The following is a 121,896-nucleotide window of genomic DNA, read 5'->3' on the forward strand; positions in this document are numbered from 1 at the left end:
GCTGGGCTCACTCTGCTGGTTTGTACCCTTCAGTCTGACCACAGAATCTGCCCAACGGTTTAAAAAAAAAAAACACACACACAAAAATCCACAAAACTATGCAAACCCTACCCACTCTCTGGCATCCTTGGTAGGCAGGGGCTCTCCTGGGGGTCAGGGTGGAGAAGGGAGGCCTCTGAACCGTGAGTTCCCAGGGCCGGCTGTGCCCTGACCCCCGGCCTAAAGAAGCCGGATGCTCTCCTCCCTGCTTGCAGCTGCAGGCGTTGTGGACGCTGGGGCCGGAGAGCAGTCACCTCTCTCATCAGCATGACTTTAGAGCAAAGAAATAAGTGGATAAGACAGCTGGGTGCGGTTACAGCACAGACCTTTCACACCTGACAAAACCCTCTTTTCTTCTCCGCTTCAAGCAGGCACTGGGCTCCTCTGAGACTCAGCCTCCCCATCTGTAAAAAGGGGCCACAACATGCTGCCTTGTGTGAGTGTCTGTCGGCCTTGGCCGCTGCCGGCCTGAGCAGTTGATTACCTTTGCCGGGGTCCCAGTTCTAAAAGGAGAAGGCAATGGCAACCCACTCCAGTCCTCTTGCCTGGAAAATCCCATGGACGGAGGAGCCTGGTAGGCTGCAGTCCATGGGGTTGCCAAGAGTCGGGCTCGACTGAGTGACTTCACTTTCACTTTTCACTTTCATGCATTGGAGAAGGAAATGGCAACCCACTCCAGTGTTCTTGCCTGGAGAATCCCAGGCGGAGCCTGATGGGCTGCTGTTTATGGGGTCGCACAGAGTCGGACATAACTGAAGCGACTTAGCAGCAGCAGCAGCAGTTCTAAAAATCCGACTCTAATGGTTGGCAGGTGAGTGGACCGTCCTCCTCTGGAGATCCCTGCCCTGCTCCCGCTGATAGGTGTGGACCACGTGTCCCCTGGCCACCCCCATGCTCGTAGCTCAATTCATGACCCTCCATCTGTCCCTGGGCAGCTGGAAGCCTGTGGACAGGGCCCACCTGGGCGGCCCTGGCTCTGCAAGAGGTAATGGTGGCATCCGAGGCACGTTCTGGGGTTGGAGCAATGGCCGTGAGTGTCCACCCCGTGAGTTATCTGATGTTCCGTAGGAAGAATGTCAAGTTCACAGGTGGGACGTGTGGTTACTAGTGTTCAGTTCATTATGCTGTGGACATGTTGTCCGTACAAGTTTTTCCATCTTAGGAAGCCAGGCCTCGCTGGTCCTCGCTGGGTCCTAGACACTGGCCCGAAGTGGGGCGAAGAGGCAGGGAGGGCCGGGTGCACAGTCCACTCACTGACAATGGAGCAGGACTCTCCCTGGGAGAACCCAGATCACTGACCTGGCCAATCTGCTCCTGCAAAGTTCCCACCTGTGAACAAGGAGGCCCCCTGCTCTCTGCTCCATGAAAGGACCTGGTGGGCGTGGGGTTCATCCCTGAGGGCTGCCCGCCCAGGCTCTGGATGTGGGGGACACACTGGACACAAGGCCCTCAGCCCTTGTCCACCCTGACCTTGATGCCTCGGGATGCCATGTCCATGGGCTGTGCCAGACCCCAAACATCAATTCCGAAGGACATCTTGGGAGCAGGGTGGGCTCCGCACGTGTGGCACTGGGGCACTGGGGCCAGGATGGCAGGTGACGTGACCCCCCCCACCCGCACCCCCAGCCTGCTGTCCGCTGAGGGTCTGGGGCACCAATTTTGGTGGCCTGAGGCCGGGGCAGAGGCACTGCTTCTTCGAGGACAAACTTGAGGCAAAGAAGGGATGTCAAGGTCCCCACGAAGGCATATCGGGGTCTGTGGGTGGGACAGGCAGGTGAGTCTGGAGCTGGGAGCACTGGGTCCTGTCTGAACACAGCTTCTGGGGGGGGCCTCAGGTCTGAGTCTGGCCAGGGGTCTGCAGGCCTCACTGGCCCCCAGTGGCTGGCTTGGGGCCACCATTTACATGCGCAGCTCTGTGAGATGTGTCCGGCGGCCGCGTGCGTGTGTCCATAAGCATGTCCCCGTCCTCCTGGGCCCAGGGTCCTGGGGGCTAGCCTCCGACCCCCACACCTGGCTGCTCCGAGCCAGCCACCCCGTCACCCACTCCCTTAGTGGTGAACTGAGGCCTGGGGAAGTTGCCCAAGGTCACAGCTAATTAGCGCTGAGCGCGCCTGCCGGGTTCCATTACGACACCTGCCTCCCACACGGACAGTAATTGGACAGCTCGCCGGAGGCCCCGCCAGCACCGCTCAGATGTGCCTCCCACCTCCCTTGTTCACCGCCAGGTGCGGGCTCCCCGGCATTTCTGGGCCCTGGTTACACGTCTGAGGGCTGTGTCCCGTCCCGGGCTGGTTACCACCCGCCCACCCTGGTCTCGAGGGGCCCCAGCCCCTCAGTGCTCCCTTTCAGAGGCGACAGGGTGGGGGCTCCTCACTTCTCCTGGCAAAGGTACCTGAGGGGGTGTGAATGCAGGCAAGCATGCAGGGTCTCATGCTCCGGGGGTGGCCAGGCCCGCCAGCACCACCGACTCGAGGGAAGCCACCCAGCAGGGCCCTGCAGAGGTGCGGGGCAGGCAGGGCCTTCAAGGCGAGGCAGGCCCCACCCAGGCCCGCTCCGCCCCAGCCCTCTCAGAGGGCGTCTGCGGGGCAGGGGGCAGCCTCCTGGAGCCCAGCTGCCAGGCTGACCCCCCATGCCAACGAGGCCCACAGAGCTGCCTTTGTGTGGCCGCGGGGCTCGGGGGCTGCTGCTGGCTAGCCTGGAGCTGACCTCGTGCCCGCCCAGGGGGCACAGGGATGAGGGAGGGCCCTGGGGGGTGGGGTGGTCAGCCGCCCCGGCTTCTCTTGCCGTACGTCCTCCCCGACCCAGGCCGGTTTCTCTCAAAATGGTCTGAGGTGAGAACCCGGGTCGCTCAACAGATGCCCAGCTCTGTCGTGGGGCCTGAGCCCTTAGTTCGGCCAAGGATGAGGACAGGCAGGTGGGGCCCTGTGGACGTGGGGCACGGGGACCCGCCACGGGAGGTGTCGTAGGGCTCCCACCCTCGGGCCCAGGAAGATGGTGGCTGAAAGAGGACCTGCCTCGGAGCCTGGCCGCCCGGAGTGGCCCTTGGACCTGTCAGCACGGGTCTGCTCAGGACAGCACCCCAACTGCCTTGGGCAGCAAGCCTGCCCCCAGGATGTGACCCACCCCCACCCCCAACCCCGGGCTGTGGAGTCATAAAATCGGACCGTCTCCCTCCGACCTGACCTTCAGCAAGCAAATTTCAGAGCTGCTTTAGTCCAGGGCCTTCAACGAGTGAGTGTGGAGACAGGCTTTAGTCTCGGATTCACCAGGATGGGACGGACACGGGCATCACAGGGGAGGCGGGCGCTGTGAAGCTGGTTCCGGGGGTGCTTGTCCCTCAAAGGCAGGAGGATGCCAGAGTCCCATGGGGTCCTGGCTGTGCCCTCCTAAAGAGGGGGTCCAGTCGGGTTCAGTGGGAGTACAGTGGGGGACAGGGTGCTGTGGGGTGCAGTGGGTATAGTTGGGTCCAGTGAGGTGCATCGGAGTGCAGGGTGTAGTGGGTACTGGGGCACAGTGGGGGTCAGTGAGGTATCTGGGGCGTCCCCACGGAGCTTCTCTGTCCCTCCGTGGCTGGTTCGCAGGTGCTCTGCCTCACTGCAAACACGGTTGGAAGTGGGTCTCATTTCCACCCTGAGCAGGTGGCTGAGCCCCCTTCCAGCTCCTTCCTGAGCCAGGCCACAAACCCGGGAGGCAGCCAGAGGAGCCCTTGGTGGGGGGTCGGGGTCATGGGCGCCTCAGAGAGACTGGGCATCACAGGCAAGACAGGTTCTGTTCACTGTTCTGTCGGGTTTGTCTTCTATTCTCATATTTTCTCTCTGATCTTTTCATCTCCTCTTTTCGTGGCGGGTTTGTTTCGCTGGCTTTTCCATGTTTTCATCAGCCTAGTTTCCTATTTTCAGCTTCTCTGGGTTCTAACCCTGTGACAGGTTCATTTTCCTTTTGCGTGTCTTCCCTAAATTCTGCTGCTTAATTTTTCCTCTCCTTCAGCGTCTCAGCAGTTCTCCACGAGCTCTTGTGTCTCTGCTTGAGCTCTTGCTTAAAGTTGAGTGTAGCCCTCCTTTCTTTGCATTTATGTCACTAAGTCAACATGATTTCACCCACCCTGGGCATTCTTTGATGGTATGTGTTCCTTGCCTTTTTTTTTTTTTTATCCCTTTTCCCTTGCTTTCTGCAGTATCTTTGAATGGATCCATTTGGATCCTTAGTCCTCACTGAGCATGGTGAGTTCTCTGCAGACTGTCAATTTGCAAGAGGTCGAGGCGGGAGGTGGTCAAAGCAGTGTCCTAGGCCTGATGGGCATGGCCTGATTCTCAGCAGAGCCTCATGTCTGTGCACCTGGCAGGACCGCTCGCCTGGCTTTACCTGGACTTCTGCCCACCGGCAGCAGAGCTTAGTCCTGCAAGGGAATCAGTGTGCGAGCTCTTCCCTGCTCACCTCACCGACAGGCCCCTGCACGGGTTTCCTTGTCAGCCCCACATCCCTGTCCCCTGGCATTAAATACGGTCTGGGATGGTCCCTTAGCCAGCCCATGGCCCTGGTTCCATTTTCCATCCCAGGATCATGAGCTTTGGTGTCAGGGTATCTGCCTACGTGCGGAATTCCGTGTCCTGCATTCTCTGCCTGAGCAACCCAGGTCTCTTCTGAGCCTGTTTGCAGTCCTGGTACAGTCTCTATGGTGGTGCCTCCCCATGCGAAAGGTTTACGATTCCCAGTGCCTGCAGTTTGGTCAAACACAGCGTTTGTATTTTGTCCTTGTTTTCCTTGTTTCCAAGTAATTTCAGTGAGGACAAACAACTGAGACCTTCTACTCTCTGTTTTAAGCTGAAAGTCAGTATCTAACGTTTTTTCAGCAGTTACCAATTTATGTCTAATTCAGTCTATGACATGAAATCCATGGTTGTCAACAGAATCTGCATGGTCTGTACAAAATGCCCAAATGAGAGAAGCCTGTTTGGGCAGAAGAGTGGACACTGGGGGACTCTGATGTGCCCAGTGTGCGGGGCAGTGCGCACACCCCAGCGCCTCCGTCAGGGACTCTGAGTTTGTGGTATTTCTGCATCGTCTCCCTGAGCTGCCGTTTGGGTCAAGTTCCGCTTCCCGTGGTGGTGGCTGACTCAACAAACGTGCACTCTCTGCTCAGTTCCTCACCCTTCCCATGCTCTGCGGGGTGGTCTCCCAAATCCACGTCGGTTCGAACTTGGTCTCACGGTCCAGTCTGCGGGGTCCAGATCACAGGCCTTTTGTGGGTTTGTTCCTTCTGAGGTGGACAGATCCCTGCCAGGTACAGGGGATGAGCTCGGTGTTGACCTGTTTGGCGGCCTCAAGTGATATGAGAAGTTGTTCAGAACCCGAATTCCAGGCCCCGTAGCCCCGTGATGTCGGACCCACAGGCGGTGAGAAGGAGGACATGGTGGCCTTGAGAGTCAGCGGCCAGGTGGACTGGGGCCCTGCTCTGAAGTCTCCAAAGTAAGAAGGATGCGTGCAGCCCCACCTGGAGATGTCTGGGGAGCTGTCTGGAAGAAAGAGTGCGGCCCGGCCACTTGGGGAACCTCCAGAGAGCAGCCTGGTCCATGCAGTCAGAAAGCCGGACTCTGAAGAGCGAAAGCAACTGGCTTGTACCAGCCCCGCGGGGCCCGCGGGAGGAGCCTGGAGAGGAAGCCCAGGGAGGCGTGGGGCACAGGCGCTGGCGCCCGGCTTGCTCGCGCCTTGACCACAGTCCAGTGCCCGCCAGCCTGCCCTCAGCTGTCAGCGGGTGGGTGTGGCCGTGCCAGGCCTCCTTGCTGCCCTGAGGAAGGCTTCCAGGGGCAGAGGAGAGACAGGAACGAGGCGGCGACAGCGGCAGCCTGCAGGACGGTTCTCTCTCATCACCTGGCCTGACGCTCCAGAGCAGCGCCTCTGACCCCCGCTCCACAGCCCTCGGGCTGATGACTCTGCAGTGTGCATCCGTGCCCTCGAGCGTGCTGGCCGGCACCCTCTAGACACTGGCCTGCAGAGGTGCTGGGTCCGAGGGGTTGAGGGCCATGGGGCAGGGTGTGGTCAGGCCTCCCAGAGTGTGGGCTGGGGGCGGGGCGGGCAGTGCAGCCCATGCCTGCCCATTTTCCTGGACTCCTCTTCCTTCTCCCACTGTCCTCAGCTCAGGACGGGGCTCGGGCAGTTAGAGGCCGGGCCCCATGTGAGGTTTCTTGTCCTCAGCTCTCAGAAGTTCAGCTCCGAATCTGAGAGATGACTAAGGAGGGGCCAGAAACAGCCTTCCCATTAGGCCTGGAGGGAGAACAGCCGCTCCTGCTTCTTGGCGTGTTTGCCTCGGAGCCTTGGACGCGCTTCTGGAGGGCCTGGCCTCCTCCCAAGTGGTGCGTCCTTTCCGGGCGGGAGCCGGGCGGGAGCGGGGCCTCCCAAGGGTCTCCCTCCAGCTTCTAAACTGAAGCCCAGGCAGCCTGCGGTCGAGCGCGGGGCGGGCAGGTTGGCGCACAGACAGAGGGGCCCTGTCGCAGGAGAACAATGCGTTCAAGATGTCGCTGAAAGACGGTGTTTGCAGAGGTTGCTACAGGACACACGGCGTGGAGAATCCAAAATAGAGCGTCTAGACAAACTCCTACTGTCTGACCTTTCCCGTGTTTCCTCATCTGCCCGTCTTGCCAAGCGAATGGGTGACTAAGCAGCGGTTCCGCGGACGCCCTGTCACCGGCCTGACGAGGCCCAGGTCACTGTCGTAAATTTCAGTCTGGCTGCCTGGCGACGGGGCTCCCCCACCGGCGGGGCTGCTGTGCGGTTTCCGAGCTGCCATGTGTGTCTGGATCGTCATGAACTAATGTCAAGCCCGCTGCATCCAAAAGCCACAGGGCGGCCGAAAGCCAGAGCTCGCCTCCCGCCAGCAGGACCCCTGAGTGTACCTGAGACGGGAAGAGGGAGGCAGGCAGGCCAGGGAGATGGAGAGAAGGTCGGGTGGCCGCCAGGCCTGTCCTGGGTTGGGGAGGGGCTGCTGGGGCGCAGGATCCGGGCCTCTGCACACCAGCCTGGAATGCTCTTTCCCTCCCAGGCCTTCGAGAGCAGCCGCTTCCGGAGCTCCGAGGCCAGAGGAGAATCAGCTCCACAGGCAAACACTCGCCTTGGCGGAACTGGAGCCTGACTGATGCTTCCTGAACCTGAGGCTCAAGGGTCAGGGCTTTTCGGACCGGGGCTGGTGGACATTCACCCCAGGATTCCCTGGGGCTGGCAACGTGGACGGCAGAGGACGAAGCTCCAGGAAGACAGCCGCAAGCCTCCCATGGACACGTAGTCTGGCCACCCCTCGGACCATCTGGCCATTCAGGTGGACGCACGTGCCCTGCAGACACTCCGGTGTTTCCACTGGGACGGGCCTCTGCCTTTAAAAGTGGAAACTGAAGAAAGACTGGCCTTGTTTTGCTGGAAAAGGTGCCGCTTCACTAGAACCAAGCTAGTGCGTGAGGCGTGCGTGGGGTGGCCTCATCCTGGAAGTGGCACTGACCGGCCAGACTCTGTGGACCGTCCGGAAGGGAAGAGACACTGGCATAGACGGCGGCATGCGTGCAGAGGGCAGAGGCAGTCCTCCCAGGCCTTCCTGCCCTACGCTTCAGCTCCGGGGCGGTGCGATCTCAGCTGCGGGTGTTTTGTGGCCAAAGCGTGTCCTGAACACATGTGATCTTTACATTGATTTTCTACAGATGCAGGAAAGGGAAATTTCATGGCATCTCGGAGCAAAGTAAGCTTCATGAGCGCCGTGGTGGGAGCCCGTTAAGACGTCTGACCCTGACAACAGAGGAGTGGGAACCACCCTGACCTTCTCACAGGCTGCTGGGGTGAGGCCCGGAGGCCCTGCGGGAGGGGGAAGGGAGCCTGGTGATGGGTCACCCGTAGGGGTGGTCAAAGACCTTGGCAGGGGCCCACCTGCCTGCCTACTCTCCCACGGCTCAGGAAAATCAGAGCCGCAGGGGCAGTGCTGGTCCCTGGAGCCTGGCTGAGGGGCTCTGCTCAGAGCTGCTGGGGGGCTCCTGTCACCAGCAGAGCAGACGCCCAGCGACCCCTGCAGCCCCGTCACCACACTGCCCTCGAGTCAGCTTCTCCACGTGCCTTTCCCAGCCTACCCGGAGGACTGCCCAACCCTGGACACTGCGCTCAATATGCTCCCCAGCTCTGTGCCCTCAGGAGATGGACTTAACCGGCACGCCAAGGTCACATCTCAGTTTCTGAGACAATAGTCCCACCGTGGCTTTACAAATGACTATGTACCTTCCTGTTTCCCAAATGCATCCTGAAGCTACAGTCGTCAAAACAGAGTGGTCCTGGCACAAAGCCAGCCATGACGACCTGAGGACAGAACTGAGAGCCCAGAAATAAACCCTCATGTGTGAGGTCATATGATTCTCAACAAGGAAGCTGAGGCCATTCCATGGGGAGGACAGTCTTTGCAACAAATGATGCTGGGAAAATGACGTCCATATGGAAAAGAACAAAGTTGAACCCCTACCTCACACCATATGCAGAAATTAACACAAAACGATCAGACCTAAAATCACAAAAAACTTGGAAGAAAATAATACAAAAACTTCATGACACTGGGTTTGGCTGTAATTCTTGGATATGACACCAAAGGCATAGGCAACGAAGAAAATGGATAAATTGAGCAAGAAAATTTTTTAAAAAGTGCATCAAAAGAATATTAATAGAATAAAAAGACAATCCACTGAATGGGAGAAAACATTTGAATATCATACATCTGAAAAAGAATTAGTATCCAGGACATAGAGACAACTCCTAAAACTCACCACCAAAAACAAGCAACTGGATTCAAAAGGGGAAAAGGACCTGAATAGATTCTTCTCCAAAGAAGTCATACAGCTGGCAATAAGCACATGAAAAGATGCTCAGCATCTCTCATCAGGATGAGACACTACTTCACACCAGTTAAAATGGCTATTATCCTAGAGCCAGAAACCAGTGCTGGCCCGGGTGTGGAGAGATGGAACCTGTGTGCTGTTGGTGAAGTGTAAAATGGTGTGGCTGCTGTGCAGACAGACGGCAGTTCCTCAAAAAATTAAACGTAGAATTTCCATATGACCCGGAAATCCCACTTCTGGGTTATGCTCAGAAGAGTTGAAAGCAGGGTCTTGCGCACATATTGTATACCTGTGTTCAGAACAGCATCACTCACAACAGCATCACTCACTTGTGGAAGCAAACCAAGTGTCCATCAACAGGTGAACGGATAAACAAGATATGGTAACAGACACAGTGGAATATTATTCAGCCTAAAAGGAGGAGGAAAGGGACTTTCTTGGTGGACCAGGTGCTGAGACTCCATGTTCCCAATGCAGAGCCGGGGTTCAATCCCTGGTCAGGAAACTAGATGCCAGGTGCTGCAACTAGAGTCGCCCAGTCTGTAGACGGAAAGTAGACACAGGGCTGGGGTGGGAGCGAGTGCGTGGCGGGTGCAGAGTTTCAGGTTTATGAGATGAGAAGAGTCGTGGGGACAAAAGGCAGTGCTGGCTGTACAGAGCGTGAAAGTACTTAATCCCACTGAATGTGCTCCAAAAATGGAGGTGGTGGTGGATTTTATGTGTCTTTTAAAACAAATTTTTAGATGAGGGGAAATAACCTGTGTGAAAAAAGCAGTTGCTCTTGACTTTGTTGTTCTTGTTGACATATTTATAGTCTTGAGAAGACATAAGTGTTTTGCAAGTTTTCACACGTGTTGAAATTTCATAGTTCTGCTTGCCTTTTCCAGCAATATCATTGTGTGTATTATGAGTTATTTGAGAGAAACTGACATTGTCCGCTACAGTCCACGGGGTCGCAAAGAATCGGACACGACTGAGCGACTTCACTTTCACTTTTTTGGAAACTTTGAGGCAGGACTTGGACTGCAAAGGGATCATCTTTTTTGCGCTGGTCCTTGCTCTGACCAGGAGGGCTGGGCTAGTAGGGGGCTGGAGCTGGGGCCAGGGGAGCCCCCAGAGCTGGGACTCCTAGGCTTTCGACTCCATCCGTCTGATTTGCGTACAAAGCTGTTTCTGCGGAGGAGCTAGGACTGTGGCCGGGGAATGCTTTGTAAAAGTGGACAGGAAGTTCTCCAACTAAAGCTTCTTGGTTCCAAACTTGCCTTGTTGCCCCTTCTCGGGCTGCACCCACAGCCACTTGGGTGCCCCCCTGAAGCAGGAGGCAGGGGGTGGGAGGGGGTCCAGCTCTCAACCCCATGCCTGACCTCTTCAGCAGAGCCCACTGCAAGAGCTCAGACCAGCATTGTAACTCCCTGGCCTTACTCACACTAATGTGTGAATGACTGATGGCTTTTTAATAGTCTGCACAATTTGCATTTTTAGAATAGAATAGTATTTACCCAAATAGGTCTCTAATTGGCTGCATTCCTGGGGCCTTACATGGAAACTTGAGGGGGCAGGCCCTGGAAGAGGGATGGAGTCAGCCTCCATCCGCCCTTGCGGTAGCCTAGCTCTGACCCTCACCTGCCCCCTGCACACCCGAGAGAAGGTGGCAGGAACTGCAGAGGGCTCTTGAGGGCTGTTGGAGCAGGGAGTTTAGCACTGAGCAGCTCAGGGAGCAGCCATCTGGGGAGCCGGGGCCTTGGAGCCAGGGCCTCGCTCATCCTGACGCGCCCCCACCTCCAGGCCTCCCTCCCAGGAACCCCCACCTGAAAGCGTGTCCCCCGGGTGCGGGGTCTGTCCTGTGCCCTCTGCTGCAGACGTGTACTGCCCTACCTCCACACGCCGACCCCTCTCGTGTCCCAGCCCACCAGTCAGCACACGTCCATCCCAAGCTAGCGGGGCCCTCCGCCCCGCTCTGCTGGGTCCTCAGTTTTCTCCCTGGTCCTCCCGTCCCTGGCCCTCAGCCCCAGTCCTCCCCCAGCTGTGGCCACGTGCGCGCGTCCGTCTTCCCCTTTCGGCCAGCGTGCCTTGAGCTCCTGCTGTGCCGGCAGCGTCCTCAGTCCACGTCCGCGAGCGGAGTGACTGCAGCCCCTGAGCCCATCCTGCTCCCCGCCCCCTCCGGCGAGCTCCTCCCCAGCGGCCCATGGCTAAGGCTTGGAAGCTAAATCACTTTAACAGTTTTCAGCAGGAAGAGATTAAAGACAGTCACCAGACGGTCTCGAGGGCGACTCTATGCCAAGTTCCAGGGCTGCCCCCCAGGCACTGAGCAGCCAGGACCCTCACCCAGAGCTGTAAACCCCGAGACCCTATGAGCAGATGTCGGCAGCCTTGCCAGACCCAGGAAGTGCCCCACACTCCTGCCCTCAGACTGCTCTCCCAGCCTCCAGAGACCGACTGCAACGTGGCCCAGGTGTGCACCGGCCGGGCAAGAGGCTGGACCCAGGCTGCGTTCCCACCCCACTCTTGCCTGTCTTCACACACCTGCTCTTCAGCAATGGAGAGTCTCGTGATTTTTAGAAGTCAGATGCTTGACCTAGTGCTCACGTCATGTTGGGGAATGCTTCTCCCATGGAAAACCCCTCAACATCCTTCAAAGCCCTGTCCTGCAAGAGTGGGCCTCGCTACCCCCGGAGTGAGCACTCTGGCCAGTAGGAGATCATGTGGCCAGATGTGTAGACCAGTGCCCTCAGCCCTGGGCCTTCTGGCGGTCCTGCAGATGCTGGAGTTGGCCAGACTTGGGATGTGGATGGGGTGGGCAGGAGGGGTTCCACCCAGGCTGGGTGCAGCGGTGCCAACCCCTTTGCCACAGGCTGGCCTGAGAGCCCTTGGCGGTCACTTTCTCTGGACGTTCTGGGCCCCGCCTGCCCCCGCTCTCTGTTGGCCGCCTGGCAGTCCTGGGAGGACCTTCCCTGGGCAATCACGTGGGCAGGCAGGGTGCCCGGTAGTCCATGTGGGGATTCCCATCCTGCTGGCCTTGGGGGCTGGGCCCCTCGGTGACCCAACCCCCTCCCTGGCGTCCAGGCCTGACAACGCACCAGGATGTGCTCGCGGGGACATGGCTGCCAAGAGCGGCCGCCAGCTGGAGGTGTCGCTGGCGCCCACGTCCCCCAGGCCGGCTCCGGCTCACCAAATACCTGGGCTTAGAGCGATCGCCTTTCTTCCCTCCCGGCAGCGGCCGGCCCCTGGAGCAGTTCTGTTTGGGCGGCTGTCTCCCTGAGTCGTTGAGCACAGATGGGGGAGAAGGCAGAATTGCAAGTTTGGGTTTTTCACCCTCTTCTCATTTCAGTTTATGTGAGCGAATGACTTTCAGCTGCTTCAAAGGGATTCCACCCCCCCATCACTTTATTCACCGTCCGTGCTGGTGCGGGAGCTGGCCGGCCAGCACAGCTGGAGCCAATTAAAACCCACCTATTCAGGCTTGGCATCCATGAGCCACGCACACCCACCATACACACAGACTCACACAGCACAGCCAAAAGAGTCTTTTCATGGCAAACCACAGCCGCATGTGAAAGGCCTCCCAGTCCAGGCCCGATCCTCAGATCAGCCCCGAACAAGGAGCTCTGTGTTCCTGGGACCTCCCTCCCTCCCTGCTCCCCCCACCTGCCGGGGCCAGCCCCAGTCTGCTGTAGGCATGTGCTGTTTCACTCCCGCTCATTTGAAACCTTTCCCCTGAATTGTTCCACGTAGAGGAAGCTCCCCACTGGAGCCTCAGCCAAGAGCTCCCCACTGGGGACCCGCCCCGGACACGCTGGGGAGACCAGAAGCGCAGGGCGGCTTCCCTTGGCGGGTCTTAGCCGCCGAAGAGGAGCAGGATGAGACAGCGGAGACGCTCAAGTAAACCTTTCAATGTCAATGTGACGAAGTGCCCAAGGCAAGTTGACTGGGATTTGTTCTCCAGGATCTGAGCAGGACTTTCCTTTTTTAAAAGCTTTTTGCATTTATCATCATCTCTCAGCCAGCACTGAGGTGCCTGGAATGTGTAAGAGAGTATTTTTCCAAACTGAAAATCTGAAGTAGAAGCACCAATAAAAACAATAAAACCAGATCCCAGATTTATGAACATGTTTTTTCACCTTCTCCCCCGGCCTCCCTCTCTGTCTGTCTCTCGGTTTTCTTTCTTCCAGTTGACTTGGGATGACTGAAAATGAGCGGCTTCCGCCTGGCGGGCCGGGTACCTGCGTGGTGCCCCTTTGTCCAGCCCCCGCCCCCTCTAGGCAGCCCCGGGAGACCCTCGGCCTTGCTGTGGGAGGCAGGCAGGGCTGGGCGGGGGTCCGCCCTCTCCCTGTGAACAGCTGTCTCTGCAGCGCTGAGGGAGGTCACTTTGGGAGTGAGCTCAGACACTGCAGACTGCGGGGGAAGGCGCTTGAGAACCGGCCTCCTCACTGTTTTTGCACCTTTGCACACAGCTCCTTCCAAAGCCTGCTTGGCCGTGGCAACTGCTCTGTGGCCCTTTGGATTCTTCCAGAAGGCGTCCCTGTCTCAGCCTCTGAGCCCCATGCCCAGAGGGAGGCTCTGGCCTTCACGGTCAGCACGGTGCCCGTGGCCCCTGCGGCCCACCTCGGCCCCCACGGGCCTGTGCCCCTGGACGGGGGCCCGGGAGCCGGAGGCCTTGAGTCATGTTTCCTGCCCTCACACCCAGGTTTCTGGGCCCCGCGGCAGCAGCAGGCTGGGCATGCTTTGGGGCCCACATGACATTTGCGCCCCCCAACCCTGAGGCTCTTCTCTCACTGGCAGGGTTGGTTTGTTTGGGGGTGAAGAATTCCCCACAGTGGCCGTTTTCTTCATTTAAAAGTGCTTCTTTAGCCTGACAGACATCGAGAGCTCCATCTCACGTATTTTGCACAAGCAGTCTGTAGGGCAGACCCACCTCCTCCCGCCGTGAGAAGCCAGAGCTGAACTATGCTGCCGGAGGTGCTGAGCCTCCAAGGTAAACAGCATCGCGTTTGCTTTAATATTATTTTAAGTGAAGGCAATTAGGCCTGCAATTTAGTTTAATCTTTCACCAGATCCTATTTTTCAGATCCTAACCATTTAGGGGTTAAAACATTCATCCTTCTTTTTCCTTCCACGTGGTGGGGACTGCTCAGTACGGGTGGCTGGAGATTGCCCAGCAGGCGGGTCTGTATGGAGAAGCAGGCACAGGCCCCTCCTGAGGCAGGGATGCTGGGCAGGTGTTAAAGGGCAGGCCCGGAAGTCCGGGACGCTGCCCGAGGGCACCCTGCTCCCCTGGCCTCAAGGTCAGCGAGGGCTCCGGGAGAGTGGGTCACTCTGGGGAGCCTGAGCCGGGGGGGAAGGACTGGGTGCTGGTGTTGGGGTGTTTATGTGCCCCCCTGTGTTTCTTCATTTCTCTTCCTCATGCACACAGTAAGGTCCCCTTGCTTTAGACTAGTCTTTAAAAATCGGTGCGTTGTTTTCTTTGCTTTTTAATTAAAGTGACCCATTCTTTTACATTTGGAGGCATTTTATACTTAGAGCGACGATAGCCCCAGCAAAGCACTACAACGGCCATTCCCCTCACTCTTGCTCACTAAAAACCCCTGTTTCATTTCTGCAACTTCCTTTTCATTTTACCTGCAGTTTAAAAAAAGACATAATCAATTTTTTGTCAATTCACTGTCAATTTAAGATTTTAAGATTTAATTTTTAATATTTTTAGCAATCTGCTGACGTCCTGCTATCGAAGGTGAAGGCTCAGGGTTTTGAACCCTCAGTTCCCCACGTTGCGAGTAGTGACTCATCATGGGTGTAGCCGTGTTACGTCCACGCGGATGCCACCGGGGACACCTGGCTGGGGAACCCTGGCTGGGCAGCACGGTTGTCACCCCCTGGCATTGCCATCCTCTTCTAGACAAGAGACATTCTTGGACTTTTTAAGACTTACTTTTAAACTGAACAAGCTTACATAATACAAATAAACACACTTGGAGTCTGAAACAAATCTCAGTCATCGTGTTGTGCCATCCATCAGTACTTGAGTTCCTGCCTCTTAGAGACGTGGGCTTTCTCACAACATCACCCAACATCTCTTTCATACCCGCCTGAGATAACCGTCACCCTCAACAGCCCACTTCCTCCATTTTTCTCAAGACACTCTTTGCAGCAGTCACTGGGCATGTGGGTAAATCTCCAGGGTCCCCTGGCACCGAGTGTACTGCTGAGTGGGTGGGGAGGGCAGTGGGCTTGGCAGCAGGGGCTGAAGCAACCATTTCAGACCACAAAGGAGGCCCAAGTGCTTAGGACAGTGAAACCACAGGGGATGGGCCTGGGTCCCCAGACAGCGAGACACACCACACTCTTTGCTGGTTCCAGGTTTTCCTGGGGGATGTCCAGCTGAGCACTCTGCTCTCACACATGAACATGGCCACTGGAAATCCATTACCCAGGACACCCTCTCCCATGGACCACGGAGCCCTCGGCCTCCTGTGCTGGGTGCCCGGTTCCTGGCCCCAGGCTTCCTCTTCCATGGTTCATGCTTCCACACACATCTGAAAGTAGCTTGTCCTTTGTGCTCGGTTGATAAAGCAGTTCCTAAAAAGGTAGGAGATGATTTTCCTAGAGAAACAGTCAAGCATTGCTCACCATCTCCTGGGTTCCGTGTTGCTATTTAGGGCTGCAGTGTCATTCTGCGACAACTCTGACTGCTCCCCTCCATAATCTGCACAGAGCGTGTGATGTTCACACGAGCTGTGGCTTCCAGAAGCTGTTGTAAAGACTGGTGGATGGCAGGTGCTCTTTCTAACCTCCAGCATCTGGTGTGAAGATCTTGCCTGGCGCTCGCCACCCTAACCCTAACCCTCCTCCGGGGTCCCTGCCGAGGGCTGGGGCTGCTGTGAGTCTGTTTGTGGTCTGGTCGAGCCCAGTCCCCTTGTCTCAGTGGCCTGGCCCAGAGCCCTCCCAGGTGTCCCACTAAGAGAGTCGGCAGTGGTTCCTGGACAGCCACCCAGGAGCCACGAGATGAAAAGCTGGAAGTCACATCATCAAGATGCCGAATGGGGCTCAAAGATGCCCACTGCTTGTTCACATCTGTTTACCCCTGGCCTCTAACACAAGGACATTGTAGATGCTCCCCTACAACATGTGTGCGCCTACACAGAAGACACAAATATTGTTTGCCTCAGCAGACTCAGAGTAATTACCTCCTTCCCCAAGGAATTCAGAGTTGCAGGGATTCCTGGGGCAGAAATACGGTGAGCTTCTTATCCAGCCTATTGGTGCCATTTGGTCAAAACACACCTGAAGATACATCACAAGGTTCTCAGCAGATTCCACAAACACCATGCGGGGATGGTGTGGCCCCGTGAGCTGGATGCACCCCCATGCAAGCATGGGGCAGAGTCAGGGGATGTGAGGAAACCCAGTTAGGAGCCTCGACTCTGCAGGGCTTCTAGGTCCCTAATCACGTGGTTTCTGTCATTCTGTTTGGCTTGATTAACTTTGGAGTTGGATTGAACCTTGGAGATGTGTTGGCTTGAATCTTGGTTTGTTAATTACTGAGGAAGTATTCATTTGGGGTTATTTGGAGAAGGGCACAATTTGATTTTGCAGATTTAGAACACTTCTCAGGGTTGTGCTGAAGAAAGTTATTAGCATAACAATAAACTGGAAATTAAAATCTCATCCTTTAACTCGGCTGTGTGTACACTTTCTAATATTTGCTGGGACCCTTTGATCAACTTGATCTGTTAGCCTGTGGAAGCACAGCTGTATCTGGTACTAGGTTTTGAGCAACGTTTATGCTCCATACATGGCAGCCACTGGAGTCTGCACAGAAAAGAAAGCTCTCAGATGGGTTATTTCTTAAGACCTGGTTTTGGGCATGTGAGTGAAACAGGAGGTCATGAGGCCATATGACAGGGAAGAACGTGAAATGCCAACCCGTGGCAACAAGTCTGACACCCTGCAGAGAATGAAAAATTGAGCAGTTGAAGCAGCAGTGCTTCCTGAGCTCCCGGGGCCCCCAGGCCTCCAAGTTTGGCCTGTGTTATCCTCGCAACAGCATCAGGGCTGGACGCTGCTGCCGCCCCACTGCCCAGGTGATACGAAGACTCTACAAACATGGGCGCCCGCGTCCCTGTGCACCTGTGCCCGTCCCGTGGGGTGTGCGTCGGGGGCCCAGTTCAAGGGCGCAGAGCTCTGCGTGCTCAGCTGATGTGGGTGGGCTCCACAGTGGCCCCACTTTATTCTGCTTTCACCCTAACCTTCATTTTCTCTCTGGTTTTAAATGGAACATGATCTGTTGGAGACAACTTGGAAAATGTAGTTTAAGAAAAAATTCTCAGAGTTGTCCATAACAGCCGGCAGAGGCTCTGCTGTGCTTTCTCTGTGCGGTCAGCCCCGAAACTGCCCTCTTGCTTTGGATCTGGGTGAAGCTGGGGGTGCCCCAGTGGGCAGAGCCTGGTCATCTGTCTGCTGCTCTCGAGGGGCTGTCACCTCCCGGCAGGCTCCTGGCAGGCCTGGCTCCACCCCAGAGCAGCATGGCCCGCAGGGGTTCCCGGCCCATCCAGGACTCACGAGAGAACCCTCGGGGCTTCCCCGGGGGCTCGGGGAGGCTGTGGTCTGCAGTGGGGGATTCTTTGAGGAGGTTCATGGTGGCCGCTTCGTTCCCCACGTCTTGTCCTCATGGTCATCGTCCTGTCCATGCAGCCCAGTGCGCATCCCCTTCTCCTTGGTGCCAACCTGTGGGGTCCAGTGGGGACCACACGTGCTGCGTCCTCACCGCCCCCCACCCCCACCAGAGCAGCGTGCCCTCCAAGGAACATCACCGGACCGTTTGAGGCTGAGTGGCCACCGCCCACATGGAAGTCAGAGGCTGGAACCTGAGGACCGGGAGCAGGATCTGACCACCGGGGGCCGCGTGCTCAGCCCCTGGGAGGGAGAGGAGGGCGGCAGTGCCTCTGCTTCACTTTTCTGTGAAGCCAAGTTTGCCTCCCGAGCAGCTGTATGATGTGCCTTGTTCTGTGCTGCCCCCTCCTCGCTCTCAGCCCCGGGAGGTCCCCCACCCAGGGGCCTGTGTGCTGACACCAACCCAAGGCCCCTGGCTGGCGCAGGAGAAGGTGCAGGCCACCGTGGAGAACAGCCGATGCTGGGGCCTTGGGGCCGGGCTGGACCCAGGCGCGGCCAGACCCCCTCCTGTGGAGGAGCCTCCGGTCTGGGCGCGGCTCTTCCCGAGGCCTGGCTCCCCTCCCCGCACTCTGCTGTGTTGGCCTTAGCGGGCGGGAGGGTGCCCCGGCTGGGGCAGGGGTCGGTATGAGCAGCCCCGCCCCGCCCGAGGACGGAGGAGCAGAGGCCCCTTCAGCTCCTGGAGGAATCACTTCTTGAAGTCGTATCTGAAAATAGATCCTCAATTTCACAGACAATTAGGAATGTCCTGTTGAGGCCATTAAGCCTTTTGGGGCCTCGCCCCTGAGCTGCAGGCTGCTCTTCTGTCCTCTCCTGGCCTCATCTCAAATGGCAGGTGCCTGGTCCCTGGTGGGGTACACTGGGCTGCCCTCTGGGCCCCGGGGACAGCGGCCCAACAGAGCCCGTGTTGTGCTGGCAGGAACCGAACCCACCTCTCTAGGCCCCTGCCCCACTCTTCTCAAGCCGGGTCTCATTTCCCAGCAGCGTCAGCCAGCATGGGCCGACCCCACCTTCTGAGTGTTAGCCGGGTGTGGGATCTGCCCCGTGCCCAGGGAACAGTGGTGGTTCCTGGAGTCAGTGGCCTGCGCCCAGCGGTCTCACCTGTCTCTGGAGGCCATGCTCAGCTCCCCTGCAGATGCAGCTCAGGGCTGTCCTTCTAGGGCTGCGTGACACCCTTATCATGGTCAGCTGCTAGCTGTCACTATTGCGGGACCCCAGACCCCCAAGAAGGATCCTCCTGGCCCCCTCTTTCCAGGCCCTGCAGGGAGTGGCCAGTCTCCCCACGTCCTGGTCACAGAACATCTCCCAGAGATGCGCTGTCAGAGAAGAAAGGTAGGAGGGAGGGGGAGGGAGGAAGAGGAAGGAGGAGGGGAAGAAGTCACCCTCTCACAGAGCAGGCTCCCAGTGGAAGCCCTCGTGACCCCACCTCATGGAAGCTTCAAACAGCTGTTGACTCAAGAGCTGGGAATAAATCAAGAAACGTCTCGTCTCAATGTTTGCAGGACTCCCAGTGTCCTGAGATGTGCTTTCCATCTGCCGCTAGCATTTAGGGAGATAAGCAGGGTGTAGTTTAAACATCAGTTCCTACTCGGGACGTTGTACAGGGTGTCACCAAGGGCTGGGGTCAGGCCGCTGGGCAGGGACGTTCAGGGGTGGGTCTTAGCCCTGGGACCGCTGGCCAGCCTTCTGAGGTTAGCACCATCCACTGAAGGGCCATGAAAGTGAGCATCTTCCTGGCCAGCCTGGGATCTGCAGTTAGACGTGGCCGTGGCCGCACTGGACTGGGGCTCGTTCCTCACTTGGTTTCTCGAGCGGAGAGAAGCTTCTGCACGAGCACACGAAACTGATGAGGGACCCTGGGGCAGGAGCGGCCTCTGCCGACGGTGGGCGGCTGCCGCACGCACAGGGCCACCTTCCTTGGAAGCCAGGGGCAGCTGTCGAACAAGATTGATTGTCACCAGGAGAGTCCTCTGTGAGAATCGGCACATTAGACGATGCTGGAATTTCTAAGTTTCCTCAGAGGCGAAGCCAGCTCTTGGATGGCATGGTTTCAAGGAGGCTGGCATGGACAATCCTCCAGCAAGGCTCGAAATCCCACCAGCACCTTCCAGCCATTAGCTCCAGTTGGGAAGACAGAGGCCCCATCTCAGCGTGCGAATGCGGTGGGTGGGCAGTGGTTCCTGGGGCACGGCGCTCAGTGGAGAAGGCCACCGGGATCAGGCAGTGGTGTCCCCCATGGAGGGAGGAGGAGGTGGGAGCACACAGGCCCTGGAGACCCAGCTGTGGAGTCGTCAGCTGCTGGGAGGGTTGACAGGTGGGACGGGGACAGTGCCCGAGGCTGGGGCACCGAGGGGCAGAAGGGACCCAAGGTGGCTTGGGGAGTGAGCCGGACTCACGTACTGGTGCAGGGCCTCGATCTGCCACCGTCCAGGGCCTCACCTCACAGTGGGGAGTTACAGGAGCGAGCCTTCCCCGCAGTTAGCGCGGAGGATGCGGCCCTGCAGAGCGGGAGGGGCGGGAGCGGGGCCTCCTGACGCGCCTCGTCTTGGGCCGCTCCTGACACGGCTCCTCGTGCTTGTTCACGCCCCTGTGGGTTTACTCATCCACACATTCGCTCAGAGGTCAGCAACGTGGGATCGGCTGTTTAAGCAGACGTCAAGCCCTTACCTGGTTCGGCCAGGGCGGTGCAGGCAGCGGCCGTGGCGTCTGTGTCCATGGGGAGGCGGGCCGGGCCAGTCCACCTGGGAGAAGCTGGTTCCCACGGCCCGGCCGGTGCGGGGCTCAGACATGGTGACTCAGTGGGTGGCTCCCGGTCACATGAGTCACAGAGCCGCCGCCCAGCCGGGCGCTGCAGGTGTCCGCCTGGGTGTGACCGTTGAAACCGGCCCCACCAAACACTGCAGGTTCATCTAGCACTTCGTTTGCCCAACTTTGAAGTCACCAGACAAAAGCCTGGACGGCCTTTGGCAAAGTCGACGTGAGTTTCTCTGCTCACTCCACTTCGCAGGTGTCGCTGTTAATCCTATAAAAGCGGCTCCTCCGGCCCTGGAGGACCGTCCCGGCCAGGCCCACCTGGGCCCCCACGGCGCCCGAGGCCCCCGCCCCACCCCCAGGAGGTGGCAGAGCAGAGCCGCCCGGTCGGGACTCACACGTGTGCAGAGGCGATGCCAGCGCCGGCTCCTCGGGGCCAGTGCCAAAGAATACATTCCTGCTGGGCTGAGTCACGGCTGGTCGAGCCCCACGCGCGGCAGCAGGGGCTCAGCGAGCTCTGGGGCAGCGGCCCCACAGCGGGCGTGACGGGGAGAGGCAGGGGCCCTCGGGGCAGCCGTGGCCCAGCATTCCCCCGGATGCTGGTGTGCGGTCCCTGGGGTCTCAGACGCGGGCACTCGAGCTTCTCTACGTGCTCAGTGAGCCATGCGGGCCGGCTCCCCTCCCCTGGGACTTGTGGGCCCCCTGGAGCTGCCCGTCTCTGGGCGAGGGCAGGCAGACCTGCTCGGGACCTGGTGGACACGCAGCCTGCATCTTCCAGGGAACGACACGCGAGAGGGATTTAGCACAAGAGCAACAGGGCAGGGTCCGGCCTCAGGTGACTGGGGACGACTGGCTGCCAGCTGTGGAGCCAGAGCGCAGCGCTGGGCGATGAGAACGTCGGAGAAAGTCCCTGTTCCTCCCGGCGCGCCGTCATTCTGCACGGCTCCGTCCGCGAGGGGTGCAGGAGGCTGGGGCCCAGGCCCAGCGCGGGGACGTGCCTGAGCCCGTCAGCGAGGCTGGCCTTCATTTCTGTAATTTCCTAGAGAGGTCCTGCCTGGCCGTTCACTTTCTCGGGAGGTTAAATGAAGGCTTGAAAGAAAGATGGCAGAGCACACACATGCTCCGTTCTCCTCTGTAACAGGAGCGGTTCCAGCGGTGGTGACCTGTCCTGTTACCAAGAAAGGCGCAAATATATTCAGTTTCAGAGGAGGGGTAGAGGCCTGGCCCAGGTGGAGGGGTGTGGTGGGGGCAGGGGGCAGCATGGAGGCCCGTGGGCAGGAGGAGTGGAGGCCTGGCCCAGGTGGAGGGGTGGGGTGGGGTGGGGTAGGGGCAAGGAGCAGCATGGAGGCCCGTGGCCAGGCTGGCTGACTGGGCAGCACGTGGACAGGCCCAGCAGCGGCGTTAGGCACCCCCAGGGGTGAGGGTGTCTCCCAGACACACACTCAAGTCCAGCCCTGGGGTCCCCAAACGGGCCCTTCTGCACACGTGACTGAGATGAGCTCGTGCTGGAGCAGGGTGGCCTGCGCCCAGCATGAGGGCTGCCCTTGAGGAAAGGGCACATTTGGACATGGACACACCCAGGAAGAGGCCGTATGACCACGGAGACAGAGAGCAGGGATGCCCTGGGTTTCAGGTGGCCATCAGGAGCTGGGGGAGAGGCCAGGATGAGATGCCCCCTCCCAGCTCGGCGGGGCCCAGGCCACCCGGCGCCGACCCGTGAGGCGGGGTCTGCGCGGCCAAAGCTGCCCGGCGCAGGAATGGGCGAGGGCAGCCCAGGGAGCCAACAGCCTGTGCCAGCGCTCCGAGCCGCGCTCCTGCTTCCCCTCCCCCAGCCCGGCACCTGGGCTGGGGCCTGGTGCCCACGGGTTTACAATCGTACTAATTGGGACCAATTTGCCAGAGTTACTGGGCAGGTCCCAACAGGAGATACTGAAAGGGTTGGCAGGATATTCGGGTGACAAGGAACAGGCAAAGCAGAACCAAAAGTAGATAAAATAAACAAGGCCTCTCGAGGGAAAAAACACCCAGGTGGGTGGGTGGCTGGCTCCGGGACTCCGGTCAGCAGCTGGAAGGACAGGCCGGGCCGAGGCTGGCGGAGGACTCAGGTGGAGACAGGTGCCTGCCCATGAGGGGCCCGCGGGCGGTTTCGAGGCCGAGGCTGGAGGAACAGGAGGCCGGAGCTGCTCCATTAGGGCCGAGGGGCCCTGGGAACTCAGCCCTGGTGGATGTGCTGGGGTCCTGGGGCTGAGCTTGTGTAGGGACCCCGGTTTCTCCTTCGTTTCCTTCCAACCCCGGCACCCGTGGCTCCTCACCCGACTCAGCCTCCAGAACGATCCCTGCTGGTGGCCTCTGTCCTGTCTCACTCCCCCTGGTGCCTGACCTCCCCTTTCCCCTGGTCATCAGTAACACCCCTTTCTTACCCCCGGGGCCTCTAGGCAGCAGCCTCAGCAGGGTGTGAGGCCCTATGGCAGTGCTGGGGCTGCAGAGCGGGCCCTGCTGACTGAGGACAGGCAGCTGACCGCCTCGGGGGGCGCAGGGTGTGAGCGCAGCCCCAGGACCGCAGCTTCTTCTCCAGAAGAGGAAGACAGGACACGGTGGCCTTGGACACTTCCTGGCCCAGGGCCACCTGCCTGCGGGGCTGCCCTTTCCATGCAGAGGACAGAGCCCAGAGAGCATGGCATCAGCTCTGCCCTTAGCCGTGTGAGAGGGGGCCCCGAGTGGCAGGCCAGACCCCGGCACTCCAGGTCCCTGTAAGCCAGAGCATGGTCTGCATGACCTTGAGGCTTGCGCCTGTCTTCTCAAGTACAGAGGAGAAGGTGTAGATGCCTAGGTGGGTCAGCACAGACGTATGTTTCATCAGCCTCAAGAGCGTGGGGTCAAGCTGGCTGCCTTGGGGGCCATTGTCCTCCACCTCCAGCTGCCTTGACTGATGGTATGTGGAGCTTGAGGCTCCTGACACCTCATTCCAGGGCAGTGAACTCAGTCAGGCCACGTGCCCCCATCTTCCATATCATAGTTGCATGCATGGTGGGGACTGGGGCCTTGGCACAGAAGCTTCCAGAGCAGAGCGGGAGCCCCGTTGTGGAGACACCCGCATCGCCCAGTGGGTGATGGCCAGTCACTGAGCCTTGGGGGGTGAGGCTGGTGATCCCACCCTCCCACCCCCTCAGCCGTCAGGTTGTGCCAGGAGCGAGGGTCCCCTGTTCCCTTGGGCGCCCCGCTCGCCTCCCCTGCTCAGTGAGCCGGGTGCATTTTCTTCTGTGATAGCGCCTCCCCACCCCGGCCCCCGTCGGCCACTCAGATCTGCTGTCTGTGCGGCAACGACACGTAGGATGACTGTCCACTGAGCCTAGGCCCCTGAGACCCCTCCCAGCCCCGCGTGCAGTGGCCAAGGGCCGGCCAGGGGACCCTTCACCTGCCGGGAGGGGGGGGTCCCACAGGCTGAACAAGACCAGATTCTTCCTTGGAGCCCAGAGGGGCCTGGGCACAAACGTGAATGCGTCTCACGATGCAGCCGGGATGAGATGCCCTTGGACCCAAGAGACACCAGACCTGTGCCGACGCCGGCTGGGCTACCTCCCACCCACCCTGGAGCCGAGCGGCCTCCCGGCTCAGCACGCCCACCGCTGCTCACACTCTGAGGCCAAACTCCCTCCGGGGCCTAGTTGGCTCTGTGTTCACCATCCGGCTTCACCCCCACCACCCTGGTGGGGGCCTCCCTGACCCTCCCAGTCCAGTCCCGAGGCAGGTGGCTCCCCCATTCTCCAGGGAGAGAGCCCCCCCTCATTAAAGAAACACCGCCTGGGATTTCATCACAGCCCATCAAAACATAATCCAGAAATTTTTGCTTAATGGAATAATCAGGAAATAAATGATCTGGTTAATGGGTTTCCCGGTTAATGGGGTTTAAAACTCTTCTGTTGGAGGTTTTCCTCAGATGTCTCTGTAGACACCACCCCCAGTGCCTGCCACCGCAGGATTTTCTTCAGCCCCCGGCTCCTATCAGACCCGTGGACAAAGGCCTGACTCTCACGGCTCTGCCACCAGACGTGGTGTTTTCATTTTCTGGAGCAGCCTGCTGCTTGCAGCCTCGCTCCCACCCTGTGGGCTGGGGGTGGTGGCTCCGCTTGGCTGCTGGGGGTGTTCTGTGGGTGGAAGCGGTGCCCCCGGGTGCCCACCCAGGGTCCACACAGCCAGCACTCACCGGAAGCTGGGCTGCATCGGCCGATGCTGCGGGACGAGGCTCGGGTTGGATCTGCTCGACTCAGAACCCGTGTGGGTGCCGCAGCTACTGGACACTACCTTCTGCGGGCCTGGCTAGCAGGGCAAGGAGAAGCTGGATCTGCCCTCCTGCCCTGACTCCCGTCCTGGGGATGGGGGCCCCGGAGCAGATGGGAAGCCTGCAGGCAGGGCTCGGGCCTGAGAAGTGACCAGAACACGACAGAGGCCGGCAGAACGGCTAGCACACGTGGACTTGTCCCTGGACCCACGCAGGACCCACACGGGCCTCTCCAGAGCCAGCTCTGGACACGCCTCCCCTTCGCAGGGCAGGCTTCGGAAGCCTGCAAACAGCTTCCGGGTCACTGTGACTGTCCAGTGCTACAACACAGAAACCTAGAAGGCAGTTAAAGTACCATCGCTGCTGTGTGCGTGTGTTCAGTCGCTCAGCTGGGCAACTCAAAGCCCTGGGGCTACAAATACTGGGCTCTGACTCGGTCCCTCCCTTCTCAAGCCCCAGCAACATGGTCCCCTCAGCCTGGCACCTGCGTCCCCATCACAACCGCACACGTGTTCTATGCGCACGCATCCTGCGTGTGCGCATCCTGCGTGTGCAGTTGATGGAGTCACTGGATACCAGCACACCCCTCCCCCGGGGCCTCTCCCCACAGGGTTGCACCATCCAGAAGGTCCAGGCAGGGGCAGAGAGGTCAGCGGGACCCACAGGCCTGGCCTGCACCTCCTGCTTTGCTCTGACTCCAAGAATAACCAGGAAGCCCACGTGAGGGGAATACCAGGCCATCTGTCAGCGGCATCCAGGGTGGGGGGAGCAGGGGGCTGGCGACAGGAGCATGGCTGGAGGAAGCGGACTGCTGGGCCACCGTCCCAGGCGGCGCAGGTCTGCTGGGAGACTGCAGTCAGCAGATGCAAAGGAACCCGAATCCAGGCACAGCGAGGGGGCAGCAGGCATGGTTCCTGACCCCAGCAGAGGAGGGTCACCAAACACGGGGTGGGTGGCGAACAGGGCGTTGCTCAGTGGATGGGTGGATGGATGGATGCTCGTGTGAGTGGATCCGTGGGTCTGTGGATAGATGGATGGGTGGGTGGATGGGTCAGTGGGGTGGGTGGATGGGTGGGTGTGTGGATAGATGGGTGGGAGGGTGGGTGGGAGGGTGGATGGGTCAGTGGGTGGGTGGATGGGTGGGTGTGTGGATAGATGGATGGGAGGGTGGGTGGGAGGGTGGATGGGTCAGTGGGTGGGTGGATGGGTGGGTGTGTGGATAGATGGATGGGAGGGTGGGTGGGAGGGTGGATGGGTCAGTGGGTGGGTGGATGGGTGGGTGTGTGGATAGATGGATGGGAGGGTGGGTGGGAGGGTGGATGGGTCAGTGGGTGGGTGGATGGGTGGGTGTGTGGATAGATGGGTGGGCAGATGGGTCAGTGGTTGGGTGGGTGGGTGGGTGTGTGGATAGATGGGTGGGCAGATGGGTCAGTGGTTGGGTGGTGGTGGGTGGGTGTGTGGATAGATGGGTGGGCAGATGGGTCAGTGGGTGGGTGGGTGGGTGGTGGGTGTGTGGATAGATGGGTGGGTCAGTGGGTAGATGGGTGGGTCAGTGGGTAGATGGATGGGTGGATGGGTCAGTGGACAGATGGACCGGTAGATGGGTCAGTGGGTGGATGGGTGGGTGCATGGATAGATGGGTGGGTAGATGGGTCAGTGAGTGGGTAGGTGGGTGGGTGGATGGGTCAGTGGGTGGGTGGGTGGGTGGGTGGGTGTGTGGATAGATGGGTGGGTCAGTGGATAGATGGATGGGTGGATTGGTCAGTGGGTGGGTGGGTGGGTGGGTGGATGGGTCAGTGATTGTGTGGGTGGGTGGATGGGTCAGTAATTGGGTGAGTGGATGGATGGGTCAGTGGACAGTTGGATGGGTAGATAGGTCAGTGGGTAGATGGGTGGGTGTATGGATAGATGGGTGGGTCAGTGGATAGATGGATGGGTAGATGGGTCAGTGGGTAGATGGGTGGGTGCATGGATCGATGGGTGGGTCAGTGGATAGCTGGGTGGGTAGATGGGTCAGTGGTTGGGTGGGTGGGTGGTTGGGTGTGTGGATAGATGGGTGGGTCAGCAGATAGGTGGATGGGTAGATGGGTCAGTGGGTAGATGGGTGGGTGCATGGATCGATGGGTGGGTCAGCGGATAGCTGGGTGGGTAGATGGGTCAGTGGTTGGGTGGGTGGGTGGGTGTGTGGATAGATGGGTGGGCAGATGGGTCAGTGGGTGGGTGGGTGGGTGTGTGGATAGATGGGTGGGCAGATGGGTCAGTGGTTGGGTGGGTGGGTGGGTGTGTGGATAGATGGGTGGGCAGATGGGTCAGTGGGGTGGGTGGGTGGGTGGGTGGGTGTGTGGATAGATGGGTGGGCAGATGGGTCAGTGGGTGGGTGGGTGGGTGGGTGGGTGTGTGGATAGATGGATGGGTAGATGGGTCAGTGGCTGGATGGGTGGGTGCATGGATCGATGGGTGGGCCAGCGGATAGCTGGGTGGGTAGATGGGTCAGTGGCTGGATGGGTGGGTGCATGGATCGATGGGTGGGTCAGCGGATAGCTGGGTGGGTAGATGGGTCAGTGGTTGGGTGGGTGGGTGGGTGTGTGGATAGATGGGTGGGCAGATGGGTCAGTGGGTGGGTGGGTGGGTGGGTGGGTGTGTGGATAGATGGATGGGTAGATGGGTCAGTGGCTGGATGGGTGGGTGCATGGATCAATGGGTGGGCCAGCGGATAGCTGGGTGGGTAGATGGGTCAGTGGCTGGATGGGTGGCAGGGTGGGTCAGCGGATAGGCTGGTGGGTGGATGGCAGTAGATGAATGGGCGGGTGGGGTGGTGGATGGGTGCCAGGTTCTTTACCCCTGAAGCAGGAGCACAGGGAGAAAGCCCTGTTGCCCCACAGTAGCAGAAGCACTTTCCCCTGGGGCCTCGGGAACTTTACTTGTTGACTGGGGGTTTGATTTGTCTTGCCCCCTCCCTCACAGGATGGCTTTGAGGAACAAATGACAGAGTACATTTAAAAACCACTTGGGAAAGTGTCTGAATTGCATACAGAGTCCATGCACTATTTCTTTTTATTGTTTTTTCCTTTATCTTGGCCACACTGTGAGGCTTGTGGGGCCCTAGTTCCCTGATCAGGGATTGAACCCACGCCCCCTGAGGTGGAATTGCAGGGCCTTAGCCATTGGACAGCCAGGGAATTTCCATGCACGCTTATTACCAAGATTAAATAGAGTGCATAGAAGTTAGTGAGAAATTTGGATTAGAGGGTATACTTCAAAATTTTTTTACCTTATTCAAGTATATGTGGTTACAGGGCTGATTGCTAATAGTATATTTTCAAGTCTAAGTCCTACTGGGCCTACTACAATGAACAGGGAAAAAATCTCATAATTAGCAGCCTTATTTGCATGCAAACAACAAATGTTCCCAAAGACCTTAACATTGCTTGCATTCTTTCTTATTTTCAGAGATTAAATTGCTCACAAACCCCTTTCCCACTAGAAAGTCTAGAAGTGAACTTGAACCACTCAAATATCATTAATGTCTAATTGCTCCAGATCCCACATTAAGGTAGCCTCAGCTGATATGTGTCCAGGTACAGAACATGAAAACACAGAAGGTGGCTGTGTCCGTGAAGTTCAGCAACCTCGGCTTCCGGGTGTGATGCTGGATGGGTACTCTGACAGCCCCGTCAGTCTTGGGTGTGTGTTGTTTGGGACGAGCCCGACAGCGGCTCTGACCTGGGTGAGGCCGTGGCTGCGAGCTCCTGTCTTTCTGTCCCAGGGACAGCGGGGCGGGGGGCCACGCGTGGCGGGGCCCACGCCACCACCTGAACACAGACACGCTCGTTCTTCTCTGTTGCTTGAGAACCTCTGTTCCATGAAAACCTCTGTCTCTTCCCTGGGATTCCTTTGTTCTTCTTCCAGGTAAAAAGCATATTTGGCAGCGAAAGCCGTTTTTCAGCCTCTGTTTGACGCTTTCCCTTCCGATTAAAATTATATGGGGCCCCAAGGCATATCTGGTGATCGCAAGTCACTCTTGGCTAGACATGCAGCTTTTACGTGAATAGCATTATTGTTATATGATATAAAACACAGGGAAAATGGAAGATTGACTACTTCTCTGACTAAAATTTGGCCTACCAAAGAGGCTTTGAAAAATCAAGCGTCAGAACATCTACTTTCAGCCAAGATGGGCTAACAGGGACCAAATTTACCCTCCACTGACAAGAGTGAAAAATGGAAAAAATATATGAAACGTATTAAACGTTAGCCATCAGGCAGCGAAGAACAGTGACCCTGATGGGGGACCCTGCGATGGCCCAGCCTGTGGCCTGCAGGGGGCTTCCAGGCTGTGTGTGGGGAGGCGACCCCAGCAGAGCCTCGTGGGGTGAGGAGCTGGGGCTGGAGGGACCACCACAGCTGCTGGAAGAGTCGAGGCATTACCCCGAGGAGCGAGCTGTCCAGAGGCGGGGCTTAGAGACCCGCACGGCTGCGGCCTCATGCACACAAGCGCAGGAGGGAGTCCCCTCGGGTCTGGTGAAGAGCAGAGCCCTGAAGGATTACAGGGAGAAACACTCGGCGCCCACGCCAGGCTGATGCATGGTGTGTATACACCCCCATACTCTGCAGGACGCTAGGGAGTATCCTCAGAGGGCTTTGCTCTGAGAGTGGGAAAAATTAGCCACAGACCATGTGTTGCTCTGGTTCCATCAAACATTTATAAGCTGGGAAGACCCAAAAGGATCAAATCTTTCCAAGGGACTTAACTGCTCTCCAGAGCAAGCATTCATAAGAAACAGAACATGATCCATGCTCAGTGACGCAAAAATTCATGTTTGATCTCTGACCCTGGAGAGAGCCGGTAGAAGATGTAACCCAGATGAGATCAAAACTGATCAATGAAAATCAACTAAAAATTACACCCATCATGGAGTTATCAAACAAGGATATAAAAGCAGTTTTAATAACTGTCTCCCACACACGCAAGGAGTCAGAGGGCAGAGTAACTTACCCAAAGAAAACTTGCATTGAAAGCTCTAGTGTCGGGCAGAAGACACCCTGAGTCACAGCAATTAGATGCTGCGGAAGAGGACGAAGCACAGAAAACTACGGACCATGAAACGGGAAAAGTCTGCAGAAGTGAGCGCTGCGAACTGTGGATGACTCTGTGCAGCCTCGGGTGTGTGAGCAGAGCTGTGGCCGGAGGGGCAGAGACACTGGAAGAGGCTGTGGCTGAACTGCTCCACTTAGGTGAGAACTGTGAATCCACAGATCCTGAAGCCCGGCTGACCCCAGGCACAGGAGACCCAACACGCGTGTGAGGGCAGGGGTGTGGAGGCCCCAGCTCCTGCCTCCCACGTGGGGCTTAATCTTCCCCTAAGCGGATGCTCATCAGTGCTTTTCCCCTGGAAAAAAAAGGAGGAATGGCTGCTGAGGACAAGCGCCCTGGTTATCAAGTCTTGACCATGAGTTGCAGCCCTGCAGCAGCGCGGAGGCCGTGACGCTTTAAAACCCGTGGTCACAGCCTCCAATAGACGGCAGCTGCTAGAGATGGCAGATTCTGTGGGGTGTGTGTGAATGTGAGTGTGGTATGTGTACGTGGATATGAGTGTGTTTGAGTATGTCTGTGTGGTGTGTATGTGTGCGAGTGTGTGGGTATGTATATGTGAGTGTGTGTATATATGAGTGCGTATGTGTGTGTCTGGGTGTATGCGTGTCTGGGTATGAGTATATGTGTGCGTGTGTGTCTGGGAGTGTGTGTGTGAGTGAATGAGTGCGTCTGGGTGTGTGTGCATGTCTCTGTGGGAGTAAACGTGTGTGTGTGTGTATGTGTACGTGTGAGTGTGTGTGAGAGCGTGCGTGTGCAGCTCTGCAGGCAGGCTGGTGCACCTCAGCAGGGAGGTCCGTCGTGCGAGACGCCTGCAGCGGCTCGGTTCTTTCAGAAACAGGGTGCGGCGGCGTGGCCTCCACAAGGCTCTCTTCTCGCTCTTGTCGTCTGTACGTGTGAAGTACAGACACGTGTGATCTGGGGCCTGGCTGGCACCGCCTCAATGACTCAGACGCACAGCGAGGCCCCAGTTCGCTGGCAGGACCAGAGCGGGTTGACTCCACCCAGGAGGCTGGAGGCAGACATGCAGGAGCTGCCTTCTGCTGGGGCATAAACGAGCACTTAGTCATCTTAGCGCTAACTCAATTTTTTTGGCATAAAGAAGTACAAATACGATGCGCTTCACATATGTGATTCCAAATTAGGTTAGTGATCCACAGTCTGTCTCAGGGATGGGTAATCTAAAAATTGAGCAAGGGAAAGCAGTTCTTCAAAAAGTAACACACACAATTGCCAATTTACCAGGAATTCCATTCCTAGGCGTTCCCCTGGAGAACTGAAAACAGGGATTGGAGCAAAAATTCATATGCGAGTGTTCACAACAGTGTTACTCACAGTCACCAAAAGGTGGGAACAGCCCAGATGTCTGTTGCCTGATGGACACATGGTGTGGTCTATTCACAGAGTGGACAGTATGAGGCCATAAGGAATGAAGCTCTGATAAAGGCCGCTATGTGGATGAACTTGAAATCACTGTGCCCCGTGAAAGAGGCCATGTTGTTCAAGTTGGTTTACAAGAAGTGTCCAGAACACAGATTCACACAGCAGAATCATCGTGGTTCCCAGGGGCTGGAGGAGGGGGTGGGGAGTGACTGCTCACGGGCACAGGGTCTCCTCTGGGGTGAAGGAAGTTGAGGTAACTCAGCACTACGAATGCACTAAATCCCGGCTGTACGTTTGAAAGCAGCTCGTCTCATCTTCTGTGGACTCCCTACATCTGGCCCTGTTTTCCTCAGCTTCATCCGCTCCTGTTTTCTCTCTCTTCTTTCCAAACAACCCAAATGCAATTTACTTATAGCAATGTGGAACCTGTTTCTGAAGGAATATGTCAAGAGAGGGGTGCGGAGGCCCCTCCTTGTAGTCAGCCAGGGCCCTGCACCCTGGCGATTGGCAGAAGCGGCTACCCCATGGCCCCTCCTTGAAACTGGGGTGGGGCCCACCTGTCCTGGGGTGGGGTGGGTGGTCTGTGTGACAGGGTGGAGGCTGCAGGGATCAGGGGACACGTTCGGACGGAGAGGGGTCTCCCACGGCGACTTCTGCCCGGATTGCACCGGCTACAAGGAGAAATTGGATGTCTATCAGGTTTTTTCACATCAGCTCAGGCTGGGGCAAGGCTGGAGCTGTGGGAAGCCCGAGGGGAGGAGGGGGAAGTCAGCAGACGCCCCCATTAGGCTGCCCCCCGTGTCCCATCAGTGGCTCCCGGGCTGCACCTGCCCAGGTTCCTGAAGGGCCAAGGTCACCCAGGACAGTGAGGGAGCGTCTGGGAGGTAACCTGGCCCCGGGTCTACACGCCTGAGCAAAGCACGGTAGCTGGCTGCCGGAAACAAGTGGTGGGATCTTTCCCTCTTATTCAAAAGCAACATGAAAGGGGTGAAAACTAAGTACGCGGGTATTGGCAGAGGCCCAGCCTCCTTTGAGGGCTTCCCTGGTGGCTCAGATGGTAAAGAATCCACCTGCACTGTGGGAGACCCAGGTTCGATCCCTGGATTGGGAAGATCCTCTGGAGAAGGGAATGGCTACCCACTCAAGTATTCTTGCCTGGAGAATCCCATGGACAGAGGAGCCTGGCAGGCTACAGTCCGCGGGGTTGCAGAGTCTGACACGACCGGGCAACTTCACTTTCACTTTTTCAGCCTCTTTTGCAGAAACCATTGTTATGAAGGTTTTGATTTCTGGAATATAGTATGCCATTGTTGGGAGTTGGGGTGGGCTTACAGAGACTCACTTCGAAACTAACGGTCTCCAGTGCATCCTTCAGAGACGCGGTCGGGAGCTGCGACCTCCTGTGCGCCCTGTGGCCTCTGGGATGTGCTTTGGGACCCAGCTCTCCAGCTGAGCCCCGGGCTCAAGGCCACCACTTGCTGGCCGCCAAGCGACCGCCACCTCCCACGATCCTCCCCCACCTCAGCCTACCCATGCATCTTCGATTCCCTGAGCTCCTGTGGACGTTACCGTTGGGCTCCTTTCAGACAGCACAGCAACTGGGTGGGACGGACTCTTGCTAACTGCGTTCATGAGATTTTTCTAGGATTTTAGAAGATCCCCTGGAGAAGGGAATGGCTACCCACTCCAGTATTTTTGCCTGGAGAATTCCATGGACAGAGGAGCCTGGGGGCTGCAGTCCGTGGGGTTGCAGAGCTGGACACGACTGAGTGACTCACACACGCACACTGCGGACTGTAAACCTTCTGGCCAGAGAAACAGGAATTCTTGAGTTTGAAAGACCTGAACGCAAAACAGTATTTCCGCAGTTCAGTGCACTGAGCCCTGGAGTGCCCCCTGGAAGCTGCCGGTGTCACCCTTGTCTTAGAACAACTTGCTGACAGTCCCCACCCAAGCCCCAAGTAGAGGATGTGTGTGGGGGAGGGGAGGAGACAGCCAAGCCAGGCAGCCACGGGCCTCGTAGTGAAGGTGATGGCAGGTCACGGGCGAGTGTGGGAGGCCTCACCCGGCTCTGCCTCCGGACAGAAACGTTGCCAGAAGTGGAGGTCCTCTCCACGGGGCCTGGAGAAGCATTTCTGATATGCCATCTAAGCGCTGGGGAGGCCGCTCACATCCACGCCTCCCAGGGTGGCCTTCCTGATGTGTAAGGAGGTGAGAAAACACCTCACGCGCGTAGCTGGACGACAGGAAGCCCTTCTACAAACACGGACCTACAGCAGAAAACACGCTTAAGGACAAAGAGGATTTTTCCATGCGTGGAATGAATCACAGTCTGACTAAGATGGTCCAGCAAAAAAAAAAAGAAAAATATTGCTTTATTGGATCTATTTTCTACCCACAAAGAGAGCTAACACAGTATCAAACATCTCCTTTCTGTAGGACGGTCTCCCGAGAAACGTCTCATGCAATTCCTAGGAGGCTAAATGCAGGAAGGGGCTCCAGGCGGGATGAGGGGTGCGGGGCGGTGGCGGGGTGCTATGTACAGGAAGCCATATACCGTCAGCTCTTCACAGTAATGTGCAAATGTTACAAATATGGCTTTCAGGATTTCGTTTCTGTGACTTAAAAAACAAGTAAGACATAGTTGTACAGAACAACATTTTAAAAATAATTCCGTGGGAGAACGCCTTCTCCACGGAAACGCTTGAGTTTGGGGACAGGATGCGTCACCTCCCCCGAGGGTGCGATTCGGCCACGTTCCAGCAGGGGGCGTGAGTTCCTAAGGCACAGTTATCAGGTTAAAGGTGTTTTCATTAAACCATGCTTTTTGGTTATGTGAAACAACAGGTCACAGCCAGCAATAAAGCGCAATAAGCTGTTATGGGTACAAAATGCAGTAGTAAAGCTCACACTAACCTATGTTAACAGCAACTAGTCTGGAAACACTACAGTCACCACATAGGAAAACGCTGTTTTTGGTAATGGTTTCCTCAGATGAAGCAGTTACAAGGCTTTTGTGAAAGAATGATCTTACAGCGGAACAAATATATTACACGCCTTCTGTAACACTATTTACAGTTTCTTTCCAATTCTGCCATTTGGTAACAGCCGATGTCATGGATGCACCTCTCCTGGTTCTAAAGTGCTTGGTTAACTGCAGGAGACCCGAGACGCAGACCTCCCGGGGCTGGGGGCGTCCCCACGGACGTGGCTGTGGGGAGCTGGATTTTGAGCCTCGGGTGTATTTTCCAAAACCGATACTGGTTATTGCTGACGCGGACGCCCTTGCCGGGTAGAGACTGAATGTCGCCACGTCGGTTATGTTCACCATAAATATACGCCTATATATGTACACACATGCAAATGCGAGACCTATCCCAAGACAGAGAGATTTCTCTTTTTGCCCAGTAACCTATCTTGTGCTATTCAACTTACCTGTGCTATGTCTGAAGCCAGATTAAAAACAAAATCCTAACATGCTACAATGAACAACCCTGTGGTCTGAGTAACACAGGGGAGGGAAGGCAGTCAGGAGATCTGAGATGACACTTTGGAGCAGTTCTGAAACACGTGAGTAAGGCAACAGAATTGCATGTTACAGCCCAGGAGGAGGTGAGAAGGCAGGGACGTGGCAGGTCTTCCTCACAATGCCCAGTCCTCCAGTATTCTCGTAATTGACACAAAGGATGAAGCCTCGTGACGAAACGGCCTACAGCTTCTGCTCCTGCAAATGCACTCCTGGTGGCCGAGTCAGCGCTTGAGTCCACGGTGCCCAGCCGCTGCGGTCGGCCGAAACGAGGCACTTCCACTGAAACATCCCGGGCTCCTGGAGGGCGCGGCTCGGGGTCAGGCCGCCGTGCCGGGTGGAGGCCACGAGGGCAACGTCACGAGGTCTGTCTTCCGCGCTCCCCCCACCCACCCACTTTCGTTTCCTTCTTGAGGTGACTTTCCTTCTGATGAGGGATCGGTCCTTCCTTCCTTGGGCTACTTCTTTGCACAAGTGACCTGAGCCTTCACTGCGGTGGAAGCTCCCAGTGGTACCAGGTATGGATTTAGTTTGTTGACTCAGAGTCATCACCGTGGAACAGATAGACACCACGCAGCCTCTGAGAGTCCACGCTGCCAACTACGAGTGGATGTTGGTGCTGGAGAGGTCATTCCGGATTATCTCATTTACTGAAAGAAAACAAAAGTAGAGACAGCGTCAGAGAGACAGGACTCCACACACAAGTCCACATAAACTCGTGAAACTGACTGAAATCTCATCAGTCAGTTATGTTCAGCCTGTGAAAAGTTGTCCCCTGAGAATGAGTCCTGAGCCAGCAGGACACAGCTGCCCCAGACCCGGGGCTGTGACCGCAGGGCCAGTACTTGGGCCGAGACCAGCCAGTACTTGGCTGACCCGGGGCAGGGAGCCATCTGTGCTCACGCAGGTTTGCAAAACCAACAGATAAACCACGGCCATGGAAGCACCACTTGAAGTCCACGCACCATGGGCCCCTCGCAGCGGCCTCGTGGTCAGTCGGCTCAGGGCAGTTCGGGAAGGAGGGCTAATTGCCCGGCCTGAGCCTCCCTTTGTTCGGGGCTCTTCCTTCACCTCTGTTCCCTTGTCCGGGTCCACCATCGCCTGTGATTTTTGGCAGCCAGGGAGGAAGTGAGCGGAGCTGGCAGAGGCCTCGGGAGGGACCGGCAACCTCCCTCCGTCCGCCCCCACCCCCGACGGCACAGATGGGAAATGTCACCAGGAGGCTGTCGGCACTGCTCGCAGGGCTCAGAGGTGGGGACGTGCTCGCGTCACGGAACTGCCTGGGCTCCCCTCTGCCGCCAGATAAACCGTGTGTTTCTGCCGAGGCCCCGGCAGGCCGAGGGCGGCTTCCCAGAGCAATCAGTGGGGCGCGTTTCCGAGCCCACTCCCTTCCCTAAACTGCTTTTCAACACCCCCCTACCCGCCAAGTATTTTTAAGAATAACAATAATAAAGCACAGTGGGGAACCAGGAATTGTGTCACGGGAACCGACAACAGAACTTGCTGGCCCTGTGGACCCCGGAGCCGGGCTCCTCCCGAGGCGGGGCACGTGAGGGTTGGGGGTGCCAGGCAGTGGCCCATAGGGTGACGCCCGGACTGACACGGCTGTTCGACAGGCGGTCACATGTCCTCTGCCAATGGCCCTGGCCTCGTGCGGGAAACGCTGGACAGGCGGCAGCTGCCTCCATGACCCTCGGCCAGTGAACCCTTGGTGGGTGAGGCCACATGCCCCTGCCTTGGCTCATGGGTCCCCGAGGGCCCGGGGCAGGGAGGGCGTGCCACGCCAGCAGCTCCTCCGCTTCCTCCAGGTTCGGCCTCTGTGCTCCTAAGTCTAATCCACCTCTCCCGAGCGCTGCCCTGCAAGGTCCTTCTGACAAAAGACAGCCACAGGACCTGAGTCTCTCTGAGGCTTGGTCAGGGTCAGGATGGGCCTCAACTGCACGCAGGGTGTCTCTGCCCCAGGGCAACGCGGAACATATGAGAGAGAGAGAGAGCATACAGAGAGCTTACATGGGGAGTGGAGAGGGGTGCGGACGCAAGGGGCGTAGAGAGCGTACGTGCGGTGCGGGGCGGGGATGGGGCGGCATGGACGTGGTACAGCACGTATGTGCGGGGGCCAGCGGGGGCCCTGCGGCAGCACGGGCACGGAAGAGCCGTTCACACTGTCCTCATTGGTCACCAGAAGGCTTACGGGGCGCTTTCCTGACTGTCACCTCATTTTGTCCTAAAGCAACCCAAGGCCAGGGGCCTGGTGGGGCTGCCTAAACTTCTGAGAAAAGAAGCAGGTTTGGGGCCACGCAGGTCAGAGTCTCTCCCACTGGGTGACAGCTACTACTGAAAAGGGTAACGGAGGCAGTGGGGCCAGCTCCATCCCAGAACAGAAATCAGCTGTCATGCCTCAAGGCAAAGATTTCACAGTGGGAACAGTGGTCGACCCCACCTAAAAAGGGGTGGGGGTGGAGGTCAGTCACACTACCCAGAGTCCGGCTCTGCCTTCCCAGTTTTAGGAAAATGGAAATCTCAGAGCAGTCTAATAAGATCAGGAATAGATCGCTGAAAAATACTGACTGGAACTGGGAGTGAGAGCTGAGAGGTAATATTGTTGTTGTTCAGTCGCTAAGTCGTGTCCGACTCTTTGCAACCCATGGACTGCAGCACGCCAGGCTTCCCTGTCCTTCACCAACTCCTGGAGCTTGCTCAAACTCATGCCCATCCAGTCGCTGATGCCATCCAACCCTCTCATCCTCTGCGTCCCCTTCTCCTCCTGCCTTCAATCTTTCCCAACATCAAGGTTTTCTCCAATGAGTTGGCTCTTTGCATCAGGTGGCCAAAGTATTGGAGTTTCAGCTTCAGCATTAGTCCTTCCAATGAATATTCAGGGTTGATTTCTTTTAGGATTGCCTGGTTTGATTTCCTTACTGTCCAAAGACTCTTAAGAGTCTTCTCTAACACCACAATTCAAAAGCATCAATTCTTTGGTACTCAGCTGTCTTTATGATCCAGTTCTCACATTAGTACATGATTATTGGAAAAACCATAGCTTTGATTATATGGACTTTTGTCTGAAAAGTGATGTCTCTGCTTTCTAATGCTGTCTAGGTTTATCAAAGCTTTTCTTCCAAGGAGTAAGCATCTATTACTTTCATGACTTCAGTCACTGTCCACAGTAATTCTGGAGCCTAAGAAAACCTGTCACTGTTTCCATTTTTTCCCCATCTGAGGGTAAAAGTGAAGGGGTTGGGAGGGAGCTCTGAGGGTTAGTAAGGCAGCCAGCGGAGTAGCTGAGAATCTTTACTCAGGGTTAGAGAGACCACAGGAAAAATAACATCTGTTTGACAAGATAAAAGGGGAAGAAACCTAAGCGGTGGGCTTCCCCTTTTGCCTACTGGGGCACCTGAACCTTTAAGGGGGCACCCGTGGTGGGGGTGGGGGTGTAGTGAAGAGGCATAGCCCAGACATTCTGGGCCCAGAGAGGACGCCAGTGCAGGGCTCTGCTATGAGCGAGGAATGGTCCCACGGGGAGCCCCCAGGAGAGGCTCAGGGGCCAGGGTGGGAGCAGAGCTCCTGCCCATTGCCATCGGCTGGGGCCTCTGATGAGCTTCCCGTCAAGTCACTGGCTGGACCCGGCGCTGCCCATGACTGGCAAGGGCAGGCTGGGGTCGCAGTGGGTCACTCCTCTTAGGAATAGACTCAAGAACCACCCCCCACCCCCACACACCCTCCTGCACCTTCCCTGAGCACTGCGGCCTGAGCCAGGAAGCTGCCCAAAGTAAAGGAGGAAGACTAGCAATCCGCAGTGGATGACGCTTCCCACAAGGGTCCCCGGGGCTGAGGGTGGGCGCTCAGACCTCACTCCCTTCCACAGACACAGTCTGGGTAGGAGCCCTGCAGGGAAGCCACGATGGCCCCATTTCACAGAGGGATAAAGACAGACCAGGTCAGGGTAGGGCTGAGGTAGAGAGGCCCTGATGGAGGGCGGGAAGCGGGGCATAGGGTCCCGGCCCCGGTCCTCCCAGCCACGACTTCCTATCTTCCCTCCGTGAGGTCATGGGTCCGAGCCCGCATCAGGCCGGGCCCCGGGGCTCTGTGTGGGTTATTTTGGGGGTGGCTTTCTCTCTTTGATATGGTTGTGCCGAAGACACCTACGGTTTCCCACAATGTCTTCTCTCTACTGATAATTTCCATCTTCTTATTCAGCTTTTCCACCAACACAGAGGTTTTTTTCTTCTTTACAGAAGTATTTTGAACTGCAGGTAACATGTGACCCTCCCGGATCGTGAGGGGACTGAAAGAGGAACCTTTGCTGAGCTTCACGTCAGATTGTCCCTGCAACAGGATGTGGTGAGCTGTTATACCACAATTTAATAAGAAGGGTTTTTTCCCTTATATTTAATTTTTCTCTAAAATGCTCCTGAGGTGGAAACAATTGTTTTTTTTCTAAAACTTAATGTGGCCGTTTGAATTGTTTTAATCTGGGATATAGACGCAGGATGTGTATATCTGATGCCCACACACAAATCCACCTCTCTGTAAAACATGGGATTGAGTGAAAAGGAAGCTAGCATTTTCTTTAAAATACCAAAACTAATATGTACAAAGCACAGGCGTAGTTTTCACCTGTACTTGACTGACATTGGTAAATGTTAACTATATCCTTCCTGAAACCATAGAAAGATGTCTCTGCTATTCCTAAGTGAGTGTGCAAATTCACTAATAAGGTGAAAAGTCCTTTTAAAGTAAACTATTTGGCTTTCTTTTGACACTGCTTTGAGAGTAGCTGGCATCAGAGCCTCCTGTTGTGCTGAAACACCGTGGCTCATCCCTGCGGTTTCCCCCGTGGGCTCTGGGTGACTATCTTGAGAACAGAGCAAACCCAAAAGGAATCGTGAGTCTGAGTAGTTTCTGTATATTTCTCTCCTTTCAACGTCTGACCTTTAAGTAAATGTTCCCACGTTTCTGGATTCTTGGTTTCTGAATGCAACTACAGATCTCAAGACAGATCATAAGGAGTGAACAAACTATTTACCCAACTCCTACGGTTAGTTGCTAAGCCCTTGCATGTGTATTATTCTTGATCCTGCAGCAATCCTACTCAGGTAAAGGTGGGGAGGCTCAGCCATTCCGGCCCTTGAGAGAAGGCGAGAAGCTGAGACCCTGACCTGGTGACCTCAGCCTGGGGCCGCCCCTTGCCACCTGCACACACTACGGGTCTGGAAGCTTCGAGACTGCTCCCTCGGGCTCCACGGGCCGTGTGACCTGCTCTTTCTCAGTATCGACTATGAAAGTAGGAAAGGCCGGGGAGATGCACACAGGGGCAGGGACCCTGGCAGCCAGACCAGCGGATTCCTGCTCGCCGCCCCCCTGCAGGGTCGGCCCCCGCCAGGCCCTCTCTGCCCCTGACCCTCACCGTCCTCACCCGAGAGGTGCTCAGAACACAGAGGCCAGAGAGGCTGAGGCCACAGTCTCTTGTCTCCTTTTCCGCGGCATGTTTTCAAAACAAAAAATCCACACCCACCCACCACCACACATACACACACAGTGCACTGTTTGAGCCAGAAAGACTTTGTCTTTCGTTTTTCCTGTATTGCTTTTCTGTGCTTTAGAAACTTTTTTTTTTTTTAACAGAAAGACGTTGCAGGCGACCAAGGAATCCACAGGGTCTCTGTGGTGACCATTTCCTCTGACCTGGAGGAGCCACACGTGGGCAGTCAGCCCCGGGTCCCACACTGCGGGCAGCTGACCCTGGTGCCTTCAAAGGGGCGCTGTGGGTGCGGGTCCAGTGCCAGGAGGGGCCCGCCAGCGTGGCCTCAGAAACAGCACCACACCCCTGCAGCAGTGCCTGCAATGGCGCCGACAGGCAGGGGCCTCTGAGAGCTGCTCCAGGCCTGACTGGCTCTCGCAGCTCCAGCAGGCTCTGCCCGGTTTTAAGGTCTGACATCCAAGTGGCAGCTGCCCACCATCACACGTCCCTCCTGCTTATGGTCACCTCTCACTCCCACCGCCCCGAGGTGGCTCCTCATCGCCAGCATCCGCACCTTATCTGTCTGAGACTTTATCACCAAGTGCCCCACTTCCTACCCTAAGTGAAGACGCGATATGTGTGCTTCTGGGTTTGACTCTAAATATCGGGACTTTGAACGTGGTGATAGTAGTATCACTTTGCTCTGAAAGAGGAAAGAATGAGTACGATGGAAAACCCAGGGTCCTGACACCAGCAGGTCCCCGAGACCCTGGGAGATACAGGACGACACGTGGTCAGGGTCAGAACACACAGTGCGATGGGGCCAGGGCTGCACAGGCTGCTGGGCGTCCGCACCCGGCCCCCAGCTTCCCGAGGGAGCGGCCTGCGCTGGGGCCTGAAGGTCCCGCGGTGAAGACGCGGGCGTGCCTGAGGCTCTTTCCGCCCCGTGAATCGCCGACTCCTCAGTCTGGTCAGATGGAGAAACAGACCCCTCCTGGGCTCGAGTTCTGTGTGCGGGGGACAGGCGAGGCGTGACGCAGCGTCTCCCAGCCCCCGGGCGGTTACTGTTCGGATCACCGTGGACGGGACCAGGGGTGCAGGGGACGCGCGGGTCGCCTCACCGCGCAGGCCAGCTCGCCGCAGCCTGCGCCGGGAGGCCGGCGGCAGGGCAGCCCTGGGGTCTGGTCTGTGTCCGCGCAGCGGGACGGTGGCTCAGGAGGCCCCATCAGCCTCAACTCCGGCCTCCACAGAGGGAGCAGAGCTGCGCTAGCGCCCGCCAGGGAACTTAGTTACCGACTGCCAGCCGGTAAGAGAGAACCCGACCGGCTGTGTGAGGGGCGGCCGCCCTGCTCTAAAACCACTGCGACGTCTGGGTTCAACCACGAGACACAAAACGGGCTGCGGGACCGGCCCCCTCTGCTCAGTTTCCACGTTCCTGACGTCCCGCGTGGCTCCCTGTCCTGTCAGAACAGTGCCCGTGGAGGTCTCAGGTTAACGAGGACATCGCCACGTCCCTGAGTGGGTCACAGACACCAGCACTGTCGCTGGCCTCTCGCTGGACGTGGCCACAGTGACAGGCGGGACAGCGGCCTGTTCACGCGGGCGGCGGGCTCTGCCCTCCTGCTGCAGGGGCCCCGGCGGGCTCGGGGTGGGAAGGGCCAGGAGAAGCAGGTGTCAGGAGCTTCCGGCTGTCTTCACACAGCTGTCACCCTGGTTTCTCAGGCCTGGGTTTAGGCTCAGAGAGTAAGAATCTAGCTTAGCAACGTTAACCTCACCACACAGTTTACTCCTTGCCTTCAAATCAAGTTAACTTACTCAGAGAAGGACCATACCTTACAAATGATACTTTTGTGTCAATTAAAAAAACATATCTGTTGATATAATGCCTAATTACATCCCTGTGTGTTAGTCACTTAGTCATGTCCGACCTTTTGTGACCCCATGGACTATAGCCTGCCAGACCCCTCTGTCCATGGGATTCTCCAGGCAAGAATACTGGAGTGGATTGCTATTTCCTTCTCCAAATTACATACCTAACTACATACAATACACTTTAAAACGTCTCTTTTTTGATAGTTACGTTAGTTCCAATAAGGAATCAAACGGATTTTTTAAAACTAACAATATTCACCTACTGCTACTTAGGAAACCAGTCAGCCCAGCAGGGACACTGTCATTTTTTCCGTTTCTGGTTTTACAACAAGCTGTGATGTTGCTTTTTTAATGAAGAGAACTAGTTCTTTAGAGCATCACTGTCCTTTAGACAAGAGCAATATAAAAACAAAGAAGGTCGTGACTTTGTGTCAAAGCTCATGATCAAATTAAATATGGCACATAAATAAATGTATGGCACAAGAGCAACTATTTCTTCTTCACTCCATCTTCCTCCAAGGGGCAGGAAAACGCACATCCTTCTAGAGGACAAGTCATCAAAAATCATTTTTATTTTTAAGAGAAAACCAAAATAGTTTTCTGAAGAGCAAAACAAAACAGGAAGGATATTCTTTCCCATTCCTATAACTAAAAGGTAATTTAAAAAAGTATTTGCTAACTTTCCCAGAAAATGCACCTTTGGCTAAAGTTAGTATGTAACCTAAGAGGATGATAATTTAGGTGGACGGAAGCAGAAATGTCTCAGCCAAATCTATTCTTAAGGAACTAACTTCTAGGAAGTCTCCGGATCATGTTTGCTGTGCTTGCCTGCAAACCTAGTGATTCTCGGGTAGGGAAGCCCTTGCTGGTGGCTGTGCGCCCTCGCAGATGTAAGGACGTTCACTGCTGTGATTCCGTCACCAATGGGGTGGATGTGTCCCCGTTTGTACTGGACACAGGCAGGCACACTCAGCTGTCATTAAGGGCATCTCTGTGGGCTGGAGCTAAGCCGTGATTCAACACGGTTAAGGCCACAGTTCAGAGAGCAGAGGCGCCGGGGGAGTGCGTGCCCCGTGCAGGAAGCGTGAGGTGTGGCTGCGTGTGGGTGTTCAGTTTCCTGAGAAGAGGCGACCTCGTGGCAAGTCCACCTCCCTCACAGGTGGGCACTGGTCAGTCTCCCAGGTCCAGCGGCCTCTGCGTCCAGCGTGACCGTGTCTGGTCTACCCGTAGACCCTGCCCCTCCCTGAGGAGGTGCCGCTCTGCCAGACTCCGGGCTGAAAATGGTGACCTTGCCACGTGCGCATCACGACCGCCGTAATTCTGAAAATGCAGAGTTGCAGCAGCACTGAAATCATTCTTCACTTTTTCTTTTTTTCCAGAGATGCTTTGTGAGGCGGTGGAAAATAAAACAGTTTCTCAAGTTTCATTAAAAAGTAAGTTCTCGTGTTACCTCGGGTGTCCTGGACCTATTTCAGCCTTCACTTATTTTTATCTTTTTAATCATAATAAGCCACTGCCACGGGGCCTGCTATTTTTGGAAGGAGAGAATGGGACAGCGGAGGGGCTGGATGACAACAGTCACGGTTTTAATAAAACATGACCCTCCCAGCTGGATGTGGGTTGGCCCTGACAGGCACCTCTGTTATGTGGGGCTGCCAGCCATTAAAACAGAATAATTGTCCTGCCTCCATGGCTGCTTCCTCATTTAGCCTGACTACTCCAAATAATGCAAACGGCCCGTGTGGAAACTGCAGCGTCCGTGGGGAGTGGGGGCCACGTGACGGGGGGGTCCCTGCTCGCCCCGGCCTCCTGCTGGTGTGTGGTGGACGCCTTCCATGTGGCCCAGGCCATTATTCCACCCGTGCCAAGCTCGCTCCGCGTTGCTCACTGGGGTCATTAAACCACCGACAAGCACTTTTCCAGGGCCTGCTCTGTGCCGCCGGGGGACACATTCCCCCAGTGATGAAGTTCCTATTCCAACAATTAACAGTTGGAAAAAAAAAAATTAAGAGACTCGTTTAATTAAAAAGTAAAATTGAATAAATGGGCCTGGACAAGGAGCCGCTGTGGGTTTGGCAGGCGTGCCCCGTCCCTGGCTTCAGGAGCTCGGGCCCCCTTCCCGGCTGCAGGCATCCCTGGACCCACGACAACCAGCATGGGGCCGGTCCTTCTCTGTGGGGCAGAGGGGGTGGTCAGTGAGGTCAGAGGTGTCCGCTCCGAGTCTGGGGCTCTTGGGACCGCTCGGGTTCACACTGAGTCTGGGAGGATCCATAACCTCCCAGCTGGCACCAGGTTTGGTCAGAAGACGCTGCCCATGAAGGAAGCTCGGGGGACCTGGGTTCGCAGGAAGAGAAACCCCACCTCAAAGCTAACCATGACCTTGAACTAAGCTGTCAGTCCCCCGAGAATCAGCAGTAGGCCTGTCAGGTGTGACTGCGTCCACACACGGCCGAGGAGAGGACGACCGCGTCCAACGGCAACACGGGGCAGGGGGGTGGCCGCTGCTCTCTCCTCCCCCACGGCGGGGAGCCTGCTGAGGGGCCAGGGACCCGCCTCCTGCTCCTTCTGTCCCATGTCATGATCAAGCACCAGGATCAGAGGGAAGCCGGGGACAGGCAGACCCAGCATCCACCACCCTACGACAACCAGCGACATGAGGGCCTGCACCCTGCCGGGCCATCACCCCACCACCCTGCTCGGACAGGCCGCCTGCCCCACCCGGCCCAGGCCCGGTGTTCCTGCCACCCGGGGACGCTGTGCCACCTGAGCTCAGAGGGGCTGACCCCGAGCCCCACCCAGGCCCACCAAACACTCTAACAAGATCCCAGGGACCGGACATGCTAAGCAGACCCCAGGGACTCAGTTTGCACCCACGAACGTCCGGGGAGCCCTGGGCTGGCCAGGGGGCAGGAAGAGGGGCAGACAGGAAACCTTTTGGGTGCCACTGAAGAGAAGTCTCTAGAGCTGCTGTGCTGAAGTCCACGCCCACATCCCTGTGGACAGAAAAGCACGCTTTCCTCACCTTCAGAATATTCTAAACTATCGTTCAAATCTCTGAGAAGAGGTTTTTGTGCCGCAGGCCCTGGGTAGTCCGTGGACAGATAGCTAAGAACTTCCAGCTGCTCACTGTGGGGCGAGGCTGGTGGCAGGGTCCCGGGATGGACCTCTCACCTGCTCACTGGGCAGTGCCCCTAGTTCAGTGTCAACTAACGGTCTTGGAGCCCTGAGCCCCCCACACTGGGCATGGAGAGGTGGATGTCCTTGTCTCCGAGGGCGTAGGCACAGCCGCTACATGGCAGCAGGCCCAACCTCCTGGCTCCAGAGTCCCTCCAGAATCTCACCGGCCCCAGGCAGGTCCTGAATACCACAGCCATCACGTTTGCCTGCGTCCCCACCCTGGCTCAGGCCCAGCTTGCACAGGGTGACCCGGACACTCAGTCCCGCAGCCAGCCTCACCCACTAACCCCTGACCTCCTCAAGGCACTGAGCCCACCTGGAGGGTCAACAGTACATGAGTGCTGACAAAACCCACTGACAGCAGAACCTGTCTGCTCATTCCAAAAAAATCAGATCCATAAAGATTTGGACCAAACAAAAAACAAGAAAACCACAGAAGGCATGAAGAAAAAAGTGCAACACCAACTTGGTAATCGATGCTTAAACTCCTAATTTGGAAAACATCAGAAAGAGAGGGAAGCAGGGAGGCAGAAAATTCGGGCAAATGAGACAGGTCCCATAATCTTCAGGACATATTGACCCTGGAGTAGGAAAAAAGCAAAAACCAAGATTGAATTTTTGTATTGATTATCCAATTATTAATCTTTATAGAAGCTATTCCAACACCGCACATAATGAGTAATTCATCAAAGTATATTAGGTGCCATGGAAGTTGCCTTCAGTATAAAGGGCCATTAAGTTTCTTGTAATTGCACATTACTGGAGCTTTCCTCGCTCTAAATCAAATCAACAGGACCGGCACACACGCACTCTATTTGACTCTGTAATGACGCCATGCCCCTGGTGGCCACGAAAACGAGCGGCCTCGCCGCACGACCCTGGCCCCGCGGACCCCGTCTCAGGTCTCAGGTCGCAGCCCGCGGAAGGGCGTGGCCAGGTCCCACACCCCTTGGGGAAGCAGGCAGGGGATCCCCTGCGTTTCCTTCCAGCACCTGGAAAGGTCGCCCAGACTGAGGACTGGCAGCACGGGGGGCCAGGGACCCTCCCCGCGGAGGGCCTCACAGGCTGGTTTCGGGAGGAGGTTCCATCAGCTGACCTTGCCTGCATTTGACAGACGTGGAACCAAGGCTAGAAATGTGTCCCCCACGCTGACGACACTGCACTTCCTGTGTGACCCAGAGATGCCACTTGAGGCAGAGAAGCAACAGCCCCTGAGGCTTTGCTCCATCTCTGCTTCTACTGAAATGGCCTCTAAGTGTCCCAAACCTAAACCCGGATTTACCAGCCTCTGTGACTCACGGGCAGCTGCTAGGTGGCGGTCTAGAGCACGGCTCTATCTCCCAGAATTGCTACTTATATTTTAAACACTGTTTAACCTGCTCTCCCTGACTGCACTCTAACTTCCCTGGGGTGAGGTGTCTGATCCGGTCAGGTGCCTTGACTACCCTGCGATGCCCAAGCAGAGCCAGCAGTCTGCAGACACCGATTGATTTCTGTCCTCTTTGAAAGTTGGATTACTCTCTTTCAGGAGCCTCACCAAGGCTGAGTCTGGGCCCCGCAGGCCTCAGAGCTCTTGTTCTCCAGCTGCGAAGTCATGGCCACAGTAACTTCACAGGATCTTCCTTCTGGGGCAGAGCTTGGAAACTTAGCATTAATTCCTTCTCTGTTTATCTAAATTAGATTTTTCTTTCAGAAGAACACTTTTAAACATTAATTTTTGGCCACGCTGGGTCTTTGTTGCTGCAGGCAGGCTTTCTCTAGTCGCAGAGATGGGGGCTGCTCTCCACTGCGGTGCCTGGGCTGTGGCGCACTCTAACGGTGGTGCTCCTCGTCCCGGAGCGCGAGCCCTAGGCGCACGGGCTCCCGCAGTCGCGGCGCGCGTGCTGCAGCTGCCGGAGACCTGTGAAACCTTCCTGGCTCAGGCGTCCAACCTGTGCCCCTGCGCTGGCAGGCAGACTCTTAATCCACTCTCCCACCAGAGATGTTCTATCTAAATCTGATTTCTGAAGAAGCCTTGATACAGCTCTTCAAAAACAAAAAAGCAAAACCAAAGAACCAGCATGTGGAGAACAAGCTAGGTAGGATATTTGTTCACAGTTAGCGTCAGCTCAGACTGACCATCACTGAGGCCTTCCAGTGGCTTCTGGATAGGTCGTCTCTATGCCCGAGCTGTGCTGGCCCTTCATGTGGGATTCAGACTGAGCTTCAGGATAAATCAGGGGCCTATTTCCATCACAAGGCGTGAAGAGACCTGAGATGAAGTGACAGGAGTTCTTGAGCCAGGAGTGGGGCTCCGAGCTCAGCACCTTCCCGCTGGTTACGGCCTCTGGTCCACAAATCGTCAGACAAGCTCACTGCCCAAGAGCGTGGTCTTATCCAAATACTCTGTAGATTCAGCAAGCCCTGGGTCAGGAATCCCACAAGTTTCTGCAAAGCCTTGTGGTGAGCAGGGCTACAAACTGCTGGGATCCAAGGGCATGCTTCTGAATCCACGGGTCCTGTAAGCAGCCAGGGACAGGGAGGGCTCCGTGAGGGAACCTCCTCCAAGGGTCCTGAGTTTCTAAGTCTCCTCCTTACTCCACCAGTCAGGAAGTGCTGGGCGCCATCTGCAGAGTGAGGCTCGCAGCCCATGGCCCCCTTCCTGCCCTCTGCGTTGCCGGGTCTGGGGTGGGGGGCAGGCGGGAACCCACTGAGGACCTCACCACCCCAGGCAGCCTAGGTGACCCCAGCGCCAGCTCTGAAGACAGTGATGGTGGTGATTGGACACCTTGAGCCGACCAATGGTGGCCAGAGGACATCAGCATGTTTATGGCTCACAAATCACGACTTCACAGCCAACCTGGGCTTGCTCAGAGAGAAACAGGACGCGGTGCAGAAGAGAGCAAGGCAGGCAAGGGCAGGGGCGTGATGCTGTGAGAGGCTGCTGGAGAGCCCAGGTCACAGCCCATTTGCAGGAGTGCACCTGGCTCGTCGGGTTAACCTGCCACCGAGTTTCCATCTATACACTTCTCTGCAGCTCGCGATTCTGCAGCATCGTGGCAGGAATCCACGCACAGGGCAGAGAGCTGGTGTGGATCTGATGGGAATGACTGTTTCCATCTTGGTGAGCGAAGGAGGTATCATAGCTTGGGGGTTACAGGTGCAGGTGTGAGGGATGATGGGCGTGGTGGGGTGTGACAGGTATGTGTAGGGGTGACAGGTATGTGGGATGTGACGGGTGTGGGGGGGTTGATGGGTTTGTGTGAGGGTGACCAGTGTGTGTGTGGGGTGATGGGTGTGTGTGTGGGGTGACGGGTGTATGGGTGGGTGATGGGTGTGGTGGTGAGTGATGGGTGTATGGCGGTGACAGGTATGTAGAAGTGATGGGTGTGTGTGGAAGTGATGGGTGTGTGTGTTGGTGACAGGTATGTGGAAGTGACGGGTGTGTGTGTGGAAGTGACGGGTATGTGTGAGGGTGACGGGTGTGTGTGTGTGACAGGTATGTGGAAGTGATGGGTGTGTGGGTGTGATGGGTGTGTGTGTTGGTGACAGGTATGTGGAAGCGACGGGTGTGGAAGTGACAGGTATGTGTGGGGGTGACGGGTGTGTGACAGGTATGTGGAATTGACGGGTGTGTGTGGGTGTGATGGGTGTGTGGGTGGGTGACGTATGTGTGGGTGTGACAGGTATGTGTGAGGGTGAGGGGTGTGGGTGTGGGTGACGGGTGTGTGGGGGTGATGGGTGTGTGGGGGGTGATGGGTGTGTGTGGGGTGACGGGTGTGTGTGGGTGTGACAGGTGTGTGTGAGGGTGAGGGGTGTGCGTGTGTGTAGGGTGACGGGTGTGGGGGGGGTGACGGGTGTGTGGGGAGTGACGGGTGTGGTGGTGGGTGACGGGTGTGGTGGTGGGTGACGGGTGTGTGTGGGGTGACGGGTGTGTGTGGGGGTGACGGGTGTGTGTGGCGTGACCGGTGTGGTGGTGAGTGACGGGTGTGGGGGGGGTGACGGGTGTGGTGGTGGGTGATGGGTGTGTAGGGGGTGACGGGTGTGTGTGGGGTGACAGGTGTGGTGGTGGGTAACGGGTGTTTGTAGGGTGACAGGTGTGTGGGGGGTGATGGGTGTGGTGGTGGGTGACGGGTGTGTGGGGGGGTGACGGGTGTGTGTGAGGGTGACGGGTGTGTGTGGGGGGTAACGGGTGTGGTAGTGGGTGACGGGTGTGTGTGGGGGTGACGGGTGTGGTGGGGGGTGACGGGTGTGGTGGGGGTGACGGGTGTGTGTGGGGGTGACGGGTGTGTGTGGGGGTGACGGGTGTGTGGGGGGGTGACGGGTGTGCGTGGGGTGACGGGTGTGGTGGTGGGTGACGGGTGTGTGTGGGGTGACGGGTGTGTGTGGGGTGATGGGAGTGGTGGTGGGTGACGGGTGTGTGTGGGGTGACGGGTGTGTGTGGGGTGACGGGTGTGGTGGTGGGTGACGGGTGTGTGTGGGGGTGACGGGTGTGGTGGGGGTGACGGGTGTGTGGGGGGTGACGGGTGTGTGTGGGGTGACGGGTGTGCGTGGGGTGACGGGTGTGGTGGTGGGTGACGGGTATGTGTGGGGTGATGGGTGTGTGTGGGGTGATGGGTGTGTGTGGGGTGACAGGTGTGTGTGGGGTGATGGGTCTGGTGGTGGGTGACAGGTGTGTATGGGGGTGACAGGCCTGGGGGTTGCCAGGCGGGGCAGCGGGTGCTGCGCTTTGCTGCCTGGACAGTGGACGGGAGCTGGAGGACAATGGCCTGTGCTTCCAGGGCCGTCTTCCATCCAGCAGAACACCGAGGTGACAGGCGGTCTCCGACAGACATGATTTCAGCTCCTTTCTTAAACTAAAGTGCCTTAAAGCTGCCTGCACATCTCCCCTCCAACACGGCCGGGACGCTGCGTTTCCAGCATGGCTGCAGACGGCCCTGCGCCGCCAGAGCAAACACTCAGGTGACGGCCCGCGGTGGCCACCTCTGCAGCCACCACTGCTTTTCCTCTGACCGACCGTCTGCCAAGAGGAAATCGCTTGCTGCCCTGTGAGCCTGCGAATCCCAGAAAACAATCTTAAATCCACAAAAATAATTGAACTTCACTTCTACTGAGCCGCCCGTTCCATTCTGATTTTTATTACAATGTCAACAAGAGTTTAATTTGTTTTAAAGTTTAGGATCTTAAACCTGAGTGATATACGGTAGTTTACGGCTTGCTGGCAATAGCTACTGTGGACAAAAAAAAAAGGAAAGTGCACAGAAAGGCGATTCTGAGTCTGACGCTGTGAAAGCCAGGAGCCCGGCCAAGAGCAGCAGACAGCAGGCTCTCCCGCAGCCAGGACGGGGCCCTGACACGTGACACGGTCTGCCCCCTCCCGGCCAGTCTCAGTCTGGGGACAGCAGTTACGAGGAAATGCCCAAAGTGTGGTTTCTCTCATCAAATGCAGTCAGGTCACCTTGGTGCTGCTGTCTTGTCTGGGCGCCATCCTAAAGACGATCCCAGAGAAAACCCTTGAGAGGAAGGAGTGTCGCCCCCCACCCGGTGTCCCCCTATGTACCTCCCCCTTCCAAGTGTCTCCCCACCGGCTGTCCCCACACCCTGGGTGTCCTCCTCGGGTGTCCCCCCAGGTACCCCCATTCCGGGTATCCCCCTCTGGGTGTCCCCACCATGCTGGTGTCACCCCCCCAGGGGGTCCCCCCTGCGTGTTCCCCCAGTGTCCCCACCTCTTGGGTGCCCCCCCGGGTGTCCCCACCCCAGTGACCTTCTCATTCACCGATTTTGGTCTGTGAGTTTCCTGTCTGTACAGAATGCTCCGACCTCACTCACACTCACAGGTGAGAAGTTATCTCCCAAGGCCGCTGCTGGGGCCCTGCCCAGTCTCGGCTGAAACATCCGCAGAGACACGGAGCGGCCTGCAAACCAACCCAGCTCGGCACATGGAGAGAGGATGGGGAGGCCTGAGACGGGCTGTCCCCGGAGCCCCGGGGGCAGCAGAGGGAGCCGGCGGGGCCTGGTTCACGTCTGGACTCCAGGCCTACCCGGCCACACCTCCCTGCTTCCTCCTGCCAGACCCGGCAGCCGGAGCCGGGGCATCACGGCGGTCTCCCCATGCCGCCCAGGGCGCTCTCAGGCCGTATCTGGAGAGCGGCAGCTGTGTGGCCTGATATGGCGAGTGGGGAAGCCTTCCCGGGGAAGGGAGGGTGGGCTGGGGCTGATAAGGCCCCCTGCCCCACTGAGGACACATCCAGCACTGTGCACTCTGCTTCAGAGCAGAAGACAGCCAGCCCCAGGTTCTGGGCGATAACTGTCCATGTCCTCCGGAGGCCAGCACGGCCCATTGTCTCAGGACCAGGCTGTGATTAGTCGGGGTCCCCTGGGCCTGATAAGGGCGGATGTTTGAGTGGGGGGATGGATCGTCTTTATTCTTAACTGTGTGGAAGTGTCCACTTTGTAATCTGTAAGGAAGGAAGAACCTGGTGTCAAAATTCAGACTGAAAAGGGTAAAGGGGTTTAAGGCTTTGTGCCCAGACAACGTGAGGACCCACATGGCTCACGCTTTAAAGAGAATCCTTTATTTAGCTAAACAGTAAGTGATGGAGAAGCACACATATTTTTATTCCCCAAGAGAAACTCTGCTATCAGCATTATTTTGTGTCATATAAATATAGAATTTGTGAGTTTTCTCCCATCGCACCTGAAAAAGGGCTCTGTATGTTCCACAAACAGGAGCAAACACACACGATACACACATGCCTTCGCTTCTAAAGCACTTCTCTCCTTTGGCATCGAGTGTTTTCGCAAAACCATATGTAAGACCAATGAAACCGCACAAGAGGCCAGACCTAGAAACATCCCCAGGCCAGGCTGCCTCTCTGGACACCTTCATATAAACGGGCACACATAAAATGTGGTCCTTTGTGTCTGGCTTTTTCACTCCACATGTTTTCAAGGTTCAACCATGTTCTACCGCGAATTGGTACTGCATTCCTCCTTGTGGGTATGGATATAGCACACTGTTTAAAATCTGTTCCATGGACGTTTAGGTTGTTTCACATGTTTGGATATTACACACAATGCCGCTAAGTACATTTGTGTGCAAGTCTTTATGTGTACATACGTGTTCATTTCTCTGGGTTGATGTCTGAGCGTGGGACTGTCGGGTCTTCTGCCAAAGGCACGGCCCAAGCGACTGCACTCCTTATATCCCCACTGGTAACCTGCCAGAGTTCTGTTTCTCCACATGCTCTCCATAAGTTGCTACTGTCTCTGATTTTTCACAGCATCTCTCATGGGTGTGAAAAGGCGTCTTCCTGGCATTCCCCAAGACTAACAATGTTGAGTATCTTTTCATGTATTTATTAGCCATTCATGTATCTTCTTTGGAGAAATGTCTACGTAAATCTCTCACCCAGTTTTTGACTAGGCTGTCTTATTACTGAGACATGCAGCTTTCACATGTGCTAAGTCTAAGTCCTTTGTCAGACACTTGTTTTGTGAATACACCCATCTTGCATGCTGCTCGTCTATTTTCTTGGCCACGCCACACGGCTTGCACGATCATGGGCCCCCGATCACGGACTGAACCAGGTTATGTGGCTACACGCCGTGGGGCGGGGGGAGGGGAACAGCCCAGAGTTACGGCACCACAGATCGTCTCCCAGGGTCCACTTTGCCCTGAATAAATGCTTCCCAGTTTGCTCTGCCTCTGGGTAGGTGTCAGGTTCTGGAATAATCGATCTGAAAGTTGTGTCGGTGTTTTCACTGCTTTTGGGGACTGATATCTCTGCATCACTCTGGAAGCCCTGCCTCTCCCCTAGCTCTCCCTGGGCCATCAAAAGTGCCTCCACTAGTAAAAGGGATTCTCTGCTGAAGGAAACACACAGCGCACTCCACACTTCTCTTTGGCTTTCGAGGCGAGTCCACACATGAAAGCTAGACTCCTGAGCAGGAGTCTTTGCTCACTGCGTCTCAATGACACAGCTCGACCTCGGGGGCCCAGAGCCAGCGCTGACATCGGGGCTGGCGGGCGGGTCACGGCGAGCCCCGGCTTTGTCCCCGCCGCGCTCCGAGCAGCTCCAATGACACCTCTCTCCGAGCTTCAGCCTCCCTCTCTGACAGCATGGGCTGAATCGGCGGTTCTGCCCGCTCAGGGCTGCTGTGAGGCTGAATTCGTCAACAGAGACCCCATGTACAGTCACTCTAGAAGGAGCCCAGCCCGTGTGCTGGCACTATTCTTGTTGTCCGGGTTTTCTGTGTGCTGGTGATAGTGTGTCAGGTAGGACACACACAGCTTTGATGGGAACACAGTTTCTCAAACACCAACCACCCGGGCTCTTCTCGCCTGGACCCGGTGGACGGCTATGCCAGGCAGTCACTGTCCTTCAGGAATCCACATGGAAGGGACACTCCTGTATCAGAAAGGTCGCTCAGAAGTGCCACACACTGCTGGCCCTCTGCCTGGCCCTCTGGGGCAGGGCAGCCACGTGCCCACTGCTCTCGAAAAGACAGGCATCCAGCAGATTTAGACAGGGCCCTCCGCCCCAGTCAGCACTCCTCAGAGACCCCAGGCCTGACGGCCCGTCAGCAGCGGGGCTTCTGAGTACCTTTCCCCTGGTGTCACGCTCTGGGGACAGAGCACAGCCGTGTGCCAGGCGTGGGCTCAAGTGTCTGAGAGGAGCTACCAGGCCTGCTTGTTCCTCAGTGCGGAAGAGCTTTGAAACGTGTGGCATCGGAGAGCAAAGCCATGGAGAGCAGGCCTGGAACGGGGGCGGCACTGACTAAGCCCCCTGGGAAGGCGCCCACCTCTCCGCACAGGCACATCCACCAGGAAGACCGTGTTCTGGTCCTGACGCACTCTCTCGCCAACACTCTGCCCCTCGGGGCCAGCCTACAGGGACCGTGAACCGCGACACGCCCACGGGGCCCCAGCACGGCAGGCCAGCACCAGCCTCTGGCCCAAGCAGAGCTAAGTGGCTCTGGCTCCATGAAACCTTCCAGGCTCTTCCCTCCGCTTCCTCCCCCCACATCAGATTCCTCTTTCTTTCCCTCAAATTAGTAACGTCAAACAATTCTCCACTTAGAGAAGGAAGTAAGCTAAAACCTAGGATTAAGGCAGAAGGTTAACATTAGCTGAAAGCAAACCACCAGATGCCCCTCAAGTGCCCAGAAAGCAACTGGGCTGAAGAACCCTGGATGAGAGTCGGGCGGCCTGCACGTGCTGCTCATGTCGGCATCCAGCATCCGAGGGGTGCCCCAAGTGGCGGACGCTGAAGCCGTGGGGTCACCCGAGCTGCAGGAGGCCAGGAGACGCTCGCCATCACGGCCCAGCAGGCTGTGTCCCAGGGGCCAGGCACAGCGCCTATTTATAAAGGCCCTTACTCAGCGGACACTCAGAGCGGCCCCTGCCTCCCCCCTTCCTCGAGGGGCAGATCCCGGCAGTGCGGGCGCAGCAGCAACACACACACCGGCCAGGACCACAGGCGCACAAGGCCTGACCGCCGCCCAGGGTGGGGTGGCAGCGTCCAGGGCTCCTGCCATCACTGCCCGTCACTCAGGCCCATCTAGACAGGGAGGAGGGTATTTATTCCAGAGTCTCACACCGTCTGACACTTGGAGGCATGGCGTCCCTGGCAGCCTGGCGTGGGGTCCCTGTGCAGACAGACTCACGTCCCCATGAGGCTCCCAGGGCAGAGTGTGGAAAGGGCTCTGCGCCCTTCCAGACTCTCGGCTCTGGGAGGTGCAAGCAGGGGCTCTGCTCCTGGGACTCCTGTCTTGAGAGATGAGGCCTGCGGGTCACCAGACTGACGGTAGTCCCCACCCCAGCCACCTCTGGATGCCGTGCCATAAGGACTGACCCTCAGGACCCGTGCATGGCCGAGTGCAACCTCCGCCCAGCGGGTAGAGCCCACCGTCTAACGACCCAGCGTGTTTGATCCAGACTCTTTCAATCATCACTAGGAACGGGGAGGCCTCAGAGCTGGGCCCCGGGCCAGGTTAGTAAAACTTTCCATGAGGAAAGTCTGCGTTCGGTCCCAGAGCAGCCCCAGCTCAGGAAGGAAGGGGGGTGTGGGGGGTGGGGGCGCAGGCAGACTCAGGCAGACACAGCCTGGCCGCCTGCTCCACCTGCTTGTTGTTTTAATGACATCGAGACTTCTGGAAACCTGAGACCCCTGGAGGGGCCTGAAAGGGCCGATTGTGGCTGAGGCCGTGGAGTGGGCTGGGGGCACACATGGGCGGAGTCAGCAGCAGCAAACAAGCGACACCCCGAGACAGTTGCTGGCTCACAAAGCAGGTCCTCAAGTCAGCAACACAGGGGCCCCCATGAAAAGACGGGACAGGCCCTGGAGCTTCAGGGACGTTCACAATACTGCCAGCAGATCCGCATCAACGGGAGCAAGTCCAGGACACCCACACGCACACCTGAGGAGTGAGCTCAGGCACAGACTGCTGTGCACACGTGTGGGAACCACCATGCGTACACCCAAGGAGCGAGGCCAAGACACAGAGACCACTTGCACGTGTGTGAACTGCCCACGTGTGGAGCCAAGACAGAGACCGCTGTGCACGTGTGTGAACTGCCCACGTGTGGAGCCAAGACAGAGACCGCTGTGCACGTGTGTGAACTGCCCACGTGTGGAGCCAAGACAGAGACTGCTGTGCGTGTGAGTGTGAACCACAATGTGCACACCCGGGGAGTGAGTACAGGACACACAGACCTCTATGCACGTGTGTGTGAACTGCCATGTATACACCCAGAGGAGGAGCTGCTGGGCGGTTGTGTGGCTCAGCCCAGCAAGGCGCAGGTCATGGAAATCACCAAGGAAACACTGTAGCTTTTAGGACACATTCAATCCACATTTAAAATAAGAGAAGACCACAAAGCTAATTTTTTTTAAAAAAGGTGTCTAGTGATGCTGCCATGATTGAGAGATCCAAAATGAAAGCTTAAATTCCATGAATGTTGTTGAACCAAAGAATGAATTATGACCAAAGTTACTTATGGGCCAGATACTACTGATACAACAGCAGAAACGCCTGAAAAACAAAGAAATGGGGTCCACTTGAGGCATGTCCTTGAAGCAGACGGAGATTTGGCAAGAGCACTGGCCTGCTGTGCGTAGGGCTTCACTGTGCAGGGAGCATGGGCGTCCTGCTTAAGGTGCGGCACCTTTCCTGTCTCTGAAAGATTCACTTATGCGCTCCAAACGCCCTGGCTCCCTGGAGCTGGACATACTATCCTACTATCGCCCTTTTCACTCTACATTTCTGGAAAACAAAAACTTCAAAGAAAACACCAGAACACACATGAAATGAGCTCTTATTGTTCACAGGCCTGGCACCACGAGCATCACAAGCAAGCCCGAGGAGCCCCCATAGGCCCCTGACTCCTATTGGCCAACACAGCACCTCTGAGCGCCCACTGGGGAGGGCACACAGCCTGGCAGGAGTCACCCTAACCATCACCATGGGGCCAGCCTGGCAGAAGTGCCCTGAACTGTCACCATGGGGTCAGACTCGTAGTCGCTCTGTTCCTGAGCCTGTGTGAGGCTGAGCTCCCCACGAGAGCCGCAGCAAACGCCGGGCCCTCCTGCCCTGGGGGTGGAGCCAGGGCTTGCAGGACAAAGCCCAGGAGAGGGCAGGGCAGGCCCCCCAGTGCCACCAGAGCTAGCCCCCTGTCCTGTGGGGAGGAGACGCCCCTGCACCCTCCGCCCAGTCCTGGTTCCCTGGTCTGTACCTCGCCTCTTCCTGAGCTCAAACGGCAAGGATGGAGTGCCTGCTTGTTAATGTCAAGGCTACTGGAAACCAGTGGTGTCTAATTTTCTGATTTAGGTTTTCACTCTTGTTTCCATCTTCTCTGTCTACACCTTCCTGAGCTGGGCTGCAAATTCAAACACAGACACAAGTAGAGACTCACATGGCCTGCAGTGAATTCCAACGATCCCCCCATCTCCTCCAGACCTTTCACAGGGGCCTGTTTCTAAATCAGGGATCGGCCCCAGCCGATGGATTCTCTCTCCCTGCAGGGCTCAGGACTGCACCACACACCCCTGGATCAGGCCTTAGGGCCGCAGTGCACATACCCCTGGACACCAACTCTCTTCACAAATCAATTTTCAGACACCTCGACCACATATGACGTGTAAAGGCGAGGCCGGTGAGGGATTAGATTACTGGTGCCCTCTTAAGTCATCCAAGCATTACAGAAACCCCTCGAGGCCCCCAGTCGCCCCATGACACCTGCGTACCCTCCCCACCCAGTCAGAAAGACCAGTGAGATCCGCCCCAACCCCCTTGGTATCCAGGCTGGGGACTCAGGTTCCCAGGCTCACGATGCCTTTATTCTGCACCAGACGGTCACTGACAAGGGGCTGACTCGCATTTACATGGTAGCTCCGGTGAGCGAGTAGGTCCTGGGCTGGGACCATGGTGAGCAGAGATGGCCTCTCTAGGAACCCACAAGCACAGCCTGCAAAGGGGGCGCCTCCTGTGAAGCGAGCATTTAGGAACAAGAACACTCACGAGCTGGTGAGCTCGCGTGAGGAAGGAGCAGGAGGGGCACTGGAAGGGGGCCAGGCCGCCCGATCGGAGGGAGACCTCCCAGGCCCGGGGTCCTGCCACGCCCAGGGCCCTCCTGGTCACTGGGCTGGGGGCTGTGACCAGGTGTCCCCACAGGAAGGCCCATGTGTCCCGAGTCCGGCTGTACCCACACTTCAGGTGGGAATGGGCACCGAAGGTGAGGGTGGGTGCTGGGGGCCCTGTGCCCACGCCTGGGACCGCACGCCCAGCGACTCTCCCTGGAGGGTCCCTGGCGCAGAACACAGGCGTGGGGGAGATGGCAGTCATGGAAGGAAGACGCCCACGTGTCTGGCTCCGATTTCAGGGAGAAGACCAGGAGCCGCAACAGTGGAGGCAGAAAGGCCAAAGTGGCTGACGGGGTGGGGGTGTGGGGCTGTGCCCAGGACTGTCCTGCGGTTCCTGGGCTCCCTGAGTCCTGCAGCTGGGGAGCTGGGTGGCAGGTAGGCACTGGGTCATACCCTGCTCAGGGAGTGACGCACACCGGGGAGATGGGCTGCTGGCTGACAGAGGCCAGACGCCCACACAGATGCGCCATGCGGGGCCCACACGAGCACCGAGTCACCTGTGACAACACCTGGGGCCCTGGCCTTTTGTCCCAAAGCAAGAAAAGAAATCTCTCGATCAGGTGCCATCTGCCATCATTTCATAGGAAGACCTCATATCAGAAAGTCTGCATCATCAACCTAACTGCAGGCATCCCAAAAGCACGCTTTACATCCACCCAAACTCATCCCAGCGGAGCAGGCGCTGTGCTGGGTGGGTGCGCTGGAGTGCCGCGCCACCCCCCGATCTGATCACTGGGCTCCCAGGCAGCACAGTGGTGAAGAGCCCGCCGGCTGGTGCAGGAGACACACGGGCCTGATCCCTGCATCAGGAAGAACCCTCGGATCTGGGCAACCCACTCCAGTGTTCTTGCTGGAGAATCCCATGGACAGAGGAGCCAGGAGGGTTACAGTCGAGGGTTGCAAAGGGCTGGACGCAACGGCAAACACGCACAGAACGCATGGTTTCACAAGCTGAACAGGGTGAAAGCCACTCACTTTTAGCTATTTGACCACTTCATGACGGTTCACGGAACTAGAGAGGCACTTCAGACGCTAAGCAACAAGCTGGGCCCACAGCCGAGTCCAAGGAGGCCTCTTGTCCTCATGGGACATCTCAGCTGGTGGGGGCCGTGTTCCAGGGACCGTGGTCACCACGCCTGGCACTGCCACAGGGACCACGTGCCCCCAGGATGCACAGCATAGGCACCCACTGGGCGGGGATGGCGTCCCCCACTGACTGACGGTGGCACTGCTGACCGCTGGGACTTTCTGGAGTGACACAGGCCGGGCACACTCCTGGGGCAGTGGGCACGCTCCGGGCCGGGGCCCCTCGGCCCAGGGCTGGGCGTGCTCCTGCTGCGGCGGGCACTTACCGTCATCCAGGTCGAGCGGGTCCAGCTCCTGAGGCTCTCGCTTGACCGTTACGGAAATGGGGGCCAGACTACGATTACTGTCCTCACGCACCTCGGGCGGCGGCGGGGGCCGGGCGGCGGCAGGCTCACTGCTCGGAACCTCGAGTGGCTGGTGCTGCTGGTGGCCCGTCCCGCAGGGGTGCGCTGGGCCACAGGGCTGCAGGTGGGTCGGCTCTCGGGTCCCGGGCGGCAGCGGAGAGGAGGGGCTGTGGGGACAGAGCGCTGGCCGGCGCCCCGGGGAGCAGCTACCGCTCGACGTCGGACTCACCTGTGGCTGCAGCAGAGTGGGGGGCGGCGGCTGGGGGGGCCCAGGAGGCACGCCCGAGGGTCTCGGCGCCTCCTGGCTGGCGAGGACCCCGCCGACTGGCCGCGGAAGTCCGAGGGGGCTGTGGCCCGGGCCAGCCGTGGCCGAGCCATAAGGGGCACAGGAGAGGTCGTGGAGCTCGGGGCTGGCACTGCCCTGCGGACGGGATGGGAAGCCGGGCATGAGGCAGGCACCCGGGTCGGGCGGCAGGGCGAGCGGCTGGCCGTAGCAAGGCTTGGGGAGCGGGCTCAAGCCCTGGCTCATTGGTCCACAGGTGAGGGCAGGCTCGTAATCATCGCTGGGCTCCGTTTTTATGATTGGAACTGCGAGGAGGAAAAAAAAAATTAAATAAACATGAGCTGCAGATGGGAGCACCGGGGCGGGCTTGTGGCTAGGATACCCTCCGAAAACAAACAGCGCTTTGACTGAGTCCCTGTGTGTCTCCTGCCTGGTTCTCCCACCCAATTAAAACGAGAGCGTGAGTCATCGGCTCGGGAGAGCTGCAGCTGGTTCTCAGGCCGAGAGCACTGTTTTCCTTGGACTCTCCTGCGGCACTAATGTGCTATAAAAACCCATCTGCGAGCTGCAGCAGAAGCCTGGACCCAAGGGCCTGTGGATTTGTAGCAATCAAAGTGAAAATTTTAACTTGGATGTACTACTGCGTTTCTGCTGCTACCGACATACTATCTGATAAGTGTCTGACATGGGGTGAACTTGAGCAGAGAGTAAGATGGCGCTCAGAGATCAGTAAAAATCCAACAGAAAAGGCGAGTGTCCATTTGCTGCAGGAGAGAAGACTTCAGCCGTTAGACAAGGAAACCCTTTTACACCAGCAAGAATGCCAGTCCTCCTTCCCGCGCACGGGTTCGTTCCCAGGGGAAAATGCACGACTGCGGTCACAGGGTCCTGCGCAGTGCCTCTGGGTACCCCCAGGGTGCGGAAAGCCGGGCTGGAAGTGGCACCAGAGGCGCTGGACGGTCCCTTCCTTCCCTCCAGGCTGTGGGCCTGACCAGGCCCTGAGGGCGCTGACCCCGCGCCCTGGGGTCTGCGGTGGGCCGGGCTCCACCGTGCCCACCCCGCCTGCCGGCTTACTTCCTGTGTCTCATTTCTCCTTGGTTGCTGCCTCTTATGCACATGCTCACAAGGGACACCCTGATGGTCGCGCTCCCTGGAGAGCGACTGGCGAGAGCACCGTTGATTTCACAACAGACGCCCGGCGCTGCCATGTGCAGACGGAGGAAGGACAACGCGCTGTCACCAGACCCTCCTGATCATGTCTTCGCCTCTTCTGTGTGAGGCTGGCCTCCTGGCGTTGGGGTGGGCGGCGCGGAGGGAACGCCCCTCTTCCTCCCAGCCCGCGGGCCTCCGCGCACCCAGCCTCCGCCTTAAGTAAATAAAGCTCCTCTCTCAGACTCAGCTTCGCTGTAACACGGTCTCGAGCCAGTGCGGGTGCACATCTGTTCTCTGTTATGGCTGGTGCTTGCAACCCACAGCAGCCTGGAGGATGAGGACTGGCTTTCCCAAAGCCCGTCCACAGGGCGCCTGGGCAGCACCGTGGCTGCGTAGCTGGGACCTGGGGACACTGGCATGAGAGCACGTGGCCCCGCTCAGTGTCGCCAGGTCCTGGCTTGTACCCAGGATGCCCAGTGGAGTCGTTCCCTTCGGTCTTGCCCTCCCTGTGCCCCCTCCCCAGCCCTGTTCCTGTTCTTCCCGCCTCTGTGGGCAGGGAGGCACCAGGTCCCCAGGCAGTGCTGCAGCTGGAAGGCTGGGGAGGAGCAGAGCGGGTGATGGCCACCGTGCGGCCTCCTGCAGGCAGAGCCAGGGTCATCACTCATGTCCCCAAAGTCACGTCAGGTAGAAAGCTGGGGTGTCCCTGGCATCCTTGGACAGGATGTGTCCAGCATGGCAGGTGTGGGCACAGCAGGCATCCTCACTCCCGGTGCTGGTCAGTCTCCATCAGCCAGGCCAACTCCCGCAGCCCTGGCCTGCCCGGTGCCCAAGCGGCACTGGCGGTCCTTTACTGGGCGAGAGACTTCTCTCTCGAGCGCATAGCTGGTCAGGGCTTTGTGTGAGGGGCTCCAGATGCTACGGAGCAGGATTCAGGGACGCCTCCCAGGCTGCCGGCGGACGTGAAGAAGGGCCAGCTGTCCCAGGTGGATCGCATGTCGGGAAACACCCGCAGGTCCTGGTTCCTGCAGTAGCCCTGTGGGTCTCCCATGGGTATGTGTCTCCCCCGGTTCCATGGGTGCTGGTTTTCCGTGACTCTAAGTCCCCCTTCGTGTGGGTTTCCCGCGGCCCATGGGTGTGGGTCTCCCGAGACTTCGTGTCCCCCTTCCTGCGGGTCTCCCGCGGCCCGTGGCTGTGGGTCTCCCAAGACTCCATGTCCCTCTTCTTGCGGGTCTCCCATGGCCCCGTGGGGGTGGGTTTCCCGTGACTCCATGTCCCCCTTCTTGCGGGTCTCCCATGGCCCCGTGGGGGTGGGTTTCCCGTGACTCCATGTCCCCCTTCTTGCGGGTCTCCTGCGGCCCGTGGGGGCGGGTCTCCTTGACTCCATGTCCCCCTTCTTGCGGGTCTCCTGCGGCCCATGGGTGTGGGTCTCCCAAGACTCCATGTCCCCCTTCTTGTGGGTCTCCCATGGCCCCGTGGGGGCAGGTTTCCCGTGACTCCATGTCCCCCTTCTTGCGGGTCTCCCATGGCCCGTGGGGGTGGGTCTCCCGACTCCTTGTCCCTCTTCTTGCGGATCTCCCGTGGCCTGTGGGTGCAGGTTTCCCGTGACTCCATGTCTCCCTTCTTCGGGTCTCCCACGGCCCGTGGGGGCGGGTCTCCTTGACTCCTTGTCCCCCTTCTTGTGGGTCTCCTGCGGCCCGTGGGGGCGGGTCTCCTTGACTCCTTGTCTCCCTTCCTGCGGGTCTCCAGCGACCGTGTGGGTGTGCTACTTCCCCACATGGACGTCGCCCTGCAGGGGAGGGCACGGCTGGGCCCAAGGCTGTTCTGAGTCCAGGCTGGGTCCCCAAGGTTCGGTGTGCCTGTGGGCCCCACGTCTGAGGGTGTGTGCAGAACCACTCTCAGATGCGACCCCTCCCCTCCAATCTGCACACCTGTGGTCGGTGGCCACAGCCTGGGGCTTCTGCAATAAGCACCGTCCCCCTAGCCTGGGGCCCCACGTGGAAGCCACTTCAGGAGACGCCTCAACTGGGTCTGAGCCCTGCGTGCCTCCTGACTGGGGCTCCAGCCCTGAGCCCCACATCCCAGCGAGGCGGCGGGGAGAGCGGCCCGGGGGCCTTGACAGAGACGCCAGTCCCACGGGTCACAGACCCAGCGGTGCGCTCGCCTGCTGCCCGCTGAGAAGCCCGGTGTGAGGCGGCTCCCGCGCGGGCGAGGTGGCCTCTCCAGGAGCCGGCCGCCCGCCTGGGGTGGTCCGAGCTCCAGGCCGCGACTCCACGGACCGCGCTGCCCAGCGGGGGACGGCTTCCAGCCAGGACCATAGGAAGCGGCAGGGGGCGCGCTGGGGCGGGGCCTTCCGACTGGGCAGCCTCGGCGCTGAAGTCACCCGACAAGCCCGCGGCCGCCCCTGCGCACGCGCGGCCCGGACGGCGCCAGTTAGGCTCTGCGTCGGAGCCCACGTGCAGGGCCCGGGGCGTCGGAGCGGCACGTCCTGCAAGTTAAGCCATCGCCCTCGGGGCTCCTCTCCCACGCCGGGTCCTCAGCTTGGTGCCAAGGCAGGCTCACCTCCTTCCTCAGGTGCCCCTCCAGCGCTTTAACCAGCCCTCCGCCCGCCTCGCCTGCTCTGGAGGTGCTGTGGGGAAATGCCGGGGCTGGTCTGCCTGCCTCGCAGCACCCGCACCCCTGGGGCTGGCGGAGGGCGGGAGCAGGAGGGCGTCTGTGCGGCCGCGGGCACTGGCGTCAGGTCGTGAGCCCGTGCGGACCCCGAGTCCCCACCACAGAGGGTGGACGTGACCCAGGTTGCGTCCCCCCACCTGCAGCCCCCGGGTCCTCGCGGGCGCACAGCTCCGGCTCCTCGATGACCCGGCCGAGCGGGGCCTCCTCACTCAGACGTCTTCCCGTGTCTGCATCCAGTGCTCGCCCCCACCCTTAAGCCCCAGCACGAGGCCATCTCGACGGCTCCCTTTGGGAAGAAACTCGTGCTCTTGAGGAGACGACCGCCGGCCCACCCTGGGGGCTCCACACCGTGCCAGGACGGTGACTGAGGGAGACCCCAGCGAGTCAGCCCGGCCGGGGGCACTTCCAAGCAGCGTGCAGCAGACACGGGGTCCTGGCACACCTGCCCGCTCTCCTCACGACACCTGGCACGGCATACAGACGGAGACCACTGGACAAGAAACAGTGACAGACGCTGAGAAGAGGCACTCTCCTGATGGACAGACGGACATGGCCGCACCTGGGACGAGGGCCTGGGTCCACACCGCACGCGGGTGGGGGGACTCGGGCCCCGGAAGCACCTGCCGGCTGCGTGGCCTCAGGGCTGCCCCATGCCCCCGGTCAGGTGACGTCCAGTTAGGAGGGGACCGAGGGCCCGACAAGCATGGTTTCCGCTGCTGCAGGAGGAGCCAGGGTTGGGCTGAGCCCACAACCCAAGGGGCTGCTGCCAATGGACCTGCCCCACACGGGTGCTGGCATCTGGAGGCAGACAGCAGGGAGGAGGCTGGTCAGGGAGGGGAGAGGGCCGACACCACGGGCCGTGGTACAGAGAGAGGCTCTCACTGTCCATTGACATGGGGGATGCGGGGGACATGGAGGGGCACAGTGAGGGGGACACGGGACATGGGGGGACATGGAGGGGGACACACGGGGGGAACATGGGACACGGAGGGACACAGGGAGAGGGACACATGGGGGGATACAGGGAGGGGGACATGGACACTGAGGGGGCACAGGGGACACAGGGAGGGGGACACACGGGGGGACACAGGGAGGGGGACGAGGGGGGCACAGGGAGGGGGACATGGACACTGAGGGGGACGAGGGGGGCACAGGGAGGGGGACATGGACACAGTGAGGGGACACAGGGAACACATGGGGGGGCACGGGGACATGGAGGGGACACACGGGGGGACACAGTGAAGCGGACACAATGGGGGGCATCTGCGAGCCAGATGGGCCAGGCCCCCTCCCCGGCACCCCCAGCACCTGAGCTGACCTCAGCCTCCCAGGCGGGCTGGGACCTCTGTGGAGACGCCGCCCGGCGCCTGCAGAGCCACCTGAGGACAGCGCCCCACGAGGACTCCGTGAGCCCGCCCGGCCCCGCCGGCACCAGAGAGGCTGTCCTCAGAGAGCAAAGCCCAAACTGTCTTCTGTTTGTTACGTGACATTCGAGCCATGAACACAGACACCCACAACATAACTTCAGGGCATGGTTTCTGAGGCAGGAATCGTGGGCACGGGAGCTGCCTGAGCTGCCAGCCCCAGTGAGCGGGCACCTCTATGCAAGTCCTGGGGGCGGGCAGCCGGACCAGAGGACGAGGGGTCTCAAGCACACGCCAGCAAGAGTGACGTCTCCTCCTCTGCGGACAAGCTCCGGCCTCTCTACGCACTTGCATCAGGTCCTGGGTCCCAGAGGACAAGCTCCCGGCTCGGGGCGGGAACCTCATGACCGCGGCAGGCACTGAGACCTCAGGTCTGTGCTGGGGGGAGCTCCGGCCAAGCCCGATGGGGTGGGAGGCCCATCCTCTCCGGGACCCCCCAGGCATCCTGGGGGTGCCGCCCAGCAGCTCTGCAGGAGCGTCAAGGGGACCCTGAGAGATGGCGCGACTGCAGGCTTGGGCACACTGAGATGGACCGGCTTCACGGCTCTAAGGCAGACATGTGGGGTGTGAGCTGGCAAGGCGGCCTGGCCGTCCGTGGCGATGGCACTGCTGGGTCGGCCCCGCCTGGGAATCCGACTCCCCTGGTTAGGCTGATGATGGATGGCGGGCAGAACAGACCAAATGAACCAACAAGTGGGTCACTTTCGGGTTTCACCAGGTGCCGAGAAAGCTGCATCAGAAGGACCGTGGCTCACCCTCCTGCATTTGGTCCAGGCAGCTGCACGGCCAGGGCTGTGACTCGGGGGCCCAGGGGCCGGCCTGGGGTGACCTCTGTGTGAGTGCCTCGTGGGGACCAGGAGTCACCAAGTTGCTCTGCGAGGTTGTGCCTGGGGGCCTCGCCTCAAGCCTGACTCAGACCGCCCTGGGTTTCGGTGGCCCTCGGTGTCCACCCTCCACCCTCCTCGTTCCGCTGTGTGTGACGGTCTCTGCAGGGGAGGCCTGGTGTGTCTGTGCTGGGCTCCTGGCTCAGACCCCCACGGAAAGGGCGCCCACGCTCTTTCCCACCAGTTCAGGCCCCCAATTCACCCGCCCCCATCATTCTTCTCTTCCAAGCTCAGACCACTCCCTGCAGAGTTGAGGCTGGGCAGCAGCCTGAAGCAGTCGCTGGTCAAGACAGCTGACAGGGCTGACCCCATGGAGGCCTTCAGAGGTAAACAGTCTCCAGTCCCCTCCAATGCCTGGGCTCTCCACCACCAGGTTCAGACACCAAAGCCAGCGGCACGCAGGCCAGACCCACAGCAAGGAGCTGAGACCCACAGCAAAGAGTGTCCAAGCCCCCTCCCCCAACTCGTCCCTCTGGGGCCGGCAGCAGGGCCCTGGACACGGGCGACCAGCTCCCAGCTCCCCTGTGTGGCAGGTTTAATGTGGAAAGAGCTGGAAACACGGATCCCTCGTGCCCAGCTGGAGCTGTGAGGGAGCCCACAAAGCTGGGGTTTCATAACAGCAGGAAAAGCCTAGCCAGGTGCCCGCATGAGCCCCCACCCTGCCCGGCCCTCCGGCCACACGGCTGAGCTGACTCGCAAGGTTCCAGAACACCCAGGGACACTGGCCAGGCCACCAACCACAGCGGCTCTCCCCCCACCGCCCTCCCGCCTGCACCCGGCCCCACTCAGCCTTTGGGGAGAAGTTTAGGGGCTGTAGGCCCAGGAAGGACACCCCTAGCCCTCCGCCCATGTTGCGGGAACACTAGCACCTGCCCAGCCAGGGGGCCGACGGGTCCTCTGAGATGAGGTGAGGCCAGCCGGACCCTGGTGTGGACAGAAGTCCATCTGCAACCCTCTCCTCGGCCCCCCGATCCCACCAGGAGACGAGGTGAGAAAGCTCAGCCCGGGGCCCTCAGGGTGAAGGGTGGGGACAGACTGAAGCCCCAGCTTCAGTGGGCTCTGGACACGGCTGCTCCAAGCAAGCGACACAGGCTGTGTGCACACACACATGAGCACACACACACACGTGTATCTCAGGATCAGAGGCACGGCTCCCTGCGGTCAAGGCCACAAAGAGGCAGCTGTGACATGGGGTGGGGAGGGGGCGTGGGGGCCCATTCGGATCTGCGACGTGAGGGGACGCTAAAGAGTGGGCACCCGTGAGGCCTGGCTCAGAGGAGTGGTCAGAGGGCGGCCTGGGGGCGGCCCCGGAAGCTCGGGAGCCGGGCGCCTTCCTCAGTCACTGCCGGGTGTGCACACTGGCTTCTGGGAGGTCCAGACTTGGGATGGAATGTGAGCGCCACGAACTCAGGGAAAGAAGAGCCAGGCGCCCAGCAGAAAGGTCAGCCCAGAGCTGGCTGTGAGGCAAGGTCACAGGGCTGACGGCCCGGGCGGGACAGCTGCCTGCCTGTGGCTCCGGCCACCAGCCCCGGCCACCCGGCTGACCTGGACCCAGCAAGTGTGCGACCCTCGGCCTCAGACCCTTGGAGACGGCTTCTCCGTCGGCGGAGGCCACGGGGGCGCCTGAGTGTCCCGAGGGCTTTCTCATAATCCCGGCGAAGCTCTGGGACCCTTGAGGCCTGAGCAACAGGTAGGCAGGGGGCCAGGCGCCACAGCTGGCAGTCTGGGGAACAGCTAGAAGCATCTCAGACCAGAGACAGGCTCTCCAGACCCCAGGCTCTGCTGGACTCTCAACTCAGCAGCGTGCAGACTTCCCTCTGTGACCCCGTGGTCGTGAGCTGGGCTTCTTCCCTGCGTGCAGGCTGCCTGTCCCAGGGGCACCGGGCACTGCCAAGAACGCGAGCTCCAGGGACACAGCTAAAGTGGAGACTGCCGTCCCCCAGACTCGGGGGCCGCTCCCCACAGGCAGGCTGCTTTGCATCTTTAACACAGCTGGTATGTGGGAACTTAAGGACCGTCACTGCTCCCCGGAGGGTCTCAGTCCCACGACAGGACCAGGGCCCTCAGCTCAGCTACCCCAGAGACTGCACGCTTCCTTTCAGAAGACTGTGAGTTAAACCCGGACGGTGACCAACCAGACACCGAGGGAAATGCCCCGGCCACATGCGGTGTGTCTGCGGCACAAGCGCCTGGATGTCTGCTCTCCTCTGCTCTGCCCTCGACCTTCGCCCAGAGACACTGCGAGGAGCCTGACCCTGCCCGCTCGGCTCGCCCTGGGTGTCCCACCGCAGCTGGAGACTTCTCCCCACGAGGGAAAGAAAATGAAAGTGAAAGTCACTCAGGCGTGTCTGACTCTTTGCGACCCCATGGACTGTAGCCCTCCAGGCCAGAATACTGGAGTGGTTGCCATGCCCTCCTCCAGGGATCTTTCTGACCCAGGGATTGAACCCAGGTCTCCAGCATTGCAGGTGGACTCTTTGCCGTCTGAGCCACCAGGGAAGGGACCCAAACTGCCTGGGCCCCATGTAGGCCAGCAGCCAGGACTCCCTTCCAGGCTGAACAGCTGAGGCTAACGTGACGTGGTGGACGGCAGGGGACAGGGGGCTGCGGTGGGTTTCCCTGTGGTCGAGGCTTCCGGGGTGAGGGCAGGGTTGAGACGAGATGTGGGGCGGGGTTGGGCATGTGGGGCCCTGCCCGCCCACCGCCCCAGCACCACGACTGCTGTGAAGACTCAGCCTGAAGCTGAAGGAGGCGGTGACAGTGGCAAGAACACGAAACCCGAAACTGGAAACTTGAATTCTGTTTCTCATTCATGCATTTATTTTTCTGAAAAGAAAAACACCCACACATATAGGGATGGCCCCTGTGATTTGGTAAGGAGTCAGGGCTGCCTAGGGGCTGCTCACAGGGAACCTGTCGTCCAGTGGAGTGTCTGTGATCACAGGCCCTTGGGGCATGGAGACCACTCAGGAAGGTGGGCAGGGCTGGGCTCCAGGGGCAGGTGGCATGGCCCCCTTGGCCTCTGGGGATGAAGCAAATGTCCAGGAGAGATGTGAAGGGAGACCAGGCCACACAGCCATGCTCTGGACGGACAGAGAGATGGACAGAGGATTTGCGGGTGGAGCAGGGTCACCAGCTGGAAGGGGCATTCTGGGCAGACATAGGGGCAGTAGGGTGTGGAGCTGGGGCAGGTCACTGCTGGGGGAGGGGCCTGCAGGACTGAACGACAGCTGCAGGAAGGGGAGATGAGGGCCCCAAGACAGCCCCGCCCACGACCTCAGCAACGTCTCTTTGGGGGCCTCAGTACCCTCATCTGAAAGGCCCCCCGAACACTGGGGCATCTGTGTTAGCGGGAAGGTGAATCTGGAGTGAAATGTAGGAAACGACGTTTGAACTAGTTTCTAAACTGCTTCAGAAAGTGATTTTTCTTTATAACATTCGATTTTTAGTCAACCACACTTGAATTTTAATTAGTACGTGACTGTTACATTTTCAAGTCAACACTGAATATTTCTGCCACCAGGGCTGCAGTACTGTGTCCAATAGCAGGCAGGACTTGAGAGGTGCACCCAGTACTGACCACAGATGTGCAGATGGGCCCAGGGCAGGAAGGCAGACATTCTCCTCGTGCACGGGCCCACGGCAGCACGCGTTCCTGCGGCTCTGTCCACGTGCATGCTCATGACGCGGTGACTTTACAGCAAAACCACGTTATTCAAACCTGGAGAGCCTTGGCTACTGTTTTCCTGGAAAACAGTTAATTCTACTGTCTGATGGCCACAGGTTTTCCAGGGCTTTCTGTCACCTAGTCTATTGTGACACAGAGGGTTTCACATTTAGAGAAAACTGAAGCCTCCAAAAACATCTTCATAAGGACATAGCTGCTTTTGCAGTTAGTTCTAAGTATGTGATTTACCTCTTAGATAACAGGGATCTCTCAAGTCTTCAGAACAAAAGCCACAGTATAACAGCTGCACTTACATCACACAACGGAATCAAGACGCGGTCCTCTCTGGACACAGACCTGCCTGCCTGGAGGAGGTGGTGGGGGCCGGGGCGCCAGGCTGCAGGGCTGAGCTCTGCTGGGCAACAACTGCCTACGAGTTCAGAGGAGAAGCAACAGTGCTGCTCTCCTTAAGAAAACAGCCTGGAACGTGGAACAGGTGCAAACAGGCCTTTTTAGAACGAGAAACCACCCTTAAAGTGTGTGAATGGACCATGCGAACAAGGTGTTTTTGCTCAAGCAAAGGGTGTTTGGTGAAATAGCATCACCGACTCAATGGACATGAACTTGAGCAAACTGCGGGTGACAGTGGAGAACAGGGAGGCCTGGCATGCTGCAGTCCATGCGGTCGCAAAGAGTCGGACATGACTGAGCGGCTGAACAACAACGAAGGGTGTTTGGGGGCGAGAGCCTCCCGGTCGAGGGGAGAGGCAATTTTCCAGCCGAGAGTTTTATGTGGGACGTCAGCTTGGGGACAGAACCATCATGTTAGTGAATGACCACACCAGTCACCAGCCTCAGGCCTCAGGTTTATTTCTCAAGCACCTGCAAAATCATGACAACTATTTGCATTTCCACCTTAAGCATCTCGAGAATTTAAACTCATGCCGAGGCCACCTCATCAGCTTCTGAGAACAAAACAGCTGCACCTTCTCGCCCCCTTGGCGGTTTCACATTGGCAAGCAGCCTCCAAAGGATCAGCAGTCACTCCCAAATGCAGCCCCACCCCCACAGTATGAAGGAAAGCACACCAAAAGCTCCACTTCTGTTTGGAAGGAACCGACGATGAGATCTTGCTAACAGGACATGACGGCCGGGCCCACAGTGCGACCGCACGGTTTGAAGCGACTGAAACGTCAGGGTCCCTGATTTTCTTTTAGGAAAAGCACCCCGTGGGTTCGTTGGCAGCATTTACGGTTAGAAAGAGAGCGTTACCGTTGGCGGGCAGGTAGGTGAAGTGCTGGTACTGACTCCGCTTCCTCTTCCCGTTGCAGACATAGAAGCTGACCTGCACAGGGCTGGTTATCCTCTGGTTGCGGAAAGGCGGGATCTCCACCACCAGCGAGTTCTAGAGAGAAAGAGGTGGGCGAGGGCGGTGAGCGACTCACAAGCCAGGGACACACCCACCCACACCACCCCCCCCCCTCACCCCGCCGAGAGTGAGATGCGCAGGTCTCTCCCTGGAGAGGCCGGCCGAGCGCCTGAGGCCCATGGCTCCTGCGTGGCCAGAGCCCAGAGGGGGCTGAGGGGGGCGTGCGGGGAGGAGGCATGGGCTTCATCTAAGATGCTGTCAACTGAGTCAGGAGAGAAGTCGTGAGCACAGGTACCAAGAGGGGACCAGCCACTGGGCAGGACCCCACGCCTCTCTGTCCCCAAACCCAAGCATGACCTGCAGGAAACTAATAAGCCCCCAGGCACCGACTTGCAGTGGAGCCAGGAGCACCTGTCCAGGTAACTGGCAGCAGAGACCCAGGGCAAGTGCCCCCGGAGATGCTCTATGCCAATGGCCCAAAGCCCAAGCCACGACCCCGAGAATGGATGGGGACGGGAAGGTAGACAGGCAGGCACAATGGACCAGGGGCTTACGGAGGCTGCTGTTACTCTTCCAGGTTTTAAATGAGACATCAGCAACATCTGCACCAAACTGCCCCCTTTCAAGTACGGACACGCAGAGGAGTCACTGGGCAGGGTCTGCGTGCTCAGGTGCCCGGCCTTCCACATGAGGGCCCAGCCTCAGCACCCAAGAGAGGCCCTGATTTTGGGAGTGGGGTAGGGCAAGATTTCACATCCTAAAAGGTTTCTTCAGTGATTTTTATCATACGATTTCAGTTAACAAGAGGAAAATGTGTAAGAAAAATCCGTGGCATCACTTTTAAGAGTTGTAGCCAATTAACAGCAAAGTTGATTGAATCCAGTTAATAATGAAATCTTAAGAATGTTTAAACAGAAAAGTGAAGAGAACTTCAGGGCAACTCTTCCCTTTACAGGTGAAAACATGAGGCACAGTCTGCTGCTAAGGGCATCTAGTGGAGGGGGGTGGGCAGGACCAGGCCTGCAGCCTGCTCTGGGCTCCATCTCCTGGGACCACATGTGGGCCAGAAAGTGCATTTCTATTGTTTTAATAACTTCATCCCATTTGGAACAAGACAGAGTCAGTGGAGTCAAGGGTGGGTGACCCGGCAAGGGCATGTGTGCTCAGTCAGAGCCCTGCTGGGGCCGCACCTCTGCCACGTCTGTGCCCCAGCCCCACAGCCCGTGTCCGGGAGCCTGGCTCGGGCTGGACAGGCCTGCACTTCAGCCCGGGCTCTGACATCTCCAAGTCTTCGCTCCATCACTGGCACAGGGGAGAGGGCGAGGAAGACACGCCTCAGGGCAGTGGTCTGAGGAGGGGACTGCAGGTAATGCTGGCACCGGGCACACAGCTGGTGCTCAGTAACGGCAGACACCAGAGTCAACAGCAGAAACGACAAGAGACAGTAAGGCAGAGGGCTTGCTCGAGTTGAGACCAGAACCAGAGCTGGGACGCAGGAGTGGCTGCAGGGACGCACCGGGACATGCTCGATGGGGCAAGGAACCTTGAGCAGGTTCCACGTCGGGGGGCCAGGTGACTGGAGGACTGTGTTTAGATGTGGGCACAGACTGATATGCTGGACAGGTTATTAAATCATGATGAACCACTAAATGTGCAGTGAGGGTAGAGGTCAGAAGGGAAACCTGTCTCTCCAGCACCAGGGCGAGAGGTCCAAACGGCACTCAGCATATTCATGCCACTTACTTTGAGAAAACCCACCGTCTACACTTATCATGGTCATATATAAATCACACACGCAGTGCCACCCGACCTTGTTGAAATGGATAATGTGTATGTACACGTGTGTGTGTAGACACACACCCACCGTCTACACTTCTCATGGTTGTACAGAAACCACACACACAGTGCCACCCGACCTTGTTGAAATGTATAGTGTGTGTGTGTGTGTGTGTGGGTAGATACATACCAACTGTATACACTGCTTAAGGTCACACATAAACCACACACGCAGTGCCACCCAGCCTTGTTGAAATGTATAATGTGTATGTATGTGTGTGTGCGTGTAGATACACGCCCATGACAGGAAAAGGGTGGAAGGAAATACGCCCACATGTTAATGGTGGCCACATCCCACTGAAATTTCACTAGGCGTTTTCCTTTTTAAACTTTGTTAATATCTTCCAAGTTTCCACAATGAATATGGCACTCTTTCATAATTAGAAGAAACATATGAAAGTAAACTTCATTTAAGAGATAAGAAAGGTGAAACCATAAACCTGAAGCACATTGCTGTTCACATGCTTTTCTCTCAGAACACACGACTGATAATGGTTAAGTTTTCTTTAAAATATGCACTGTTCACAGTGGAAAAGGAAACCCAACAACGGAAAATCTGAACATGCAAACTTGGCGGAATTATTTCAATGCCAAAAATGCACAGTTTCTGCTGGCCTCTCCTTCCTGCCCAGGGAGAAGGGGTGGGTAGCCTGGGGGCAGAGGACTTGGGCCTACAGAGGGGCTGGAACCTGGAGCCAAGGGCCTCTGTTTCGGGGTGACCGCCAGTGGCTGGTGTTGGTCACAGCAAACCTGAGGCCCACCTCTGTAACTGTGGGGCCTGGAGTCCTTGTCCAGAAGTGGAGTTCCTAAGCCAGCAGCACTTCCCCAAGGGAACCAGGAGGAGCCGTGAGGCAGCGTGTGAGGTTAGAGGCCTGGACACCCTGGGGGGTGGTGACAGTGGGATACAGGTGTCCTCCCTGGGCCTGGGAGGAAAGGTTTACCTTGAAACCATTTGGAAAGGTTTCTGTAAATGGATCAGTGCTTGGAAGAAGAAGCTAAAGTCACAGGTAAAGATGCTTGCGGTAGTTATGGATGTGAGAGCTGGACCATAAAGAAGGCTCAGCGCCGAAGAAATGATGTTTTCAAATTACGGTGCTGGGGAAGACTCTTGAGAGTCCCTTGGACAGCAAGGAGATCCAACAAGTCCATCCTAAAGGAGATCAGTCCTGGGTGTTCATTGGAAGGACTGATGCTGAAGCTGAAGCTCCAGTAAGTACTTTGGCCACCTGATGCAAAAAGCTGACTCACTGGAAAAGACCCTGATGCTGCCAAAGATTGAAGGCAGAAAGAGGAGGAGGCGACAGAGAATGAGACGGCTGGATGGCATCATCAACTCAATGGACATGAGTTTGAGCAGGCTCTGGGAGTTGGTGAAGGACAGGGAAGCCTGGTATGCTGCAGTCCATAGAGTTGCAAAGAGTTGGACACAACTTAGCAGCTGAACAACAACGTGCTTCTTCCTGATGAAGCCACCTGTGTGGAGGGAGGGGATTCCAGACACAGGGCAGAGGGTACCGCGATCACGTCTGCAAATCTCGCGGCCAACGGAGAAAATTCAGTCCTTATCATGAATGAGACTTTGAACAATGACTCCCACTGCCTGTGTTCTCAGGAATGGACCGTCCACATGCCACCATCAAGAGGGGCCAGTGGGACGAGGGAGAGAGAGTGGAGGAACTTTGAACTTCAAAAAATCACCGTAGGATGTAAGAGTAATATAAAATAATTAAATATAAATTTATTACATTTAAATTATTACCTCATTCAAGATGTTCATATTCTTATTTCTTCTGCACTTGATAAAACATTCTCAGAGAAATGTTGATATGTCTTATGGCAATTATATATTTTTTCTTTTCCCTTGTATTTCTTCTGATTTTTGCTTTATGTATCTTTGTTTCTTTGCTGTTAGGTGTCTAACGGTTTATAATATCTATTTTATTTGTAAATTGTTCCTTTTATCATTAAAAAAATTCTTCTTTTTTCATTTAATATAAATAAGTTTAAATTTTTAAAAGTAAAGGATTTTTAAAAGAAAAAAAATCACCTGCCGGCCTATGCATTGTTACCTGAAGGTTCTTCCTGCTCTGAGAAGACAAAGGAGGTGGACAGTAATCCAACCCGTCAATAAATGCTTCAGACACAAGGTCTCCACACCTCAACCAGAAGGCAGGGACTGGGAGTATGGGTGAGAGCACAGGGCTGCTCTGCTGGACATTCTTACAAAATAAAGACGCAGCCCGAAAGGCGCACCGGTCAGTGCTCATGCAGAGGAAGGAGAAACCTTTGCCGCCTTCAGACAGAAACACAGCAAGAAGGCACCAGTCTTCCTCAGATCCTCCCCTGGTTCTCCCTCAGACCCCCTCCTGCTTCTCCCTCAGACCGCCTCCTGCTTCTCCCTCAGGACCCGCCTTGGTTGTCCTTCGCTCCCCCTCCCTGGTTCTCCCTCGGGCCTCACTCCTGGTTCTCCCTCAGGCCTCATTACTGCTTCTCCCTCAGGCCCTCTGGTTCTCCCTCAGGCCCCCCTCCTGGTTCTCCCTCAGGCCTCACTCCTGGTTCTCCCTCAGGCCCTCCTGGTTCTCCCTCAGGCCTCACTCCTGGTTCTCCCTTAGGCCCTCCTGGTTCTCTCTCAGGGCCCCCTGGTTCTCCCTCAGGCCTCCTGGTTCTCTGTCAGGGCCCCTCCTGGTTCTCCCTCAGGCCTCACTCCTGGTTCTCCCTCAGGCCTCACTCCTGGTTCTCCCTCAGGCCTCACTCCTGGTTCTCTCTCTTAGGCCCCCTCCTGGTTCTCTCTCAGGCCTCACTCCTGGTTCTCCCTCAGGCCTCACTCCTGGTTCTCCCTCAGGCCCCTCTCCTGGTTCTCCCTCAGGCCTCACTCCTGGTTCTCCCTCAGGCCTCACTCCTGGTTCTCCCTCAGGCCTCACTCCTGGTTCTCCCTCAGGCCTCACTCCTGGTTCTCTCTCTTAGGCCCCCTCCTGGTTCTCCCTCAGGCCTCACTCCTGGTTCTCTCTCTTAGGCCCCCTCCTGGTTCTCCCTCAGGCCCCCTCCTGGTTCTCTCTCAGGCCTCACTCCTGGTTCTCTCTCAGGCCTCACTCCTGGTTCTCTCCCAGGCCTCACTCCTGGTTCTCCCTCAGGCCTCACTCCTGGTTCTCCCTCAGGCCCCCTCCTGGTTCTCTCTCAGGCCTCACTCCTGGTTCTCCCTCAGGCCTCACTCCTGGTTCTCCCTCAGGCCTCACTCCTGGTTCTCCCTCAGGCCCTCCTGGTTCTCCCTCAGGCCTCACTCCTGGTTCTCTCTCAGGCCTCACTCCTGGTTCTCCCTCAGGCCTCACTCCTGGTTCTCCCTCAGGCCTCCTGGTTCTCCCTCAGGCCTCACTCCTGGTTCTCCCTCAGGCCTCACTCCTGGTTCTCCCTCAGGCCCCCCTCCTGGTTCTCCCTCAGGCCTCACTCCTGGTTCTCCCTCAGGCCTCACTCCTGGTTCTCCCTCAGGCCCCCTCCTGGTTCTCTCTCAGGGCCCCCTGGTTCTCCCTCAGGCCTCCCTGGTTCTCCCTCAGGCCTCCCTGGTTCTCTCTCAGGCCTCACTCCTGGTTCTCCCTCAGGCCTCACTCCTGGTTCTCCCTCAGGCCTCACTCCTGGTTCTCCCTCAGGCCCCCTCCTGTTTCTTCCTTGAGTGTGAGCAGCCACAAACACCACGGAAGCCAAGTGTACAGCTGGGCAGCGGCAGGCCCTGGGCCCTGCAGACGACGAGTGTGCACAGTGGACCGCGGGTCTGCAGATCCCCCGGCTGCTGCCAGCACGACAAGCAGGTGGGGCAGCACTCAGATCTGACCTTGAGCTTGTGTCCTGGTGGGAGGACAGCGCGTGAGGAGCTAAGGACGCTGGCGGAAACCCTGGGCCCGCATGGCCAGGCGGTGAGGGGTGGGGCTCAGGCTCTGGAGGGGGGGGTCCTCTCGGAGGGCAGCGAGTCTGGGCTCCCTGGTGACAATGGCCAGTGGAGACCACAGGCTCCGGGCATGTGTGTGCACCTGGTCCGCCTGGCGGGGGCCTGCAGCCCAGGAGCTGCCTGGCTCTCTGCGGTCACCCCGCGTCTGCGCTGTCTGCTCCCTGCGCTGCGTGTGCCCAGAGTGCTTGAGTCAGGAAGCACTTCACAACCATTTCTATCCCTTGCTCTCTCTCTCTGTGTGCTCATCCGTGGTTCATTGCAACAAATCAGAAGCGATGTGCCTTGGGCCAGGAGCCCCTCTGTAGTCAAGAGCCTCTCCAGAGAGCACGTGGCCCCCCTAGGCTGTCCGTCCACTCCCCCTGCCCCCACCACCACCCGTCTGGCCCATACTCACCGGCTTGCACAGGTCTCCTTCAGTCTTTGCCTCCATCTCCCAGATGTGGTGGCCATCTGCAAGAAAGGATTCGGGAAGTCTGTTATTCTGTCTCAAAGGGGCGGCCTCCAAATCACAACTGGACGCAGGCAGATGGGAGTCCTGCAATGAGAGGACCCACCCTTGCCTGGCCGGCTCAGCAGCAGCTGACGGGAGTGGGTCCCTGCGTGACTGATCAACCAGAGTGGATGCCAGGCCCCCAGGGGAGGAGCTCAAACAGACCTGACTGCAGGTCTGGAGCGGGGGGCTGGAGACCCCCACTCTGCAGGAGGGAGCTCTTGAGCGTCCCTAGCTAGGGCCTTGAGCATCCCTAGCGCCAGCCGTAGAAAGGGTCTACGCTCCAAGGGGGAGTAACCCAGGAGGAACGCAGGCAACCCAGGTAGGAAGGCCATCGTCTGGGATGTGAGCCTGAGTGCAGTGCACACAGTGGGAGCTGGGGCCTCATTACCTGGGCATGAAGAGCCCTCATGGGTCTTGGGAGCAGGGTTATTCTAATAAGTGTGGCCCTAGAGCCACGGGTCCTGCCCTGCTCAGGGGAACTGGGGGCTGAATAAGAAAATCCTCTCTGAGACTACTCCTTGCCACATCAGGACCCAGAAATGCAAAACACAAGGTATTTTTAACCTTACCCCGTGGCCGTTTGCATGTTTGAAAAAATGAAAAGGCTCTAGTGCCCGTGAAAGAAAGGGCTTATTGTCCCTGGGCCAGGCCCTGGAGGGAGGCGAGGCCCAGGACCTGCTGGCTGGGGTGACAGAGCCGTGTTCCCGGTGCTAGGAAGCCCCTCTGGCAGGCATGCTTTGCCTACAAGGCCTAGTCGTTATTTGGAAGTAACAGATGCCAATCTCCTACATGGACCTCTTCGCACTTTTTTATAAAGTTGCCCGCCAAATGAAACGTTACATCTATCTAGTAATAGTTCTGGGCCTAATTTTTGTTTTCTCACTGTTTTCCAAGAAGAAATGTATGTGTTACAAATACTAAATTATAAATAAGTTAGACAGCATCGCCTTTTTGTCCCTCACAGTGCTGGCTGGGCAGGGGCGGAGGGCGGAGCAGAGAGGAAATGTGAGTCACAAAGAGGCCTGGACGTGCCAGGCCACACCAGCCCCTCGGGACACCGAGTGCCCCCGCGGAGCATTCAGCAGATGACCCACTAGGGCATCAAACACTGCTGGAGCCTGGGGACCTGCATCCGTCTCTCCTCTAGGAAAAACCAACAGGAGACGGAAAGAACACCCCCACTCTTAAAAGCGCCGGCATTCCGCAAGCAGCAGACAGCTCCCATGAGGGCAGGGCTCAGGGAAGGAGCGATCCCCAACTTGGGCGATAAACGGCAGAGGGTCCCCGGGACGCGTGGAAAGCACCGTGGACACAGCTCCCTCGGTATGGCCCACACCTGCTGTGGATGTGCCACTGGGCCCCACCCACCCCCACCAGTTTGAGGAAACCAAAATGACTCTTCCTGTAACCAAGCCTCCCACGTCCTTGGTGCCTTTTAAAAACAACAATTTTTCTTATGACAAAACCCATCGTTGCCCCAAAACAGCCATTAAATGTTAAAACCTGAACAGCTGTGGCAAAGCCTTGCAACTGCTTTACTTCTGGTCCATAGAGGTTGGCAGGGCCCTTCACCCAGCGTCCACCGCCCACCCTCCAGGAGGGCCCATAGACCAGACCAGCCTCCTGGGAATGGGCTGTAGGTCCACCGGTGGAACAGCCAGCACGGAAAACACGGGTGTGGAGTGGGCGGTGGGCGTGCGCACCGAGGACAAGCACGGCGGGAGGGGCCTTCCCCTCCAGGCCCTCGTGGGCTGTGCGACACCATCCCATCCAGTGCTGGCCTGGGGTCCAGCGGTCCCACCGTGCAAGCAGATCCACAAGCTGACCAGCCTGGCCACCCGCACAGGCTCACAGCCCTGTCACAGCATCTGAAAACACAGATCCCTGGCGCACAGAGAGACGAGCACGGAGCAAAGGGCAGAGGCAGATGGGCCACTGAGGTCCGGCTCACAGGCCCAGGGCTCCCACGCCCCTCACCTTGGCCTGGGGGCTCTGGCCCAGTCTGTTCTGTGGTCAGAAGTGCACACGCAATCCTGCTCCAGGAGGAGGCCGAAGCAGCAGCCAGGGTGGCCGGTGCCTGCCCTGTGGGACCCCCACGCGGGACACTCCCCAGCGCCCCCACCCTGCTGACTGCTGACTCCTTCCACTGCCCCGGCCTGGGGCTCGTGCCCCCAGCCTCTGGCGTCCTTGTTTCTGCAAAGCTGCTGGGAGGCCACCGGGTGTGGAACGCAGCCGCAGCCCCTACGGGAAGGGAGGCCACGGGCCTGAACGGGCCTTTGTGCTCCAGCCTTATCAGGAGCTCGCTGGCCTCCTCAGTAGGAAATTGTGTGCAAGCCCAGGAGTAAAACTATTCCGAGTCATTAGGGAATTCCCTGCAGCCTGAGTCATCGGAAAGGCTTCCCCGCCACACCCGGCGGAGGAGCCGGGCCTGGGAGGGGCAGCCCCGCCGCACGGCCTGCTCCCTGCTCCACAGGGTGGGGACAGAGCAGGCCCGCTGGACGCAGCCCCGAGGGTCCCCAACAGCTGACCCTGCCTCAAACTCGCTGGTTTCCAGCCCTCCGCAGGGCCAGGGTGGGGGTGCTGCCTCTAATGCCCACAGGGACAAGCAGATGTGCCTCCAGAGTGAAGCAAGGTCACTCCCTCGCCCAGGGGAGGAACACGCGTGCGCTCATGTGAGCCCACACAGACCCACTGCGCATCATGCGTGACACCAACAGCCGACCACAGTGAGTGACAAGTAGGATGGGCACCCTCTGGCCTTCAGAGGGTGATGTTCTGATGCCCTCACGGGACATTCCTGGAGGACCTTGCTGGGTGGCAGGGCCGGGAATAGGATGCCATGGCCCCCAACCCCAGCAGGGCCCCACCCGCCTGTCATCTGCATTGAAGGCACTGGGGAAACACAACCCCCCCAAGACTGCTGAAAACATTCAGTTCAGGGTCGTGGGAGGACCACTTGGCTCCGAGGCCCAAAGTGAGAAAAAGCCTCCTAAGGACCAGAGGGGCCTGGCTGCTGCTCTTTTCCACCCACTGAGGGTCAGCACTGTTTCCCAATGGTCAATCCTGGGCAGTGGCAGGCCTTCCCTGCAGGAAACAAGTCCTGCTTCTGTTGTGAAGACTTAGGACTGAGGACGTCATGTTCTCTTCTGGGTCTGTGACCACATGGGGTTTGGGGCCTCAGTAATAGGTTTGAACAGGTCTGACAGGGAGGTGGTCTGGTCATGTGGCTGGCAGTCACGCTGAACCCGATGATCCTCCAAGCCTACACCCTGGGTGGTTTAGCCCTGAGTCTGGGCAGATGGGGCCTGTCTGAGCCTCGGTGCTAAGGGGTCCCCCTCGAGTCTGGGCCTTGAGGAGGTACAGAGTCCATTAAGGATGCCCTGGGGGCCATGGCTGTGTCCAGCCACACACAAGCTGCAGCAAACCCTGTAGCCTGCCGAAGCCGCCAGCTCTGGTGAGTTCTGCTGAGCGTCACACAGTTTCTAGGAGCCGCATGGAAAGGCTGGGCTGCACATCGCTGACTTTAAGCATCACAATTGAGAACCTGGTGACACGTGGTGCAAGCTCCAAATCCCTAGTCTCTCCTGATCCCTCTCCATGTGGGCACTCTCTCCGTGTTCTCATATTTAAATGTTTTTATATATTTTTAATATCTGCACACATGTGTGCAAGTATATCCCTCATGCACAAAGCCGTAACAGAGTCCCCTGACCTCCAGCAGGAGAGAGAGGGGTGGGGGGGGCATCTCAGCGTCCTGCTCCTGCCAGGCCTCCCAGTGAGTCTGTCCCAGGCCCCACGCTCAGGGACGTCCACTGCAGGAGGTGGCATCTGGCTCAGAGGCCACAGCTGTCCTTGAAGGGAAGGCCCTGTGGCTTCTTACTGGACACTGAACCCTGAGCAGAATTTCAGGGTGGTCCTGGAGAGTCCCGCCACGAACGCAGCTGAGAACACGAACATCTCAGAGGTGAGTGCAGCTGCTTCATGGCTCTTTTTGAGGGGTCCTCTTACCACAGGAGAAGCCTCGCTCCCATGTCCTGAGGGCCATCCTCCTCCGGGACCCTGCTTGGTCATACAAGGTGGGCACAGGTGACAGCCAGCCCTGGCCAGGAGGAATCTTGAAATACTTAAGAAACTCCAAGCAGTGCTCAGAGCAGCTGAGGCGACATGGTGACTAGACACCCACCTCACCCAGTGTCTGACGTGCGACAGGCCAGCCACAGGCCTGCTCCTGCCCACGGCCAGCAGCTCCTGGACCAGCCTCACCGCTTGCATGCCAGCCTTGCTGCCTCCAAGTAGGGACTAAAGACAGAATTTTCCAGCACACGGCACCTCCTCAGGAGCCTAGAGGATGACCAGGCTTTCACTCTAAATTGACTTTAGTGGTTTCTCGCCCCAAAATCAACCAGGAAAAGCCCAGTAACTGTTGAGGCCCATCAGGAAGCACGTGTGCGAGGCCAGGAATGCATGCTGGACACACGGGACTGGCGTGGACATGTGTGCAAACGTGCCGGCAACTTTGTTTAGACACAGACACAGTGCGACACGACACACAGCTGTGCTGCGTGTTTACACTGCCCTTGTCATGACGCACCATGCGTTTGCGGGACGTCTGGTCTCCACCCACTTCCTGGCTTCTTGCCCTCTGCCCACCAGACATGGAATGCTGCAGGAGACACCAGGCTGGGGGCAGGCCAGCGTGGCAGCGAGCGGCAGCAGCACTGAGCCCGCCGGGGGCCGGGGGTCCGGGGAGCCCAGCGAACAGCCAGACGCCCGGGAACTCGGCTTCCAGCCGCAGGCGACGGCCACCGTGCAGACCCGCGACCCGGCCACCGGGACCGAGGAGCCCGCCCCCGTCCACGACAAGCTGAGGAGATTGGGAGACGCCTCACGGTCCCATCACGGCACCCAGGTTGAGGTCAGGGCTGACTGGAAACAGCCCTGGAGGAAACAGCCTGGGGCGCCGGCCGGCTCCCACCACATACATCTCCAAGTGCGGTGAGGACCCTGCCGCCCACAGGCTGGGAGGGGGTGCCCACGCCCACATTTAGAACACAAACGCTGAAATTATTTCAAAATTCACCTCCTCCAAAGAGGGGCATTCTGGTAGTGTGAATTCTCCCCCCACCACTGTACTCAGGCGGGACTTCTCCCTCCTGTAAAACAATCTCCAATCACAGGCACAATAGTGCAGGCAGAACGAGGCCAACGGGAAAGACTCTCAGGTCCGTTTTGACCGAAGCACTTAAGTTTCCTGCAGACTGTGCAAAGTCAGCCCCATTACGGAGGCTGAGAGCCTCCGCGGTGTGTGGTGAGCAGCAGGGGCCCTGCCCTGGGCTCGAGAGCTGGACTGGGGCTCAGAGGAGCAGCTGGGCAACTGGCCCCAGAACCCGGCCTGCGGACACTCCCTTCCAGCCTATGGGCAGCGGCATCCCCTCAGGCCAGCTCCCCACAAGGAACGTGCTCTACACACACACCCCAGGGTGTGAGAGTGGCGAGGCCACATGCTCACCCTTACGACCACGTGGGCTGGGCAGGGCTGGGCAGCCCTGGGGCAGGAGCCGTGCTTCCCCCGGCCCTACTCCCACCCCTACCCCTAACCCCCTGTATCCATCCTGCAGCTCAATGACAGGCTGGTCACCTGGTTCCCCAGACACCAGAGAGTAGAGACCCTTTCCCTTCAGACCTCCAGAGGAGCATACAGACACAGGTCCACGTGCACACACACAGGTCCACGTGCACACACACCTGCATGCACAGACACAGGTCCGTGCGCATGTGTGCACACATGCACACACACACACACACGGGTGGCTGCGGCCCCAGGGTCCACCGTTATTGAAAGCAACCAGTGTCTCCTTCTGCGCTGCAGGGCACTGTGCCACCAGAGCAAACGGCACAGAAAGGTCTCTGGGCCCAGTGTGGTCCCCTGTGGCTTCCGTGCCCACTGCACAGCTGGATACCTGCCTAGGATGGTCTGCGGTTCTAAGAAAGGCACAGACCAGCAAGAGCTGGTTGGAGCCCCTGAAGAGGCACCTGCTAGCCAGGCAGAAGCAGACCCCACACCCGCAGCCCCTCGAAGCCATGTGGGGAGGCCCTGGGACCGTGCATGGCACCCTCTCCCGCCAGCCAACCTTTGCCAGCACCCAAACAGCAAGCACTCGATGCTGGTTTTAAGAGGAAATACCTGGTGCTTTCTCCACAAAAATGACCTTGGAGTCCTGAAGAAAGTTGTGGCCGGAGAGGACCATCCTCTTCCCTCCGAGGACGGGGCCGCTGGCCGCACTCTGCTTCTCCACGAGGGGCAGCTCCTGGGCCGAGCGCTGGGCTGTGGGGGTGGGGCGAGAAGTGAGCCAGTGAGACCCCTCCTGGGAGGGCTGGTCCACCCACAGCCCCCCAGCCCCTCCTGGGCAGCCGGTCCACCCACGACCCATTGTCAAAGGGAAGGCAGCACGCCTGTGACTGGTCCACGTGGAGACGTGTGTGCGTACATACGTGAGTGTGTACACACGTGCGTGTGTGTGTGTGACTCTGTGGAAGTGAACGCGTTCTGCTACAGTGATCACCCCTGAAGGGCCTGGGGAAGCTGTGGGGAGTCCTATAGGTTAGGGGCGACACAGCCTGCCCACCAGCAGCAACAGGGCGATCCCCAGGTCTAACCAGGTGGGGGGCCCACAAAGCAAGGCACCCCAGGCTAAAGTTGAATGTGGTGGGCTCTCAAGGGCTGAGGACACAGGCGGCCAAGCTTGGGAAATGGGGCAGAGGTCTGTGTAGCAGCAACAGTGAAGATACACTCTGCGGCCCCCAGTGACCAGGGTCCTCACACGGCCCTCCCCAGTGACCAGACCTGAGATGAGGGGCCTGCTCCTTCTCACGGGGAGAGACCATAGGTCAGAAAGCTGGAGCCACCTGCAGCAGAGCCCACGGCCTGGGGATGGCCATCTGGAGACTGGACAGGAGGGTCCAGCGAGAGTGGACCGCGTGGCAGAGAAGGGCTGTGAGGGAGGGGCCTCGGGGCAGAGGGGGGCCGTGAGGGAGGGGCCGCGGGGGGCCGTGAGGGAGGGGCTGTCAAAGATACCTGACTGATGTTCAGGTCAGAGGCAAAGGAACAAGCCAGGATGCTCCCTGAGGCAGCGGGCAGGCGAGCTGTGAGGATGGGGGTCGCCACACAGCACACCCCCTGGGGCGGGGTGGAATGCTGTGGGCTGTGGGAAGGGAAGGGTCTGGCGGGACTGGCTCTCGGCCTGGACACGGGGCAGCAGGGTCGGGGCACTCACAGCACTCGATGGGGTTGGAGGCCACCTGCAGCGACAGCGTCCGGCCGTTGGGCTGCGGGATGTGGACGCGGAAGACCAGCCGCACCCGCGTGTTCTTTCTCCCAATGTCCGTCTCCCCCTTGCGCAGCTCAATGTCGGAGTTCCTGAGCTTCAGGATCCCAGCACAGTCGATGCTGTGAGACAAGAGTGCCTGCCTCAGTCCCCAGCCCTGCCCGACATCCACTCACCTGTCAGGATGGCCCCATGTCCACCCATCAAGTGGGGGACGGCGAAGGAGCAGGACAAGCCAGCCCCTCACGCACCCGGGTCTCAAGCAGGCAGAGCCCCACTCGCTCAGGGCCCGCTGCAGTGGGCAGGTGTGGATGCCCCAGAAGAAGGCACCCGGGGCGGGCTCTGAAAACCTCCTTCCCCAAGATTCTGGGAGTGTCTCCCCTCAGCTCAGGATCCTGGATTTGCTAGGGCCTCATGTGATTTCCGGAGAAGGCAATGGCGCCCCATTCCAGTACTTTTGCCTGGAAAATCCCGTGGACGGAGGAGCCTGGTAGGCTGTAGTCCATGGGGTCGCTAGAGTCGGACACGACTGAGCGACTTCACTTTCACTTTTCACCTTCATGCACCCACTCCAGTGTTCTTGTCTGGAGAATCCCAGGGACAGGGAAGCCTGGTGGGCTGCCGTCTATGGGGTTGCACAGGGTCGGACATGACTGAAGCGACTTAGCAGCAGCAGCAGCAGCATGTGATTTCCTCTAGTTTCATTTAACTTTATGATTCCATCCAACACCAGCCTCCAGCACAACAATCCACAGGCAACTTGTCAGATGGAAACCAGCCCTTTTCTCTGTCAGAAGCTCACACACAAGGCGGCATGAGGCCTGAAGGTCGGGACCACAGCCTGGCCCAGAGAGGTGGGAAGCCTGGCCCGTGGTGACCGTGCTGCCCCGGGCTGAAGGGTATTTCATGGAGTAAACGCAGCCACTGGAGTCAGAGCTGCAGCTGCTGGAGGGACCAGCAGGGTCTCCCAGCTGTCAGCCCCGCTCCTGGTCTTTGGGAAACTTAGAATGAATCCCCTCAAATCCCTGAAAAGCCAACACAGAGAGAAGGCTTTCCCTTTGTTTACAACGTAGAGGGTTTAGGAGCTACTTACAAATAACTGATCAACACCCCACACAAGCCCACACTGTGGCTTCCCATACCCTCCCTCCCCAACCATGGCCCTGAGCTCCCTCTCCCCTGAGGACGCCCCAAACCCACCCGGGTACAGGGCCTTTCCACCTGCTGTCTCCCTGCAAGTCAGCTTTGAGGCTGTCCCCATGGACACCCCCCGAGAACCCCGTGTTAATGAACTGCTGCCTTATGTGTTTATCTAGACACACAGGGTGTTGAGGCTCCATCCTGCGCCCACAGAGGCCCCCAGGAGAAGGTGAGTCCAGAGGGACAACGCTGTCCCCTTTCTCTGCCGCATTTGCAGCTCAGGAGTGAAGGGAAGGACACACTGTGGTCACTCGGTTAATGAGGCCACAAACAGGAACCCCACTTGGACCCGAGAAGATGACCCTGTAGCTTGCTAATCGAGTCACCTCTACGCCAAAGAGCCAGGCCTGACCTGCACATTCCAGCTGGTCACATCAGCAGAAACCCTCACTGAAAACACAGCCCAGACGTGCTGGTCTCCATAATGCTTCAACATTAGCAGCATTTTGACCACTCCTCTGGCTTTCACAGAGCTTTCAGAAAGAAAAGGGTGCCATGCGGGGGTGGGGGGAGTTAGGCGAGAATGACTTCACATATGTATATGGCTGAGTCCCTTTGCTGTTCACCTGAGACTATCACAACACTGTTAATCGGCTATACCCCAATACAAAATGAAAAGTTTTAAAAAAAGAAAAAGAAAAAAGTATGTGCCACATTTGCACACGGAGGGGGCATGTACAGCTGTGAACTGAGTGGCAACCTGAAAACCCTAGAAGGAAACAAGTCTGCCGTCGTAAGTGTTTGTAAAGTTTCCTGAAGTGTTAAGCAAAGTGGAGGCGTGAGGAGGACTCCCCCTCCCTCTGAGGGCCGGCCCAGTCCCCAGCTTACGTGGCGCGCATGCTGTTCTCCGGCAGCAGCGGGATCTCCAGGACCTTGGTGCTGCAGACAACGGCCTCGTGGCTGGCGGTGGACACGGTCTTGCCCGTGATCCGATGCACCTGGTAGAACGCGTGTGGCCTCAGCAGCCGGTCGTCCGCCGTGCCGATGAAGAGCTGCAGGGTCAGTGGCTCGCTCTCCACGTAGCCATGTAGCTGCGGGCAGAAGAGGGGGCCGTGAGTGCCCACGCTGCACCAGCCTCGCTCCCCACAGACACGGGTGCAGGGGAAACTCGTGGCCTGGGGCCGGCCCCCACCCCCCGCTGGGCTGGACACCTCGTGAGTCAGTGTGGAACACCCGGCTGCCCGTGCTGGAACATGAGCGCGCACGAGGGCCACACACACCTGCACACGTCTGCTTGCGTCTCAGGATGGCAACAGGGGCCCCAGGAGGGGTAGGTGGGGAGGAGAGCCGGTGTCTCCGGGCCATGGCCTCGTCCACAGACACTCCTCTGCCCAAGCGTGTGGACACAAGCATCTCATGAGGCCAAGCCCCTCCACACAAGCCCGCCCCTGATCAATTCAGACATGCACCCAACAGGACTCGGCCCACTTTCTCCCACTCAGTCCTGTTCTAACCAGAAACAGGATGCTCCAAACCAGACACAACTGACATCCGCCCGGCAGGCCGTGGGTGCGTGGGGCCCTGGGGCCTGTCCCATGTGCCCCAGGCCGTGGCCCGTCTTCTGCCAGCTTCACACCCCACATGGGAGGTGTGTGGGGGGGGGGGGCTGTACATGGCCTTGTATGGGCACAAAACCCGTCAGCCTCGGGCCCCAGACACACGACGGGCTGACTCTGCACTCTGGGGTTAAGCGCCGCTCCCGGGACCTTCACCGGCTGCCCCTGGCGGACCTCGGGTGGGGTTCCCGCCTCGCTTCCCCCTGTACCCCTCAGTGAGAATCCCTCTCGGAACGGCACTGGATTTGCCTTCCATCCTGTTCATGGAAGGCCGTCCTCAAGAGGCAAACCCAAAGCAAGCAGGCAGCGCAGGGCCAGCCCCCGTGCTGATCCCCCTCCCGCAGAAGCCGGGACCTGCCAGGGTCCCGACACAGGACCCCAGGAGGGCAGCTGCCGACACAGACAGGCTCAGGGGGCACAGTGGGCTGCTCTCCCCTTTGCGGGTTGTCATCACTGCTCCTCGGATTCATGTTAGCAGTTCAGACAACAGGCAGCTCAATGAACCAGACCAGTGCAGCCGAGAAGGCTGTTGGTCACTGCTTCCATGTGGGTGAGGGCACAGCCACCCACCCTCTGCCCGACCCTGCTCCCCGGGTGGAAACACGGGAGAATTGGCCCTGCAGTGGGGTTGTTCTCAGGTCCGGCCGATACATGAGCCCCAAAGCCCTTGCTTAGATGAGGCTTCAGGGGGATCAGTCCCCACCCCGCCATCCAGGCTCCGCCTCTGTCCTGTGGGAAGTCTGGACAGTCACTTCACAGCCACAGAGCAGGAGGCCAGGCTGGACGACCAAGAACTTTCAGGCAGTGCCGGCTTGGGACTTGGGACTGTCTGGAGGGAGACTAAATGCAGACAGTTCTCAGACACACAAGGGGGACGGGATCAGTGACCCACAGAAACGGGACACCTCCAGGTCCAGCAGCAGCTGACCTCCATGTCCAAGACCCTGCTTGCTGCTTCTAGGGCTCACTTTTTCCAAGCTGGGGTGTCAGAATGGAAGCTGAGGGTCCAGAGACAAACGAGCCGGAACTTCACTGGCAGGTCTGGCGCCGGGCTCCGGCACTTTCTCTGCCCTGTGTCTCACTCCTCCTTGCAGAGATCCCACTGCTCGCTTCCCTGGCTGGTTTCCACTTCTTTCCACGACACCCAGTTAGCAGTGTCCACCTCGATCCCGCCCTCAGCTGCCGCCTCCCCAGCTCTCCTCTGACCCCACAGTGAGAAATGAGTCTCTCTTCAGCCCAGGGAAGCAAGCGCGCGCTGCTTCCAGCGTGGTTAAAACCAGCAGCAAACCGTCCATCAAGACGCGCTGACAAAGACCCAGCTACTGCACTGACTTCACTTAATTAAGAGATGAAGTCACTTGTAAATTCTGAGGCCTCAGAAGAGAATCCAAACAATGACAGGCCGCTCGTGAGAGTCACGCACACTCATCAAGCAGAGCGCCGGGGCTGCCCACCCCCGACGTGGGAGGATGAGCTGGGCATCAGGCCAAGAGCCGGGCGAGAGAGGGATCCGCACGGTATCTCATCAGGGCGCGGCTCGCGTAGCCTCATGACTCCGTCCATCCAGCCCTGTCTCCCAGCAGACACGGTCTGCCCGGCGTTACAACAGACAACACGAGACCACAGGCCGCCGAGCCCAGCTCTGACTGCGGCTGGATTGCAGCCCCAGTGAATGAGTTTACAGCTTCAGGTGAGCGTCCGGCAGCTGAGACTCCCAGCGTCGGGCACTGGCATCTGCGGATGTCTCTGGGGAACGGTCTGTAGCACCCAAGTAACATTTAACAGCCCATGTTTGTTAAATGTCACGGGCTGCAGAATGGCTCCCAGGGCATCCGAGCATCACTGTGAGATCTTGCGGAGACAAGGAGGATGCAGGTCGGGCGTGCACACAGGTCGGGTGTGCACAGGTGCACATGCCGCACGTGAATGCTCACAGGCTGACGTGCACACGTGCTCTCCAGACTCTCTCTGGGACCCTGGAGTTGCTTAAAGATCTTATTTCCTGGCAGTAGCAGCAGTTTCAGGCGTCAGGCTCCCTGTTTTTATCGTCTTTGTCTGTGACGCGGCCCCAGGCACCCACGGGTGTGCTCGTCTTCAAAGTGGGTCTTTCCTATTAGAACAATCTTGTGTTCATCCCGACCCACAAGGTCTGACCCGTACGGACCAGACGCGTGCCCGATGGGCAGTGAGCAGAGGCAGTGAGCTGGTCTCAGGCCTGTGGCTGATTTCTGAGCACCCACAGCAAGCAGAGAGCTGGCAAGAGCCTGAGTTTACTGAGAGAGACCTAACGTCCACTTGCTGTCCTCCCGCCTGCTGTGTGGACGGAGGCTGACATGGGGCTGACATGATGGCCTCTCTGAGGCCATCAACACAGAGAACCTGCTGGGGCTGCCCACTCCTGATGGATCAGGTGGGTCCTGCTGACAAGGTTAATTCTGCAGGAACCGCACGCTCTGCTCACCAGGGTGGACACGCACTCTCCTAGGTGGATCCATGAGCGTCTGAGCACAGTGCTGAGTCGGGGAGGGTTCTGGGAACCAGCACCGACCCCCCGGCCCGCCCAGCTGCTCTCTTCCTTGCTGGGGAGCCCGAGTCCAGTCTTCTGCCAAACTAACGAGCTTCCTGAAGAACCTGTGCTGGACTCGACCTAGGTTTTCACAACAGGAAACGTGAAAATAAAATCTGAGACTGAGGAAGAGATGAATCCTGCCTCTCGGTATTATATTCTGTGACATTTAATACAAGAATATACTTGACGAAGACTTGCTCACGCGTGGCCACGGCCTGTTCCTTCCGTCAGGAGGGGCCCCCAGGGCGGCACGTGGTCTGGCCGGGGTCAGATGGTTTGACAACGACAACTTCGAATCCCACAGGACTCACTCTGGGGCCTGGCTCTGCCAGCAGGCAGTGCATTGTGGGTACAACGCTGCCTTTTTAAAAACATGCCATTTCAGTGAAAATGGGAATATTTAAGGCTTAACCTGGGAGGTAAACATCTATTATTTAAAACATGAAGTTCATTTTAAGAGAAGTCATTTAAATACTTCACATGTTCCACTGCATGGGTTTTCTGCCCCTGGCCACCTTATAGTATCTGTCAAAATAATATTTATAAAATTACCTGTCATAGCAATGATCTCTCTTTGCTTCAACCTAAACTAAACTGGATGTATTATTCCATTTTCAAGGTACGGGAGCTAATGAGTTTTCTACACACAGAGATGTTTGTTTTTAGCTACTGCGCTCAGCTCAGCACTTACACGGCAGGATGACAGGTGAGGAATGATTGAGGCCAAATTTACCGGACGCTGAAATTCCCACAGCACACACAGTGGCAGCAGCGTCGTCAAACAAAGGACTAGTTGATTGAGTGAAATTACTTTCAACCAAGTTTCCAGTTGGTACGAACATACACCGAGCAGGGATCCTTGTACACAGTCAAGCAGGCAATTTAAAGGGAAATTATGCGTTTAACCCAGATGTAAAATTTGCATCTTCACGCAATACCCAAAGGAGCTCTGCAGGAAGAAAAACTCCAGTTCACAAGCTGGTTCTACTTTTTTTAACCGAAATCTTCCCAGTACTGGATTAAGTTGAGAGACTGCCGTGTGAGCTTTCGGCCTCCAAACCCGCAAGAGGGCTTCCCCCCAGGGCGTCTCGTGTCCTTCACGGCCTGGGAGGAAGGAGGGCCTCCAGCAGGAGGTTAGCTCCCTGCAGACCAGAGCTTGGGCAGGCAGGGCCGACGCTGCGACCCGAGCCCTCGACCCTCAGGACAACCTCTCTGAACTCACCGTAAACATCACGCGATGGGTGGGGGCAGTGGCCACTCCCCAGGGGTTCGGGTGAGCAGAGGTGTGACTCTGGAGGCTGAGCCTGGACTGTGGGTCTGCCACCAGTGACCCAGAGGCGCCGTGGGTTGGACCAGGCAAGAGGGCCGACGGAGGCGCCGAGAGGCCAAGGGCACAGCCCGCCAGACGCCCGCACGCCTGTTATCGGCTTGCCGCCGGGCCAGCCCCAGCCCTGGCCACCGGGTGCCGTGGAGGGGTGGCTACCGCACAGCAGCCAGGGCAGGACTGCGGGTCCTGCTGGGTGAGGCCTGGCCTACACAGGGCAGGGCTGGCCACCTGAGCCGACACAGAGTAGACGGCTGTCCCGCAGCCCAGAGCCCAGTGGCTCTCGAAGAAGAGGAGACGGAGGGCCCAGCTCACCAAAGACTATGCTGCCCCGCCCAGAGTGTGTGGACGGGGTGCTCCCGACTTCCCGGCTGCACGCTGGGTGGGGGCAGCACTCGGGCAAGCGCCTTCCTACCCGGAGCCCCCCAGAAAGACAGGACCGTGCGCACAGCACAGCAGGAGGAGGGGTAGTGCTGGGAGGGCCTGGTGCAGGGGCCGGCCTAGGGGCCCCGGGGCGTCACTGTTATCTGCGAAGAGGGAGCCCGTTCAGGTCTGTGCATGTCGCTGAGAAAGGAGGCCAGGAGGGAAACGCCACCTGCCTGGGAGCTGCAGGAAGAGTGGAGGGAGGTGCCCCTGCCCCGCGGCCCCGTGAAAGACTGATTCACTGCAAGGGCAGCTCGGTGGGTTTCGCTGTGGGGAGGCTGGGTCAGACCCGTGTCCGAGTGGCGTCTGGGCCCCCAGGGCGGAGGGGAGCCGGGCTGCTGCACAGGGTGGTCCGACCCTCCGTTCCCCGCTGGGCCCGAGGAGGTTTGCTGTCAAACGGGATTTCTTCCACTAGTGTCTGTGCCTCTGGCTTTTGTGAAAACTCTGGTTTCAGGTTAAATGACCCTATCTCCAGAGCAGAAAGAGACGCCCACTTAGAACCAATCAAGTAAGGAAACAACGACATGAAGCTCAGAGTAAAGCAAAACACGCCAGAACATCAGATGAAGGAAACACTGCTGTCTAGCTACAGTACTGAGGCACTCCCGGGAAGCTCATTTCTTAAAATACTGGTGCTTTAGTACCTGGGGCAGGGGGCGGTGTGGGGAGGGATGCCACGTGAGATGAACAGTGATGACCACATGACACGCTGACTTTAATGATCTGGGAAAAAATGACTGTGCCTGGCGGGCTCCTTCCTTGGTGTCAGCTGTCACGGTCTTCAGGGGCAAACTTGAGCCCAGGAGCCGGCCACTCTAAGGAGCATGTGGGCCGCTCGGGGCATGAGGCGGGGCCAGGACCCTCCCCCCGGGCAGCCCAGCCTCCCAGCCCCCGCCGTCTGGGCCTGCGCCTCCCGTCTGCTCACCTGGCCACACAGGGGCTACACGGGTCATTCACAGGGACAAGGACACAAGTCACAACTGAAGTGCTGTTCAGGAATAGACAGGCCCCACCGAGTCTCACGTTTCCATGACCTATTAATTATTCACTGAGGCCTGGCCGTCTGTGGGGCTAGATGCTATCCCTTGGGCTATTTTGGTAACTGGGTAAATGAAGCGTCATCCTCTGACCCCTGGGTCAGAGGTCAGTGGTGACGCCCCAGGTCTCTCCCCAGGTCCTCTGCCCCGTGGGGCAGCTGGAACTGGGGACCTTCCCAGCAGGGCCATCTGCTCTCAGGACTGGGCCGGGGTGTCAGGGAGGCAGTGCAGAGGGCGGGCAAGACGGACGCCCTGGCCTGGACGTCGGCCGAGAGATCAGAAGTGGGGAGCACTCTGTGCGTGCGTGTGTCTAAACTGTTGACAGAAGAAAAGGCAAGACTGTGAAGTTCAGGGAAGTCCACAGCCCCTTCCTCGCTGTTCCCATCACAACAAAGGCCGCCCAGACCCGGGGCCCTGTCGCCCTGGCTGCGTCGTCATACTGAGCCTGCCGGTGGGCCTCGCTGAGGCTGGCCGGAGCCCACCCAGCTCCAGCCCCCGGGGAAGAGGAGCCAGCACCCAAAGGGGCCTCCCAGCTGGTGGCCAGGTGTCCTGCCTGAGAAGCCAGCACCCAAAGGGGCTGCCAGAGCAGCCAGACACGCCCACCAGGGCTGCGGGGTCCTCTGGAGAGTTGGGGCGGTGGACAGTCTGAAACACTCCCCCCAGTCTCCAAGCGATGCTGGCCGAGCCCCACATGCACCCGTGTCCCCAAATGAAAACGGGGGGCAAGGGCCCCTAAACACGAAGCCCTTTCCTAATCTAAGATTACAGTCTGATTCTGCCTACAAAGAAGGTTCCCTGATCTAAGATTACAGTCTGACTCTGCCTAGAAAGAAGGTTCTGTGCTTTGCTGTCGTCTAGATTCAGGGGAGGGCCCCGGGGGGCAGCTCGCCCCACGTCTGGGCACAGAGGGGCCTGCGTCCTGCACATGGTCCCGGCCTCTGACTTCACAACAAGCATGGGGACGCAGACTCAGACCCGCTGAGCTAGGTGTCCTAGGAGGGCAGGAAAGCCCCTGTCCAGCCCATATGTGCGCTGGCCTCCTCCCCGCTCCGCGTGACAGCAGCTCTGACGGACAGCCTGGATGCTCTGGGGAAAAAGCCTGGCTTCCCTCTGACCAGCTGACCGCAGAAGGGCCCAGGGGAGCAGCCGGTTCCCCGACGTGTGGATCGGCCTGGCCAAGGCTGCGACGCCCTGGTGGGAGGAGCCGCTGTGTCGGAGGATGTGCTAAAATAACTCAGCGCAGAATAAGACTTTGTGGTTACCCGGCTTTCACAGCAACGGAGAGAGTTTTCTATTTTCATTTGTTTTATAATTATCTGCAAATTCTATTTTTACCCAATTTGTGGTCCACTAACTGAAAAAGAAAACAAACCCTAAAAGCCCCTCTTCCTACCTGCTGCCTCAGCCCTGCACGTAGCTCCTCTTTGCCTCGAGATCAGAGGACTCGCCCTCGCGGGAGACACCGGCTGAGGCTGACATTTCTGGGGACCAGCTTTCCTCTCTCTCTTGGCTGCATGGTGTGGGGGGGCCTCACCGCTTACACCCAGAACCAGCCACCCCCATTCCACCCACACTGAACTCGAGTCATTTTGGGGTATTCATGCTTGGGTGGGGCTTCCCTGGTGGCTCAGACGGTAAAGAATTCACCTTAAATGCAGGAGACCCGGGTTGGATCCCTGGGTCGGGAAGACCCCCTGGAGAAGGAAATGGTTACCCGCTCCAGTACTCTTGCCTGGAGAATCCCAAGGACGGAGGAGGCTGGTGGGCTACAGTCCATGGGGTCACAAAGAGTCAGGCATGACTGAGCGACTAACACTTTCATGCTTAAGATACTTCAAACACTGTTTCAAGTTCCAGAATTCCTCCAGAACATCTCAGCTCTCTCTCTGTTCTACACTGAGAGGGTAATAGCATCTCGTGCCTCAGACACTTGCCCGGTGGGGATGCGAGCCTGGGGCCCTGGCCGGGGGTGGGGGACACATCCCCAGGACCGTGGCCAGCAGACCGAGGACACGGACACCCTCGCTCGGGGCCACGGCCAAGCACCTAGCATCTCTGCAGCGCCCAGTCCGCACGAGGCTCCCTGCCCTACAGGACAACACCCCTGGCCGACAGAACATACGAGGGAGGGGGCATTTGGCTGTTATTTCTCTGCTGCTTTATTTTCATTTCTCTGTACTTAACAGCTATTTCCTCGCCTCTGTAACGTAACGTCTTTTCCATTCGGCAATGCACTTTCTTCCAGTGGAAGCCATAGCGGGAGGGGCCGTAAACACTATGTTTATGCCACTGGGCTAAGTGCAGGCATTGCCGACCTGCCTCCACCTGGGAGGACCTGAAAGGCCACAGCCTGGGCACTGATGGGGCCCCTGCTGTGCTTCTAAGTCAAGCCACCAACCAAGTGAGTACTGATTGGCAACGAGCGCGTGGCTGCGAACATCGCCCCAACGTCATCCCGCAGACTCCAGGCCCTGATTGCTGCGTTGGTGGACGGCCACTTGTCCCTGCACCCTCCTGCCCTCACCAGCTTTGTTTTTATTTATCTAAATGGAGTGGAATACAAACAAGGAGTGCCTGCTGCCTCCCCTCCCGGCCTGCACCATTCCCTAAATGACAGGGCTGGGAGCTCAGGTCACGGTGGGGGCATAGACAGGAGTGGGGGACTTCGAGGCCTGCCGCTCTTGGGGACAAGATGGCAAATGTGTGTCCGGTAGGACTGTCACAGGTCACAGCACAGGGCCCGGCGGGTGGTGTCACACGCGTGACTGAATGCTGCCGTCCACAAGGACAGCTCACCTGGGAGCTCAGGTTTATCTCCGGGGCTGGAGAACGGTGGCAAGGCGGGTGAGGCCTGAGCACCAGCTCAGCACGCTGGCCTGCAGCCATGCAAGCTGGCCCCCCAGGGTGTGCACAGGGGAGCAGTGCCCAGAGCCCACCCCACTCCCAGCCTCCTCCCCCATGCTGCCCTGGCCCTGACATCCTGTGGCAGGTGCCTGCTCCTTCCTTTCCAGCTGACAGGTGGTGGGTCCCAGCCAGCGCCCCAACGTCAGACCCAGGGCCCAGCTCTGGGCCCAGGGGGGTGGGCAGGCCAGAGAACTCGCATCTTGAAGAGGCATGGTGAGGACGACCCTGCAGGTCGGGGACCACACTTTGGGAGCCACTGCCTCCAAGGGTCCCAGGCTTCAGAGAGGAAAGCAGAGTCTATAGAATCAGCCTCTGAAAACTCCAAACCAGAGTGGAACCTGTCCAGACAGACCTAGCTTGGGATGAATCTGAACGTGGCCCAAGGTGACCTCGGCCAAGGCTCTCCTGACGGCTGCTCGCGAACAGGGACCGTGGCCACGTCCGGGGAACAGCCCTGGGAGGTGGGAACGTGGGCAGGGAAGGGACACCTGGGGGCTGGGGGACGGTTCCGAGCAGGGGTCGGGCAGAGGGGCTCTGTTCTCATGGGGCTGGGGGCAGGTGGAGGGCCCTCAGACTGGGCTCTGACTCTCCCCAGGGCGGAAGGCCTCCGCCTGTCCTCACGCAGGGTGCAAGGTACCCGGCATGTGGTCTGGCTGTGCAGTGCCCAGGGCAGGAATCAGGGACGAAGGGCCACAGAGCTGAACAAAAGAGTGAGGGGGATTCTGAGCAGAAGCTTCTCCGTGGCTCAACCAGCCCTGGACATTCATTCTTACAGATTGTTATAGAAAGGTCCTGGGAAGTGGAGCACTCTTATTTCAAAGCTATTTTTATTCTCTTTAAGATTTTCCTACTCCAGGACACCTTGAAGTAACAGAGCACCAGGGTCAAGTCTGTTAAGAGCCTAGTCTAGGTGGCAGCCCCAGCCCACGCTGCCCACTGGCCACAGGGCACCTCCTTGGGCACGCCGTCTCTCCTTGGCTTCTCCCGCCCATCCTTTCTGAGTCAGGCACGCTCAGGGACCCACGGGGGTATGGGGCAGCGTCCCTCTGGACAAAGCAGCTGCCTGGCTGTGCCCGGGTCACTGTAGCCCCCACCAGGAGTCACAAGCAAAAGCTAGAGCCATGTGCCCTCCTTGGTGAAGAAACACTTGCCAGCAACACCATCCAGCGGGTCCTCCTAGCTCCCCCAGGTCCAGGCTGGTCACCCCAACACCACTATCCAGGAAGCCCTCCCAATGCCCCCAGGACTACAGTGGTCACCCCACGGTCTCCGGGGTATCACCCTGCGCCCTGCCCCTCGCTGAAAGGAAGCCTCCTCCCCAGCATTACAGCCATACAGGGGCTGCAGGCTGTGCACCCTCAATCTGCCTACCTGTACCGAGCAGACTGGGCCTCAACTAGGTATAGAATATTCAGCTAAACTGGCTGGGAGGTGAAGAGTTTTTTAAGAACACAGAAAGAGCTGTTGGCTGTCGCCACAGAGCAGCCTCTGGGCTGAACTGGCGCCTCCCTGAGCAGGGCCGGGCTTGGTCGGAGCGGAGCGGTACCTGCACGCTGGGATGGCCCCCGGCTGACGCCTTCACAGCCCCGCGGCTGCCCTCCGTCTCGTAGTGGGCACGGTGGTGGGACTTGGGCTGCACCTCGATCCTCAGCTCGTAGGGTCCTGAGTGTGACGGCAGCTGCCAGTCGAGAGCCGGCAGGGACGGGCTGAAACGGACACACGGAGTGTTAGAGGCATGGACGGCTTCCCGCGCCCACAGACCAGGCCTGAGACGGACGGGCGGCGTGTCCTTCCGGCTGGGTCTGAAACTCCCGTCGGTGAGGTCACCGTCCTCACGCGAGCAGCAGTTAAAACTGCAGAGCTGATGGCCAGCTAATTGTGACGGACACCTACATCCTCTCAGCTCTTCACAACGAGGTTCCTGAATGCAATGGAAACCTCTTCCACACTTGACCCTAAATATTTTCCTTCCTTCATGAAAGGCCTAAAAATTATTTAACCTCCCCAATAAGATAGATCTTTTAAAAATCACAGCTCTATCAGCCTGACCTGAGAAGTGGGCAGGCTGGTTCCCATTTCCTCTGCCCACAAACCAGCTGTGAGCAGACCTGACACATGGAGGGGGCTCCTGATAAGGCGATGGGTTTGCAGCAACCTCGCCCAGCCCCGCGTCCACGATCCACAACAAGCAAGACCCGAGATCCAAGGGAGCAGCAGGCAGGTTTGCGAAAGGAGTGGGGAGAGATTGGGCCACAGAACCTCCGGTCCCCCAGGGCAGTGGTACCAGGCCCACGGGAGGCGGCCATGTCTCCGTTCAGAACATCCAGCGTACTGATCTGTTCCCTTATACATACTGTCCATCTAGGTGAAAAGGCTGTCCTCTGCTGTAAACAGAAGAGAAACAGAGGAAAACAAGTAGAAGGTAGGTTCATTTGACTCCCAGGAAACTAAAACAGAAACAGACTGAGAGACAGACAGACGTGGAGGAGGACTGAAGGGTCCACTCCTCACCGTCCACAGAGGGCAAGGCCTCAGAGCCGCTCGGCGCTCGAGTACGGCCGAAGACAGACTTGGGGAGTGACTTGCTCCTGAGTCACTGACAGGGCCAGCAACACGGCTGCACGCAGTTTAAAGTCGGAATGGCTCACAAAGTAAATACGGTCACACACAGACAATTAAAATTATTGTTTGAGGCTGGAAATTTTCAGCATGAATCTGGCAGCTCCACAAAAATGTAAATGTACCTCTGATTCAGGGAAAAGGCCTCAGCCTGGAAGAAACATTCCGAGATGCGCCCGCTGCGCCACCCTAACGCCTCGCGGCCCTGCCGCCACAGCACCTTCCTCAGGCACCCCCGACCTGGAGTGGAGCCCCCACGGGACCCCGCATGCCTGGAGCTTGTCTCGTGCCTCAGCCCCACCTGCTGAGCACAACGGATGACGTCAAACTCACCTCCAGCCTGATCTGATTTCTTCAAAGATTACACTCGATGCAACGAAGAAATGGTTAAATCCACATCTGACGCCCAGCTGACCCGTGCAAACAGGAGCTGTCTCACATTCTCCACACACACAGATGCATGTGTCTTACAATCAACCAGAGAAACTACCTCCACAACTGGGTGTGCGTCTCTAAGTATTTCCGTATAAAAGAGATGATGTTTTGTTCAGTTGCCAAGTTGTGTCTTGACTCTGAGACCCCACGGACTGCAGCACGCCAGGCCTCCCTGTCCCTCACTGTCTCCCAGATTCTGCCCAAGTTCATGTCCACTGAATCAGTGATGCCATCCAACCACCTTATCCTCTTCAAGAAAAGCCAGGGTATCACATCTGTTTTATTTTGTTGATATATCCCTTTTATATCTTTTTGCCTTTTTATACAAGTATAAAAAGGGCTTCCCAGGTGGCTCAGATGGTAAAGATTCCACCTGTGTTGCAGGAGACCCAGGTTCCATCCCTGGGTCAGGAAGATCCCCTGGAGGAGGGCATGGCAACCCACTCCGGTATTCTTGCCTGGAGAATCCCATGGGCAGAGGAGCCTGGCGGGCTACAGTCCATGGGGTCACAAGAGTCAGACAGGATTGAGTGACCAAACCACCACCACTATCGATACCAGAGAGGTGAACATCCAGCATGAGACCCTGGCGGCCTTGCTGGTCATGCCCCTGGCACAGAACCACAGCCTCCATCACAGGGCACGAACCCCTGGGGCTCCTGATGCCTCCTGGGGGTCTGGCCCCCTGCATGGGGCCTGCTGGCTGTAACTTGGGCCAAGCCTCATAGGGAAGGGCACTTGAGGTAGCATCTTCTTGCAACACTAACGGGCACTCCAGAGGTGGTGACATACACATAAACACCTGAACCCCCAGTGGCAACATCCACCACAGTGTCCAGGCTTCCAAGTGTCCCCTGACATCTCATATGCGTCTGCCTACAGGCAACGAGGGACTCCAGGCCCAGGACTGGGACCTGCCAAGCCCCTCCAGCTGAGCTCGGGGGAAACAATGGTTCATACACCTGAGCAGACCGGGAGGCGTGGAGCCGGACTCCGACAGCCTCGGGGAAACCACAGGTCAGGGGGTTTGAACACTCTCTGGGTGACACCAAGGGATTATTTAAATCCCACGTTAGTGTCTAGTGTGGTGTCTCCTGGTGCCACAACTCGCGTCTAAACCTGAGCCCCGGTCTCTGGCAGGCGCACACTGAGTGTCACTGGAGAGGCCACGCAAGGTCTGGTAACGGGCGTGGGGGGGGCAGGCAGGTGGGCCACGAGTTCCTCCGGCTGTTAGGGGTGGGTGTGGGCACCGTGACTAGTCTCCGATGCTGCACAAGGCTGTTTTTCTGTGACACAAACTGAAAGAGCATATCTGAGAAACACACACTTGAGTTTCCACGGTGATCTTCCAGGCCGGACCCGGAAGGCACTCAAGTTCCTTTTGGTTTACCGACATTAAAAAATATGCCACAGGGAACACTATTAGCTGTAACCCCCCCAAGCCACCCGCTTTTCCACCTTCCTGCTCTCAGCCTGTGAGCTCGGCGACTATTCCCTCGTCTGGCTTCACCTGAGCCTGGGCCCCCAGAGCCTCCTCCCATAGAAAGGCCATGTCCACTCACGACTAAGAACAGCTCCCACCGAACGGCTGCCCACATGCCCCAGGCCAGGGGCCACAGATGAGCCTCAGGGAGCCCTGTACCAAGTTCTCCTTCCATGTAGACACCTGGGGTCGGGGGAGGGGGGGGTGCTGCTCTTCCAAGCAGACGGTTTAGGTAGAGTCCTTTCAATGTTGAATTTTTGAGAGCTAAAGCCCATATGGACCTATCACTTAGAAGAAAACTGCAAAGGTTTTAGAATTCAGCTGTTTCTAAAAGACCTGAAGATACAAACTCTGAACTTGGGCAGGGCTCAAATCTACCCGAAGGCGACCAGACCTAGAGGGGAAGGCCATCACCCCAAGCTTGAAAGAAATGCGCTTTCCCAGGGTCGCAGCCAAGGGAAGGGCTGCTTGACTTACTCACTTTGATTTGACTTTTTTCCTTTAATTTTAAAAAAGGTCACGGGCTCAGTTCCCAGCTATTTAATGAAGCAGAGTCTTTGGGCTCCCAGAGCGCTCTGAGCCGAGGCTGGGCCGGGACCACACACCTCGCCGGAGGCCCAACCCACCCTCCGCCCACAGGCAGAGTCCAGGCAAGAAAGCTGCTCCCACTGAGAGGTCACCTTCCTGGAGGGCTGCCGGGCAAGGCTGATCTCTCCGTGGTGACCCTCGCTGGTTCTCAGGGCCCAGGGAACCGCCCTCAGGGAGGGGCTGGGGGTCAACCACGGGAAGGCCCGAGTCTAAAGCTGGCCGGGCTCTTCTGTTGGGCCTGGAAGGGATGCAACAGGGGCTGTTCAGATAGGAGCTCTCACCCAGGTCTCAGGACACTGTGGGCTGTCACCCCCGACTCGGGACAGCCCTCTCTGCACTGAGAGGACTTAGGGACAGGACCAGCCGAGGGGGCTGGCGGCCTGGAGGAGGCTGGAGAAGTGCTTTTACCAGGGTATCGGTGGGTGGATGGGAGGCGAGAGGCAGAGCTGGGCAGTAACGTACAAGGGGGCCAATGACCCATGTATCCCCTGCCTGTCCTCAGGGTGCCACACACAGAGCACCCCAACCCTGAGACTGTGGCCAGACACCTGTCCTAAGGCCCAGGCTCCCCCAGGAGGCTCTGCCCAGGTCACACTGCCTGGACCCCTTCTGAGCGCCAGCTCAGTCCCCAGAGTCCCCGACGTGTCCCTGTGCCCTTGGGAGGGGGGCTCAGATGGGGTCGAGCCTCTGGGGGGTGCTGGCGGGCGGAGGCCACCTGCTCGTCCTCTCACACCCTCAGGGGCTCCGTCTGCAAGGCCCAGGCCTGCTCAGAAACCTGAGTCCAGTCACAGACCTGGAACTTTCAGAGCAAGAACAGTGAGGCCACCACCTCGGATTCAGGAGTCTCACAAAACTCTGTTGCTTTCAGGGGCTCCACCAACCAGGGTGTGGACAATTCTGAGTTGCAGGCACTTTCTTCCAGCTTTCTGGAAAACCCCGTCATCCTTATTCTGCATCGCACCCTCGCCCACCCCCAAAAAACCCAGGCCTAGCTCACGTAGGCCTCTCAGGCCCTGCCCCACAGGCTCGCATCCCGATGCTTCTGGCTGCCCCGTTAACGGCTGCTTAAACCTTTGCACAGCCTGAGCAGGGCCGTCTACCTGGACAGGCCATGGAAGTGGTGTGGCCGGAGTGACAGGCGCACGGTGGCTGAGTGCACTGGGGCAAGGCGCAGCACTAACCAGCGTTTCATGTGCCCGCTAACTGACCTGGACGCAAAGCCTCTGGGCAGTTACTTTCTTCACCAAAAACCAGCTCGAGGCTGGGCGTGAAGCCCCAGCTTCCAGAAGGTTATTTTAGAAGCATTTATTCAAAAAGCAAACCCTATCACGACACATACATTTTTGCTCATGAACCCAAGAAACAGTTGTCAATGAAGGCCCATTAATGTCCACAGAAGGCCTCATCTTAAATGTGACTAAGTTTCACCCTCTGTGGGATGAGCCCCATGTCTCCCTGGCCGCCTAACCCAGGTGCACTGCAGGTGCCTGGGGCCCCAACGAGTGCCCTGCACTCTCTTCAGAGGAAAACGTCTGGACAGAAAGAGTTCTGTTTTGTCTGTGGTCACTGGTGCATGCTGTCACTGGACACTTCCTCCTGGTCAGGCTCCTACCAGTTTGGGAAACTCAAGACTGGAGACCCCCGAGTGCAGCCCAGCCCCACACGCATGCCACGGCCAGCTGGGTCAGAACAAGAACAGGCCAGGAGCTGTCCAGTCTCAAAAGCAAAACTCTTTGAGCACTTGGATTATCCACAAAATCAACCAGCGGATCTTAAGGCTCGACTTGAAAATCAGTGTGCTGCTGCTGCTAAGTCGCTTCAGTCGTGTCCGACTCTGTGCGACCCCAGAGACGGCAGCCCACCAGGCTCCCCTGCCCCTGGGATTCTCCAGGCAAGAACACTGGAGTGGGTTGCCATTTCCTTCTCCAATGCATGAAAGCGAAAAGTGAAAGTGAAGTTGCTCAGTCATGTCCGACTCCTAGTGACCCCATGGACTACAGCCCACTGGGCTCCTCCGTCCATGGGATTTTCCAGGCAAGAGGACTGGAGTTGGGTGCCATTGCCTTCTCCTGAAAATCAGTGTATAAAGCCACAAAGACTCAAACTGATCCTCTCCAGGAATGCAAAAGTCCTTGAGATCCTTGTTCTCCTTTTCACAGCTAATACTACCAGACATTCACAGGATAACATCAAATAAAGCAATCGGCTTCCCTGGTGGTCCAGTGATACAGAATTCACTGTGAATCACAGGAGACATAGGTTCGATCCCTGGTCCAAGAAGATCCCACGTGCCACGGAGCAGCTAAGCCCGCGCACTGCAACTACTGCACCTGGAGCCTTGCTCTGCAACAAGAGAAGCCGGTGCAACGAGAAGCCCGAGAGCCCAGAGACAGGAGACGCCGCTCGCCACAGCTAGAGAAGGCCCGCGCACACGAGCAAAGGCCCCCACGGCCCAACACAAATAAATGAATCTTTGAAAAAAAAGACCAATCAGGCCCACATCCTCTACCTGCATCTCGAGGAAAGACCAAAAGACAGAGAGAAGGCTCTGCCGCAAACCTGCAGATCTCGGCTGAACCCTCCAGGCTACGCCTTCCCACCGGAAGTCAGCGCTTAGGGCGCTGTGTCCAGGGTCCACGGTGGACTCTGAGGAGCCAGGAGAGCCTGCTCCATGGGGCGCCAGGGGCTGGGCCTCTGAGACCATCTCTGCTGCAGCGAGCAAGCGTGACCTGCAGAAACTCGCAGCTCAGGCCCGACTCTGGCCGAGTTCACCTGCAGACGCCTTTGCACAGCTGAGGCCACGGTCAGCCTCTTGCCTCCTGAGGCCTCAGTCTGCCGGCCTCCCACCTCCCAGAGCAGCCACCAACACCCTGGGAGCAGGACATGGGCTTTGTAGAGAGATCCCAGCCCTCGACACTGCCACAGCCCCCCACCTAGCAAGCAAACACGCATCACGACTCCTGGGAGCAGGGGCTCCCAGGGGGTCCAGCCAGGGGGCTGCCAATCATGGCCTGAGTCCAGCCCTACCCGCTACCAGCGGGGCCTGAACAGTGGCGCGGGCACTGGGCCCCCAGTCCTGTAAGCGCTGGGGGGACGTATGGAGACCACTCCACTCACTGGCTTCTTTCTAAAGCTTACTGTCAGCGGCTTCCTTTTATTGGAAGGGTGTAAATTTTTTTTGGTCCCTGCCTCATGTGGGATCTTAGTTCCTGGACCAGGGATTGAACCTGTGGCCCCTGCAGTGGACGTACCAAGTCTTAACCACAGGACCGCCAGGGGTGTCCCCGCTGAGCTTCCTTTTGTGACCTCCAGATGACGAGCTCCTCAGCCAGGTCAGAAAAGGGAAAATAACCCAGAAGCAATGCGTCCAAGACCTCGAGTGGGCTGACCCAATGCAAACTGCCTGAGTGCAGACAGCTGGGGCCAGAGCAGTCATTCCGGCGGAATGATGTGTGATTAGATTTGTTACCAGCATACAGCTTTATTTAATCTTATTCCAAATTAGGGTAAACTCTGAAATATTCATTTAACTTAAAGATGCAGTCAATCAGCTGTAGCTTCATCAGGTTGGGAGCTAAGACCTGGGCACAGCACAAAGGTCACGGATATCATTAAAGTCATCAACTGTACCCAAAACCTAGAAGAAACCATGTCTGAAACACACTGACTGGGAGGCGCAGCCCCTTGGGTCGCTGAACCCACAACAAGCAGTGGGGTTATCACATGCCCGCGCCCCTCAGGAAGTTGACCCCGCAGTGGGGGCTCTCCTGGACCCAGTGGTTATGACTGCACTTCCACAGCCAGGGGTGCGGGGTTGGTCCAGGAACTAAGAGGCCCCAAGCCTCGGGACGTTGCTAACAAATAAGTCAGTAATGCTCAGATCACAAAGCAAAGTTTCGTCTGCAGTGATTTAATTCGACGCTGCTGCTGTCAGAAACGGCATGTCTCAAAACGCTCTGCCTCCCCAGATCAGCTCCTTCCAGTCCTTTCCTCATGTAACCCTGCCCCTTGAAGGCACATCGAGAGATTCTGCCAGGCACAGAGACAGCACGGAGACGTCAGAAGTCAGAACTCTCCGCGAGCCCATTCCAAAGGGAGAACGAGCTCCCTGAACGCACGCAGCGGGCCCTGGGTAAGGAGGACACCCTTGCCGGGGCAGGAGCTCCAGTGCATTTGCTTTAACCAACACCGGCTTATGCTTGAGCACCTCCGGGACAACAACAGCCACTGGAAGCCGCCAGCAGGAGTCAACCCACGGCCATCTCTGCCCTCTCCGGCACGGCCAGGGGCAGCGTTGCCGTCAGTGCTGTGGGCGGACCTGCTTATTCTCATCCAATGCCAGGAGTGGGGAGTCTTCCCTGGAGAGGGCCCTGTGGCCTGGCTAAAGCCATCAGGCAGACAGCCTTCAGACGGGTCACCTGTGACCCCTCTGCGTCTCTCAAGCTTCAGGAGAAGAGCACGATTCTCCGAGGCTCTACATCAAAACTCTTCTTTAAAAGCTACAAACTTCTGTCCAACAACGCTGTTGATTTCACAAACACAACCCCTTCTGTGGCAGGAACCGGGAATATCTTTGACCCCATGAGACTGTTGGGAGGTTCCACGCAGAACAGAGGGCCGCGTGTGCTGGGGGCAGTGATCCCATGGACCCCATGGGCCTCGGGAAGAGGCCCACACCGCACACATCTCGTTAAAAAGTTCCCCTCGCTGGCAGGATAGATGCGGACGTGCCCAGAGGGGCTGCCCGCTCCCACGGGGGTGGCGATGGATCTGTCCTGATAAACTGTCCATCCCAGACCTCGGAGCCTGTCAGCACTGGGTGCCCGGCCGTGCAGCCCAAGACCTGCTGACACCTGGTGCCAGCCCCCTCCCTGCACTGGTCCCCGGGCACGCACGGCAGTGTCCGAGGGCAGGAAGTGTGGTCACCGCCCCTCAGGGCAACGGCCTGACCTCTCCCTTCTCCAGCTGGCCCCTGGCACCCGTGGACAGGATCACACGGAAAACACTGCCAGGGACCAGGAAACATATTTTGATGTGGAACCAAAACAGTGGGAAAAGCTGACTTCAAGCCCGGGAGGAAGCGTGGGGCTTGTTGGCGTGAGCTCACAGGAGCGCTGGGGGACCCCACCCAAGGGGGCCTGGACTGGGTGACAGAGTGGGGCACTCAGCCCGCGGAGCTGTCACCAAGGCCCCTGCGCAGAGATGGGGCGGCACTGGTCCCTTCCATCACTGACAACCCCCAGAACCACTCGCATTCCCACGGGCACTCCACCACCGGGGCTCGAGAAAGCCGCCCCATCCACCTGGGGTCACCGGCTGAGCTGCTCCTCCAGAGGCTCCAGGGTGGAGTCCTAACCCCAGGACGGCAGCAGGCCCCCGTCTTTATAGGGGCCGTTAAGTTGGGGCGAGTCCCTGAAGCGGTCCCGTCTAATGACCGCAGGAGGGGCCAAACGCCTGGACCGTGGGCTCCAAGCCCCAGACTTCGAGGAACATCTGCTGTTTAAGCCACCCTGTCAGTGGGGCTGGGTCCCAGCGGCTCCTGGAGATACGGGCTCAGGGTCTCCATGCAAGCCCTTAGGACCTTCACACCAACGTCACCATGCGAGTTCACTGAAGCCTTGTTCTAAACTGGAGAAGAGTGCTTTGACGTATTCTTTTTTTATTTAAATAATAATTATAAAGAGAGCGTGAATAAAAATTCTTAAAATGCCTCCAAATGGATTTTTTTAAACCCCCACATTCATGAATGAACGTTCCAAGATACATGTTTTGACAGTAACTTTGGAAACGCCAGGTTTTTGAACTTTATGTGGATGCACTCTGAAGCCGGTCAAGACCCGTCGTGGCCCCTTGCCCCCTGGCTCTCGACTGCTACCCATGCTGGCGGAAAGGAAGCGTTCAGCTTTAGAAACTCACCCCTCACACTGCTTTTTTGCCACAGGCTTCTGTACAGGTTTGGCTCCGAGAACTAAACTGTCCACTTACAGATCTAACTACAGCTTTAGTTTAGAAAAAGGGGGTTTCTGAAGAGAACACAGAAAGCTCTGTAACAAATAACACCGATTCACTCTCCTCAAGGTCTGGACAGGACGGCTGGAAGCCACGAGGCCAATGCGCAGTCCTGCCTCCAGAAGCAAACAGGAGCAGCAACAAGCCTCGAACACTGAAACCACAGGCAGGAGCCTCTTCCTGGGAGGCAGCCACAGCCCGTGGTAGAGCATGGGCCTCCAGGGAGGGCCTGTGCGCGTGGCTGACACCTGACTGGAGTCCTGGGGCAGAAAGCACTCTGCTAGGGGTCATTAGTGGTCCACCTGCTGGGAAAGCTGTTTAGTTAAAAATAAAAACCCCAGGCTGGGTGAGGGGACCCAATGGAGCAGCAGCAGCAGCCCCAACACCGTTAAAAAGAAAAATCAACAGCCCAAGAAGCAGCTTGCAGCTTGGAGGAGCTGGGGCTCCCGCCAGGCGGCGGTCTCCCAGGAGGGGCACCGAGTCGCTCCCAAGCTGGCGGCGCTGGTGCAGGCGGGCAGGCTGCTCCGGGGAATTGTGAGCAGGGCCCCATCTGCGCCGACTGTGCAGTGACAGCAATTAGGTGTGAGCAGGGGAGGCGAAAACACAGACAGGAGCCGCGCCTGGTTTTACAGGGAGCAAAACAAAAACCCAGCCCTCGTGTTCGTAAGCCCCAAGACGGCAGAGAATGTGCCCGAAAGTCCCTCCAGCACCGGAGAACACAGCCTCGTCTGGGCACCGGCCTTCAGGGAGGACAGAACGTGTGAAGACGAGATCTCTGGCCCTCAGCCAACGTGACCAGGGCCGGAGGAAGGGAGATTCGGACAGAGACACAGGCTAGAGCAGGCAGGGGGACGCCAGGCGGCTGCGGCGCCGCCCGCCCGTCGCTCACCTGGCGCAGGGCGTGGGGGACCGCGGCCGGGCCCACGGGTAAGGGTGCTGCGGCACCAACAGGTACTGGTCGCAGAAGGCGCCCTTGCCGATGTGCGGGGGGGCCGCGAGCACCTCCGGCTGGGCGCCACGGCGGGGCGGCGTGGCCCCCAGCTCCTCGCCCGCCGGCTCCACCTTGAGCGCCACCGCGGGCGAGTGGTCCAGCGTGGTCTTGCGGGCCTTGACCGGGACGCCGTCGCCCAGGTCCAGGCTGCTGTCAGTGCTCAGGGCGTTGATGGCGGCCACGATGGCCGAGCTGGTGTACTGTGTGGTGTTGCCCAGCCAGGTGTCGTCGGTGACGCTGACCCGTGGTGAGCCCTGCGGGGACGGCGTGGGCGAGGGGTGTGGGGAGCAGGACAGCTGCCGGCCATCGAGCCCGTATTTGCGCTTGTTGCAGGGGGATGAGGGCCTGGACGTGCGGGCCCCCAGCCAGCTCTCCTCGGTGACGCTGGTGCGGGGAGAGGTGGAGGGCGAGTGTCGCGGGGACCCGAGCAGGCCGCAGGCCCCCAGGCCGCGGGGGAAGCCCTCCTCGGGGTCTGTGGTCTTGGGAGACACGCAGGGGGACTGCCAGGGGGATGTCTGCGGGGACGCATACGGGTACGAGAAGCTGGACTCGTAGGATGAGGCCTCAGAGTTGCAGCTTCGGGAGGACAGGCTGCTGGCGGGGCTCAGGCAGGAGGGGTCACGGTAGGCCTCCAGGCTGGGCAGGTTCAGCGTGGCCGTGGACGGGGACCGCTTGGGGAGGACGTCCTCCACGTCCACCTCATGCAGGAACTGGCTGCTGCTGTGGTGCAGCCCCAGGTAGGAGGTGATCTCGATGCGCGGGCTCTCCAAGGCCGGTGCCCCGTTGGGCCGGATGCCGCCCGATGACAGGAAGTAGCCGGAGGGCCCGCTGTCCACTGCCCCGCCGTACCCCACAGTGGAGACGCCCGCGGCCGAGCTCTGCAGGTCGTGGCATGGAGCAGGCAGCGAGGGGTGTGCCGCAGAGAGGGGCAGGCCTGCACCCAGGCCGGGGGTGGCGTAGCCGTAGTGCTCTGTGAAGGAAGAGGGAGATGGTGAGGGCCTGGACCAGGGGTGTGGGGCCCCCCACCTCTGACCCCAACCCCTCAGGCCACTGAGACGGGCCCCCCTACCTGCAACCCCGACCTCGCAGGGCACTGGGACAGGGTCCCCCTCCCGACCCCGCAGGCCACTGAGATGACCCCACTGCTCGCCCGCCCTGGCCTCGCCCTCAGGGCCCCCGCCCCTCTGGCCCTCCTCTCTCCACTCCAGCTGTGGCCTCACGCTCAGTCACGCGCCCACTGGGGCTTCCGTCTGCCCACATGTCCTTCCTGAAGAGCCGCACGCGGGGCCCCTTTTTTCTGCTTCTACTCAAACACTGCCTCCCCCAACCCCCTAGCCCGGCACGCATGTCACCCTCTCCCACTTTATTTCCCCCCGGTAACGTTGATCATCCATCATGTCTTCCACCAGAGGAAACCATGGGTTTCACGGTGGGGGTGTCAGAGCCACCCCAGTGCGCCCTGTGGTCCACTCCTGTTTCCAGTCCAAACGGTGCTGATTTGTTCAATGAACAGATGGACAGGGTTTAGACCCAGGGTGTCAGATCCTGGGACCGGGACTTTTAAGGACGTTGTAACAGACTGATCACCAGAGACAAAGAAAGCACTGAGGTGAGCACACAGTCTTCCGGGCCTCTCACCCAACCTCTGACAGTGACTTGGGGCCCAGGAATCCTTTCAGCAGAAAAGCGAAGCAGAGGGTATTGATGTATAGCCATAATTTAGCTTTTTACATGTTAATTATACCCTCAGTAAAATATGTGTAAGAAATCATTACTAGCGTAATTAGTCATTTTTAGCAGCAAACCACACGCCTGGATTTCCGATTTGAACAGACGGTTCAAAACTGCTGGTTCCTCGTGACCGCAGCCTGGAGCCGAGTCTCCCAAGGTCTCTGAATAATGGAGCCACTTGAGGAAACCCTACACCACCTCCCTGGCCCAGCGCACCAGCCCAGAGACGCTTCATCCAGCCTCCAGGCTTCTGAACCTGCCTGGACAGACCCTAGAGCTCAGGGGCCTCGAACCGCAGGCTCAAACACCACGGATTTACCAACGACAACGGGTCCAGCTTCCCACATCAGGGGAGATCTATTTCCATTCTCGCTTATTTCAGAAGGAACCTGCGACCACCCTCTGGTAACCCAGGCCCTTACCACCCTTGCTAGTGAGGAGCTCTGGCTTTCACACTCTGAAGTACCGTCCCATAAAACACTGTTCTCAGCTGCCCCCTAACAGGGCAGGCCGGGAGAGCACGCAGGCCCACCCTTCCCCCAGGTCTCACAGGCAGCCTATCTTTCGGGGAGAAGGCGTCCAGATGCTCAGAGTCGCTGCTAGAATCTAAACGGCCCTGGAGCGAGGCTGAGCGGGACGAGAGCGGGAAACTGCAGCTGAGGGAATCGGAAGCTCCAGGGTGCGGGGAGGAGGCGGGGGCGGGGGGGGGGGGTTGGCGGATATGCAGACACCCCCCCACTCCACCAGCCCCGCCATCCCCACCCCCACCCACCCCCACAGTCCCAAGGGGGATGGAGGGACCCTCCTGGGGCTGCCAGGCAAAGCTGCCCTCAACCTCCTCACACCAACACCCGCAGTCTCACCGACACTTCAACACAAAAACCATGGTGACAATCAGATTACCATCTTTGTAAAAATCTCCAGGAAGTTAACCCTGCAAAGGCATGTCCAGAAGAGTCGGTCAAGACTTCTGAGAAGCAGCTGGCCTGGGGGCTTCAGGTCAGGCCGCTGAGGCCCTGGAAGACCCACCCACCCTTCTGGGAGCCCTCAGGACAAGGTGTGGACACGCCCACCTCAACCTGGGCTGGCGGAGGCCCTGGACACAGAGGGGCCGTGGCAGCAGGTAGGGGCACCTCCCACAGGAGGCCCCAGGGCCCCTTTGAGGGTCTGACCCTCAGGGCAGGACCGACTGGACAGTGGCGTCAGACGGAATCCTCGTTACTACGGGAGCCTAAGCACGGCTCTGTGCTTCTTCCCAAAGGCAGGCGCACCCAGCAGGACCAAGGGCCCCTTCTGGCCACAGAGCGGTGCACACCACGTGGACGTCCCAGCCTTGTACACAGACCTCCGACTCGGAGGGTCCCCTTCACCATGGCCCAACTCTCCAGACCATTCGGACCAGAGCTGCTCGTTCAGAAAACAAACAACTGTTCCCAGTGCTGGTGAGGCTTCAGGCAAGAAGTCAGTCGTGAACCAGCCCAACTAAAAGCAGGCCGGCCAGCCAGGCTGGAGTGTCCAGCAGTACCACCTGGACAGTGAGATGCGATGAGGACTGTGATCGACGAGCGGAAAATCAACAAATCGTGTTACCCGCGCACATGGCAGGGATTTCTCAACACGTGGCTGTGCCGTGTTCGGTGTGTCCCCAGACCACGGGTGAGTCACGAAGGCGTCGCGGGGGTCAGTGAGGACCGGCCTCCTCAGGCGGGTCCTCTCGACTGCTGGCGCAGCACCTGGCTCCATCTCAGGGAGTAGGGTCGCCCACCCTGGCCCCTGTCCCCCGCCCACACACGGGCCCCTCTGCCAGCGTGCTGGTCACATGTTGCTCTGAAGCAGAGGGACAGGCCAGCCTGGCCCAGCACCTCGGGGGCCCCTCCCCAGGGGCAGCAGCTGCTAGGCGAGCGCACTCCAGCGCCTCCATGACGTCCATCCTGGAGGTGGCCCCACCCGGGTGGCCAGGACACCACGCAGGCCCCCAGGTGGGCGCAGCCCCCAGGCCTGGCTGCCCTGGGAGGAGTGACCGTGCCCCAAACCGGATGCCTCGCTCTGAGGCCACCGTGGCTCACAGACTGCAGCACTCAGTGAAGAAAGGACTTCATTTTAAAGACAAGTTGCCAACTCCAGGAGGGGAGCCCTAGCAGGGGGCTGACGGGAAGCGCACACAGCACGCAAACCAAGCGCGGAGGGCTGGCAGGCCACTTCCAGCTCCCAGAGCCTGCAGGGCCTTGACGGGGTCTAGGGAACAGATCCCATGCTGCCCGCTCCGCCAAACAGTATGATGCAAATCTGCCATTTATTTCAGGACTTACGGCTGATCCAACCCCTGAACTGCCATTTGTTGGCAGGAAGGCAATTCCAAGAATTCGAAGAAAAATCCTGCAGTTAGCAGAGCGAGCCCCGGCCCCACCACCACCTGCCCATAGGACTTCGCCACGGCCTGTGGCCCGATGGGGAGACCGGCGCAAGGGTCAGACCCCCAGAGCCTCCCAGGAGGGCCACTGTTTAACCCAGGTCTATAGAGAACCACGGCTCAGTGAGGAAAAGAAAGGCATGAGCCTTTATTAGAACACAAACAGGACCCCCTATGCACGAGTTTTCCTTAAATAAACTATGAGGCGAAACTCCTAAGTGCCTGAACTTTGTTCTGAGCTCAGCCGGAGCCTGAGACGAAGACCTCCCTTGCAGGACCAAACGCCCACAGGTTGCTGCCAGCCCCCCCGGGGCCTGCCCGCCCAGGGGGGCATCTCCCTGCTCCCCCCGCCCCATTCCCACCCAATTTGGGCTTATTTCCCACCTGAACCGTATTCAAATCTGAGTTCTTTAACTATTCAAAGGGATTATATTTACATGGGATGGAAATATTTTCAGCGACTTTCTTATAATCCTGAGATGCCCAGGCTGATTCACGTCATGTCAGGCAGCACCAAAGGGCTCGGGACCCACGACTCTGCCACTGCCTCCGGAGCCTGGCTGCCCACCAAGTAGGGTCATTAACTCACAGCGCCGAAGTCTAGGCAAATACCAGGAAGAGTCTATTCAAGAAGCCTTAACATAATGGACATTCATAAAACCGTGCCTCATCTCTGAAGACAGACACAGCCTCGCCTCCAGGGCCGACCCCGACCTCTTGGTGGACACAGAGCTGGAGGCCAGCGTGGAGCCAGGGGACGAAGCGTAGCTCCCGGCCAGTCCAGTGCCCACGGTGAGCTCCACCTGCAGCATGTCCAACAGGCCAGCATGGGCAGGAGTGTTTCCTCTCATTCTGAAAAACCACTGATTCCAGAACCACTCAGTTGTGCTAGATCTGAACAACCGGTACCCTGCCTGCAGTGCCGGAGACCCTGGTTCGATCCCTGGGTCGGAAACATCCCATGGAGAGAGAACGGCAACCCACGCCAGTACTCTTGCCCGCAGAATCCCATGGACGGAGGAGCCTGGCCAGCTACTATCCTCCCGGTCGCAAAGAACAGACACGTTTGAGCCACTGACACTTCACTGAACGATCAACAAAAAAGTTGCCTGGTGCACCTCTACTACGGCCAACTGCGTCCTGGCAGGCTCCTGAATGCCCAGGCCCTCCCTGCCAGTGAGGTCAGGACCCCTCGCCCTTCCCGGAGCGGCAGGGACGCGCTCCCCCACACCCACCGTGGCTGCATCGTCACAGACCCTGAGAGGGAACGCGACACGCGACTTTTGTTTTTCATTTTAAGGAACATCCCCTTCAGCATTTGCTGGGGTTGAACCGCAGGACACGAAGCTAGAAATAGAACTGGAAGCAGCCTGGCAGCCAGGCCAGGCCTCCCGACGCCTCGCCAGGCCTCCTCTCCCCGTGGCAGGCGCGGCCCCACAGGGCTAGATTATAGCTTCGCTATAAGGCAGTGGAGACAAAACAAAGCAAAACAAAGCCGCTCCTCGCCAGGACCTTTCTGTGGAGAGCCGCTGACTGAGCAGGGGCGGCCTGGCCCGCGGGTGACGGACAGACACGTCTTTGAGGGCCAGTCAGCCACCTGCAAGGCAGACGTTTCCAGAGGCAGAGCAGCCGGCCGTCTCAGCCTCCCGAGGCCCGCGGCTCCGAAGCCCAGCCTCAGGTCTTTCCCCTCCAGGCCCCTCGTCTAAGGGTCCAAGCCATCCCCGGGCCGACTCGCCCCAGCCGCTTCCTCCGACAACCTCCACGGAGGACTAACACATCCTCTGGACGAAGACGCCGGCGGAGTGTCTCTGGAGGTCTGAGCAAGCCGAGGGCGTGGGCCCGCCGGCTGGAGGCGCAGGTGCGGCGCTCGGCCTGCGTGGCCCCGGGTTGGCCGGCACGCTGGGTTCTGGGCCCGAGGCCCGGAGGGCTGCGAGCGAGCAGGACACGTGGGCCTCTGGGGTCTCGAGGCCACCACCAGCACTGAGAGGGCACTGAGAACAAAAACTCCCAAGTCTTCCTTTTCTCAGGACACGTCCCCTTTCACGCAACAACCGTGAGCCCCCACCCGGCTCGGGCGAGGGACCCGCCCCCAGGCGGCCAGGAGGCCCCGCCCATTTCCTCCTGCGTTGCCAAGGTGACAGCCCCAGCTGGGCGGCCAAAATAACTTAGAAAACAGGAGCCCGGGGCGGGAAGCGGGGCCACGCCCGCCCGGCCCGCAGCAGAGCAGCTATTTCCTGAGACCCAGAGGGAAGCAGCAGCAGGAAGCCTCCCCAGGAGGGAAGCCCCCCGCCAGCCTCCTCCCCAGTGGGGCCAGGGCAGCCCCTGTTGGGCAAACAACACCCTGCCCAGACCAGGGCGGGTTATTTTTAAAACTCTGCTTGCTTTCTTCCAACAAATGGTGACTGACTATCGGCACCTGCCAAGCTCGCTGCACATAAGGAACCCCAGCACCCAGGCCTCCTCGAACGCGGGGGTGTCACTCACTCTAGAGCAAGAGGTGGCATGAGCGACAGGTGACAGGTGAGAAGATGCCACTCTCACTCAGAATGGTGAGGGTGAGGGGCCCTGTGGTCAGGGAAGGCTGAGTCCTTTTGAGAAAGTGCCCATTTTGGGCTGAGTATAAATCCCCTCCCAAGCTCTGTCACCTCACTTCACAATCAACCTCAGAGTTGGTCAGTCATTCACTTATTTCTGTCCAAGTTCATCCCAGAAATAATGTGAAGTCATTTCTGTCACCCATTCAGAGCTGAAGAATTTAATATAACAATGTAACCACTAACTTAATAATTACAATTTAACGTTAGTATTTAATAAGAACAAGGAGACTGTACTTTATTCATAGCTTCTGAAACTTAGAAGCAACCAAGATGTCCTTGGGTAAGTGAATGGATAAACTGTGATCCAATCCAGACGAGATATTATTCAGCACTAGAGCCATCAAGTCAGGAAGAGGCCTGGAGGAGACCCAAGTTGAGTGTCACTGAGTGAAAGGAGGCAATCTGAAAAGGCCGCACCCTATGCGTCCAGCGTCCCAACTGTAGGACACGCTGGGAAAACTAGGGACACAGTGACCAGGTCAGTGGTCGGGGGCCGGGGAGGCGGGATGAACAGGGGCGGGGCAGCAAAAGCGCTCTGAATGACCCCAATATGGTGGACACGTGTCGTGACGCAGGATTAAACACCCAGAGGGAACATTATGTAAACTGCAGACTTTGGCTGATGATGTGTCCATGTAGGTTCATCGACTGTAACAAACGTCCCATCTAGGGGAGATGTCAATAGTTGGGGGGCTGTGCCTGTGGGTGCAGGGGGTACACAGGATATCTCCATACCTTCCTCTCAATTCTGCTGTAAACCTAAACCTGCTCTAAAATAGTCGTAATAAAAAGTATGAGTGTCTCTCACATAAATAGATAAAAAGGGATGCTTTCTTCTAATGCCATGACAAGGTGAAGGCACCACCTCGTCTCTGCCCAGAGCTCTCTCCAGCTGCCTGATGCCCCTCCCCCAAGGCCCGGTGAATGCTGGGCCCCAGGTGCCGGTGCCCCGGAGGCATTCCTGCAGGAGGCTTTCCTGGGCCTGTGACCCCTGGAGGCTGGGGTGGGTGGGGTATCCACTTGGCAACGATGCTGAAGGAGCACCTCGAGAATGTTGCTCAGTTTGCTGTCAGGGGGGCAGACATGCGCAGAGAGCGAGGGGGCTGCGAGGCCTTCCCCTGACTCCAGGGGACTCCCAAGCACAGGCCTCTGCGCTGACCAGGTTAGCCTTCTGGGGCGGCACAGCCTGAGGGCACAGGATGCGCGTGGCACTCTGTCCCCACCCGGCTTTCACCCCCTGGAGCGGCCAGGGGAGCAGTTCACACATCAGGCCTCTCATCAGATACATCTGCTAAGGAGACTGGAAAGGGGGCTGGATACCCAGGGAGAATGCATGCTGGTGGAAACAGCCCAGACAGCCTAGCCAAGACCTGCGTCCAGACAGCCAAACCCAAGCGCGTCCAGAAGGCCTGCAGGGCCCGCTCCTCCACCTCGAGCCCCACATCTGTTCAGAAAACTGCCACGCTCTCCCACCCTCGCCTGCCTTGGCTGCCACCCACCCAAAGGCCTGGGGACCCACAGCCCAGGAAGAGGAAAAGGGAGGCCATCCAGGGAGGACTGATTCAGGCCACACTGGCCTGGTTGGAACATTTGTTTTTTTAAAAAACGAGCAGGACGCTGCAGTTTTAAAAGAGGGGTGGTGAATGATACGGAAAATATTATACAGTCATTGCAGAGCTGGGCACCCAACGGTGCCAAGCTGCTGGGCTCAGCTTCACCACTTCCCCGCCACGTGGGCAGGGCCAGAGAGAGTGTCCTGAAGACAAACAAAAAAGGAGGCTGACAGGGGACACAAGAGACAGGTGGGGGGCCAGGCTGCAGGGAGGGGCTCCCGGCTCCATCCGCTTGGGGTGGCCTCCAGCTCAGGCCCAGTCTTCCTGCAAAACTGGGTGACTGCTCAACGTCTCATTCCTATTGGAGAGCACACACCCCGTCCCTGGGCTGGAGGGTTCCTGCATCAGCTGCCTGTTTAAGTAGAACCTTTATTTTTGACAGAGAAGAGAAAATGAAAGAAAGAAAAGGCCGGCGAACTCGGTGGTCGCTGGGCCTGAAGGCTGCTTCCCCTGGGACTTTTCTTGGTGGGGCGGGAGGTTTTAGCGCTGAGGGCACAAGGAGCCTGGAGGGCAGACGTAGGGGCTCCTGGCCCCCTCCCCGCGGGGGCCTGGCAACCTCTCCCCTGACAGGAGCAGCACCCACCGCGCCCTAAAGAGGAGGCCCCTCCAGCGGGACGGTGCCCGGAGCCTAGCCCATTTGGTAAGGCGACCCTACGACCCCAGAGGGCCTCCCCCGCCGACCCGCTCGCCCCTCAGCTTGACCTGTTTTTTGCCCGGGCGCCGCGGAGGGTGGGACGGAGGCCGGGGGGCGCCCCGGGCAGAGGGGCGGGAGCCGGGCGCGCCTCCAGACCGGCCCCTCCCGACCCGGATCCGCCGCCCGCCCCGCGCCCGGCCGCGCACCCACCTGCGGGGGCCGCGACGGCTCCCTCGTCGCTCTGGTTAAACTCGAAGAGGAAGTCAAAGTCGAACTCCTGGTCTTCCTCCAGCCCCGTCATGTTGGGTCGGGGTCGGGGGTCAGAGGGCCAGGGCTGGAGTCGGGGTTCGAGGTCAGGGGTCCAGGGTGGGGGCCGGGGCTTGGGTTCCGAGTCCGAGGTCAGGGGTCCGAGGTCAGGGTCGGGATCAGATTCAGGGTCCGGGGTCTCATGGGGTCTGGGATCGAGGTGGGGTCGGGCTCCTGGGTCGGGGTCAGGCTGGGGTCCGGGGTCGGGGTCTAGTGTCGGGGTCCCGGACCGGGTTCCGCGACGGGGCGCGGGCCGCGGGCACCTGTGGTCGCGCCGCCGGGACTCGGCTGCGCCCGGGCTCGGTCGCGCGTCCTCGGTAACGTGACTCCCGCGCCCCTCCCCCCGGCCCTCCCCCGCCGCGCCCCTCCCCCCGCTGTTTCCGGGTTTACATAAACAAGCGGCTTGCCGGCCGCCGGCTTCCGAGTTTTAAATAAACTCTCCCCGCGATCTGGAGCGCACGCCTTTCACTGGCGTCCCGGCTCCCCGCGCCCGGGGCCCCCCAGGAAGCTCTCGGGGTCGGCCCCCCAGCGCGAGGGAGATCCCCGAGTGCCTCCCGGGTCTGCGCTCGGGGGGTGCACTGGTGCCGGAGAGGGGCACACGGGGTCTCCGGCCACCTCCGTCCGCCCGGCGGCCCGAGAACCCCTGCGGCGGGAGCCGGGTGGGCAGAAGCTGGGGGTGCGGACAGGACCTGGCGGTCGACCCCCGCCCGCCCGCAGCCTCGCTCGGGGAGGCGGGCGCAGCGAGCGGCGTCGGCGGCTCTACCGGGGAGGGGGCTGAAGGGAGGGGCGCAGAGCCCGGGACGCGCGGCCCTGACCGCAGCGGCTCCGCTGAGCGGCCGAAGGGACCTCCGGGCGGCCACCCGCCCCTAGGACGGGGAGCCCCCACTTCGTCCTGACGAAGCCCCGCAGGCCCAGCCGGCTCAGAACACCCTGGATGGCAGGGCCGGCTTTCAGAGGAGCAGCTTCTTCCCAACCCACACGCACGACACTGCGCTCCGGCCCGTGCAGCTCAGATCCACTCCCCCCCCCCCCTTCCCCGAGAGTCAGGAGGTGGGAGGTCGTGGGGAAGCCCGGGCCGCGCTGCCGCCTTCCCGCGCGGCCTGCTACCGGCAGGCTGATGCCCAACTGGCTACCTTTCCTTTTTGTAACCCCGCTCACTTTAGTCCCTCAAATTCCTGAAACACGCGTGCAAACGCCTCTGGGCCCACGAGTAGACTGCCAACCATCCCTGAATGACCCCAGAGCTCCCCCAGGCCGAGCGAGAAGAGGGGGAGCCCGCGGGGGGTGACACCCAAGGCCGGGGCGCAGAGCAGCGTGTGCGCACAAAGTCCGTGTAGAGCTAGGCCCGCCTGAGACCAGCCCGCCCCCGGCCCAACTGGACTTTCTTCCACCCGTTCTGACTTCCCCAGGGTCTTGGCGCCCCGTGAAAGCAACATCTGGAAAAGCGCGAGAAAGGTGATTAGGAAGGCGGGGCGGGGTGAGAGGGGGTGGCGCGGAGAGGCAGAGGATCGCCCACGGGGGAAGGAGGCGGTGCTCAATGGTCCGTTTCTGCGATTCGGCTGCTAATCCAGCCTGTCGCGTCCTCCCCTCTGCCCTGCAGGCCTTCGGCCTCTGGGGACCAATTTTTTCCGGAAGCAGAGAACCTGGGAGTCACCCGACACCCCCCAAACCTCCTCTCTCTCAGGACCTTTTCAAACGGCTGGTTTTCTCCCGTGATAAACTATAGCTCACTTTGGCCTGATTTAGTTTCTAATAATAGTCCTAACTTTGAGATGTATGTTGGAGGGCTGTTTTGTTTTAGTTTGCTTTTTTTGCTGACCTTCAGGCAAATGGAAGTTCTGTTTTCCGTTCAGAAGCCACAGCATTTCATTTTTCTCTCTTTTCGTTTTTTTTTTTTTTTAAGTTCAGCCACTTTCTCACCCTCGCCAAAAACTTACACACAAACTAACAGCCTCTACCCACTGTTTATACCAAAACGTCTCTCTCGACTGTTCTGTCCTGGAGAAAGTGGGTTTATCCTTCCCGGTGGGCCGAGTCCCCCAGGGTCAGGATTTAGGTCTGCTTTGTCCCAAGGAGGAGCTGACCCCTCACCAAGGTCGCCCGAGAGGGGGCCCTTTTCTAACTGGTCCCCTCACCAGCACCCCCAGTGCCTTGCGACTTGTAAATGGTTTGGAGCTATTTGCCAATTCAGCAGACACTCCTGTCTTGATGGAAATGTTTAGCTTGGCGCTTCCTCCCAGCGGCGGCGGGTGTGCTCGGGGCCCAGGCCTCCAGCCCTTCGAGCGATGCGGCCACGGGGCCTTTCTAATCTGGATTAGGAGACGACGCGAAGCGAGGCGGCGGGAGAACAGGGCGGGCTTTGTTCTGTCCTGGAGCGCCCCAGGCATTCCGTGTGGTGCAACTTCTGAATGGGTGGTGGGCGTACCTACAAGGTCCGCATTTCTCTGCCTTCCCCACGCGGAAAAACAAGCACAGGGCCTCCCCGAACAACAGGCCTAATGAGCTTTGACCAGATGCTCATTAAACTGGAGGGGAAGGCTGGGGATTCCCTCAGATTCTCAGATGGGCAACCAAAGCCCAGTCCGGCCTGCGGGGAAGGCCAGATCCTTCCGCCAGCCCTGAGCAAGGCAGGCGTGGACCTGCAGACGGGCTCTGCCTCTCACACCCCGCTCCTGTCTGTATGAAGGATTAGATCATGCTTTCTGGTTGGCCTAATTCTGCAGTCCTGATACATGCACCGATATTCGTTTAGTCGAAGGGCATCACCGCGCCCGGCTAGCTGTCTCAGCACTGGCGCCTTAGAATGTATTCTCTTACGTAGGAAACAGGACAAATAATCACCCCCTCATAGATGTCTTTTCTTCTTGTAAGAGAAAAAAAAAAAGACCCTTTATTGACGACAGACCACCGACTGCTCAAGTAAAGAGATCTAAACTTTGAAAGGCCCACATATTTAAAAAGCAGTGGTAAGAAATAATGTGGGGGAAACTTTGATGTAAAGTGTCCAAAGATGTAAAATCAAAATCTCGACAACTTTTAAAACTTTTCTGACAGTAACAGCTCATCCTGTAAGCATTATCTACTGCTTACATTTAAACATTTTCTAAATTGGCATGAAATGGTAAGAAACATAAGGTGTATGTTAATATATATCTTCCCTTGATTAAAACTACATAGAAATAACATAAGACATTGAGGCCCTGACCCTCATGTGACGTTCTTACATTGAGTTTAGGGTCCTGAGAGCATGTTTGCTGATGATAAGGAAGTCCTCCAGAGCAGGCAGTCTTTGAAAACTGCAGCTGTGATGCAAGCGGGCCCTCATATTTATCAGAATCGTGCAGCAGGCAGTAGCATTTAGTTTCTAGCACTTCCCAGAAGGATGTCTGCCCTTATAAAATATAAGTACTCATTACACATTGGCAGCCTTGGCAGTTTTCTTAAAATAATTTAGACAAAGTACTTCAGCACTGATAATGCGTTTGGAAAGGTGTCTCCGGCTTCCACCAGAGCCCTGGCCCTGGTCACCCCTTAGCTCCCGGCTAATGAGGGTGGTGGGGGAGTTCGGGGTGGTGGTGGCTGTTTCTAAGGGCTGAGTGTGAGGGGCTGTGGACCCGAAGCTGCACGCAGGAGGGTCGCCAGCAGACTGTCAGTCGCGGCCTCGCCATCCCCGACTTCAGGGCAGACACTTATGCCATCCTTGTAACTATGAAAAAGTAGCCTGAAACTCGGCAGCCCCTTCCCAAACTGTCCTGAAACATCTACGGTTGGAACTCTCAAATCCACAAGATTGCAAACTGGTTTGAATTAGGGGCTGCGCCCCACCGCGCCTTTCATCGCTTTTAGTTCTGCGGGTCGAGCCATCGGCGTGGCGACGCCTCACGGAGCGGTTCCCGTGGCCCGGTGCCTGGAGAGAATCCGGCCCCGGCTAAGTTCGGAGAGGGGAGCAGAGATCCCCACCTCACTGTACGGCTGGTCTTCGAGGCTACAGGGTGGCCCTGCCCCACTGGGGAAGAAACCGGGCCATCCCTCTTTCCTAAAGAAGCCTCGCTTCTCTCCAAAATGTCCTTCTTTTGTGGCTCTGTCGGCCCTAACCTCGCTGGTCCCCAAGCCGCCTGCATATGAACCGAGTTTCTACAGCGGGATCTGCCGAGCGGCTGCACCAGCGAAGGCCAAGTGCGCGAACTCAGCGCTAGAGAAGAGGAGACACCTATTGGCAAGAAGGCGCGTTCGAAATCAGGGCCGCTCTGGGGAAACACCAGGGGGACACCGCTTCCCAATCTTTGCAGCGCGCCCGCTGCGCGCCTGGCTGCCCACGCCCCTCCCCGCACGCGGACACCAGAGCGGCCTGCTCGCTCCTCCCCAGGCCGGGACCCCGCCGGGCGCCGGCGGGATCGGCGCGGGGCTCAGGGTGCTGGGCCGCCCCCACGCCTCGGGGGCCGCGGTGGGGGACTGCGGCTGCGCCCGCTTACCTTCCTCTGCCGACTTCATGGTGCCGCCGGCGGGCGCCGAGGGCCCCAAAGTTTCTCCGCTCCCGCCGACTGCAACCGGAGGGCCGAGTGGAAACTTGGAAGGGACTGGAAAACTGGTACTTGGCATCCACGCGGCGGCGGCGGCGGCGGCGGCGAGCAGGAGGAGGAGCGGGAGAAGTGGGCGCCTCGCGCTGCCGCCCGGGGTCGGGTCTCCCGCGAAAGGCCCCCTCTCCCCCGGCCGACGCGCTCCGGCCCGGGCTCAGCTCAGCCCGCGCGCCCCAGAGAAATGTGGTGGGAGGGTGTGTTCGCGCGTGGCGGAGCCGGGCTGCGGCCCCGGGAGCCCCGCAGGGTGGCGGTGGCCGGGGCTCGGAGGTGTGCGCCCGTGCCCCGGTCCCCGCGCCCGGCCGCCCTCCCCGGCGCGGTGACTGTGCCGGCGAGTTCGGAGTCTCTGAGTCTCGCTCTGACGCAGGGCCGCGCTCTGCCTCCTGCCTTTTTAAAGCTGGAAAATACCTCCCCCGCCTCCCCGCCGGCCCGGCCGCTCCCGCGCCCCCTCCCTGCCGTGACATCACGCCCCCGCCCGCCCGAGCCGGCGCTGGGCCCCGGGGACCAGCCGCCGAGCGGCCGCCCCTCCCCGCGCCGGGCCGCCGCTCGCCCGTCCCGTGGGGCGCAAGGGGGGCGGACAGGGGCGCACGCGGAGAGGCTGGGGCGCACCCGGCGCGCGGCCCGGCCCGGACGCCTGGGTCCACGCGGGTGTCCTGAGAGAACCGCACTGAGCTTTAATGAGGGGGGCGGGGCGGGGAGGG

At 58.4% G+C, this 121,896-nt stretch overlaps 1 protein-coding gene across 6 annotated transcripts; it reads right to left on the reverse strand.

Annotated features, from left to right (window-relative positions):
• Positions 33,409–121,564, reverse strand: NFATC1 (nuclear factor of activated T-cells 1). 6 transcript variants are annotated; one of them, XM_018039660.1, is made up of 10 exons: positions 121,094–121,563; positions 107,229–108,300; positions 96,752–96,911; positions 86,221–86,423; positions 84,142–84,314; positions 83,052–83,192; positions 76,769–76,824; positions 70,505–70,637; positions 59,075–59,740; positions 33,409–35,239 (listed from the first exon to the last, which is right to left on the reverse strand). In XM_018039660.1, the coding sequence occupies exons 1-10, from the start codon at positions 121,218–121,220 to the stop codon at positions 35,190–35,192; spliced, it is 2,781 nt and encodes a 926-aa protein (XP_017895149.1). In that variant the 5' UTR covers positions 121,221–121,563; the 3' UTR covers positions 33,409–35,189. The 6 variants fall into 6 exon arrangements, with proteins under 6 accessions (XP_017895149.1, XP_017895151.1, XP_017895150.1 ...); XM_018039662.1 differs by having other exon boundaries at positions 59,382–59,740; positions 121,094–121,562; XM_018039661.1 differs by lacking the exon at positions 121,094–121,563 and adding an exon at positions 116,526–116,943.

This window comes from Capra hircus, chromosome 24, assembly GCF_001704415.2.
Source record: "Capra hircus breed San Clemente chromosome 24, ASM170441v1, whole genome shotgun sequence".
NCBI classification, from domain to species: domain Eukaryota; kingdom Metazoa; phylum Chordata; class Mammalia; order Artiodactyla; family Bovidae; genus Capra; species Capra hircus.

What these genes read in the sequence shown, in the direction of transcription:
- NFATC1 (XM_018039658.1), bottom strand. Translation starts at nt 121,220, where the DNA reads ATGCCAAGTACCAGTTTTCCAGTCCCTTCCAAGTTTCCACTCGGCCCT. An exon ending in CTCCAACCCCATCGAGTGCT is followed by an intron (nt 83,193 to 84,141) that starts GTGAGTGCCCCG and finishes CCACCCCCACAG; the next exon opens with CCCAGCGCTCGGCCCAGGAG. An exon ending in AAGGAGACCTGTGCAAGCCG is followed by an intron (nt 70,638 to 76,768) that starts GTGAGTATGGGC and finishes CTTTCTCTCTAG; the next exon opens with AACTCGCTGGTGGTGGAGAT.